The sequence below is a fragment of the Coregonus clupeaformis genome, chromosome 24, assembly GCF_020615455.1.
Source record: "Coregonus clupeaformis isolate EN_2021a chromosome 24, ASM2061545v1, whole genome shotgun sequence".
In the NCBI taxonomy this organism is placed as follows: domain Eukaryota; kingdom Metazoa; phylum Chordata; class Actinopteri; order Salmoniformes; family Salmonidae; genus Coregonus; species Coregonus clupeaformis.
The window spans coordinates 2,754,080-2,868,291 of NC_059215.1; the positions used below are offsets into that span (position 1 = coordinate 2,754,080).

The 114,212-nt window shown below is 43.2% G+C and overlaps 2 protein-coding genes across 2 annotated transcripts; both read right to left on the bottom strand.

Annotated features, from left to right (window-relative positions):
* Positions 1-46,064: 46,064 nt before the first annotated feature.
* Positions 46,065-82,697, bottom strand: LOC121537605 (14-3-3 protein epsilon-like). Its single transcript, XM_045206976.1, has 6 exons — positions 82,482-82,697; positions 57,294-57,493; positions 56,903-57,009; positions 55,299-55,505; positions 54,636-54,772; positions 46,065-47,271 (listed from the first exon to the last, which is right to left on the bottom strand). Exons 1-6 carry the CDS (start codon positions 82,543-82,545, stop codon positions 47,219-47,221), a joined length of 768 nt encoding a protein of 255 aa, XP_045062911.1. The 5' UTR covers positions 82,546-82,697; the 3' UTR covers positions 46,065-47,218.
* A 5,313-nt stretch (positions 82,698-88,010) lies between these two features.
* On the bottom strand, positions 88,011-103,812 carry LOC121537337 (adapter molecule crk-like). The gene is made up of 3 exons (XM_045206833.1): positions 103,305-103,812; positions 89,214-89,830; positions 88,011-88,888 (listed from the first exon to the last, which is right to left on the bottom strand). The coding sequence occupies exons 1-3, from the start codon at positions 103,522-103,524 to the stop codon at positions 88,754-88,756; spliced, it is 972 nt and encodes a 323-aa protein (XP_045062768.1). The 5' UTR covers positions 103,525-103,812; the 3' UTR covers positions 88,011-88,753.
* Positions 103,813-114,212: the final 10,400 nt, after the last annotated feature.

Genomic DNA, 114,212 nt, shown 5'->3' on the forward strand with positions numbered 1-114,212 from the left:
ATTGACTATAGCTCAGCATTCAACACCATAGTACCCTCCAAGCTCATCATTAAGCTCGAGGCCCTGGACTTCCTGACGGGCCGCCCCCAGGTGGTGAAGGTAGGAAACAACATCTCCACTTCGCTGATCCTCAACACTGGGGCCACACAAGGGTGCGTGCTCAGCCCCCTCCTGTACTTCCTGTACACCCATGACTGAGTGGCCAAGCACGCCTCCAACTCAATCATCAAGTTTGCAGACTACACAACAGTAGTAGGCTTGATTACCAACAATGACGAGACAGCCTACAGGGAGGAGGTGAGGGCTCTGGGAGTGTGGTGCCAAGAAAATAACCTCTCACTCAATGTCAACAAAACAAAGGAGATGATCGTGGACTTCAGGAAACAGCAGAGGGTCCACCCCCCTATCCACATCGACGGGACCGAAGTGGAGAAGGTGGAGAGCTTCAAGTTCCTTGGCGTACACATCACTTTCCAACTTAAATGGTCCACCCACGCAGACAGTGTGTCGAGGAAGGCACAACAGAGCCTCTTCAACCTCAGGAGGCTGAAGAAATTTGGCTTGGCACCTAAAACCCTCACAAACTTTTACAGATGCACAATTGAGAGCATCCTGTCGTGCTGTATCACCGCCTGGTACGGCAACTGCACCACCCGCAACCGCAGGGCTCTCCAGAGGGTGGTGCGGTCTGCCGAATTCATTACCGGGGGCAAACTACCCGCCCTCCAGGACACCTAGAGCACTCGATGTCACAGGAAGGCCAAAAAGACACCAACCACCCGAGCCACTGCCTGTTCACCGCACTATCATCCAGAAGGCGAGGTCAGTACAGGTGCATCAAAGCTGGGGCCGAGATAATGAAAAACAGTTTATATCTCAAGGCCATCAGACTGTTAAATAGCCATCACTAGCACACTAGAGGCTACTGCTGCCTATTGAAATCACTGGCCACTTTAAGAAATGGAACACTAGTCACTTTAATAATGTTTACATTTCTTGCATTACTCATCTCATATGTACAGTGAGGGAAAAAAGTATTTGATCCCCTGTTGATTTTGTACATTTACCCACTGACAAAGACATGATCAGTCTATAATTTTAATGGTAGGTTTATTTGAACAGTGAGAGACAGAATAACAACAACAAAATCCAGAAAAACGCATGTAAAAATGTTATAAATTGATTTGCACTTTAATGAGGGAAATAAGTATTTGACACCTCTGCAAAACATGACTTAGTACTTGGTGGCAAAACCCTTTTTGGCAATCACAGAGGTCAGACGTTTCTTGTAGTTGGCCACCAGGTTTGCACACATCTCAGGAGGGATTTTGTCCCACTCCTCTTTGCAGATCTTCTCCAAGTCATTAAGGTTTCGAGCCTGACGTTTGGCAACTCGAACCTTCAGCTCCCTCCACAGATTTTCTATGGGATTAAGGTCTGGAGACTGGCTAGGCCACTCCAGGACCTTAATGTGCTTCTTCTTGAGCCACTCCTTTGTTGCCTTGGCCGTGTGTTTTGGGTCATTGTCATGCTGGAATACCCATCCACGACCCATTTTCAATGCCCTGGCTGAGGGAAGGAGGTTCTCAACCCAGGATTTGACTGTACATGGTCCTGTCCATCGTCCCTTTGATGCGGTGAAGTTGTCCTGTCCCCTTCGCAGAAAAACACCCCCAAAGCATAATGTTTCCACCTCCATGTTTGACGGTGGGGATGGTGTTCTTGGGGTCATAGGCAGCATTCCTCCTCCTCCAAACACGGCAAGTTGAGTTGATGCCAAAGAGCTCGATTTTGGTCTCATCTGACCACAACACTTTCACCCAGTTCTCCTCTGAATCATTCAGATGTTCATTGGCAAACTTCAGACGGGCATGTATATGTGCTTTCTTGAGCAGGGGGACCTTGCGGGCGCTGCAGGATTTCAGTCCTTCACAGGGTAGTGTGTTACCAATTGTTTTCTTGGTGACTATGGTCCCAGCTGCCTTGATATCATTGACAAGATCCTCCCGTGTAGTTCTGGGCTGATTCCTCACCATTCTCATGATCATTGCAACTCCACAAGATGAGATTTTGCATGGAGCTAAAGGCTGAGGGAGATTGACAGTTATTTTGTTTCTATCATTTGCGAATAATCAAACCAACTGTTGTCACCTTCTCACCAAGCTGGTTGGCGATGGTCTTGTAGCCCATTTCAGCCTTGTGTAGGTCTACAATCTTGTCCTTGACATCCTTGGAGAGCTCTTTGGTCTTGGCCATGGTGGAGAGTTTGGAATCTGATTGATTGATTGCTTCTGTGGTCAGGTGTCTTTTATACAGGTAACAAGCTGATATTAGGAGCACTCCCTTTAAGAGTGTGCTCCTAATCTCAGCTCGTTACCTGTATAAAAGACACCTGGGAGCCAGAAATCTTTCTGATTGAGAGGGGGTCAAATACTTATTTCCCTCATTAAAATGCAAATCAATTTATAACATTTTTGACATGCGTTTTTCTGGATTTCTTTGTTGTTATTCTGTCTCTCACTGTTCAAAATAAACCTACCATTAAAATTATAGACTGATCATTTCTTTGTCAGTGGTCAAATGTACAAAATCAGCAGGGGATCAAATACCTTTTTCCCTCACTGTATATACTGTATTCTATAATATTCTACTGTATCTTAGTTCATGCTGCTCTGTCATTGCTTGTCCATATATGTAAATATTCTTAAATTCCATTCCTTACTTAGATTTGTGTGTATTGGGTATATGTTGTGAAATTGTTAGATATTGCTTGTTAGATATTACTGCACTGTTGGAGCTAGAAGCACAAGCATTTCGCTACACCAGCAATAACATCTGCTAAACAAGTGTATGTGACAAATAACATTTTAGTTTATTTTATTTGAGGTTGCATTGCAGCATGAGTAATGCGCAGCGACGGATGAGGACACACAATTAGGCCGCACGTGTGTTTGTGCACAAATTTCAGAGCACCTGGGTCCAATCCTTTAGCCTGGAATCCAAACTGTTACCAAGTGGTAACAATCCAGGCACATGTCACAAATCTGCCAACCGGACACTGCGTTTGAAACCACGTGTCTCCCGCTGTTTCTCACATCGGCCTGTATCCCTTTCTGATTTCCACACTGTCCAACTAAAAGTGTTAAAATACCCTAATAAAATAAAATAAATGTTCAACTTCTACTCTGCCAAGGCCTACAGGTGTATTCATACATGCAGGATGTTGACAGATGGAGAGCCTCTCATCTGACCACACAAAGGGTCAGAGCTGAGTAGGAGGTGGAACCAAATTCTCTCTTTGTGCTACTGAGTAAAATAGGCTCCCTCTCTCCCTCTCACCTTTCTCTTTCCTATTGATCGCATCCCTCTTTTAAATGACGTCCCAAGACACTATTGAACTCTACGGTGCACTGATCCATTGCGGATAGAGACTGCAGCAAATTCCCTCTTCAATTTGGCGGGAGGACGGGAGGGGAGGAAAAACCGCTAGTTCCGTTGCACGAGATCAAAGCACTCACCCATCCCAAGAGAACCAGAAAACTAATTTCTTCACACTTAACTCGCTTAAACCTTAAATGGGTTGTGCACTTAATGTAATAAAGGAATTCTGCATTAACCACAAAAAAGTTTTGCGAGAGTGAGTAACGTTACTCCTGTTCATGCTGCAAGTTGAGATGCTTGAGTGGAGATTAGAAGGATTGTTCTTTTTTCTCTCTGTCTCTGCCATCCGATTGGCCAGTCAGAAGGTTGAGCCAATCAGAACAGCGGGAGCTGAGGGAGACCTGTCTGTGATGTCATCAGTCCATCATCAGTTGGCTTGTGTGCTTCGCTTTAGGTTGGTTCTGATGAACACCACCCACCCAGCGCCCTAGGACAACCATCCACACACACGGTCAACCGCTTTACAAGTGAGAAGAGAGACAGTCCACGTGTTTCCGATATACAGTAAATACTGCCTGCTGGCATACTAGTTACTATGTAAGGCATGAAGGGTACTTCCTACCAAGAAGAGCTGTATGTACATGTACATATAATATGGCAGTGTTGGGGAGTAACTGATTGCATGTAATGAGTTATATGTAATCAGATTTTTTTTTACTAACTGTAATCAGTTAGATTACCAGCAAAAATATTGTAATCAGTTTACAAATACAAAAACTAGAGGGTTACTTCTTAGATTACTTTTAAATTCAGAAAGGATGTTTGTGGAAAAATACATTATGACACGTTTCTGTTTTCGCGATGACATTCAATTTAGCATTGTAAAAAGGCGGAAGTTTAAGTTTGTTCCACATGAACGAGTCTGACCACTAGTCAGAAACCACTATGATGACACACCAAATGCGTTTGATTAATCTTTTTTGTCTTCTTCCAATGCCTATTAAGGGGAAAGTCATCAAAAAGTAACTACAAGTAATCTGATTACGTTACTGAGTTTGGGAAATCAAAAAGTTACGTTACTGATTACAATTTTGGGCAGGTAACTAGTAACTGTAACGGATTACATTTAGAAAGTAACTTGCCAACCCTGTAATATTGTTACTTTCAGTCATTGAGCAGTTGCATACAGTGGGGAAAAAAAGCATTTAGTCAGCCACCAATTGTGCAAGTTCTCCCACTTAAAAAGATGAGAGAGGCCTGTAATTTTCATCATAGGTACACGTCAACTATGACAGACAAATTGAGGAAAAAAAATCCTGAAAATCACATTGTAGGATTTGTAATGAATTTATTTGCAAATTATGGTGGAAAATAAGTATTTGGTCAATAACAAAAGTCTCTCAATACTTTGTTATATACCCTTTGTTGGCAATGACACAGGTCAAACTCTTGTCTTCACAAGGTTTTCACACACTGTTGCTGGTATTTTGGCCCATTCCTCCATGCAGATCTCCTCTAGAGCAGTGATGTTTTGGGGCTGTCGCTGGGCAACACGGACTTTCAACTCCCTCCAAAGATTTTTATGGGGTTGAGATCTGGAGACTGGCTAGGCCACTCCAGGACCTTGAAATGCTTCTTTACGAAGCCACTCCTTCGTTGCCCGGGCGGTGTGTTTGGGATCATTGTCATGCTGAAAGACCCAGCCACGTTTCATCTTCAATGCCCTTGCTGATGGAAGGAGGTTTTCACTCAAAATCTCACGATACATGGCCCCATTCATTCTTTCCTTTACACGGATCAGTCGTCCTGGTCCCTTTGCAGAAAAAACAGCCCCAAAGCATGATGTTTCCACCCCCATGCTTCACAGTAGGTATGGTGTTCTTTGGATGCAACTCAGCATTCTTTGTCCTCCAAACACGACGAGTTGAGTTTTTACCAAAAAGTTATATTTTGGTTTCATCTGACCATATGACATTCTCCCAATCCTCTTCTGGATCATCCAAATGCTCTCTAGCAAACTTCAGACGGGCCTGGACATGTACTGGCTTAAGCAGGGGGACACGTCTGGCACTGCAGGATTTGAGTCCCTGGCGGCATAGTGTGTTACTGATGGTAGGCTTTGTTACTTTGGTCCCAGCTCTCTGCAGGTCATTCACTAGGTCCCCCCGTGTGGTTCTGGGATTTTTGCTCACCGTTCTTGTGATCATTTTGACCCCACGGGGTGAGATCTTGCGTGGAGCCCCAGATCGAGGGAGATTATCAGTGGTCTTGTATGTCTTCCATTTCGTAATAATTGCTCCCACAGTTGATTTCTTCAAACCAAGCTGCTTACCTATTGCAGATTCAGTCTTCCCAGCCTGGTGCAGGTCTACAATTTTGTTTCTGGTGTCCTTTGACAGCTCTTTGGTCTTGGCCATAGTGGAGTTTGGAGTGTGACTGTTTGAGGTTGTGGACAGGTGTCTTTTATACTGATAACAAGTTCAAACAGGTGCCATTAATACAGGTAACGAGTGGAGGACAGAGGAGCCTCTTAAAGAAGAAGTTACAGGTCTGTGAGAGCCAGAAATCTTGCTTGTTTGTAGGTGACCAAATACTTATTTTCCACCATAATTTGCAAATAAATTCATAAAAAATCCTACAATGTGATTTTCTGGATTTTTTTTCCTCAATTTGTCTGTCATAGTTGACGTGTACCTATGATGAAAATTACAGGCCTCTCTCATCTTTTTAAGTGGGAGAACTTGCACAATTGGTGGCTGACTATATACTTTTTTGCCCCACTGTAAGTCAAAATGTGATTGGTTGATTCCACTGTCACTCCAAAAATGTTCCCTAATACAGTTGAATGGCAGATGCCTTTATCTAGCTCCTGATGGCCTAGCCAATGGCTGACTTTGGAGCAAAGAAAGATCCTGATTGGATATGTTTTCCTCTTCAGTGTTAACCCTTTCCTTTCCAACAAAAACTGAAGAGATCAGAACATCATTGAAAATAATAATATCATTATAATTATAATTATTTTATAAATCCTTAGCCCTTCTCTGAAGGTGTAGAAGGCCCATTGTTCCCCACTGTGTTTGGGTTAGTAATCATTTGTAGAGTGGCTCTATTTTCCCTCAGCAGCTGATTGTCAATAGCTCTGCCCTGGCAATATTCGACCCTGCTCTTCCTACCCTGGTGTCCACAGATGCATCAGATTATGGCTTGGGTGGTGTGTTTACGCAAATACATCCAGATGGAACAGAACGCAGTGTGGCGTTTGCATCCCGTTCCCTCTCCTCAGCAGAGTGCAAATACTCTATAGTGGGGTACTTAACGCACTGTTAGTGGCTGAGTTCTCCTCCGAATGTGCTACATGCCCAGAACTGTGTGCTTTACGCAGCCAGATTGAAAAAGGCTGGCCCAAAACGAGAAAGAATGTTTCCCCAGACTTGGTACCTTACTTTCCCATTCGGGATGAACTCTCTGTACAAGACTGTTTAGTGTACTGTGGTCCAAACCGCCTGCTAATGCCCATTACGCTGTGTCACAAACTGGTTTCACTCGCTCATGACAGCCATCAGGGAGTCGTCTGAACAAAACAACGGCTCTGTAAGCTCTACTGGTGGCCTGGAATGGACACGTCCGTACAAACTACAATATCAACATGTCAACTGTCAGAAAAATGACAAAACTGCAAAAACACGTTGTGCCTTTCCAACCTGTTCCTCTTCCTGAAGGCCCATGGCAAAAACTTGGAATTGACATTGTTGGTCCGTTTGAAAATGCCCCAGCAGATTGTCGCTACGCGATCATCCTCATGGATTACTACAGTAAATGGCCTGAGGTTGCGTTTACCAGTAATGTAACTACCCAGACTGTCATTAGATTCTTAACTGACGTGTTAAGTCGCAACGGAAATTGCTACGAAATCATAAGCGATAATGGTGCGCAATTCACTTGGGAGGAACAAAGTTCATTCCTTCATGACAGAGGCATTAAACACTCCCACGAGCAAATGGCACAGTGGAATGCTTGAACCGTGTTCTAAAAGACTGTCTCCAAACAGCGATTTGAGAGGGAAAGCCTTGGAAACCATATGTTCAACAAACATCCTCATGCACTACAAGATGACAGCTAATGCCACTACTGGTGTTGCGCCCTGTGAGCTGTTGAACAACAGAATGTTGCACACAAAACGGAACATTCTCACGCTACGGAGTCCCTTTGTCTCAGACGATGGCATGTGTACTAGAGTGCGTGCCACACAAGAAAAAGTGAAATCCTACATGGGGGCGAAACGATCAATCATCAAAACTTCCCTTTCATGTCAAAAAGGGTGCACCAAATTACAGTGCACCATGCAAAGTTATCCAAACAAAAAGGACCAAGCACATATGTCCTTGATGACGGAAAGACATGGAATGCGTTGCATCTCTTGCTTGTGTCCTGAGCAGGCCACACTATTAAACGGTGCTGCTCATCCCCAAGTGCCCTTTCATCCCCAAGTGCCCTTTCATCCCCAAGTGCCCTTGCACTCACAACAAACTATTCAAACGGAGAGTCAGAGTCAGGCTAGAGTCAGAAGAAGCCGGCTTGGCTAAAGGACTATATTCAGTCAAATCTGAAAGATTGTGAGTACTGTAATTGACTGCTAAAGTGTTCTGATGTTACTGTCGTGTTATTATTCTGTGCTTTATATAAGAATAACTGTTCAATTCAAGAATTGTGGAATGCTTTAGTTGGGTGTTACCAACAAATGTGTACAGAGGCGTCATGCTTCTGGTTAGAGAGAGCTTTACTTTCACATGTGGGAAATATGTTGTGTTCTGCTGCACTACCCAAGTTTACCACTAGAGACATACAGGTATTCTATTCTACTTATCCTGATACAGAACGGAAGTACAATGAGAACAGGATGTTCAGATAGGGAGAAGAAGAGTATGCATGGGCTGATGATGATGCTGTAATGGAGTGTTAAGCTTGCCGAGTAAACTTACCCATTATTATACCCATCATGTTCTCATGTTACTGAGCCTACTACACCATATATAGAGAGATTTTTTTTAAGGAACTCAGTCCGGCTTTAAACTTACCCTTGAAAGTTTTGAAAGTTGTAATAGTAGAATGCACAAGGTGCAATTTCGAAATTGGGTAGTGCATCATCAGTTCCTCTTGTCGTGTTAGTCATTGCAGACCTTAGAGAGCTATTTATAACTTGTCAGGGGGGGTGCGGGATGTTCCCCAATGCTGGAAGGGGGGCCCAGAGTGAAAAAGTTTGGGAACCCCTGTATTACATGACACCTATGGTCCATTCTGGCTCGGACAAGGCTTACTTACTTACTGGTGGATGCACTTACCCTTACCTCAGCTACTACCACATTCATATTAACATGCCTGCAGCCGATTTTCCTCTTTGAAAATGATTATAAAGTCCCTATTTTTGTGGCTTAAGTTTCCAGATAAAGAGAGATGATACAGTCAGTGGTTATGGTAATGGAGGACTCAAGCCTCGCTGTGCAAGTGTCTGTGGGAGAATCAGAGAATCTAAATTTTGATCAGCAGCACTGCTTCCCGCGCTTACTTATACATATACAGTGGGGAAAAAAAGTATTTAGTCAGCCACCAATTGTGCAAGTTCTCCCACTTAAAAAGATGAGAGAGGCCTGTAATTTTCATCATAGGTACACGTCAACTATGACAGACAAATTGAGCATTTTTTTTTCAGAAAATCACATTGTAGGATTTTTAATGAATTTATTTGCAAATTATGGTAGAAAATAAGTATTTGGTCACCTACAAACAAGCAAGATTACTGGCTCTCACAGACCTGTAACTTCTTCTTTAAGAGGCTCCTCTGTCCTCCACTCGTTACCTGTAGTAATGGCACCTGTTTGAACTTGTTATCAGTATAAAAGACACCTGTCCACAACCTCAAACAGTCACACTCCAAACTCCACTATGGCCAAGACCAAAGAGCTGTCAAAGGACACCAGAAACAAAATTGTAGACCTGCACCAGGCTGGGAAGACTGAATCTGCAATAGGTAAGCAGCTTGGTTTGAAGAAATCAACTGTGGGAGCAATTATTAGGAAATGGAAGACATACAAGACCACTGATAATCTCCCTCGATCTGGGGCTCCACGCAAGATCTCACCCCGTGGGGTCAAAATGATCACAAGAATGGTGAGCAAAATCCCAGAACCACACGGGGGGACCTAGTGAATGACCTGCAGAGAGCTGGGACCAAAGTAACAAAGCCTACCATCAGTAACACACTACGTCGCCAGGGACTCAAATCCTGCAGTGCGAGACGTGTCCCCCTGCTTAAGCCAGTACATGTCCAGGCCCGTCTGAAGTTTGCTAGAGTGCATTTGGATGATCCAGAAGAGGATTGGGAGAATGTCATATGGTCAGATGAAACCAAAATATAACTTTTTGGTAAAAACTCAATTGGTAGTGTTTGGAGGACAAAGAATGCTGAGTTGCATCCAAAGAACACCATACTTACTGTGAAGCATGGGGGTGGAAACATCATGCTTTGGGGCTGTTTTTCTGCAAAGGGATCAGGACGACTGATCCGTGTAAAGGAAAGAATGAATGGGGCCATGTATCGTGAGATTTTGAGTGAAAACCTCCTTCCATCAGCAAGGGCATTGAAGATGAAACGTGGCTGGGTCTTTCAGCAAGACAATGATACCAAACACACCGCCCGGGCAACGAAGGAGTGAGCTTCGTAAGAAGCATTTCAAGGTCCTGGAGTGGCCTAGCCAGTCTCCAGATCTCAACCCCATAGAAAATCTTTGGAGGGGAGTTGAAATTCTGTGTTGCCCAGCGACAGCCCCAAAACATCACTGTTCTAGAGGAGATCTGCATGGAGGAATGGGCCAAAATACCAGCAACAGCGTGTGAAAACCTTGAGAAGACTTACAGAAAACGTTTGACCTGTGTCATTGCCAACAAAGGGTATATAACAAAGTATTGAGAAACTTTTGTTATTGACCAAATACTTATTTTCCACCATAATTTGCAAATAAATTCATTAAAAATCCTACAATGTGATTTTCTGGATTTTTTTTTCTTATTTTGTCTGTCATAGTTGACGTGTACCTATGATGAAAATTACAGGCCTCTCTCATCTTTTTAAGTGGGAGAACTTGCACAATTGGTGGCTGACTAAATACTTTTTTCCCCCACTGTATCACCGACCTCTGTTAAACTCTGCACCTTGTGCTCTCAAGCGTTCCTCTCTTTCTCTGTCCGTCATCCTACCCCACTCTCATATTACATGTTTACATCTATCTCACAGTCCCTTGCTCTGCACTCGATTAAAACATTTTTTTCCCCCCTATGCTAATGTGAGGGCAGCCTAGCCTGCCGGCTTCTGTTTTATTTAAAGCCCTTGTGAATTTCAAAATTAAACTCTTACCACTCGCGTAATTCATCGTGACAAACAGCCTCTCAAGTTTACAGTGGAAACCAGCAAGGACCCGACTAGAACATGGGTTGTATTCAGTAGGGCCTGCAACAGAAAACGTTTTCAAATGTTTTGCAACAGAAAACGAAAATGAGCATTTCTTATTGGACAAGTTCAGGTAGTCCATCCCTGTTTCAGCTAGTGTATTGCGTTATTGGAAACACGCTCTTCTGTGGGCAAGTCTTCCAAGAAGTCTCTCTGGTCAAAAGGAGTGCACTATATACAGTATATGGAATAGGGTGCCATTTGAGATGCACAATCTGTGTCGAAATTGCAATTATATTACCACTGTTCCTCGTTAGACATCAATAGGTCTACTGGTGTGTGTATACTAGACACAGTTGAATCACCGTTCCTGATCCCACATGTTGGTTTCTCGGTGCAGGATTGGGAATTGCAGACTCTTGGTATCAACTATTAAGTGAAAATAGCTGAAATTAGCATAAGGGGTATCCAAGGGGCCCAATCAGTAACTGTTGATGAGATAATGATCATTCATGCTAGTTAATTACTGATTATTACTGAAAACAACCAGGCTAAGATTGATTAACAGGGATGAGTTCAGTGACAGTGGTGTTGGTTATGTTGACAGTAAAGATGTTGACGATAACAATAATTATTGATACTGATAACGATTCCAATAACGCTATCGGCAATGCTGATAAAGCTGTTATATCACAGTTTATTATTAGATTATTAGCTCATCTAACTTCTCCTTCTTCTGATAGGCATGTGTGAGATGGAGTGTAGTAGCGGGATTATGGAAATGGCACTGTGCAGAGAATTTGGCGATTTCCCCTCACAGTTCGACTTCAAAGCGAGAGCAGGACTGGAGAGATGGAATTAGTGCTCTGCGTAATCCCAATGGAGGAGGGAGGGGAAGTTTCAGTTCATTAATGGATCAGCATGCTTAATCAGAGAGACAGAGAGAGAGAGAGAGAGAGAGAGAGAGGGCGGGGGGAGGGAGATGTATGGCAGGAAGGTGAGGGGAGATGGAGGGCAGGGAGATGGAGGGAGAAAGGGCAGGGAAGAGATATAGATGGAGGGAAAGAGAAAAAGAGAGGGGGCAGAGATAAGGAATGAGGGAGAGGGAAAGAGGCGGTAGAGAGAGAGACGAGAAAGAGGGCGAAGGAGAGATGGAAAGAGATGCAGGTAGAGAAAGAGGAGGGAGAGATGAAGGGAGAGGGAAAGAGGCAGTAGAGAGAGGGAAGAGAGAGAGGGAAGAGAAAGGGTATATAGCGAGAGAGAGGGAATGGATCAAAGAGAATTGTTGTGCTCACCGGAATACTCCTGTGATTTCCTTGTTTCTCTAACATGGCTCCTCTCCTGCAGCAACACCTCAACGCTAATACTTTTACAGTCAAAGAGGAGAACAAGAGGGGCAGGAGAGGAGCAGTTTACGAGAGAGAGGGAGAGAGAGGTAGTTGAAGAGAGAGAGAGAGGGAGAGAGGTAGTTGGAGAGAGAGAGAGAGAGAGAGAGAGAGAGAGAGAGAGAGAGAGGTAGTTGAGAGAGAGAGAGGTAGTGAGAGAGAGAGAGAGAGAGAGAGAGAGAGAGAGAGAGAGAGAGAGAGAGAGAGAGAGAGACAGAAAAGACAGCATAAGGAAAAGAGAAAAAGGAGAGAAAGCGGGAGAAAGAAAGAGAGGAGACAGAGGGGGAGAAAAGAAGACAGTGTGAAGTAGATCAATAAGGGTACTGCAGATATATAGACTCTAAGCTACAGTAAAGTGTGTACGCAGTCTGTGATACCCAGCAGTCTAGTTCAAAGTCTTAGGAACACATATTATCCCATAGAATATGCAGAAATAGACCTTATGTCAAAGCACCAACCGTCAAGGCCCTCGACATCATTCAATCCAGAAAGAATATGACAGTGAAGGGTACTTGGGAGGGGATCAGTGAAGGGCGCTTGGGAGGGGATCAAGTCCTATAAAACTAAAGAGTAGCTATCATGTTTTTTTCGGGCAGTGGGATTTCATCTTCTAGAGAAAGCGTGCGAGAGAGAGAGGAAGAAAGAGAGAACGATAGGGGGAGAGAGAGGGAAAGAGACAGAGGCAGAGAGAGAAAGAGAGAAAGAACAGTCAGGCCCCATTCACACCCGATTCAATACTCATCCTGTCTCCTCTCTGAGTCTATCAACATTTTCTCACCGACATCAACGGCTTGTCTTATGCTCATCTCATGCAGGTTGCCAGATAATCACGTCTCATGCAGGTTGCCAGATAAACAAATGCTAACTCTTCCTGGCCTCTTCTGACTGCCCGGCTCTGCAGTGCTACATGTACTACAAGCATTATATTAACAACATGCCGTTGGTGTGTGTGTGTGTGCGTCGAAGTGAGTATCTATAAAGATACGAGCAGCCTATCCATCACTTTGAAGGCGTCATGCTGCTGGTCATTTCGTGAGGGTTTTCATTACTCTGTATTCGTTTTAGTGCAAAATTCAGGTCATTTTTTCGAAATGTGTGGGTTTTCCAGAAATCCCGGCTCCCAGAACCAGGAATCCTCCAACAAGAAATTGTGCAACCCTATTCCTATATCTTCAACAAGCCAATCCTGCAGTACTGTATGCTCGGCAGCAGAGCGGAGTGAATGCAAAGGTTAATGAGATGATGAATGATGGGAGCGTGAGTAGGGTACTCAGGGAGAGAGGACAGACCTGTGTATGATCATTTCATTTGTGTAAAATACACCTTGATTCCCAGGGGTGACCTGCCGCGCTTAAGTGGCGCACCATTAACATCCTCCTGTTAATTAATTGTCGCTGTGGTGCGAGCCAAATTAGAGAGGGGGGGAGAAAGGGTTGGGGGGAGAGAGAGTTGGAGGAGAGAGAAAGAGATTGAGGGAGGGGGAGAGAGGGAGAAAGTGAGAGAGAGAATGGGGGGGGTGAGGGGGAGAGAAGGGGAGAGAAATAAATGGGGTCGCAGGGAATGAAAACAGAGTCGCTTGTTATCATTGTTTTCAGAAACAACTTGATTCGTGTTTGATCATTTATATTAGGTTAATCACATCTATGAAAGGATACCACGGTGATAGGATGTCTTGATTAATTTGTAGCGTTTAATCGAGCAAAGGGAATGACTAAAAGTCACTTTTGAATTTGAGTTTAAAGGACTTTTCTATTCAGTTTCAGAGTCATAATCAAAGGCATTGTATCAAAGCTTTGAAGGTTGCGACAGATAGCGACAAAATGGATGTTGCAAATCATCTTTGTTTGTCAAAATGAATAATTGCTTATTCATCCACTTTGGATTCATGAGTAGGAAATGTATTCAATCCACTACTGTGCAGTAATATGAATCTTTGATTGTGTGTACAGTTTGAGAAAGAGCCATATATAGAGATACACTCTATATCAAAGGTTTTAGAACACCTACTCATTCAAGGGTTTTTCTATATTTTTACTATTTTTTACATTGTAGAATAATAGTGAAGACATCAAAAATGGAATCATGTAGTAACCAAAAAAGTGTTAAACAAATCAAAATATATTTTATATTTGAGATTGTTCAAATACACTGTAAAAAATGACCCACGGGCTTAGTAAATATTGCAAAAGAAAATCAATGATTTTTACTTAAAATAATAGGTTTCTGGTTTTACTTACATTTTTGAATATAGTACTTAATTTATATGTGTAGAAAAAGACTGGCATTTGCAAATAAAAATCCAAGGTAATATGCTGCTAAATTTGAACTAATATTTCTAAGTAACAACCAACAACTTAAAAATATGATATTCAAATTATCAGTATTATGTTTTTTTTGTTGTTTGTTTTTCACCTTTATTTAACCAGGTAAGCTAGTTGAGAACAAGTTCTCATTTACAACTGCGACCTGGCCAAGATAAAGCAAAGCTTTATGAACTGACATGCTAGAATAACTAGATCTAGTTCTGAACGTAAATTGTGCTTGGAACAGTTCAACGGACGTCGTCTTGATCTTTTTTCTCTGGAATGGCCATGCGGCAGGTAAGGACCAAATTATAACTTGGAATGTAGTTTGGATCTCTCTACACATATTTTTGACGAAATGTCGAAAATATTTGTGGAAAACGTAAAATAATATTCTTCAAGTACGAAAAGCCTTTAGCTAGCTATATTGCCAGAGTACGTTATATATTTGCACGTTGATAAGCTAGCTAGTTAATGGCCGTGATGTCTGTATAGTTAGCTAGTGGTGGGCATGCTACTAGCTAGTAAGTTAGCAGTGTATTTACTCGCCTCAGCGCTGTTTCTAACCTTTGTCATTTTTGTGTACGTTTTATACTAACCAAAATAGGTATGTAACATATTAGCTACCTAGCTTACCAAAAAATGCATTGTCAGGAAACATTACAGTAGAACTGAACACATGGTGCCCCTGCAATTTAATGTTTGCCTGCTAGGCAAGCTAGCCAGGCAGAGACAGGAACGAACAATACGTAGCTAGCTAGCTACACCTAGCTATCTAGCTACACCTGTCCTTGCAGAAACCTTCTTGTTGTTCACGTATTCACAACATGTTCAAGGCAGCACTGCAAACGTTGACTGGAGGTCTACCAGACTTTGTTGAAATACTTCTAATGATCGTTGTTTATGGTGAACTTGCTTTTATTGCTAAGTGTCAGAATGCTTGGTATAATGAGCACCTTAGGGGGGTTGAGCTAGAATCCACACAGAAGCTTAAGGTCATTGAGCAAAAGGAATTGGCAGACATCTACCCACTAACAGCATACGCAGTTGGCCAAAAGCGCATGGTAACACTTAAGCACCATATTTGCCTGCAATATTAGGTAACAATCTTTTCAAATGGAATAGTTTTAAATGTGGTCTATTTATACATGGGTACATGGGTTTAAAAACAAGGCATTGCTCATAGAGCTCATGCCGAATTTAGTATTTAGTATTTGGTATAGAATAGAAATGCTTGGTTTTGCACATTTATTATTATGAGATCTAGTAAGCAGCACTTGATAACAATTTAATGCCCCTGGTTCTCCTCAGACTTGACTGCCCTTGACCAGCACAAAAACATCCTGTGGCGTACTGCATTAGCATCAAATAGCCCCCGCGATATGCAACTTTTCAGGGAAGTTAGGAACCAATATACACAAGCAGTCAGGAAAGCAAAGGCAAACTTTTTCAAACAGAAATTTGCATCCTGTAGCACTAACTCCAAAAAGTTTTGGGACACTGTAAAGTCCATGGAGAATAAGAGCACTTCCTCCAGTTGCCCACTGCACTGAGGCTAGGAAACACTATCACCACCGATAAATCTACAATAATCGAGAATTTCAACAAGCATTTTGCTACAGCTGGCCATGCTTTCCATCTGGCTACCACTACCCCGGCCACCAACTCTGCACCCTCCGCTGAAACTTGCCCATGCCCCCCGCTTCTCCTTCACACAAATTCAGACAGCTGACGTTTTGAAAGAGCTGCAAAATCTGGACCCCCTACAAATCAGCTGGGCTAGACAATCTGGACCCTTTCTTTCTAAAACTAGCCGCTGAAATTGTCGCAACCCCCTATTACTAGTCTGTTCAACCTCTCTTTCATAACGTCTGAGATCCCCAGAGATTGGAAAGCTGCCGCGGTCATCCCCCTCTTCAAAGGGGGTGACACTCTAGATCCAAACTGCTACAGACCTATATCCATCCTGCCCTGCCTTTCGAAAGTATTTGAAAGCCAAGTTAACAAACAGATCACCGACCATTTCGAATACCACCGTACCTTCTCCGCTATGCAATCCGGTTTCGAGCTGGTCATGGGTGCACTTCAGCCACGCTCAAGGTCCTAAACGATATTATAACCGCGATTGATAATAGACAGTACTGTGCAGCCGTCTTCATCGACCTGGCCAAGGCTTTCGACTCTGTCAACCACCGCATTCTTATTGGCAGACTAAATAGCCTTGGTTTCTCAAATGACTGCCTCGCCTGGTTCACCAACTACTTCTCAGATAGAGTTCAGTGTGTCAAATCAGAGGGCCTGTTGTCTGGACCTATGGCAGTCTCTATGGGGGTGCCACAGGGTTCAATTCTTGGGCCGACACTTTTCTCCGTGTATATCAATGATGTCGCTCTTGCTGCTGGTGACTCTCAGATCCACCTCTACGCAGACGACACCATTTTGTATACATCTGGCCCTTCATTGGACACTGTGTTAACAAACCTCCAAACGAGCTTCAATGCCATACAACACTCCTTCAGTAGCCTCCAACTGCTCTTAAACACTAGTAAAACTAAATGCATGCTTTTCAATCGAACGCTGCTGGCACCCGCCCACCCGACTAGAATCACCACTCTTGACGGGTCTGACCTAGAGTATGTGGACAACTACAAATACCTAGGTGTCTGGTTAGACTGTAAACTCTCCTTCCAGACTCACATAAAGAATCTCCAATCCAAAGTTAAATCTAGAATCGGCTTCCTATTTCGCAACAAAGCCTCCTTCACTCATGCTGCCAAACATGCCCTCGTAAAACTAACTATCCTACCGATCCTTGACTTCGGCGATGTCATTTACAAAATAGCCTCCAACACTCTACTCAGCAAATTGGATGTAGTCTATCACAGTGCCATCCGTTTTGTCTCCAAAGCCCCATACGCCACCCACCATTGTGACCTGTACGCTCTTGTTGGCTGGTCCTCACTACATGTTCGTCGTCAAACCCACTGGCTCCAGGCCATCTATAAATCACTGCTAGGCAAATCCCCGCCGTATCTTAGCTCTTTGGTCACCATAGCAGCACCCACCCGTAGTCTGCGCTCCAGCAGGTATATCTCACTGGTCATTCCCAAAGCCAACACCTCCTTTGGCCGCCATTCCTTCCAGTTCTCTGCTGCCAATGACTGGAACGAATTGCAAAAATCTCTGAAGCTGGAGACTCTTATCTCCCTCACTAACTTTAAGCATCAGTTGTCAGAGCACCTTACCGATCACTGCACCTGTACACAGCCCATCTGAAATTAGCCCACCCAACTACCTCATCCCTATATTGTTATTTATTTTGCTCTTTTGCACCCCAGTATCTCTATTTGCACATAATCTCTTGCACATCTAGCATTCCAGTGTTAATACTATTGTAATTATTTTGCACTATAGCCTATTTATTGCCTTACCTCCATAACTTGCTACATTTGCACACACTGTATATATATTTTCTGTTGTATTTTTGACTTTATGTTTTTTACCCCATATGTAACTCTGTGTTGTTTTTATCGCACTGCTTTGCTTTATCTTAACCAGGTCGCAGTTGTAAATGAGAACTTGTTCTCAACTGGCTTACCTGGTTAAATAAAGGTGAAATAAATAAAAATAAAAATAATGGGATACCCATGTTTGACAACATACCCATTTGATAACTTTTCTGCATTTTTTTCTTGACAGGAACACTTTCACTACAACGGAACAGAAATGTCTGCCAGGCTACGGGTCCTATTGGAGGGCCCTGATATCTGTAAGCTAACATTGCCTTCTGGAATCCCTGCTACTGTGGCTGAGCTTGGCACAATTGTGCAAGTGACATTTCAGCTTCAAAAAGAATTTGTTCTACAGTACATGGACAGTGAATTTGGTCAGTTATTTTCTTTGCTTGATACTGAAGACATAAAGGATAAAGACACTATCAAAGTGGTTGACCTTGACCCCCCACCTCTTATTACTTTAAATGTACAAGAGACATCGGATGAGAGGGGCTCCCTTGGATCACGTGATACTGTGATATTGTCCTCTCCAGAAACTACCTCTTCCCAACACTCCAGTCCGTGGCCATCTGAGTTTGAAGTTCGTCGCTGTGCTTATGATACAGACCTCATTCTTGAGGCAGCTAATGAAGCACTACTCAACAATCTGTCTGTGAAATCAGACATCCTGGAAAAACTGTCTGAAAGGATCTTCCAGTTTACAGCCTATCCGTCAAGTCTACCAATTTGCCAAGTTGCAGGAGCATTGGTAAAACAGTACCCATATCTTAAAGAGCCTGGGTCCTTCTCAGGCCTGTACGGATGGCAAACCAGCCTGAAGTACAAGATGGGCAATTACAGATCGAAACTGAGAGGAATTGGTTCTCTCTCTCTCTCTCTCTCTCTCTCTCTCTCTCTCTCTCTCTCTCTCTCTCTCTCTCTCTCTCTCTCTCTCTCTCTCTCTCTCTCTCTCTCTCTCTCTCTCTCTCTCTCTCTCTCTCTCTCTCTCTCTCTCTCTCTCTCTCTCTCTCTCTCTCTCTCTCTCTCTCTCTCTCTCTCTCTCTCTCTCTCTCTCTCTCTCTCTCTCTCTCTCTCTCTCTCTCTCTCAAAAGAGTTCAGAAGAATTACAGCTCTTGCTCTTGGCCCCAGTGATGTACTGGGCCGTACGCACTACCCTGTGTAGTGCCTTGCGGTCGGAGGCCGAGCAGTTGCCATACCAGGCAGTGATGCAACCAGTCTGGATGCTCTCGATGGTGCAGCTGTAGAAACTTTTGAGGATCTGAGGACCCATGCCAAATCTTTTCAGTCTCCTTAGGGGGAGTAGGTTTTGTCGTGCCCTCTTCACGACTGTCTTGGTGTGCTTGGAAGGTGTTCACTGTGAAGGATCTGCACCAGAATATAGAGCATGGGATCTGCATCGAAGGAGCAGAGGTCCTGGCTGGTATTCCCAGTGTTACGCGGTCATGTACGTTGTTTATGGGCCACATCTATGGCTTAAATCTAAGGTACCCCAAAGAACTGAAATATACCTTTGAGGTGTTCCAAAATGTATTCTTGGAACTTGATGATCTCAGGACCTCCCCACGGGTCCAAGCTCTAAAGATGAAGTTACTTTTTTTCAGAGATATCTAAAGATATCAAAGGGCCACTCACAAACTGTGGTCTAAACCCTACTCAGTAATCTAAAAAGCTAGTTGCTAGGTGGTATAGGAGCTACAGTTTACATGATGCTCTTTGTCAGGTGAAGTCATAAGAGACATTGTCAATTCCTGTTTAAAAAACAGCTTTGTTTGAAAACTTACTCCATATGCACTAGTGGATATCTGAGATTATTTGTCAGGTGCAAGCTATCTGGATGTAACTTTACCTAAGGAGGCAAGGTGGAGTTATACCCAGCATGCTTATACCTGTCAAAATAATATATCCAAATGGGCTTCACTAGTGCATATGGAGTCAGGTTTAAGAGACAATGTGGCATATATTTTGTAACAAGATGTGCAATATATGTTTTGAAAACCCATGTTTTGCTAAATCTAAAACAGTTTGAATTAAGTTGTATTTGAGCTAAAGTTCATTTTGTGCTTTGTGTAATGTCTATTAAGACAAATCATTAATTTTGTTTCTGTTAAAATATCACTTTGTTGTTAAGGGGCACACAGACCACCAAATAATTATTGCCAAACTGTACAAGGTCAAAGTGATAATCCCAAACCATCACCTAAACCTTATGCAGTTGTGAAGATCTGAAATTATTTGTATTCAGGTGCAAGCTATCTGGATGTAACTTTACCTAAGGAGGCAAGTTGTAGTTATACCAAGAATGCTTACAAATTACAAAATAATGAGCTCACCACAAATGCCTAAGGAGTAGGGTTTAACCTCTACGGGATCAGTGTCCCGTATACGGGATGGTTGAGCTAACGTGTGCTAATGTGATTAGCATGACTGTTGTAAGAAACAGCTAACTTTCCAGGACATACACATGTCTTATATGGGCAGAAAGTTTAAATTCTTCTTAATCTAACTGCACTGTCCAATTTACAGTAGCTATTACAGTGAAAAAATACCATTGCTATTGTTTGAGGAGAGTGCACAACAACAAAAAACAAATCAATAATGTACTTTTTAAAAAATACTTTTTTAAATATTTTATTTTCTTTATTATTATTTTGTATTTAATATCATTTTAGGGGGTAGATCAGCTTTAATATTGCAGATAGATTGTAACTTCCATCAATGTAATTGTCTGCATCACTTCCGATCCCACATATGTTTTTTTTCTCACAAATATATATATATATGTATATATAAGTTGAAGTCGTAAGTTTACATACACTTAGGTTGGAGTCATTAAAACTTGTTTTTCAACCTCTCCACAAATTTCTTGTTAACAAACTATAGTGTCACGGTTTACTAAGCCAGAACCCAGAAGCAGACCAGGACAAGGTGAGTTGAAACGAAGGTGAGTATTTATTCAACAGATTCAAAAAACGATGTAGAATAATCCAGGGGACAGAGCGGACGGCGGAGATGAGTTGGTGGAGGTGCAGTGGTAGATCCAAGAATGGCTCGGCAGCCGCCGACAACCAGGCAGGGGTTGGATGAAGGTTCCGGAGATTGACTGCAGATAGAAACAAAACGGAGGTAAGTACACGGCAAGCCAACAAGGTGCAAAACAACAAAACTAACGCTAGAAACTCCAAGGCTGATACACTGACAAACATACTGTTCATGGCTAACGATCCGGCAGGGAATGGATGTCAGGTCAGGGCTTAAGAAGGGTGATGATCAGGACCAGGTGTGCAGACCGCTGATGAGATGCAGGTGCGGTTAATCGGGAGATCTCCCGCCTAGCAACCTTGCCCGGCAACCAGGCCGGGAGCGTTCACGAACCCTCAGGAAACTGGAGATTCCGAGCAGAAAAATGGCAACACAGGCAGGAACCGACTCAGGATGCAGGGTTCATGACAGTACCCCCCCTCCGACGAACGCCACCGGGCGGACTACCCGGAGCGCCAGGATGGAGGCGGTAGAAGTCACGAAGGAGGTCAGCATCAAGGATCTGGCGCCGAGGAATCCAACTCCTCTCTTCAGGACCATAGCCCTCCCAGTCCACGAGATACTGGAAACCCCGGCCCCGCCGTCTGGAATCCATAATGCGGCGCACCGTGTAGGCAGGACCACCTCCGATCATCCGAGGGGGAGGAGGAGGAGGCGGAGGGGGTAACAGAGGACTGAGGAGAACAGGCTTGAGGCAGGAGACATGAAAGGTGGGATGGACTCTGAGCGTTCTAGGTAACTTGAGTCGAACCGCAACAGGATTGATCACCTTCTCCACCACAAACGGACCAATGAACTTCGGTGACAGTTTCTTAGACTCAGTCCGCAGAGGAAGATCCAGTGTGACCAACCAGACCCTATCTCCGATGGTATAGGTGGGGGCGGGAATCCGGCGACGATTCGCCTGGAGCTGATACCGGTCAGAAACTCTAAGGAGGGCCTTTCTGGCCCGATGCCAGGTCCGGTGGCAACGACGAATGTGGGCCTGAACAGAGGGCACTGAGAGATCCTTCTCCTGAGAAGGAAACAAGGGAGGTTGGTAGCCATACAGGCACTGGAAGGGAGACATCCCAGTGGCAGATGTAGGGGAGAGTATTGTGGGCATACTCAACCCAAGGCAACTGAGAGACCCAGGAGGTGGGGTTGGAGGAGACAAGGCAGCGTAGCGTGGATTCCATCTTCTGGTTGGCTCTCTCCGCCTGACCATTAGATTGGGGGTGAAAACCAGATGTGAGACTGACTGTAGCTCCAATGGCCAAACAGAAAGACTTCCAGACAGCAGAGGTAAACTGAGGGCCACGGTCGGAAACTATGTCACTGGGCAACCCCGTGGACCCTGAAAACCTCCCTAACCAGGATCTCGGACGTCTCAGAGGCCGAGGGAAGCTTGGAAATGCGCACAAAGTGGGCGAACTTGCTGAATCTGTCACGATAGTCAGAATGACCGTGTTCCCCTCAGAAGAGGGCAACCCAGTGACAAAGTCCAGGGCCAGATGCGACCATGGTCGCGGGGAATAGGGGAGGGGGTGAAGTAGTCCAGAGCTGGGCCGGTTGGCACTCTTATTCTGCGCACACACTGGACAGGCAGCAACAAACCTCCGAGTATCTTCTCCCATGGCCGGCCACCAAAATGCGTCTGCGAAATAACGCCATCGTCGGGCCACGCCGGTGACAAGCCATCTTGCTGGCGTGGGACCATTGGAGGACAGCAGAACGAACCGACTCAGGCACAAACAAACGACCGGGTGGACCGTTACGGGGACCGGGCTGCGTCCGAAGGGCCGCCATAACCTCCTCTCAATCCTCCACATAACTGCTCCCACAACACAGTTCCGGGGAAGAATCGTCTCGGTCTTGGCCCCACTCTCCTCCGTCTTGGAGAACATCCGGGACAAGGCGTCCGCCTTGCCGTTCTTAGACCCAGGTCGGAACGTCAGGGAAAAAATTAAAGCGTCCGAAAAACAAAGCCCACCTGGCCTGGCCGGGAGTTGAGACGTCTAGCCGATTGCACGTAAGCAAGATTCTTGTGGTCGGTCCAGACAATAAACGGTTGCTCCGCCCCCTCCAACCAGTGGCGCCACTCCTCCAAGGCAAGCTTCACCGCGAGAAGCTCCCGGTTACCCACATCGTAGTTCCTCTCCGCAGACGAAAGACGACGAGAGTAGTAGGCGCAGGGATGGAGTTTCCCGTCAGTGGAGCATCGCTGGGACAGGATGGCGCCAACCCCCACATCAGACGCATCCACTTCCACGAAACGAATTGACGGGCCGTGTCAGGTTGAGAGAGAATCGGTGCGTTGGTGAATCGCCTCTTCAAATCCAGGAACGCTCGGTCCGCCTCAGGGTTCCAACTGAAGGTCCTGGTACTGGAAGTCAGGGCAGTTAAAGGAGCGGCCCACGGCTGTAATCCCGGATGAATCTGCGATAGAAATTCGCAAACCCCAGAAACCTCTGGAGCTGCAATCTCGTACCCGGGCTGGGCCCATTCCAGAACCGCCCTAACCTTCTCCTGGTCCATCCTGATCTCTCCCTGGAGATGATGTACCCGAGGAAGGATGTAGTGTGGGCGTGAAATTCGCACTTCTCGGCCTTCACGAACAGGCGATTCTCCAACAATCGCTGCAGAACCTGCCTGACATGCTGGACGTGGCTGGAAGGTTCCTTCGAGAAGATAAGAATGTCATCCAGGTAAACAAACACAAAGAGACCGATCATATCTCTCAGGACGTCATTCACCATACTCTGGAACACTGCTGGAGCATTGGTCAGTCCAAACGGCATCACCTGATACTCGAAGTGACCCATCGGTGTATTGAAACCCGTCCAACCACTCGTCCCCCTCTCTGATCCGGACCAGGTGATACGCATTGCGTAGGGTCTAGCTTGGTGAACACAGTAGCACCCTGTAAGGAGTCGAAGGCAGAGCTCATCAAGGGCAGGAATACTTGTTCCTGACCGTGATATCATTCAACCCCCGATAATCAATACACGGTCGAAGAGAGCCATCCTTCTTACCCACAAAGAAGAATCCTGCCCCCAGGGGTGATGATGAGGGACGAATGAGACCAGCCGCTAGGGACTCCTTTGATGTAGGTCTCCAAAGCCTCACGTTCAGGTCGGGAGATGCTGTATAACCGTCCCTTGGGATAGACAGCTCCAGGGAACAGGTTTATGGCACAGTCATATGGTCGGTGGGGAGGGAGTGACAGAGCCCTCTGCTTACTGAACACTTCCCCCAAATCGTGATATATCTCGGGAACCAGGGACAAATCTGGGGGTCTAGCCTCAATCACCTGACTGGGAACAGAATGGGAACATGCAGTCTTGAGGCAGTTAGCATGACACTCAAGGCTCCAAATAGTTACCTTGCCAGTCACCCAATCGAACGTGGGATTGTGTTCTTTCAGCCAGGGGTATCCAATGACCAGAGGAACATGGGAAGAAGGCAGAATGAAGAATGAGATCACCTCAGAATGATTCCCTGACAACAGCATCTTAACCGGTTCAGTCCTCATCGTGATACGTGCCAGACTACTGCCGTTCAGAGTGGTAGCTTCAATGGCTTCGGTAATCGCTCCTTGGAAAGCCCCCAGCTGTTCCACCACTTCGGCATCAATAAAGCTTCCGCCGGCACCTGAATCGACAAAAGCGTTAATCGCTAGACTCTGATTCCTGTTCATGAGGGTAGCCGGAAACAGGGTCTGACAGAGGTATTGAGAGATTGAAAATGGCTCGCTAAAAGTCCTCCCAACTTTAGCGAGCCGAGCAGTTTGACGACCGCCGGGGAACAAGTGGACGGGCCCCATTGCTTCTCCCTCCTTCTCTCTCGAACTCGGTTATCCACCCGAATAGACAAGGCTACCAAGCTGTCCAGGTCACTAGGCTCCGGATAGGAGATCAACTCATCCCCTTGAGCTGCTCCGACAGCCCCTGGTAAAAGGCCGCTTGCAGAGACTCCTCATTCCACCCACTCTCCACAGCCAAAGTCCTGAACTCGATCACGAAGTCGGCAACGCTGCGAGTTCCTTGGCGGCGAAAACAGGCGCTAGCTGCGTCCATACCTCGGGACGGGATGGTCAAATTGCTTCCTCATCTCGGCCGTGAACTCCTGGTAATGAGGCCATGCAGGTGTCCTGTTGCTCCCAAACGGCTGAAGCCCACTCCAGAGCTCGACCACGCAGCAACTCAATGACAAAGGCTATCCTAGCCTTGTCTGTGGCATAAGATGGGGCTGTAGATCGAACACTAATCCACACTGCATAAGGAAAGAACGGCATCTTCCCAACTCCCCCCTCATATTTATCAGGCGTCGGAATCTTGGGCTCACGGAAGGGCACAGCTCCAGAAGCGGCAGGCGAGATGGTGAAACCGGTCGTGGATTCTCCACCGGCAAACTGAGCTGAGCCTGGATCTTCGTCAGACTGGTAGAAAAGTTCAGAACGGACAAAGCTATCTCCTGTAGCGCCGTGCTATGTTGTCCCAACATCTTCTCCTGATGGGTAATGGCATGGCGAACAGAGTCCAGGTCCGCTGGGTTCATTTCTGGCCGGATCGTTCTGTCACGGTTTACTAAGCCAGAACCCAGAAGCAGACCAGGACAAGGTGAGTTGAAACGAAGGTGAGTATTTATTCAACAGATTCAAAAAACGATGTAAAATAATCCAGGGGACAGAGCGGACGGCGGAGATGAGTTGGTGGAGGTGCAGTGGTAGATCCAAGAATGGCTCGGCAGCCGCCGACAACCAGGCAGGGGGTTGGGTGAAGGTTCCGGGGAGATTGACTGCAGATAGAAACAAAACGGAGGTAAGTACACGGCAAGCCAACAAGGTGCAAAACAACAAAACTAACGCTAGAAACTCCAAGCCTGATACACTGACAAACATACTGTTCATGGCTAACGATCCGGCAGGGAATAGATGTCAGGTCAGGGCTTAAGAAGGGTGATGATCAGGACCAGGTGTGCAGACCGCTGATGAGATGCAGGTGCGGTTAATCGGGAGATCTCCCGCCTAGCAACCTTGCCCGGCAACCAGGCCGGGAGCGTTCACGAACCCTCAGGAAACTGGAGATTCCGAGCAGAAAAATGGCAACACAGGCAGGAACCGACTCAGGATGCAGGGTTCATGACATATAGTTTTGGCAAGTATGTTAGGACATCTACTTTGTGCATGACACAACTAATTTTTCCAACAATTGTTTACAGACAGATTATTTCACTTATAATTCACTGTATCACAATTCCAGTGAGTCAGAAGTTTACATACACTAAGTTGACTGTACTTTTAAACAGCTTGAAAGATTCCAGCTTCTGATAGGCTAATTGACATCATATGAGTCAATTGGAGGTGTACCTGTGGATGTATTTCAAGGCCTACCTTCAAACTCAGTGCCTCTTTGCTTGACGTCATGGGAAACTTAAAAGAAATCAGCCAAGACCTCAGAAAAAACATTGTAGACCTCCACAAGTCTGGTTCATCCTTGGGAGCAATTTCCAAACGCCTGAAGGTACCACGTTCATCGGTACAAACAATAGTACGCAAGTATAAACACCATGGGACCACGCAGCTGTCATACCGCTCAGGAAGGAGACGTGTTCTGTCTCCTAGAGATGAACGTACTTTGGTGCGAAAAGTGCAAATCAATCCCAGAACAACAGCAAAGGACCATGTGAAGATACTGGAGGAAACAGGTACAAAATATTTATATCCACAGTAAAACGAGTCCTATATCAACATAAACTGAAAGGCCGCTCAGCAAGGAAGAAGCCACTGCTCCAAAAGCACCATAAAAAAGACAGATTACGGTTTGCAACTGCACATGGGGACAAAGATCGTACTTTATGGAGAAATGTCTTCTAGTCTGATGAAACAAAAATAGAACTGTTTGGCCATAATGACCATCGTTATGTTTGGAGGAAAAAGGGGGTTGCTTGCAAGCCGAAGAACACCATTCCAACCGTGAAGCACGGGGGGTGGCAGCATCATGCTGTGGGGGTGCTTTGCTGCAGGAGGGACTGGTGCACTTCACAAAATAGATGGCATCATGAGGAAGGAAAATTATGTGGGTATATTCAAGCAACATCTCAAGACATCAGTCAGGAAGTTAAAGCTTGGTCGCAAATGGTCTTCCAAATGGACAATGACCCCAAGCATACTTCCAAAGTTGTGGCAAAATGGCTTAAGGACATCAAAGTCAAGGTATTGGAGTGGCCATCACAAAACCCTGACCTCAATCCTATAGAAAATGTGTGGGCAGAACTGAATAAGCATGTGCGAGCAAGGAGGCCTACAAACCTGACTCAGTTACACCAGCTCTGTCAGGAGGAATGGGCCAAAATTCACCCAACTTATTGTGGGAAGCTTATGGCAGGCTACCTGAAACGTTTGACCCAAGTAAACAATTTTTAAAGGCAATGCTACCAAATACTAATTGAGTGTGTGTAAACTTCTGACCCACTGGGAATGTGATGAAATAAATCATTCTCTCTACTATTATTATTATATTATTGACATTTCACATTCTTAAAATAAAGTGGTGATCCTAACTGACCTAAGACAGGGAATTTTTACTAGGATTAAATGTCAGGAATTTTTAAATGTATTTGGCTAAGGTGTAAGTAACCTTCCGACTACAACTGATATATATATATATATATATATATACAGTGAGGGAAAAAAGTATTTGATCCCCTGCTGATTTTGTACGTTTGCCCACTGACAAAGACATGATCAGTCTATAATTTTAATGGTAGGTTTATTTGAACAGTGAGAGACAGAATAACAACAAAAATTAATGTTTCCACCTCCATGTTTGATGGTGGGGATGGTGTTCTTGGGGTCATAGGCAGCATTCCTCCTCCTCCAAACATGTGGAGTTGAGTTGATGCCAAATAGCTCGATTTTGGTCTCATCTGACCACAACACTTTCATCCAGTTCTCCTCTGAATCATTCAGATGTTCATTGGCAAACCTCAGACGGGCCTGTGTAACAGATGTATATCGTACTCTCCTTGCGTTGTGTTTTCTCTTAATAAATCACATCAGCCAGCGGTCCCAGTTGAGCATCATTTATTTCTGTTGTTAAATGGGAAACAGCACGTTAGTTGTGCAGAGCTTAACGATATTGATGGCTGTCGATGGCAAAATCCCTTGCATCACATTTTCATACTGGGCGAACAAAATACAAAAATACAATACAAAATATAACATGTGTAAATACCTGTTGTTAAATGGGAAACAGCACGTTAGTTGTGCAGAGCTTAACGATATTGATGGCTGTCGATGGCAAAATCTGTAACATGAAGGCAAATGTGTTAGCAGTGGGCTCATGTGACCATTATGTCGGTGTATGCTAGCTAACACACTTATCTACAGCAATCATATGCCAAAGCACATCCCAGAAAGCCCCTCAATCCCTAACAGGTACCATATACCCACACATGTATGAATCAGTAACGTACAGCAACCTTGTACACATTGTAAAATATAAAACAGTATTCAGAACATGACCTACCCCTTGCATCACATTTTCATACTGGGAAGACCTGACGTTCACGATCTCCCCCTAGCTGCAAGCGGGGCCAATCACAACACGCCTTGTTGTCATCAAAGTTTAACCAACCAATAAGAATGCTTGAACATTAAATACACATTTCTTTAGAGGCAAGTGGAAACATAACAAACCCTGTTACACCTGTATATGTGCTTTCTTGAGCAGGGGGACCTTGCGGGCGCTGCAGGATTTCAGTCCTCTACGACGTAGTGTGTTACCAATTGTTTTCTTGGTGACTATGGTCCCAGCTGCTTTGAGATCATTGACAAGATCCCGTGTAGTTCTGGGCTGATTCCTCACCGTTCTCATGATCATTGCAACTCCATGAGGTGAGATCTTGCATGGAGCCCCAGGCCGAGGGAGATTGACAGTTATTTTGTGTTTCTTCCATTTGCGAATAATCACACCAACTGTTGTCACCTTCTCACCAAGCTGCTTGGCAATGGTATTGTAGCCCATTCCAGCCTTGTGTAGGTCTACAATCTTGTTCCTGACATCCTTAGAGAGCTCTTTGGTCTTGGCCATGGTGGAGAGTTTGGAATCTGATTGATTGATTGCTTCTGTGGACAGGTGTCTTATATACAGGTAACAAACTGAGATTAGGAGCACTCCCTTTAAGAGTGTGCTCCTAATCTCAGCTCGCTACCTGTATAAAAGACACCTGTGAGCCAGAAATCTTTCTGATTGAGAGGGGTCAAATACTTATTTTCCTCATTAAAATGCATATCAATTTATAACATTTTTGACATGCGTTTTTCTGTTCTTATTCTGTCTCTCACTGTTCAAATAAACCTACCATTAAAATGATAGACTGATCATTTCTTTGTCAGTGGGCAAACGTACAAAATCAGCAGGGGATCAAATACTTTTTTCCCTCACTGTATATATATATATATATATACATATACATACATACGTATACATACATACATATATATACATATCCCTTTAAAAAAATATATTTCCCTTTATTACTTTCCAACCCCACCACCCCTCCTCTAATTGGAGTAAACTAATGAACAATAACGCTTAGGCCTCTACTTCCAGCTTATACTTAATATATACATTTTATGGACACAGTCAATTTTACAATAATTATATTTTGTTTGTTTTTACTCCTGAACTTCCTCTACCCTCAACCTCTCCGATTATTTGGTTGTAATTTTGGGTAGAGCAGACATTTCCATATGTTTTTGTTAGCTGCATGTGTCCTACCTATGATATCATTTACGAAGAGTTTAAAAAAATTAATGGTTTTTTATCAATTAGTATATTTGAGTTTAACCACAATATTTGTTGCATTATTTGTTCTGTTGTTTCTGATTTGAAATTGAAATTGCAACCAACTTTCTATGGCTTGTTTTAGAAATAGTGATATTTGGGAGATGATTTCCTTTTCAAATAACTGAAAGTGAGCGGTTGTAATCTGAATAAAGGGAAAAAGGCCATTCTTGAACATGGGGTGAGACAATCTTACTAATTTGCTAGAGAACCAGTTCAGATTTATGTATAACATTTGGATGACTGAAGCTTTTAGTGATAGGTCTAATGCTTTAATAAATGTATCATTTCTGTCCTCCGAATTCATATTCATTATATAAATAGGCCTGTTTAATTTTGTCTGGCTTCCAAATAAAATGGAATAGTTTTTTCTCCTATAATTAAAAAAAAACTGTTCACTACACCATAAGCAAATAGGTAAACTGGGATAATACTAAAAGAGTTAATCAGGGTGGTTTTTCCACAAATAGACAGGTATTTACCTTTCCATGGCACCAAGATCTTATCTATTTTTGCTAACTTTCTATTAAAATGTATTGGAGTGAGATCATTTATTTCATTTGGGATATGTATTCCGAGTAGATCCACATCAGCATCGGACCATTTTATTGATAAACTACATGGTAATGTAAAAATTGTATTTTTTAGTGACCCAATATGTAATATAGTACATTTATCATAATTTGGTTGTAATCCAGAGAGGTTAGAAAATGTATCTAGATCCTCTATGACGCTGTTGAGGGATTCAAGTTGTGGATTTAAAATAAAATATGAATCATCAGCGTACAATGACACCTTTGTTTTTAAGCCCTGGATTTCTAATCGCTTGATATTATTGTTCGATCTGATTTTAATAGCTAACATTTCGATGGCCATAATAAATAGATATGCCGATAGTGGACAACCTTGTTTTACTCCTCTTGACAGTTTAAAACTTTCTGAGAAATAGCCATTTTTTACTATTTTACACCTAGTGTTCCTATACATGATTTTAACCCATTTTATAAGAGATTCTCCAAAATTGAAATGCTCCAGGCGTTTATATATAAACTCCAGTCACACTTTATCAAATGCCTTTTCAAAGTCTGCTATGAAAAGCAGGCCTAGTTTCACAGATTTTTCATAGTGTTCTATTGTTTCCAATACTTGCCTTAAATGTTCTCCAATGTATAGTCCATGTAAAAAATCAGTCTGATTGGAAAGAATAATGTCCAACAATACCTTTTTAATTCTATGCGCTATACATTTTGCTAGAATTTTTGCATCACAACACTGAAGTGTAAGGGGCCTCCAATGTTTTTAATGGACTGGATCTTTATATTTCCCACTTGTATCCTGTTTCAGTAATAATGAAATCAGACCTCCTTGAGTGTCTGATAATCTACCATTTACATTGGAGTGGGTAAAACATGCTAATAACGGTCCTCTGAGTATATCAAAAAAGGTTTGGTATACCTCGACTGGTATTCCATCCAACCCTGGATCTTTAATTGCACCCAGAAGTTCCTCCTCTGTAATTTCACCTTCACATGAGTCTTTCTGTATGGCTGTTAATTTTACATTATTAATAGAAAGAAATCCCTACAATTAGCTTCAGTTAGAGGAGATGGAGGTGACTGAAACGAAAACATATGCTTAAAGTACTTTGCTTCCTCCTTCAAAATATAATTTGGTGAATCATGGGTGACTGTCATTTGTAACCAGTTTCAGTAAATTCTTTTTGGTAGCATTTCTATGTTGAAGATTAAAAAATAATTTGTCATGGAGCTTTGATAATGCATGAGGGCCTCTGAGTTCTTGCAGGGGTTGTCACTCCATTTGCCTGATCATTTGGGTATGTTATGACTTTGCAATATCTATTCAATATCTCAACTCACCCCACTGCAAATGTATATGTTGCGGCAGTCAGACACAAGCGTAGCAGAGCGTGGCTGTTGCTGTCCGCTGGCACCACCACATGGCCACTTGCTGCACCTGCAGTGATGTAAGATTGCCATACGCACAGAGATCAGGGTCGTGTTCATTAGGCACCAAACTGAAGAAAGGTGACTGAAACTGGTCTTGTCCAATAAGAAAAGCTTGCACAACGTTTTCTGTTGCATGTCCTAAGGAATATTACCTAGGTTTACTGCAGCTGTCAGAATGGGATCCTGTGATAACTGCATATTCTATAAGGGGCCGATTCCGACCCGAGTTAGTGTAAATGTAACGTAATCCCCTTTTTATGCACTTTTGTCTGTTAATCTGACCTTGAATTTAAGCATGAGAATAGCATGCTATTCACCCGCTATTCGTTTGGGGTGGAGATCGAATAAATTAAGGCGTGGCAGAGGTGTCTACAGATACGCTGTCTTCTGACCTTAATGCCCTAATAATTCCAACACCTTTACTCATGAGGAAACCATGAATAAGGTCTAGCGAACCTACCTGTTCCAAGTGGTAAAATCATCTACTTTATTTTTTCCGATAGAAATAACACCATTCTCCATGCACTTTAATTTACGACTTAATAAGAGCTATTGATAAGAGCTAGGTAAATTAGTAATCCATTTGGATAAGGTTATTGTAAATATAAATTACACTTGTATTAGATCTATTTTTTTGCTGGAGACAAAAGTGAAACCAGTCATATGGCAGCAAACGGAAGCATGTAAACATATAAACTTTCCCACAGTAAAGTTTATGAAATGCTGTGTCATTATGCAGAATTTAAATTGTACAGGCTTTTAATGCAGGGATAGGCACTCTCAAATGTCTTAATTATAGGCTACCCCGACTCTGTTTACTATTTCTACCATGTTAAATATTAGCCACTATCAGTATCGACTGTCAGTAGGACTAATAACCACATGTATTCAACTTCCAATTTATTGTTAGTTCCCTTCAGTTGGTATACCCTACCTTATTATTCCATTTAATTACATTGTTTAGTTTACCTTCATTTGCTTCCTCTGTAAACGCTGTCACGGCCATGTGGTTGTTGCTGAGGATCATTAGTAACAGTTGATAATATTTTTAAAAAGACATATATGCTAATTAAATTGTTATGAAGTGGAGCGCAGACCAAGCCCTTGGCGCAATACTTGGCCATGTCATCACACAGTTCCATCGTTGGTGCAGGCAATAGACAGGATATAGCCTACTATGTACACTATTCAAACCACCGTTTATTTTGTGCGTAAAGGCTCTCCAAACCAGTTTGTTTATGATTAACTCTGATTGAACTTATTCTCACAGAAGCTGACTGTCATTTCATCATATACACGAATATAGTCACATTAATAGAAACAAACAAACAAACACACTGTGTTCCAAATGGCACCCTATTCCCTAGTGCACTACCTTTGGTCAAAAGTGTAGTTGAAAATAGAGAGAGTGAACCAATGTGAACAAAGATGAAGGCCAGTGATGAAGATGCATCTAGCCACTTGCTGGCGCGGAGGCCCAGCATGATGACTCAATCACAATTTATGACATTTTACAAACACACCTTATCTGTGGCAATCTCAAGGAAGAGACATTCCCACAGACGCCCTGGGGTCACTGAGGTGTGAAGACTGATGAAACTTCGACAAAATGAATGCTACTGTGTGAATTAAATTCTTATGTTTCGATTGTTTCAAGAGTTCATAAAAAGCTATGCATTTTGATATGTTTCATTGTACTGTAAGTGCCATGGATTTATTGTTACAGATAAACTGTGTTATTCTGTTCTTCGGATGGTGGATAGTTCAAAAGAGGAGCGACACAGGGTTGCACTCTTATCATACAGTGTTGAGGTGTGGTGATTAGATTAGAGAATGCGTGTGCAGTTTTATGCCTTTTGATTTAATGTTTTGGCCATGCAAAGTGATGTTAATTAGACGACGGGAGATACTGGGATTTGGCGCTCCTGGAAGAATAAAAGCTGGGTTTAAACTTTGAATTTTCTATGCTGTTAAGAGTTAGAATATTTTGTATTCTTTTTATCGTTAATATTTCTGGTATGTACCATTAGCTAATTGTATTCTTATTGCGTAACTGTAATACATCTGATTACTTTTAAATGGATACGAACTGTAGTCCTCATATTCCTGAGTAATATTGCTTGAATTATTATTTGGTGAAATGTCTAATGGTAAATATTATTCACAATACACATAGCATATATGCTTGGTCTCTATCTATGCATCTCTGAGCTAAAGTTAACTAAATCATTTAATGCTAGGACATCGATTGCAATATATTAGCTCCTTGTTCCTTAGCCTCTTAATAATTGCACAACGGTAAACCTAGACACCTGCATCTTATAGTATTCCTAGTGGTGACGCAAGGCTCGCAACTGTGGCTATATCCACTGGATATGATTATGGGCATATAGCATTCATATGATAATGGAGTCAGATGGTATATCATATTAGGGTCATAGACCCATACACTAATTCTCTGTAATCCTCAAACAAAGTGGATTTTCACCTACAGTATCTACAAAAGTAGTGCACCATGTAGGGAATAGGGTGTCATTTGGGATGTTCCCTAAAAGTCACACATACAGCCAGTCAATGTAGGAGCCCGGTTACGATCAATAGTCAATTAAAGCAGTAGACTGTGCCTTGCATGATTCCACTGTCTCTCCACACAGAGAAAAAAAAAAGACACTTCAATTCCTAACGGTGAGGAGAGAAAGGCTGCTATGATCCAAAGGCTGCTAGGATGTTATACACACAAAGTTGTGTCATTCCGAACTTTATCTGCAACATTATATTCCATTTTGTTGGACTCGAGTAATACTTTTCTGTGTGCGAGCATGCGCATGCTTTCTTGCTCCCAATATGCTGATAGAAAGCACGTGCATGGAAAAGTATCTTTATAATGTTGCGGATAAAGTTCGTGAGGACATCATTTCATGAGTACAACATCTAAAGACCTGCATCACATATTTGGGTGTTTTTAGAGCCTTTGTTCATGGACTACCCATATGCAAAATGTATGCAAGCATGACTAAGTCACTTTGGATAAAAGCTTCAGCTAAATGTCATATTTTATTATACACTACAGGTCAAAAGTTTTAGAACATCTACTCATTCAAGGGGTTTTCTTTATTTTTACTATTTTCTACATTGTGAAATAATAGTGAAGACATCAAAACTATGAAATAACACATATGGAATCATGTAGTAACCAATAAAGTGTTAAACAAATCGAACTATATTTTATATTTGAGATTCTTCAAAAAAACACCCTTTGCCTTGATGACAGCTTTGAACACTCTTGGTATTCTCTCAACCAGCTTCATGAGGTACATTTTACATTTTTACATTTTAGTCATTTAGCAGACGCTCTTATCCAGAGCGACTTACAGTTAGTGAGTGCATAAATGTTCATACTGGCCCCCCCTGGGAAATGAACACACAACCCTGGCATTGCAAGCGCCATGCTCTACCAACTGAGCTACAGGGGACTGGACAGGTAGTCACCTGGAATGCATTTCAATTAACAGGTGTGCCTTCTTAATAGTTAATTTGTGGAATTGCTTTCCTTCTTAATGCGTTTGAGCCAATCAGTTGTGTTGTGACAAGGTAGGGGGGTTATACAGAAGATAGCCCTATTTGGTAAAAGACCAAGTCCATATTATTTCAAGAACAGCTCAAATAAGCAAAGAGAAACAACAGTCCATCATTACTTTAAGACATGAAGGTCAGTCAATAGGGAACATTTCAAGAACTTTGAAAGTTTCTTCAAGTGCAGTCGCAAAAACCATCATGCGCTATGATGAAACTGGCTCTCATGAGGACCACCACAGGAATGGAAGTACCAGAGTTAGTTCATTAGAGTTACCAGCCTCAGAAATTGTAGCCCAAATAAATGCTTCACAGAGTTAAAGTAACAGACACATCTCAACATCAACTGTTCAGAGGGGACTGTGTGAATCAGGCCTTCATGGTCGAATTGCTGCAAAGAAACCACTACTAAAGGACACCAATAAGAAGAAGAGACTTGCTTGGGCCAAGAAACACGAGCAATGGACATTAGACCGGTGGACATTTGTCCTTTGGTCTGGAGTCCAAATTTGACAGTTTTGGTTCAAACCGCTGTGTCTTTGTGAGATACGGTGTGGGTGAACGGATGATCTCAGCATGTGTATTTCCAACAGTAAGGCATGGAGGAGGAGGTGTTATGGTGTGGGGGTGCTTTGCTGGTGACACTGTCTGTGATTTATTTAGAATTCAAGGCACACTTACTGTAACCAGCATGGCTACCACAGCATTCTGCAGCAATATGCCATCCAATCTGGTTTGGGCTTAGTGGGATCATTTGGTTTTCGACAGGACAATGACCCAACACACCTCCAGGCTGTGTAAGGGCTATTTTACCAAGAAGGGGAGCGATGGAGTGCTGCATCAGATGACCTGGCCTCCACAATCCCCCGACCTCAAACAAATTGAGATGGTTTGGGATGAGTCGGACCGCAGAGTGAAGGAAAAGCAGCCAGCAAGTGCTCAGCATATGTGGAAACTCCTTCAAGAATGTTGGAAAAGCATTCCAGGTGGAGCTGGTTGAGAGTATGCCAAAAGTGTGCAAAGCTGTCATTAAAGGGTGGCTATTTGAAGAATCTCAAATATAAAATATTGGTTATTACATGATTCATGATGTGTTATTTCATATTTTTGATGTCTTCACTATTATTCTACAATGTAGAAAATAGTAAAAATAAAGAAAAACCCTTGAATGAATAGGTGTTCTAAAACTTTTGACCGGTAGTGTATATTATATCAATCTAATCGTTTTTCTCTATATATAATTTCTGCTCTGTATTTCATGTTATCTGTTTGGATTGTTGATTGTTGTAACATAGAGCACCATTGAAAGAGAGACCCCGGTCTCATTACGGATTCCCTTTATAAATAAAGGTTCAATAAATACATATGGCCCCAGGTCTTAGTAGAAAATGTTCTGTTAAAAACCAGACTCGAGGGACAGCCTCTGGTGGCACACCGACCTTTTTCAAACTACTGAGCCGAGCAGAGCCAATCTTTCCTGGTTACACTTCCACAATATTTTCTGGTCCTGTGCTGGATAGGACAATGTGAAAATAAAATATCAGAGCCAGCACAGTAAGGTTCAAGTTGGCATGGTCATGTGAAAAAGGTATTTCTGTCCAGTTGGCTCTCTGCTGATGGAAAATAGTAGTAATAGGAATAGCAAAAGTGTAATAGTATGATGTCCTAAATAGTGCTATTAGTAGAATCATCGTCAACACAGCCCGCAGGTATAATGCTTTAGAACTTGTTATAAGTAGGTTATATACTGTATAACATGACTCTTTACGTATCAAAATGGCTGGTATTTAGTAAAGAAGATTGTTACCCAACTAGCTGTAGCAGTCCTAGTGTAATATACAAAAAAAAATACAAAAAATCCTCACCCAAGCATTCTCCCCAGTGACAAGCTTGTTTGTGTGAGTTCACATCAGTTCTCTCCCAGTGGAGGTTAGTGAGAGGTGCTGTTAACTTGCGCATGTGTGTGTGTCTGTGTTGATGTGATTCACAATGCAGCGTTTCCCCCCTCTGTTCTCACACAGCCTCCTCAGTTTGATCTTAAAAGAGGCACTCTCTCTTAACATGCTCTCTCTCCAAATAGGTATCCAGTGAGTTTGATAACAGAGCCTCTTGACAAAGCCCAGGTGGTGTGTGTACGTGTGTGTATGTGTGTCTGGGGAGATGGAGTTAGGGTGAGACAGCCAGTCTCAGACACGTGTCCTGACTTAACACTGCTGGTGGTGTAAAGGACATCATGCTGCTGGCTTAGCAAGTAACACTTCCTCCAGATTCAGCTGATACCGAGGCTCAAACCCAGGACCTCTGCCTTGCAAACACCCAGTCGCGCCACCGAAAAGCCAGCAATGCAGCAGCACAAGTGGTGACTCTTCAGGCTGAGCAGTGAGTTTCATAGATCCCCATCTGCTACATTCACCCCCCAAACTCACTCCACAGTGTTGAGCTGAGCGCAACTGCAGATCCGAGTCACTTTTTTAGAAAATATTTACTATATAAACTAAAGTATACAATAAAAAGTAATACAATAAAATAACAATAACGAGGCTATATACAGGGGGTACTGGTACCGGAATGTGTGGGATACAGGTTAGTCGAGGTAATTCGTACATGTAGGTAGGGGTAAAGTGACTATGCATAGATAATAAACAGCGAGCAGCAGCAGTGTAAAAAATATAAATAGGGGTCAATATAAATAGTCCGGGTGGCCATTTGATTAATTGTTCAGCAGTCTTATCGCTTGGGGTTAGAAGCTGTTAAGGAGCCTTTTGGACCTAGACTTGGTGCTCCGGTACCGCTTGCCATGCGGTAGCAGAGAGAACAGTCTATGACTTGGGTGACTGGAGTCTTTGACAATTTTTGGGGCCTTCCTCTGACACCGCCTAGTATATAGGTCCTGGATGGCAGGAAGCTTGGCCCAAGTGATGTACTGGGCCGTATGCACTACCCTCGGATGCCGAACAGTTGCCATACCAGGCGGTGATGCAACCGGTCAGGATGTTCTCGATGGTGCAGCTGTATAACTTTTTGAGGATCTGGGGACCTATGCCAGTCTCCTGAGAGGGAAAAGGTGTTGTCGTGCCCTCTTCACGACTGTCTTGGTGTGTTTGGACCATGATAGTTTGTTGGTGATGTGGACACCAAGGAACTTGAAACTCTCGACCCGCTCCACTACAGCCCCGTCGATGTGAATGGGGGCGTTCGGCCCTCCTTTTCCTGTAGTCCACGATCAACTCCTTTGTCTTGCTCACGTTGAGGGAGAGGTTGTTGTCCTGGCACAACACTGCCAGGTCTCTGACCTCCTCCCTATAGGCTGTCTCATCGTTGTCGGTGATCAGGCCTACCACTGTTGTGTCATCAGCAAACTTAATGATAGTGCTGGAGTCGTTCTTGGCCATTCAGTCATGAGTGAACAGGGAGTACAGGAGGGGACTGAGCATGCACCCCTCAGGGGCCCCCGTGTTGAGAATCAGCGTGGCAGATGCGTTGTCAGGAAGTCCAGGATCCAGTTGCAGAGGGAGGTGTTTAGTCCCAGGGTCCTTAGCTTAGTGATGAGCTTTGTGGGCACTATGGTGTTAAATGCTGAGCCGTAGTCAATTAACACCAATCTCACATAGGTGTTCCTTTTGTCCAGGTGGGAAAGGACAGTGTGGAGTACAACATTGCACCAAAATGGCCGCCATGCAGAGCCGCAACAGCAGCATATTATATCTTTCATCATCCGCCCATAGCAGCCTCCTGCCTCCTTTATAGCCCAAATGTTCGGCTGTGCCTTGGCTCAGTGATTTGTGTGTGTGTGATGCAGACAGATACTGATGCCTCCAATGACAGAGGGTCCCCCCCCTTCCTGCCCTGCTGTACGCCTGCAATGTAACAGTGGTGCTGACAGCTCTGTTAGCTGATAATGTTAGCATGCACGCACACACACAGTGCTGCAGGAGCGGCAGATAGATAGCTTTGATGAAAGAGCGCAGGATGGCAGAAATAAGAGATAAGGACAACAAGGGAGGAAAGATCTAGCACGGTGTCTCGTGATACAAACCCTTCTTCCTCTAGGACTGATCCTACTACTTCAACCACGTCCAACTAGCTGGGGCTCTCTATCCGTTATGATTGACAGTCGATCCTTGTCTGTTCGAGGAGGCAGGATTCGATCCAAAGCCAGCAACTTCATACTCCAGAAGCTAGCGGACAAAATGAGTCTTGGCTGGGCAAAAGAAGAGACGTTACTTCAGGTCTCAGGGATGGTGACATCACTTCACAATGACTGCTGGCGCAAGCAGCCATACATATACTTTGATACAGCTCGGCTCTCTAGCTGACATCTGCTCCATATGCGCTCAGCAACACTGGCACTTGATCTTTTGATCCATCATTGACTACCCTCAATCAAGCTGTTTGGAGTCAAACGGACTGAATCTTGTGATAGAGATGGTGTCGAATGGTGATACACTGAAACCAGTAAGCAGGGGACTCAAGGACTGAAACAAAAAATAAAGAAAAAACGATCTAGGCTAGGGGGAAATGGCACTAGAGTGTGTGTGTTTTATGAGGGAGAAGAAATAAGTGTTAATTATACTACAGGTTAGGGATTGCCCAGGCTCCATTCAAGGTACAACTCATTTGCTGAACTTCAGGACAAGAAATAGTTTAACTATGCCAAACTAACCCAAGATCCTTCCACCTGTATGTGTTGGTTTCGCCCTCTGGTATTGAGTCCTGTATGTCCGCACCGTGAGAGAGATGACGCACATCATTGCATAGAAACCTAATAAAACCGTGACCAACTTTGAGCAGACATTACCTCCCCCCTCTCAAAGAGAGAGACACGCACACAAACGTGTACACGCTGGAATGATGCCAGACACACACACAGCTCGTCCATGTTGTGACACACTCCTCCTGAAGCTGTGCTTCGCTTCATGGTTCTCACCAGCCAGCAGTGATCCGTGCCTGGCTGCGTCGGGGTGCTAGCTCCCATCTCTGGGGCCGCGGGAAGAATTACACAGAGACATGATTAGTGGGCTGGAGGAACTAGCCAATGAGGATGACATCGTTTTGGAACCCTTCAGGACCCCCCTCTCTCATGCAAGGGAAATTAACATGGAGAATAGCCTCTGAGCTTAAGATATTTTCATAGGTTTAGGTGCTTTCAGAAATAGAAAACACAATTGTTTTAAGAACTACTAAGATTTGTTATTTTGGTGCACTATAGGTATAGCCTTCTCTGTACATACAGTGAGGAAAAAAAGTATTTGATCCCCTGCTGATTTTGTACGTTTGCCCACTGACAAAGAAATGATCAGTCTATAATTTTAATGGTAGGTTTATTTGAACAGTGAGAGACAGAATAACAACAAAAAAATCCAGAAAAACACATGTCAAAAATGTTATAAATTGATTTGCATTTTAATGAGGGAAATAAGTATTTGACCCCCTCTCAATCAGAAAGATTTCTAGCTCCCAGGTGTCTTTTATACAGGTAACGAGCTGAGATCAGGAGCACACTCTTAAAGGGAGTGCTCCTAATCTCAGCTTGTTACCTGTATAAAAGACACCTGTCCACAGAAGCAATCAATCAATCAGATTCCAAACTCTCCACCATGGCCAAGACCAAAGAGCTCTCCAAGGATGTCAGGGACAAGATTGTAGACCTACACAAGGCTGGAATGGGCTACAAGACCATCGCCAAGCAGCTTGGTGAGAAGGTGACAACAGTTGGTGCTATTATTCGCAAATGGAAGAAACACAAAATAACTGTCAATCTCCCTCGGCCTGGGGCTCCATGCAAGATCTCACCTCATGGAGTTGCAATGATCATGAGAATCAGCCCAGAACTACACGGGAGGATCTTGTCAATGATCTCAAGGCAGCTGGGACCATAGTCACCAAGAAAACAATTGGTAATACACTACGCAGTGAAGGACTGAAATCCTGCAGCGCCCGCAAGGTCCCCCTGCTCAAGAAAGCACATATACAGGCCCGTCTGAAGTTTGCCAATGAACATCTGAATGATTCAGAGGAGAACTGGGTGAAAGTGTTGTGGTCAGATTAGACCAAAATCGAGCTCTTTGGCATCAACTCTACTCGCCGTGTTTGGAAGAGGAGGAATGCTGCCTATGACCCCAAGAACACCATCCCCACCGTCAAACATGGAGGTGGAAACATTATGCTTTGGGGGTGTTTTTCTGCTAAGGGGACAGGACAACGTCACCGCATCAAAGGGACGATGGACAGGGCCATGTACCGTCAAATCTTGGGTGAGAACCTCCTTCCCTCAGCCAGGGCATTGAAAATGAGTCGTGGATGGGTATTCCAGCATGACAATGACCCAAAACACCCGGCCAAGGCAACAAAGGAGTGGCTCAAGAAGAAGCACATTAAGGTCCTGGAGTGGCCTAGCCTGTCTCCAGACCTTAATCTCATAGAAAATCTGTGGAGGGAGCTGAAGGTTCGAGTTGCCAAACGTCAGCCTCGAAACCTTAATGACTTGGAGAAGATCTGCAAAGAGGAGTGGAACAAAATCACTCCTGAGATGTGTGCAAACCTGGTGGCCAACTACAAGAAACGTCTGACCTCTGTGATTGCCAACAAGGGTTTTGCCACCAAGTACTAAATCATGTTTTGCAGAGGGGTCAAATACTTATTTCCCTCATTAAAATGCAAATCAATTTATAACATTTTTGACATGCGTTTTTCTGGATTTTTTTGTTGTTATTCTGTCTCTCACTGTTCAAATAAACCTACCATTCAAATTATAGACTGATCATTTCTTTGTCAGTGGGCAAACGTACAAAATCAGCAAGGGATCAAATACTTTTTTCCCTCACTGTATGCAAAGTTCGGCAAAATAATTGATTAAAGGGATACTGCAAGATTCTGGCATTAAGCCCTTGTTCTACTTACCCAGTCAGATGAACTCGTGTATACCTTTATGTTTCTGCGTGCAGTATGAAGGAAGTTAGCTGTAGTTTTGCGAGGCAATGATAACTAGCATTACCGCAATGACAAAAAGTCATAGAGACAAAAATGGTATCCACGAGCTCATCTGACTCTGGGTAAGTAGAACAAGGGCTTAATGCCAGAATTTCACAGTATCCCTTTAAAATATATAGATTACACAGTGGTTCTCAACTGGTTTTGTCTCAAGACCCAAATTGAACCAGGTTGTCTCAGTAGCAAACCCAATATTTACATGGAGAAAAATAATCGGCAAAATACAATCTGGAAAACTATTTTTATTGCTATATTAATATTAAATGTAGCAATTATATGACAAGGGAACAACATTCCCACCTCTTTCATTGTCAATAAAAAATCTGCCCATATTCTTGATGAAGAATGTTAATAAACTCACTGGTTTGAGACCACAAAAATCAACCAAAATGGCACTGCTAATAGCTCTACATAAAAATAGAGATCAAATGATATATATATATATATAAATATAAATAAATCATCTTTCTACTTGGTTTAAGTAGTCTAAATTCAGACTGGAGTATTTTTCTAAATATGTATTTTTTTACCCCATTCAAAACCTCCAGCGACCAAAATGTAGGTCGCAACCTACCAGTTGAGAATCACTGGATTAGAATATATCGGCTGGGCACTAGTTCAATTTGAACAACATTTGATACACAATTGCATCTGAATGACCACCAGAGGTCATGAGAAAACCAGAAATCTCACAGGAAGGGAAACACTTCAGGCCGCAGAGCTCCCACACAACAGAAAGGGGCTGGTCCGGCATTGCAGCCGATGTGATGCATTTTGTGTTAATTGTGATTGAGGGAAAGATCTACAAAGAATAATGAGTAGTATTTTTATTTTACCTTTATTTAAACCAGGAGTCACCATTGAGACCAGGGTCTCTTTTGCAAGGGAGCCCTGCACAAACAATTAATTGACAAATCAAATCAAAATCTGCAAAACAAATAATTAAGAAAAACAGCCACATTCCTCAGCAAATAGTTACCCAATCAATATTTTTAATTGCCCAAGCGGCATCAGAGCATTCAATTTCAGTGCATTTTGCAGTTGTAACACCTGATAAGCCTTCATCATTGGGCTTGTTAATGCATGTAATTGGAACCAGAAACTGGACCGATTTTAGAAAACGAACCTCCCTATGAAAACCTGTCATGTTGAGACAAGTTTAAATTAATTTTATCTTAAAAAACATGGGATTTGGTTTACCTATGATGATTTACCTAAACTGACTCATCATTGAAACAACAATGTTCAAAATAGCAGAATTACAGTGCATTCGGAAAGTATTCAGACCCCTTGCATTTTTCCACATTTTGTTACATTACAGCCTTATTCTAAAATTGATTAAATACATGTTTTCCCTCAATCTACACAAATAACAGTTTTTTAGAAATGTTTGCAAATGTAAAAAAACAGAAATACATTATTTACATAAGTATTCAGACCCTTTGCTATGACACTCGAAATTGAGCTCAGATGCATCCTGTTTCCATTGATCATCCTTAAGATGTTTCTACAACTTGATTGGAGTCCACCTGTGGTAAATTCAATTGATTGGACATGATTTGGAAAGGCACACACCTGTCTATATAAAGGTCCCATGGTTGACAGTGCATGTCAGCGCTCCGAGACAGGATTGTGTCGAGGCACAGATCTGGGGAAGGGTACCAAAAACATTCTGCAGCATTGAAGGTCCCCAAGAACACAGTGACCTCCATTTTTAAATGGAAGTAGTTTGGAACCACCAAGAAACTTCCTAGAGCTGGCCGCCCGGTCAAACTGTGCAATCAGGGGAGAAGGTCCTTGGTCAGGGAGGTGACCAAGAACCAGATGGTTACTCTGACAGAGCTCCAGAGTTCCTCTGTGGAGATGGGATAACCTTCCAGAAGGACAACCATCTCTGCAGCATTCCACCAATCAGGCCTTTATGGTAGAGTGGCCAGACGGAAGCCACTCCTCAGTAAAAGGCACATGACAGCCTGCTTGGAGTTTGCCAAAAAGCACCTAAAGGACTCTCAGACCATGAGAAACAAGATTCTCTGGTCTGATGAAATCAAGATGGAACTCTTTGGCCTGAATGCCAAGCTTCACGTCTGGAGGAAACCTGTCTCCATCCCTACGGTGAAGCATGGTGGTGGCAGCATCATGCTTTGGGGATGTTTTTCAGCGGCAGGAACTGGGAGACTAGTCGGGATCGAGGGAAAGATGAACGGAGCAAAGTACAGAGAGATGCTTGATGAAAATCTGCTCCAGAGCTCTCAGGACCTGACTGGGGCGAACATTCACCTTCCAACAGGACAACGACCCTAAGCACACAGCCAAGACAACGTAGTAGTGGCTTCGGGACAAGCCTCTGAATGTGCTTGAGTGGCCCAGCCAGAGCCCGTACTTGAACCTGATTGAACATCTCTGGAGAGACCTGAAATAGCTGTGCAGCGACGCTCCCCATCCAACCTGACAGAGCTTGAGAGGATCTGCAGAGAAGAATGGGAGAAACTCCCCAAATTCAGGTGTGCCAAGCTTGTAGCGTCATACCCAAGAAGACTCAAGGCTGTAATCGCTGCTAAAGGTGTTTCAACAAAGTACTGAGTAAAGGGTCTGAATACTTATGTAAATGTTATATTTCTAAAAACCTGTTTTTGCTTTGTCATTATGGGGTATAGATTGATGAGGGGGGAAAAAACAATTTAATCCATTTTAGAACAAGGCTGTAACGTAACAAAATTTGGAAAAAGTCAAGGTGTCTGAATACTTTTCGAATGCACTGCATTTGTTTTAGGGAAATTGGTCATACTGGGAAATAATACCAAAAGATACAGATCTGGTTGCTTATTGGTTTTCTAGTTGCCACCTGTAATAGTCTGTTGCAGGAATGGGCAACTGGCGGCCCCTTTCGTAGGATCAATTTAAAAAAATAAGACCCAATGGGTCTCCTTGTGTGTGAAATTTGGTATAGTTATCTAAGATACCATGGCATAATAGAGCACATCCCAATATTGTCCATTCTAGCTCAATATACCCCAAAACGCATACATGTATCACCTTTGAACCCCAAGATGGGCCCATAGAGATGTCATTTCCATTCCAATTGTTTCATACTTTAATGTGTTGTATTATGAAGTTAACTTATCAAAACTACATTTCATACCTTCAATCCTGTTGGCTCAAATAACCGCATAGGGGTCATAATAATGCAGTGATACCCATGTATCGGAGGTAGCTAAATGTGGGTATTATACCAAAATATAACCCACATACATGGACCTTAATATGTGAAATTTGGCTCTCTGGCCCATGGACTATAAATACAAGTAATCTGTGGGGCCAAAAACAAGATACTGTATTAATTAGTAGACATCTTCGCAAAAATGTGTGTTGTTCTGATGCTTTTCCCTCTTTTCTCGATCCAACCTACACACTCCAATGGAAGAAGATCCACAGAATCAAAAGAGTCTAGCCAGAAACTGACGACAGTTTACATTCTGTTGTTACTGTTGGAGGTTAAGACTAATTTCCTGATCAGCTCACTGAATGAGCACCTTACCCTTCAACAACAGAAGGTAAACTGTTAATGGTAAACTGTCGTCGGTCTCTGGCTAAAGATAGTACAGAGCATTTGAGGTGAATAATGACATGACAGGTGCATTTTATTTGAAGTTTCTTTTTTTATTTGAAGTTTAATGTTAATTTCCATGCTGTGTTTCAGTAAGAATACAGACGGTGCTTGTGGCTCCGGTCAGAATATCCAGTAGTACAAATCAGATTCAAGTTACACATACTGAATGGAAGAGAGAAAATTTGGGGGCAGGACAGAGAGAGAGAAAGAACATTCTGGAACAAGACGACATAAGCAGGTTTTTCTTTTGACAGTGCCAATGCAAACCTGCTTTACCTTACATCGGCGAGAGGGAGATCCTTATTTTTTCCCCCTCCTTCAAATACTACAAGCCATCGTGTCCTTACATCAGCAATGAGTAAAAAAGCAGCGCCACTTGACTGGTGATCGCAAAGAAAGAGATGCTCGTGGAAAGTTCTGCTATCGCCATTGATAAAACAGAGGCTTGCAACAAGAAAGAGGGAGAGAGAGAGGAGAATCACAAATAAGAGGCCACTTTGTTCCTTCTAAAAAGCTTTATGTCCCTTTTAAAAACCGTCAAAATCCGCGACCATCCCTAATTTGCGACCAAAAGCTTAGACGATTAGCGTAAAGTAGCACAAAGACATCACAGTTATGGAAAAAGCATTACAGCAAACGTTTGTGTTTTAAAAATCAACTCGTTAAATCGTGTGAACGTTGACGACCCCAAGCAAGCACACTTGGCAACTGATGACATGGCAACAAAAAAAAACAAATAAAGCAACAAAGAAAAGGAAGGAAAGGAAACGAAGAGAACCTTACAGGCTTGCAACAGGAGTTCTAAAAAAATAAATAAAGGTAACACCCAGGAACAGCTTGAAGCTTTTACATTTTCTCCTGTGTTTTAATGCGGAAGTGTATTATTTCCACTGAAATGGGTGATTTTAATTAGATTTCTTTAAAGAAAATAAAAACCAGAAGAGAGAACCCTAGGAAGCCCAGAGGGGCTATGAGCTGACAGACAGACAGAGTGGTAGAAAATAAAGAAAGAATTAAAGAAAGAAGAGGTGGGGAGAAATAGAGCGAGTGGGCGTCGGAGTAAAAGCCAAGTTTGGGAGCTCTCACTGTGACACGTAGTAGGACCTGGGGCTAGCGGGGCAGACAGGGGAGGTAATAGGAGGGAGAGAGGGAAAGAGAGGTTTCGGGTATTGGCTGTAAAGTCTCACTGGGTCTCATCCTCCACATCTTGCAGTGCTTCTTTATTCTGTTCTTCACCTGAAGAGAGGAAATGGATCCCATTTAATCTTATATCATCATTAAAAGCAAGTTTGTAATTTTCACCACAAATTCAAAAAACATCAAAAATGGACAAGTGTCCAGAGCCCACCCACTTTCCATGACAACAGGGCAGTGAGGCTTTATGTAGGTCCATTATAATTTCTACACAGTTTCGATTTGGTTTTAGTCATTTTAAAGTATATCGAGTTTGTTCCCCCGCCTCAAAACAATGACAAATATATGTATTTTAAACACCCGAGGGGAGGATTGGACCCCCTCGTGGGCGGGCCGTATGTTTGACACCCCTGCTATAACCATTAGTAGGGATAATACTAAACTGACCCAAGATCAGCATCTAGGGGCAACTTCAACCTAGTAGCTAGCGAATGCCTTTTGCACCACCTATGCTAGTTGCTTAGGAAGGTTTCCATAGAAATGGTACAGCAATCTGCCTGGTAAAGAATTAAAGCGGCAAGTGTGTAACAAAGGTTGAGTTATAATAAGGTGCCTCATTAGTGCCATACATATGAGATGGTGAGGGGAGAAAAACTAAACATCTTAGCTACATGTAGTTAGTGTGGACGATGGCATGGTGTTGGTGCACATCAACCTCACGTTTGCAGAGTTGCGAGTAACAAACAGGGGATTTTCACTAGATGTAACATTAAGACCCCATGATTCGGTGTGAAGATTGAGTATATCGTGTTCAGCCATATTAATAAGTGGAGTACCTTAACTTTAGCCCAAAACCAGACAGACAGTGTTGGTAGAACTTGCGTTTCAGTGAGTCAGACAGTGACACTAACCACACACCACTCAACTCATGCCGAATGAGAGGAGAACATCTCTGGATTCTACTTAAATGGGCACACCAACACACACCCGAAAACACACTGTTCTAAATGCAGCCCAGATACTTGATGGTTGAGTTGGGCCATGTGGACAATCACAGAGCGCTTTAGGCCAGAGACAGTCTCATCTGGCCTAGACTAAGATTAGAACAGAGTCGTGTTCACTAGGCACGAAACTGAAGAAAATGGTTATAAAACGGGAAAGTATTAGCTGAACTTGCTCAATAATAGTGCTGAGCGATTAACTGAAATGTTGGTTATTTTCAGTTTTTGTGTTTTACTAATTGACTGACGTTAATTCAATTATTTTGATTCCATTTCATTCGCATTTATTTTCTGTGAACTCAAAGAGCACAAATTGCGCTGTTTCTCTAGAGATAAATCAGATCAAGCCCAAACTGTGCAATGTAGTACTCCCGAGTGGCGCAGTGGTCTAAGGCACTGCATCGCAGTGCTAGCTGTGCCACTAGAGATCCTGGCTCGAGTCCAGGCTCTGTCGCAGCCGGCCGCGACCGGGAGACCCATGGGCGGCGCACAATTGGTCCAAGGTAGGGGAGGGTTTCGCCGGTCAGGGATGTGGGTTCGTTTCCCACGGGGGGCCAGTATGATTTTTATTTTTATTTTTAAATGTATGCATTCACTAACTGTAAGTTGCTCTGGATAAGAGCGTCTGCTAAATGAAGTAAATGTAAGATGTAGTAGGGAGTTGTAGTTTCCAACAGGCCAATATTCCATAGTTTAGCGCAGAAAATGTGATAATGAATTACAATGACCATAATCCATTGCACGCCTACGCCTGCTACATAAAAGAGACAGAAGTATGTGCGATCAAGAGGGATAGAGAGCAGTTGCTTCGCGTGGTATCTGAAAATACATGATCTACCCTAAGTCATTAATCGATGGTATTCAGTAGTCATAAAAGTATGCCTTATTTACTTTGAAGAAGTACTAACATTTTGTCAGACAGCAGTTCTATATAGACTAGATGACTTGGAATGAAATAATAAAGTCATCAAATAAAACAAATGTAATATACACAACTGAAATATTTTTATGTGAATAAATTATGGTTAACCCACCTAGAGCAGGGGTCTCCAACAGGTCGATCGCGAGCTAGACCACCTATGAGTAGCTCGCCAAACAATTCTGAGAGTACATGCAATTTTCACGTGTTCTTGAGCAAACTGTCATACAAATCTCACAAGTATCAGACACCGCAAGCTCCCAGCTACTATCTAACCAACGCAACATTGACATTATCCCACCCCTGGTTAACTACTATTGGCTTGAAAAGCCAAACCTAAACACAATATCTGCCAAATCATTTCCAGCAATATTGCCCCTGTTTGTCAGTATGGTGCGGCCGTTTGTCTAGCACGCCTTGTGTTACCAGTAGTGATGGGTCTTTTGCGAACGAACAGCTCTTTTTGAACGGCTCTTTTTGGTGAACGTCGGAAACCGAATGGCATATGTGAAAGAGCCGTTCATTTGGCTCCCTGATTTGCATACTTTTACTACTGCTTTTTGAGCTCCAGACATCGATTATCTGCAGTTAAATTAGAAAAACAATCTTTGAAGATGGTAATTCCTTAGTGCATGAACAATATAGTGAGGAGAGAGCCTCATTCGGTCATAATTCTTTTTTTGCAGGCCATCTAATAATTTGGTTAGGTATAAATATATTTCAACTCGTACGTCACAATCTGACATAATGGTAGGCAACATTTTAGGCTTTAAATTAGAGATTGACTATTTTTTAGGTCAATTTCTAAGCATTACTGAGCGAAGAGCCGTTTGGGATACATATGAATGGCTATTTAGAAGGATTACTTTATCCTATCCCAGGTATTCCTTAAAGAGGTGGGGTTTCAAATATCTCCGGAAGGTGGTGAGTGACTCCGCTGTCCTGGCGTCGTGAGGGAGCTTGTTCCACCATTGGGGTGCCAGAGCAGCGAACAGTTTTGACTGGGCTGAGCGGGAACTATGCTTCCACAGAGGTAGGGGAGCCAGCAGGCCAGAGGTGGATGAACGCAATGCCCAGTCTGTTTGCAATACTGCAAACAGACCGAACTCATCTTGTCTCTTCTTATCTTTGGTTGACATGAAAAAACAAACATGGCGGCGCACAAACTACCCATCGTCGGATTACTTTCGATATTTAGAAAGTGTTTTACTCAATTATTTAGATAAACTGTGAACTCACCCGTGATGTGATGAATTGTAAATAGTAATTGCTATTATCTAATTCATATTGTGGTTTCTGTCAGCCAAGAGTTAGCTAAATATGACCGCTTGTGTTATGTCAATCTTTCCTCAGTTAGCGTTAGTACTAATGTAGCCTACATTTTCAGTTTTGGATGATTGTGTTATGCTGTCGCTACTTCTGTGAATGTCTGAACATTGCATCCAAAAATAAACAGGTCACATTCAGGACATAACTTTGTAAGGACTGTGTTTGTGCAATCACACCTGTTTGTTGGTACGTGTCAAAGGGTTAAGCATTGACATACTCAGAACATCAAATTTCGTTGTTTCTCTTTGAAAAATTGTAATTTTGAGCGTGAAAAACAAAAAAAGCGTGGGGATCACATATTTTATAGTGCCCCCTTTAAAAGAAAACAGTGGACAAGAGAAAATAGTGCACTAAGGACCCGGGGAAGAGTTGCAGGGGAGAGGAGAAGAATGTGCCTATTTGAAAGCTAGGAAAAAAACAAGTAGCTCACGACATGTCATATAAAAAAAAAAGTAGTTCTCATGCTAGAAAAGGTTGGAGACCCCTGCACTAAAGTCTACGCCTGAGGGACCCCTTTAGGTATAAAATAAAAAATATTTCATGAAACATTGAATTTGGCCTTACTGCCATTAGCCCATAGAAACACATTGAATAACAGATTTGTACATCAAAAAAACAGATAGTCAATTTTTTTAAAGGAAGTTAGTTTTGAAGTGTCTTACTATATCTGAGAGATGTAAGAAAGATCATGATTACTTATTTGTTTTACCCATATTTAAAATGAATAATTTGACATAAAAATGGTATCCACGAGTTCATCCGACTCTGGGGAAGTAGATAAAGGGCCTCATTGCCAAAATCCTGAAGTATCCTTCGAACACATTTTTTAGGCACTAAACTACTTCCATATATACTTCCACAATATTTGCCCATTATTCTTTTTAAAATTCTTTAAGCTCTATCAAGTTGATCATTGCTAGACAGCCATCTAAGTCTTGTCATACATTTTCAAGCCAATTTAAGTCAAAACTGTAACTAGGCCACTCAGGAACATTGAATGTCATTTTGGTAATGTCACTTGTGTTTTAGGTTACTGTCTTGCTAAAACATGAATTTGTCTCCCAGTGTCTGTTGGAAAGCAGACAACCAGCTTCTCCCGCTAGGATTTTGCCTGTGCATAGCTGTATTCGGTTTCTTATCCTAAAAAACGTCTTAGTCCTTGCCAATGACAAGCATACCCATAACATGCAGCAATACACTGCTCAAAAAAATAAAGGGAACACTTAAACAACACAATGTAACTCCAAGTCAATCACACTTCTGTGAAATCAAACTGTCCACTTAGGAAGCAACACTGATTGACAATACATTTCACATGCTGTTGTGCAAATGGAATAGACAACAGGTGGAAATTATAGTCAATTAGCAAGACACCCCCAATAAAGAAGTGGTTCTGCAGGTGGTGACCACAGACCACTTCTCAGTTCCTATGCTTCCTGGCTGATGTTTTGGTCACTTTTGAATGCTGGCGGTGCTTTCACTCTAGTGGTAGCATGAGACGGAGTCTACAACCCACACAAGTGGCTCAGGTAGTGCAGCTCATCCAGGATGGCACATCAATGCGAGCTGTGGCAAGAAGGTTTGCTGTGTCTGTCAACGTAGTGTCCAGAGCATGGAGGCACTACCAGGAGACAAGCCAGTACATCAGGAGACGTGGAGGAGGCCGTAGGAGGGCAACAACCCAGCAGCAGGACCGCTACCTCCACCTTTGTGCAAGGAGGAGCACTGCCAGAGCCCTGCAAAATGACCTCCAGCAGGCCACAAATGTGCATGTGTCTGCTCAAACGGTCAGAAACAGACTCCATGAGGGTGGTATGAGGGCCCGACGTCCACAGGTGGGGGTTGTGCTTACAGCCCAACACCGTGCAGGACGTTGGCATTTGCCAGAGAACACCAAGATTGGCAAATTCGCCACTGGCGCCCTGTGCTCTTCACAGATGAAAGCAGGTTCACACTGAGCACATGTGACAGACGTGACAGAGTCTGGAGACGCCGTGGAGAACGTTCTGCTGCCTGCAACATCCTCCAGCATGACCGGTTTGGCGGTGGGTCAGTCATGGTGTGGGGTGGCATTTCTTTGGGGGGCCGCACAGCCCTCCATGTGCTCGCCAGAGGTAGCCTGACTGCCATTAGGTACCGAGATGAGATCCTCAGACCCCTTGTGAGACCATATGCTGGTGCGGTTGGCCCTGGGTTCCTCCTAATACAAGACAATGCTACACCTCATGTGGCTGGAGTTTGTCAGCAGTTCCTGCAAGAGGAAGGTATTGATGCTATGGACTGGCCCGCCCGTTCCCCAGACCTGAATCCAATTGAGCACATCTGGGACATCATGTCTCGCTCCATCCACCAACGCCACGTTGCACCACAGACTGTCCAGGAGTTGGCGGATGCTTTAGTCCAGGTCTGGGAGGAGATCCCTCAGGAGGCCATCCGCCACCTCATCAGGAGCATGCCCAGGCGTCGTAGGGAGGTCATACAGGCACGTGGAGGCCACACACACTACTGAGCCTCATTTTGACTTGCTTTAAGGACATTACATCAAAGTTGGATGAGCCTGTAGTGTGGTTTTCCACTTTAATGTTGAGGGTGACTCCAAATCCAGACCTCCATAGGTTGATACATTTTATTTCCATTGATAATTTTTGTGTGATTTTGTTGTCAGCACATTCAACTATGTAAAGAAAAAAGTACTTAATAAGATTATTTCATTCATTCAGATCTAGGATGTGTTGTTAATTTTTTTGAGCAGTGTATAAAGTGTGGTACTCAGTGATGTGTTGTGTTTTCCCCAAACATAACACTTTGTAATCTGGACAAACATTTCTTTTTTTTTGCAGTATTAGTTGCCTTGTTGCAAACAGGATTCTTGTTTTGGAATATTTTTATTCTCTACAGGCTTCAATCTTTTCACTCTGTCATTTAGGTTAGTAACTACAATGTTGATCCATCCTCAGTTCTCATATCACAACCATTAAACTCCATTGGCCTCATGATGAAATCCCTGAGCAGTTTCCTTCTTCTCTGGCAACTGACTTAGGAAGGACGCCTCTATCTTTGTAGCGACTGGGTGTATTGATACACCATGCAAAGCCTAATTAATAACTTCACCATGCTCAAAGGGACATGCAGCTACTGCTTTTTATTTTACCCATCGATCAGTGCCCTTCGAGTGGCATTGAAAAACCTCCTTGGTCTTTGTGGTTGAATCTGTGCTTGAAATTCACAACTCGATTGAGAGACCTTACAGATAATTGTATGTGTGGGGTACAGAGATGGGGTAGTTACTCAAAAATCATGTTAACTAGTATTGAACACGGAATGAGTCCATGCAACTTATTATGCGATTTGTTAAGCACATTTCTTACTCCGGCACTTATTTAGGCTTGCCATAACAAAAAGGTTGAATACTTATTGACTCAAGACATTTCAGCTTTTCATTTTGTATTAATTTCAAAAAATGTTATACAAAACAAAATTTCACTTTGACATTATGGGGTATTGTGTGTAGATCTGTGACACAATCTCAATGTAATACCTTTTATATTCTGGCTGTAACAATAAAATGTGGAAAACTAAAGGGTTGCAAATACTTTCTGAAGGCACTGTATGTGTTTGTGAGAGTCTCAACTTTCCATAGAGGGGTCATATTAGTGTGTAGCCGAAACTGTTCGGACTCCACAGACAGAAGTGGGCAGATCGGTGGTAACGACTTCAGACGAGTCCTGTGACGCTTGTTGGGGTCGAACGGAGAACAACATCGTGTTTGTAAGAATCTCATCTTTCCATAGAGGGGTCATAGTTTTTCTATGCCAAACCGTTCGGACGCTACAAACATTTGTGAAAAGACAAGATTTTCGGGATGTCTCCTGGTCGGACAAAAAAAGTAAAGAAAGGGAGAGAAACAAAGAGAAAGGTGAAAGACTGAAAGAGAATGAGAGGGAGAAAGAGAGACGGAGAGGTGCTTCGGTTAGAGAGGGACAACTGTGCTGAGGGAAGTTAGAGAAAGGGTGGGTGAGGTCAAGTGTACACCGCACCAGTCCAGCAGTCTGTAAAGTCAATAGCTGGAAAACACCCATCCTCTACGTGACCGTGTTTGCTGTCAAGCTGATGTAGCAGAATACTTTTGAACAACACTTAAAAAGAGACGCTGGAGTGTGTTTAGTCTTTCAACTATTGAACTACATATAATAGGTGAAGAAGCACTGAATGCTCACCGTCTCCCTGCATGTCTGAAGTCCATAGTGTAAGGTTGTCGCGTAGCAACTGCATGATGAGCGTGGAGTCCTTGTAGCTCTCCTCGCTCAGCGTGTCCAGTTCTGCAATGGCATCGTCAAATGCCGCCTTCGCCAACCTAAGGGCAGCAGGGTGGGCAGAGCAGGGGGGTCAAAGGTTGGATTTCACGGAGCATCCAAGTCACACATCAACAATGTCCTGGTATGGAATATACAATCAAATGTATTGGTAAAAAAAACAATATTGTATTATTAGGCAGGGCATCAGTTGACTTCTTCAATATACTGTATTGGTGAGACTGTACTGCACGGCCAGTCTGAAAATTTCACCATGGCATGATGCAGCACTAGATATGAGCCCCAAATAATAATCAAATCGGAACTTGTTCTGTTTCTTTGACGATAATACTGAAAGACTGTTTAACGCCTGGTACTGCAGGAAAACGCTGAGTAAGGCATTGCATATAAATCAAGTCTCCTGCTTGTGTATTATTACACCCTCACAATCCCTTTCTACTTGACACATCTGGCAATTGAGTGTAGAGGAGGGAAATGGGTGAGACAGGCGCGTGAAATGAGCGGGGAGAAGAGAGAAGATGAGAGAAGAGTGGGAAGAGAAGACGAGACAGGAGAGAAGGGGCCCACCTGCATGCACGGTCGGGGGAATTGAGAATTTCGTAATAAAATACGGAGAAGTTGAGTGCCAGTCCCAGGCGGATGGGGTGAGTCGGAGGGAGCTCGATCATGGCGATGTCGCTCGCGGCTTTGTAGGCTACCAAACTGTTCTCCGCCGCCTCCTTCCTGTCGTTGCCTGTGGCAAACTCCGCCAGGTACCTGTGGTAGTCTCCCTTCCTGAGGACAGAACGAGACCACGGTTATTTCAACCCCACAAAACAATAAATCCATGGTCTCCTTATGTTAACATAGGACTCTTTTCCTGCAGTATGCACTTCTGCACTGAACTCCCCTACTTGTTAGAGCCCTTGCTTACACCAATCATGTGCTTTTAAATCCTTGTGGGGTAGTGCTAGAGCTGGGACGATATGGACAAAAATCCATATCGCGATACATTTCCTGAATTGATGCGATAACTATAAATAGAACGATAAGTCTATTACCATGTGCACAAGAGGTTTTTTCGTTATGATTCTTTGAACCAGGGGTGTCAAACATATGGCCCGTGGGCCAGATCCAGCTCATGAGGGGGTACAATCCAGCCCGCGGCGGTTTGAGTAAAATAAATATAGGGGAGGGGCACACAAACTCAATATGTGACTCGTTTCAGGAAACTAGGTGTATGTCGCACGTCACTACTTCACAGGAGCAGCATTTGAACGTAAATATTTATTTATTTATCAAAAACACGTTTTTTGGCAGAAATGCCTTCTGGAACATGTGAACTTTCATGTGCTTTAATAACAAACTTGTATTCCATCCATAAATATGAATAAAATGGTTAAATTACGAGCCTAGTTGGTTTAGCCATGGAAAAAGCCAGGAACCTTCCCACTAGCCATGATTGGCTGAGAATGTATTGACTGGACATGTCGGGAGATGAGTTTGGATTGGTCTGCCCGCTTCTGTCTATAACGTGAGCTGTTCAAGTATGTGTTGACAGTCCTTTCTACCATGCCGTTTTTGAAAGATATAAACGTTAGCCATCGAGAACTACAAAAGTTTTGCTACTTTTCTCAACAACATTGATGCCCTGAATTTAGCAGGCGCTATCGACAGATCAGTAGGAAAAAGTGATTGGCTACTTTCTGCACATGCCATGGTCAGTGTGAACCGGAGTGACTTGACAAAGCTGGCCAAACAAGATGTAGCTACAAACAAAACTGAGTTAAATGGTTCCAGTCTGCCGTGAAGCATTCACCCATGTAAGAGTCTAGCTACATGAATGATATCAGCAAAATGTCTGCAATCAGTGATTGGTATGGTCGGTGTCAATCATTTTCGGTTTATTGGCCAAGCTCTAGGTTGCGCACACTTCATGGAAAAGTGTGGAAAACTGAGATGCAGAGTAGCTGTTCTTTCACAGCTCAGATAAGAGGTTTTCCGCTCCGTGTGTGTGTGTGTGTGTGTGTGTGTGTGTGTGTGTGTGTGTGAGAGAGATTTATGAGCGACGGCCACAATGCTGCACTGAGAAGACATGGCAGCCTTTTCTCATGTTACTAGTGCAGTCAGGGCGTAGATATTCATTGATGTGTGCAAAATAGTTAGAAGTTATCTCCCATCCGCAGACGTACATTTTGTAGTAGAAAACCTTTGATTCTCCTGTGTTTGCAGCTGGAATGAGGTGCTTGTCCAGTACATCCAGAATGTCGTTACAGATAGATTTTAGCTCATTCTCCACCTGCAGAGCAAACACACACAACACTAGTTGTCAACAAACTCAAGGAGAAAAGGGAAAAACATCTCACTCAACTTTGAGGTCTCATTTTTACATAACATGACCATTGAATTACCTCTTCAAAATATTAAAAAAGGGCACCAGAGTCTAAACCTCTACTTTGAAAGGAGCCACACACCATCCCTCCGATGCAAAAAGTCTACATTTATTATGTAACTAACATTTTGACAGCAAGCTGCCTTCATCAGGGATTCTACTCTTCTCCTACCGCCGTCCCCGTGGCTCACCGTTTGCCTGTATTCCCGGATCATCTTAAGTTTGTCTTCGCCTCCTTTGTTCTCCTCCTTCTGTTCGAGGCTGCTGATTATCCTCCAGGATGCTCTTCTGGCTCCGATCACGTTTTTATAAGCCACCGACAGCAGGTTCCGCTCTTCCACCGTCAGCTCCACATCCATGCCTGCCACGTTCTTCATGGACTCCACCATTTCTGACAGAGAGAAGAGAGAGAAAAGAAAGAACCTCAACCATCACACCCCGTTTTCAATAAAGGTAGGAACAATCTGTTCTGGAGCTCGTCAGCTTCTTGCTGGCTGCAATAATTACAACATTTAGTCATTTAGCAGACGCTCATATCTAGAGCAACTTAGTTAGTGCATTCCTTTTAACATACAAATAACGAAAAGTATGTGGACACCTGCTTGTTGTACATATCATTCCAAAATCATGGGCATTAGTATGGAGTTGGTTCCCCCTTTGCTGCTATAGCAGCCTTCGCTCTTCTGGGAAGGCTTTCCACTAGATGTTGGAACATTGCTGTGGGGACTTGCTTCCATTCAGCCACAAGAGCAGCTGAGGTTGGGCACTGATGTTGGGCGATTAGGCCTGGCTCGCAGTCGGCGTTCCAATGAATCCCCAAAGGTGTGCGATCGGGTTGAGGTCAGGGCTCTGTGCAGGCCGGTCAAGTTCTTCCGCACCGATCTAGACAAACCATTTCTGTATGGACATCGATTTGTACACAGGGGCATTGTCATGCTGATACAGGAAAGGGCCTTCCGCAAACTGTTGCCATCAAGTTGGAAGCACAGAATCATCTAGAATGTCATTGTATGCTGTAGCATTAAGATTTCCCTTCACAGGATCTAAAGGGCCTAGCCCGAACCATGAAAAACAGCCCCAGACCATTATTCCTCCTCCAATAAACTTTACAGTTGGCACTATGCATTGGGGCAGGTAGCGTTCTCCTGGCATCCGCCAAACCCAGATTAGTTCGTCGGACTGCCAGATGGTGAAGAGTTTTTCATCACTCCAGACAACGCGTTTCCACTGCTCCAGAGTCCAATGGCGGCGAGCTTTCCACCACTCAAGTGGTTGCTTACAGTGGTAGTGAGTGTTGCAACCGAGGACAGACGATTTCTACGCGCTACGTTCTTCAGCACTCGGCGGTCCCGTTCTGTGAGCTTGTGTGGCCTACAACTTTGCGGCTGTGCCGTTGTTGCTCCTAGACATTTCCACTTCACAATAACAGCACTTACATTTTACCAGGGAGCTCTAGCTGGGCAGAACTTTGACGAACTGACTTGTTGGAAAGGTGTCATCCTATGATGATGCCACGTTGAAAGTCACCTGAGCTCTTCACTAAGGCCATACTACTGCCAATGTTTTTCCTATGGAGATTGCATGGCTGTGTGCTCGATTTGATACACCTGTGAGCAACGGGTGTGGCTGAAATAACCGAATCCACTAATTTGAAGGGGTGCCCACATACAATATATATACACAAAATTATCTCAGCCATAGTAAGTACATTCTTCCTCAATAAAGTAGCTATCTGCAAAGTCAGATGTTGTAGAGCATGAACCTGCAGGAGCGAGTCAGTGCTTTGATGTTTTCAGAGAACTAAAGAATGTTGTGTCTAGGGTCACGGCAAGTTCTTCGCACTCTGGAAGGTGGATACCGTGGAGTTGTCAACCGTGATGGAGAGGTCTTGGAGCGGGCAGGCCTTCCCCGGGAGGAAGAGCAGCTCAGTCTTGTCGAGGTTGAGCTTGAGGTGGTGGGCCGACATCCAAGCAGAGATATCTGCCAGGCACCTGGGTGTGCCACCTGGGTGTCAGAAGGGGGGAGGGGGATACCAATCCTATCCACGTCACCTGGTAGGAGCGGCCTGCCAGGTAGGATGCAATCCAAGAGTGTGCAGAGCCTGAAACGCCCCGCCCTGAGAGGGTGGAGAGGAGGATCTGATGGTTCATGGTGTCTAAGGCAGCTGATAGATCTAGGAAGGTGAGAACAGAGGAGAGAGAGTCAGCTTTGGCAGTGAGGAGAGCCTCCGTGACACAGAGAGCAGAGCAGTCTCAGTTGAGTGACCCGCCTTGAAGCCTGACTGGTTAGGGTCAATATCGTTCTGAGAAAGACTGCACGTTCAAGCCTAAAAAAAAAAAGTGATACCGGTCTGAAGTTTGACATCAGAGAGGTGTGTGTTGGTTTCTTGAGGAGGGAAGTGACTCTGGTCTTTTTGAAGTCAGAGGGGATGCAGCCAGTGGTCAGGGAAGTGGGTAGGTTGTCGGGCGGCCAGACCTCACTAGTCGCAGAATTTCATCTGGAGAGAGAGGGGAGGAAGACGTCAAAGCGTGAGTGGGACCAGTGGACTGAATAGGCGGAGTGAATGAGGAGCGGATGTCGTCAACCTTTTTAAAGCGGTTATTTTCAAAGTGTTTGACAAAGTCATTCACACGACAGTCATCAGCACACGACAACATAGGAAATCAGGAAAATCAAGATTTTGGCTAGGAGATAGGTCAGTTTCTATTACGCATGGATGGAGGTTAATGTCTGGAAAGCAAGAATTCCTGACGAATTACATCCCTGACTGAGACTAACATGTCAGGAAGCACACAGCAGTATTTATTTAACCACATTTATAGCCACTGTGACAGAAATTATAGGGGTTCAAGGGTTTGTTGGTGGTTGTGAGTTTAATTAGCAAGTCTTTTGGGCGGCACCAACCAAACTTGTTAGTGTAAGTAAAGATTGCCTACCTGAAACTGGGGCTGAAATGTGTCAACGTAGAACGTAGCATTTGAACAGGGACACTAACTGTCTCATACGCCGAGTGTGTGAATGAGTCAAAATGAGGAATGAACTGAACGCAAGTGGGTCATTCGATGGGGTAGACGGCGTTAACGAGGACACTTGCTGCACTTATGAATCAATCTACAAATTTGCAAATAGCCACTCCCACTGTTCAGTACTAGCCTATAAGAAAGCTCACCACAAGAGGTTACAAAGCCATTACCGAATGCCATTCCTATAGCCTAAAAACGCATCAAATTAATATTTGTTTTCATACTCGCATAAGTTGTAGCTTAGACCCTACTTTACATACTCTGAGGTTGTGTTGTGCCCTCTATCGGTTGAGACCAGGGGAGGACGACTGCCCCCTCTCATTGAAGCCACAGAAGTTCAAGGCCGACTGCGGTACTGCAGGCATTGTTAGCAGAAAACAGGATCCCCATTATAGAATGGAAAAATGGTCAATCTTGATGTGAACAAAAACAATTTTGAAGACAATCATGGTGCCAATAATTGCCTCTAATACACCAGATATATGTCCTTGAACCGATTATTAAAAACAAACACAAAATAAAAATAAAGAATCGCACACAGAAGTTAAGGATAATTTAGTTGCAGTACCACGGTGGGCCTTCAACTTGAGTTACTCAATGAGAGGAGGCAGCACTGAGCTAACCTGAAACGTCAATTTGTGAAGTAGCTCAATCTGCGTATTTAATGTCTCCATGAGACGCCATCTTAACCGACTTTAGATGGCTTCAATGCGCTATTGAGTCTAAACATAGGAATGAATGGTGTCACGTGATCGATGGATTTGTCCATTCATACTGTATATACAGTCATTGGTTGAGACACCATGCTCATGAATACAGATCACCGCAATTTGGCTGGTACACAATTGAAGCTGAATAAATGTTACCTTTTAATTACTACCACAAAGATGGCCACCAGTCCACCCACCGTCAAAGGTCAATTTAAAATGGTAATGTCTATTCTATTATCTATATTTCTATGAATATGTTTCTTATGGAGGATTGACAGTAGAATTTAAAACAGATTCCTATTCAAGTACACTATATATATACAAAAGTATGTGGACACCCCTTCAACGGGTGTGGCTATTTCAGCCACACCCGTTGCTGACAGGTGTATAAAATCGGGCACACAAGCCATGCCAATCTCCATAGACAAATATTGGCAGTAGAATGGCCTTACTGAAGAGCTCAAGGACTTTCAGCGTGGCACCGTCATAGGATGCCACATTCCCAACAAGTCAGTTTGTAAATTTTCTGCCGTGCTAGAGCTGCCCTAATCAACTGTAAGTGCTGTTGTTGTGAAGTGGAAACATCTAGGAGCAACAACTTCTCAGCCGCGAAGTGGTAGGCCACACAAGCTCACAGAATGGGACCGCCGAGTGCTGAAGCGTGTACAACGTAAAAATCGTCTGTGCTTGGTTGCAACACTCACTACCACTGTAAGCAACCACTTGAGTGGTGTAAAGCTCGCCGCCATTGGACTCTGGAGCAGTGGAAACGCGTTGTCTGGAGTGATGAAAAACTCTTCACCATCTGGCAGTCCGACGAACTAATCTGGGTTTGGCGGATGCCAGGAGAACGCTACCTGCCCCAATGCATAGTGCCAACTGTAAAGTTTATTGGAGGAGGAATAATGGTCTGGGGATGTTTTTCATGGTTCAGGCTAGGCCCTTTAGATCCTGTGAAGGGAAATCTTAACGCTACAGCACACAACGACATTCTAGATGATTCTGTGCTTCTAACTTTGTGGCAACAGTTTGGGGAAGGCGATTTCCTGTTTCAGCATGACAATGCCCTAGTGCACAAAGCAAGGTCCATACAGAAATGGTTTGTTAAGATCGGTGTGGAACTTGACTGGCCTGCACAGAGCCCTGACCTCAACCCCATCGAACACCTTTGGGATGAATTGGAACGCCGACTGCGAGCCAGGCCTAATCACCCAACATCAGTGCCCGACCTCACTAACGCTATTGTGGCTGAACAGAAGCAAGTCGCCGCAGCTATGTTGCAACATCTAGTGGAAAGCCTTCCCAGGAGAGTCAAGGCTGTTATAGCAGCAAAGGGGGGACCAACTCCATGATTTTGGAATGAGATGTACGACGAGCAGGTGTCCACATACTTTTGGCCATGTAGTGTACCCTCTTTCCTCAACATAAAAAAAAGGAGCTCATTGTGGACTACAGGAGACAGGGCTGCAGTGGAGGGGCGTGCAAGTCACAGAGGACCTGAAATGGTCCCACCAACCGACACTGTGGTGAAGATAGCGCAACTGCGCCTTTACAACCTCAGGCTGCTGATGGAATTCGGCATGGACCCCCAAGACCCTCACGAACTTCTATAGATGCACCATTGAGAGCATTCTGTCAGGCTGCATCACCGTCTGGTACGGCAACTGTACTGCCCTCACCCGAATGGCCCTGCAGAGGGTGGTGCGGTCAGCCACGCTTCACCGGGGGCAGGCTGTCTGCCCTCCAGGACACTTACAGCACTCAGTGTCAAAGGAAGGCCAAGAAGATCATCAAGGACCTCAGCCACCCGAGTCATGGTCTGTTCAGATCTAGTAGAAAGAGACAGTACATGTGCATCAAAGCCGGGACCGAAAGACTAAAAAACAGCTTCTATCTCCAGGCCATCAGACTGTTGAACAGCCATCTCTTGTAGTAATTTAGAATAGTAAGTAGTTCTCCTGTAGTAACAGACAAAGATAGACTAATTCACAAAACACACAAACCTCATACACACGCAGACTCCGTATTCACATACAGTGCCTTCGGAAAGTATTCAGACCCCTTGATTTTTCCCACATTTTGGTACGTTACAGCCTTATTCTAAAATGGATTAAACGTGATTCTTTTTTCACAATCTTCACATAATACCCCATAATGACAAAGCGAAAACAGTTTAGAAATGTATTACAAATTTAAACAAATAGCTTATTTACATAAGTATTCAGACCCTTTGCTATGAGACTCGAAATTGAGCTCAGGTTCATCCTGTTTCTATTGATCATCCTTGAGATATTTCTACAACTTGGAGTTCACCTGTGGTAAATTCAATTGAATGGACTTGATTTGGAAAGGCACACAACTGTTTATCTAAAGGTCCCACTGTTGACAGTGCATGTCAGAGCAAAAACCAATCCACGAGGTCGAAGGAATCGTCCGTAGAGCTCCGAGACGGGATTGTGTCAAGGCACAGATCTGGGGAAGGGTACCAAAACATTTCTGCAGCATTGGAAGGTCCCCAAGAACACAGTGGCCTCCATCATTCTTAAATGGAAGAAGTTTGGAACCACCAAGACCAAGACTCAAACTGAGCAATCGGGGTAGAAGGGTCAGGGAAGTGACAAAGAACCCGATGGTCACTCTGACAGACCTCCAGCGTTCCTCTGTGGAGATGAGAGCACCTTCCAGAAGGACAACCATCTCTGCAGCACTGCACCAATCAGGCCTTTATGGTAGAGTGGCAGACTGAAGCCACTCCTCGGTAAAACGCACGACAGCCCGCTTGAAGTTTGCCAAAAGGCAACTAAAGGACTCTCAGACCATGAGAAACAAGATTCTCTGGTTTGATGTAACCAATATTGAACTCTTTGGCCTGAATGCCAAGCGTCACATCTGGAGGAAACCTGGCACCATCCCTACAGTGAAGAACGGTGGTGGCAACAACATGTTGTGGGGATGTTTTCAGCGGCAGGGAGACTAGTCAGGATCAAGGCAAAGAAGAATGGAGAAAAGTACAGAGATCCTTGATGAAAACCTGCTCCAGAGCACTCAGGACCTCCGACTGGGGCGAAGGTTCACCTTCCAACAGGACAACGACCCTAAGGAAACAGCCAAGACAACGCAGGAGTGGCTTTGGGACAAGTCTCTGAATGTCCTTGAGTGGCCCAGCCAGAGCCCGGACTTGAACCCGATCAAACATCTCTGGAGAGACCTGTAAATAGCTGTGCAGCAACGCTCCCCATCACACCTGACAGAGCTTGAGAGGATCTGCAGAGAAGAATGGGAGAAACTCCCCAAATACAGGTGTTCCAAGCTTGTAGCGTCATACCAAAGAAGACTTGATGCTGTAATCACTGCCAAAGGTGCTTCTACAAAATACTTTGTAAAGGGTCTGAATACTTATAATGATCAAAATGATCAACTTGGAATAGCAAACAATGTGCCATTGGAACACAGGACTGCTGGTTGCTGATAATGGGCCACTGTACGCCTATGTATATTCCATTTTTTTTAAATAAGCCTTTTCCAGCTACAATAGCCATTTACAACGTTAACAATGTCTACACTGTATTTCTGATCAATTTGATGTTATTTTAATGGACAAAAAAATTGCTTTTCTTTCAAAAACAAGGAAATGTCTAAGTGACCCCAAACTTTTGAACGGTAGTGTATAAACATATACACACACACATATACACACATATACAGTTGAAGTCGGAAGTTTACATACACTTAGGTTGGAGTCATTAAAACTCATTTTTCAACCACTCCACACATTTCTTGTTAACAAACTATAGTTTTGGCAAGTCTGTTAGGACATCTACTTTGTGCATGACACACATAATTTTTCCAACAATTGATTACGGACAGATTATTTCACTCTATCACAATTCCAGTGGGTCAGAAGTTTACATACACTAAGTTGACTGTGCCTTTAAACAGTTTGGAAAATTCCAGAAAATGATGTCATGGCTTTAGAACCTTCTGACAGGCTAATTGACATAATTTGAGTCAATTGGAGGTGTACCTGTAGATGTATTTCAAGGCCTACCTTCAAACTCAGTGCCTCTTTGCTTGACATCATGGGAAAATCAAAAGATATCAGCCAAGACCCCAGTAAAAAAAATTGTAGACCTCCACAAGTCTGGTTCATCCTTGGGAGCAATTTCCAAACGCCTGAAGGTACCACGTTCTTCTGTACAAACAATAGTACGCAAGTATAAACACCATGGGACCACGCAGCTGTCATACCGCTCAGGAAGGAGAACGTACTTTAGTGCGAAAAGTGCAAATCAATCCCAGAACAACAGCAAAGGACCTTGTGAAGATGCTGGAGGAAACAGGTACAAAAGTATCTACAGTGGGGAGAACAAGTATTTGATACACTGCCGATTTTGCAGGTTTTCCTACTTACAAAGCATGTAGAGGTCTGTAATGTTTATCATAGGTACACTTCAACTGTGAGAGACGGAATCTAAAACAAAAATCCAGAAAATCACATTGTATGATTTTTAAGTAATTAATTTGCATTATATTGCATGACATAAGTATTTGATCACCTACCAACCAGTAAGAATTCCGACTCTCACAGACCTGTTAGTTTTTCTTTAAGAAGCCCTCCTGTACTCCACTCATTACTTGTATTAACTGCACCTGTTTGAACTCGTTACCTGTATAAAAGACACCTGTCCACACACTCAATCAAACAGACTCCAACCTCTCCACAATGGCCAAGACCAGAGAGCTGTGTAAAATTGTAGACCTGCACAAGGCTGGGGTGGCCTACAGGACAATAGGCAAGCAGCTTGGTGAGAAGGCAACAACTGTTGGCGCAATTATTAGAAAATGGAAGAAGTTCAAGATGACGGTCAATCACCCTCGGTCTGGGGCTCCATGCAAGTTCTCACCTCGTGGGGCATCAATGATCATGAGGAAGATGAGGGATCAGCCCAGAACTACACGGCAGGACCTGGTCAATGACCTGAAGAGAGCTGGGACCACAGTCTCAAAGAAAACCATTAGTAACACACTACGCCGTCATGGACAAAATCCTGCAGCGCACGCAAGGTCCCCCTGCTCAGGCCAGCGCATGTCCAGGCCAGTCTGAAGTTTGCCAATGACCACCTGGATGGTCCAGAGGAGGAATGGGAGAAGGTCATGTGGTCTGATGAGACAAAAATAGAGCTTTTTGGTCTAAACTCCACTCGCCGTGTTTGGAGGAAGAAGAAGGATGAGTACAACCCCAAGAACACCATCCCAACCGTGAAGCATGGAGGTGGAAACATCATTCTTTGGGGATTGTTTTCTGCAAAGGGGATAGGACGACTGCACCGTATTGAGGGGAGGATGGATGGGGCCATGTATCGCGAGATCTTGGCCAACAACCTCCTTCCCTCAGTAAGAGCATTGAAGATGGGTCGTGGCTGCGTCTTCCAGCATGACAACGACCCGAAACACACAGCCAGGGAAACTAAGGAGTGGCTCCGTAAGAAGCATCTCAAGGTCCTGGAGTGGCCTAGCCAGTCTCCAGACCTGAACCCAATAGAAAATCTTTGGAGGGAGCTGAAAGTCTGTATTGCCCAGCGACAGCCCCGAAACCTGCAGGATCTGGAGAAGATCTGTATGGAGGAGTGGGCCAAAATCCCTGCTGCAGTGTGCGCAAACCTGGTCAAGACCTACAGGAAACGTATGATCTCTGTAATTGCAAACAAAGGTTTCTGTACCAAATATTATGTTCTGCTTTTCTGATGTATCAAATACTTATGTCATGCAAATTAATTACTTAAAGATCATACAATGTGATTTTCTGGATTTTTGTTTTAGATTCCGTCTCTCACAGTTGAAGTGTACCTATGATAAAAGTTACAGACCTCTACGTGCTTTGTAAGTAGGAAAACCTGCAAAATCAGCAGTGTATCAAATACTTGTTCTCTCCACTGTATATCCACAGTAAAACGAGTCCTATATCGACAACCTGAAAGGCCACTCAGCAAGGAAGAAGCCACTGCTCCAAAACCGCCATAAAAAAGCCAGACTACGGTTTGCCACTGCACATGGGGACAAAGATTGTACTTTTTGGAGAAATGTCCTCTGGTCTGATGAAAACAAAATAGAACTGTTTGGCCATAATGACCATCGTTATGTTTGGAGGAAAAAGGGGGGACTTGCATGCCGACGAACACCATCCCAACCGTGAAGAACGGGGGTGGCAGCATCATGCTGTGGGGGTGCTTTGCTGCAGGAGGGACTGGTGCACTTCACAAAATAGATGGCATCATGACCATACTTCCAAAGTTGTGGCAAAATGGCTTAAGGACAACAAAGTCAAGATATTGGAGTGTTCATCACAAAGCCCTGACCTCAATCCTATAGAACATTTGTGGGCAGAACTGAAAAGGCGTGTGCGAGCAAGGAGGCCTACAAACCTGACTCAGTTACACCAGCTCTGTCAGGAGGAATGGGCCAAAATTCACCCAACTTATTGTGGGAAGCTTGTGGAAGGCTACCCGTAACGATTGACCCAAGTTATACAATTTAAAGGCAATGCTACCAAATTCTAATTGAGTGTATGTAAACTTCTGACCCACTGGGAATGTGATGAAAGAAATAAAAGCTCTCTCCTATTAGGAAGGCCCTCAAAATTGTCAAAGACTCCAGCCACCCTAGTCATAGACTGTTCTCTCTGCTACCGCACGGCAAGCAGTACCGGAGTGCCAAGTCTAGGTCCAAAAGACTTCTCAACAGCTTCTACCCCCAAGCCATAAGACTCCTGAACAGCTAATCATGGCTACCCGGACTATTTGCACTGCCCCCACCCCATCCTTTTTTACGCTGCTGCTACTCTGTTAAGTATTTATGCATAGTCACTTTAACTCTACCCACATGTACATATTACCTCAACTACCTCAACTAGCCGGTGCCCCCGCACATTGACTCTGCAACGGTACCCCCCTGTATATATAGCCTCCCTACTGTCACTTTATTTTACTTCTGCTCTTTTTTTTCTCAACACTTTTTTTGTTGTTTTATTTTTACTTTTTTTGTTTAAAATAAATGCACTGTTGGTTAAGGGCTGTAAGTAAGCATTTCACTGTAATGTCTGCACCTGTTGTATTCGGCGCATGTGACCAATACAATTTGATTTGATTTGATTATTCTGACATTTCACATTCTTAAAATAAAGTGGTGATCCTAACTGACCTAAGACAGGGAATTTTTACTAGGATTAAATGTCAGGAATTGTGAAACTGAGTTTAAATGTATATGGTTAAGGTGTATGTAAACTTCCGACTTCAACTGTATATACACACACATACATACATACATACATACATACACACACACACACACGTCAAATCGGAGGGCCTGTTGTCTGGACCTCTTGCAGTCTATATGGGTGCCACAGGGTTCAATTCTCGGGCTGACTCTATTCTCTGTGTATATCAATGATGTCGCTCTTGCTGCTGGTGACTCTCAGATCCACCTCTACGCAGACGACACCATTTTGTATACATCTGGCCCTTCATTGGACACTGTGTTAACAAACCTCCAAACGAGCTTCAATGCCATACAACACTCCTTCCGTGGCCTCCAACTGCTCTTAAACACTAGTAAAACTAAATGTATGCTCTTCAATCGAACGCTGCTTGCACCCGCCTGCCCGACCAGAATCACTACTCTCGGCGAGTCTGACTTAGAATATGTGGACAACTACATTACCTAGGTGTCTGGTTAGACCGTAAACTCTCCTTCCAGACTCACATTAAGCATCTCCAATCCAAAGCTAAATCTACAATCGGCTTCCTATTTCGCACCAAAGACTCCTTCACTCATGCTGCTAAACATGCCCTTGTAAAACTGATTATCCTACCGATCCTTGACTTCGGCGATGTCATTTACAAAATAGCTTCCAACACTCTACTCAGCAAATTGGATATAGTCTATCACAGTGCCATCTGTTTTGCCACCAAAGCCCCATATACTACCCACCATTGTGACCTGTACGCTCTCGTTGACTGGCTCCAGGTCATCTATAAATCACTTATAGGCAAATCCCCGCCTTAGCTCATTGGTCACCATAGCAACACCCACCCGTAGTATGCATTCCAGCAGGAATCTCTCACTGGTCATCCCCAAAGCCAACACATCCTTTGGCCGCCATTCCTTCCAGTTCTCTGCTGCAAATGACTGGAACAAACTGCAAAAAAACTCTGAAGCTGGAGACACTTATCTCCCTCACTATCTTTAAGCATCAGTTGTCAGCGCAGTTTACCGATCACTGCACCTGTACACAGCCCATCTGTAATTAGCCCACCAAACGACCTCATATTGTTATTTAAATTGTTATTTATTTTGCTAATTTGCACCCCAGTATCTCTATTTGCACATCATCTTCTGCACATCTATCACGCCAGTGTTAATACTAAATTATAATTATTTTGCACTATGGTCTATTTATTGCCTTACCTCCATAACATACTACATTTGCACACACTGTACATAGATTTTCTATTGTGTTATTGACTGTACGTTTTGTTTATTCCATATGTAACTCTGTTGTTGTTGTTGTTTTTAAAATCGCACTGCTTTGCTTTATCTTGGCCAGGTCGCAGTTGTAAATGAGAACTTGTTCACCTGGTTAAATAAAGGTTAAATAAAAAAATATATATACACACACACACACACACACACATATACATTGTAGAATAATAGTGAAGACATCAAAACTATGAAATAATACATATGGAATCATGTAGTAACCAAAAAAGTGTTAAACAAATGAAAAATATATTTGAGATTTTTCAAACAGCCACCCTTTGCCTTGATGACAGCTTTGCACACACTTGGCATTCCAGAGAATCTTGTTTCTCATGGTCATAGTCCTTTAGGTGCCTTTTGGCAAACTCCAAGAGAGCCGTCATGTGCCTTTTACTGAGGAGTAGCTTCCATCTGGACACTACCATAAAGGCCTGATTGGTGGAGTGCTGCAGAGATGGTTGTCCTTCTGGAAGGTGCTCCCATCTCCACAGAGGAACTCTGGAGCTCTGTCAGAGTGACTAAGGCCTTTCTCCCCCGATTGCTCAGTTTGGCCGGGCGGCCAGCTCTAGGAAGAGTCTTGGTGGTTCCAAACTTCTTCCATTTAAGAATGATGGAGGCCACTGTGTTCTTGGGGACCTTCAATGCTGCAGAAATGTGTTGGTCTGTGCCTTGACACAATCTTCGACCTCATGGCTTGGTTTTTGCTCTGACATGCACTGTCAACTGTGGGACCTTATATAGACAGGTGTGTGCCTTTCTGAATAATGTCCAATCAATTGAATTTACCACAGGTGGACTCCAATCAAGTTGTAGAAACAACTCAAGGATGATAAATGTTAACAGGATGCACCCGAGATCAATTTCGATTTTTATTTTATTTTTATAATAAATTTGCAAACAATTCAAAAAACCTGTTTTCACTTTGTCATGGGGTATTGTGTGTAGATTGACGAAGGAAAATGATACACTTAATCCATTTTAGAATAAGGCTGTTATGTACCAAAATATGGAAAAAATCAAGGGGTCTAAATCCTTTCCGTAAGCACTGTATATAGACATTAAGCACTGGACCGTTTCCTTTATATGGTCTTTCACACTGTGTATTCACATAATGTATTCTTCCTTTCCCTTTCATATAGGCCTAGCTCATTCTAATACATATACTATTGCATTTTTGTTACACCGTTCATACACAGTGTATTTATATACTGGATTAAATACTGTATTCTTATTCATATACTCTATTCTTCACATAGGTCATTCTAATATAAAGTCATCATAAAAAGAAATGTCCTCTCACTGTGAACTGCGTTTATTTTTAGCAAACCTAACAGAAATTGAATAATGTGTCCCTGAACAAGGGGGGTCAAAATCTAAAGTAACAGTCAGTATCTGGTGTGGCCACCAGCTGCATTAAGTACTGCAGTGCATCTCCTCATGGACTGCACCAGATTTACTGACATTCCTGTCTTGCAGGAAATCACGCACAGAACGAGCAGTATGGCTGGTGGCATTGTCATGCTGGAGGGTCAGGATGAGCCTGCAGGAAGGGTAACACATGAGGGAGGATGATGTCTTCCCTGTAACGCACAGCATTGAGATTGCCTGCAATGACAACAAGCTCTGTCCGATGATGCTGTGACACACCACCCCAGACCATGACGGACCCTCCACCTCCAAATCGATCCCACTCCAGAGTACAGGGCTCGGTGTAACTAACGCTCATTCCTTCGACGATAAACGCGAATCCGACCATCACCCCTGGTGAGACAAAACCGCGACTTGTCAGTGAAGAGCACTTTTTGCCAGTCCTGTCTGGTCCAGCGACGGCGACGTTGTTGCCGGTGATGTCTGGTGAGGCCCTGCCTTACAACAGGCCTACAAGCCCTCAGTCCAGCCTCTCTCAGCCTATTGCAGACAGTCTGAGCACTGATGGAGGGATTGTGCGTTCCTGGTGTAACTCTGGCAGTTGTTGTTGCCATCCTGTACCTGTCCCGCAGGTGTGATGTTCGGATGTACCGATCCTGTGCAGGTGTTGTTACACATGGTCTGCCACTGCGAGGACAATCAGCTGTCCGTCCTGTCTCCCTGTAGCGCTGTCTTAGGCGTCTCACAGTACGGACATTGCAATTTATTGCCCTGGCCACATCTGCAGTCCTCATGCCTCCTTGCAGCTTGCCTAAGGCACGTTCACGCAGATGAGCAGGGACCCTGGGCATCTTTCTTTTGGTGTCTTTTCAGAGTCAGTAGAAAGGCCTCTTTAGTGTCCTAAGTTTTTATAACTGTGACCTTAATTGCCAATGGTCTGTAAGCTGTTAGTGTCTTAACGACTGTTCCACAGGTGCATGTTCATGGTTCATTGAACAAGCATGGGAAACAGTGTTTAAACCCTTTACAATGAAGATCTGTGAAGTTATTTGGATTTTACAAATTAGCTTTGAAAGACAGGGTCCTGAAAAAGGGACGTTTCTTTTTTTGCTGAGTTTATCTACTACTGTACATTGCATTTTTTTATACTGTATATATATATATATATACACACACACACACACACACAGCCTGTATTTATATACCGGATTCTTGAAATAGCTCACTTTAATATATTTACTGCTGTACATATTCTTAGTATATATTTTGGTGTATGTACACAGATTGCATTTGGATTACTGATAGTGTTATTTGGGTTGTTAACTGGATTGGTCCTGACATTCATGATTTCTTGTCTTTCAGTTTTTGATAACTTTTTTGTGTAATAATCAGATAGTCAATGTTAATGACCATTTTTATTTAAATAACATTTCGAAATTATCAAATTATTTGACAACCCTGTTTGTAAGCTTTTAAATTATATCAATCTCAGCCCTTTATCGTTTCTTGTGATGAAAACATTGAGGTCTCATGGTATGGTACGCAAAATACAGTATGTAAACTTTGAGCACCATCTCTTGAATGTTTTGCCATTCAGGTCTAAAAAGTCACTTTCTGAGCACTCCTACAAATGGGCAAATATGTATGGAAGGATTCGTTCAATCAAAAGGGGTGCTTGTCAAAAAGTGATTGAATTCAAATGGATTTATCCTCAATCCAAGCGGTTCACTGTGTTTTCATACACAATGACTTTCAGGTGGGATCACATAGGCCAACTACAGTCACAGAACAGGGTCTCTTGGCACATCTCTTCCATATTTAGATGTATAACGAGATTAGATGCACACCTTGAAAGGTTCCTGTCATCACCAGCTCTCTTAATGGAGTGTCTGGGGAGTTGCCAGCGTAGACGGGGGACTTGATGCAAACCTGCATTACCGCTAGATGGACGTAGCCGTGGGAGTAGAGCCCAGCTGGCTGCTGAGCCAAAGACTAGAGGAGTGTCTCGGAATTCTAGAAACTTCCCTCATAGAATGTCGTCGAATTCAGTACTGCGTCAGTGTCCGAGTCTGGGAGATTTGAGTAAAATAACTTGGGGTTCTTGTCCAGAAAACGCAGTAATCAATAGACACCATTACAGGGCTGGTGTAATCACAGTGAGGAAACTTGCAGGGGGGAGAGCCTTTCACATTTAAATGATACACCAGTAAATCAGATCAAGGAAAATGACGGGAGCTGTGCAGCTGTCCAGTATGGGTGTTATAATACAGTAAGTGGTTACAACAGAAGGTCTTAGCTAGAGCAGAAATATTGTTCGTAATAATTCCAGCATAACATATTACCATACTAGGCCTATAGCCCACATGTTAGGCCTATATGTTTACAGTTACACAACACCATAATATTGCTTGATAAGAATGCTTATGGGACTGAGGGGGAACCCCAGAAAGCGTGGGGTCTTGCTCTGTGTGTGACCCTGCCGGTGCATAAAAATCATCAGAGTACTGCCATGCTGTACACAGACAGGCAGCACTGGAGCACAGTGTGTGCCATACATAGAGCCTATGACTTCTAGAGACAGTGTACCTACAGCAGCCAATGGCAGATCTGCATAAAGCATGCTGCGGAAACTCGATGCTCAACTGTCAGCGCCCAGGAAGAGCAGCAGCACTACAGTATCTCTGCAGCAGAAAAACACTGAGCCATGGCTTTGATCAGTGGACTAGGGCCGTCCTCAGACACACTCAGTGACCCCTCTATGGATTGACATCAAATGTAAAGGAAGGTAGGGGAAAGGAAACAAGATTTCTTCTAATAAAATATAAGGCGAGGCACAACAGGTGAAATTTATGCATCAACTTAACAATAGAGATTTATGAGTATTTTGGTCCTTTAAAAATATATTGTTTTTCATGAAATTTGATGATATTCGGATGAAACCAGATCAAAGTATGATGACCGAAGAATGAAAAATTGCTGTTGCATCTAGATTGATAAAGTTTTATCATAAAGTTACTTGTCCCCTCCCCCATGTCAAAGACTTGGATTCAGGGAGGCGGGATTATTAAGGGCATAGGGTGACGTCACCCTAACTCATTTTAATACACCAATGGTAACATGGTATTTTTTACCTAATTTAAATAAGTACCGCCTTGTAACCAACATCGCTAGATTTGCTTGTAGGGTGTCAGCAAATATAAAAGTTTACACTATTCATCTATGGCAAAGATACTTATATGTTTACCCTTTCATCTATGTCTGATGTTAGCTAGTTACTGGCTAGCCAAGTCTTCAGCCAGCATGGAACAAAGGAGGGGGAAGGGTCATTCAAAACTCTGACGAAGATGTCATGTCAACACATCCGTCAGTGCTGCTGTGAATCGTATCACAAGAGACATGCCATACGGGAGATGTATAAAACATTGCCATCATTCATGCAATTTCAATGTAGTTTGAGTTACTTTGTGTATCTCCAAATTTGCTTGAGATGATTTTACTGCAACACTGCATCCAAGTTTCTTGACATAGGCGTTTCAAAGAGATGTCAGTCAAGGCGAGCTCATGAATATAAGCTTACCACCCATCAGCTTGTCTTTTCAAACTTCCCGGTAGTTAGCCATGAGAGAAAGTACTAACATTTTTAGCATTTCTATCCCCAAAAATAGTATGGGTAATATTTTAATCACTCAAAATGTTATTTTACATGGGAATCAGAATGAATGTTTGGGACCTTTAAAAGGTAGACTCAGCTAAATGACGTTGCCACGAGCAGCACCGCAGATATTCAGACGATCGAGATGCAAGACTTCGCTCTCACACAGCCGTACAGCGCAGTGGTCTAAGGCACTGCATCGCAGTGCTAGCTGTGCCACTAGAGATCCTGGTTCGATTCCAGGCTCTGTTGTAGCCGGCCGCGACCGGGAGACCCATGGGGCGCGCATAATTGGCCCTGCGTCATCCAGGGTAGGGGAGGGAATGGCCAGCAGGGATGTAGCTCAGTTGGTAGAGCATGGCGTTTGCAACGCCAGGGTTGTGGGTTCAATTCTCACGGGGGGGCAGTATGAAAAATAAAATAATGTATGCACTCACTAACTGTAAGTCGCTCTGGATAAGAGCGTCTGCTAAATGACTAAAATGTAAATGTAAAATGTACACAGTATTTGCACATGTGCATGGGTTCGCTTCACAGCGCAGTAGCCAGGACACCAAAACAGCGGAGAAGTTGAGCCTCGCGCTACTATGCGGTTTACTTTCTGCATCTACGTCATATCGCTGAGTCTACCTTTAACATTAGTACTTTCAAAAACAAACTTTTGTTTATCATGCTATTGTCATAAAAATTATGGATTTTAAAATCACATTAAAATGGACATAAATCCATAATTTCAAAGTTCACTACATGTAATCATACATAATTTAAAAGCCCATTTCATTAAGAATGTTACAAACTGAAATACATGTAGTAACTTTTAAGAGATCGTGATTGGGTCTAAATAGGCATTTGGTCCGCTAAATTCATTGTTCTTTAACTGCCAATTCCCGAAAGTCAGACGCTTCCCACACGCCAACTAATTACTCTTCAGAAGCATCTGCATTTAGCACATTTGTGGTTATACTTAAATATATTATCCAGTCCTGTATAGAGGGAATTGTTGATATGTTGTAAAATGTTGATTCTGATAACAATTGTTGGAAATATGTATCAAAAATGCTGTTTATGTACATGTCTTTAGTATTTTACAGATAGAAAGTCTAAAAAAGTATATATCCACCATCTGCTCTATACGTGTCTGGTCCTGGAGTGTCTTAACAAAATTATACCAAAACATGTATGCTGACTTCATCCAGTGTCCAGAAAACTGGATTTGCGGTATATGCAAAGATGTGCATATTTAATGAGATTTGCAGTTGTAGTACAAAAAGTGTTATATTGGTGTCTATATTAAACTGGTAAAAGTTAATTGTGATATGATTAAGGGGGGGGACCTTAATGCCTCGCCTTAATGTAGAAATGTCATGTCTGTGTGGGGGACCCAGGTGATCGAGAACACATGAAGAAAAGGAAGATCTCAGCTAGTTTTAATGAACAGGACTCTCACCAGCTGGCCTTCCATACATGTGTGGAAGCAGAACATCTTACTATAGTGTTCAGCTACACTGCTGCCCTGATTAGCACGACTCGACATAATCAAATTAACATGAGGACTGCAAGAACAATTGGGGTGTCTATATAAAAATACATTCTGTGAACTGTTCTATCTAAACCCATCAAGCAAAAAAGAGGAATACTACTCAGTCTCCGGGGAAAGAAGAGAACAGGCGTGACTGAGATGTGTTGGTGGGAGGGGTGTTACCACCACCATTACGACAATGCATTGGAATGTGTTCAGGTCTGTTGAGTGACACAAGGACTGCTGAGCCCTGCCTCCCGCTGTGGCTGGAGACAGTGTATAAGTGCACTTCCTCAAAGAAGAGGAACTAAGGAGGGGAGGGAGGAAAAGGTAAGAGAGCAGTCTTTGCAAAGATCCCCACTAAACAGGCAGCCCCTGTCTGATCCATTTGCACACACACACACAGGGGCTGGATGACTCGCCTGAGCTGGAGAGAGAGGGGTTACGTAAGAGAGTGGCGCACTGGTGCTTCTCGTCTCCTCCTGTCCCTTGGTCCCCATGTCAGGGGGGCTGCATAGGCACACAACTCCCCCTCTCTCTGGTATGGCTTGACCCCAGCTGCACTATCCGCCTTGCACATTCCTCTGTGCCAAAGGGGGCTCCAGGAGAAGTGGCCTGTTCCACAGCAGGCCTGCAGGGGGGAATCATCCAGGCTCTGAGTGGCCCGGCCCCTCCAGGGGATTGTCCCCTTTCAGGAGGCCTAACGACAGGAGGGGTGGGTGGTGTTGGCTAGAGCTGGTAGGAGACAGTATCCTGTTTTATAGCAGGGCAAAAGAGACCAGAGAAGAGACTGCATGGCCCATGTGTAGCACTGCTGATCTTTGATATCAAAATCTAGAAAACTAAAATCAGGTACTACTACAGCACTTAATGGTATGCCTTGGTATAGGCCACTTCTCAGCAATACCGCAGTCATGTTAAATGGGGAAATTAAAATAAAATGGAATTAACAAGGCATTTAATGCATCTTCCTCTACATTCATCATCATGGGAAAGTCTTTGCCTAGATCAGTCGGCATACTTTATGAACTGGATCATCAGAGTGGTAGAGTTCAGATCATTCAAGCACTAATAAGTGAGAGGTAAAAAAAAAAGCACAGTTATTTTATGTTATATCGTCTCGTTTTGACAATATTGCAATATTTATGCGCTAGTTGGCTGTACCTGCACCCTTATTAAATATGGAGGCAATTTGTTTTCATCACTTTTACTTCAATGACTAATCAAAACTCATTATCATGGCTCTGCAAGAGATATGTGAGCAATATGTTTGGAACATCGAATCACAATAAAATCACAGTATCGAATTGTAATACATATAGAATCTCAATACATATCAGCACCGTGGTAATATAGTATCGTATGGTCCCTGGCAATTCACAGCCCTATTCAAGATGCACGAGAACACTCGTCAAGCAAAGATGCTGATATGCTACAGAGAAAGCATTCTGTCCAAAAGTAATTCAGAAGGATCCACTCAAAAAGGAAGCTTGAAGGACCACTTCAGCATAATGGGGCACTAACAACAGGCATCAATGTCTGGGGATAGGGAGCCCAAATGTGTAGCGACATCCACTGAGGAAGGAGACATTGCAATCATAGAATTTGATTTGTGGCCAGTATTCGGTCAAACTTATGCCATAGTAATATGCCACTGAAGCGTGTTGACTTGTTTACAGTGTAAACAAAGACATCTAGCCCTTTCATACATTTTGGAAAATGGATGTGCCATTTCATGCAGCATTCCCAGTGTCCATGCTTTTTCAGAAGAATACCTCTCGTCTTGGGTATAATTATCTTAGTAAACTCAACTCTGTCCATATATACACTGAGTGTACAAAACATTTCCATGACATACTGACCAGGTGAATACGGGGGAAAAGCTATGATCCCTTATTGATGTCACTTGTTAAATCCACTTTAATGTATACCCAACAAGAATATAAATGCAACAATTTCAAAGATTTTACTGAGTTACAGTTCATATGGGCCACAATGGGCCTCAGGATCACGTCACAGTATTTCTGTGCATTCAAATTGCCATCGATATAATGCAACTGTGTTCGTTGTCCGTAGCTTATGCCTGCCCATACCATAACCTCACCGCCACCATGGGCACTCTGTTCACAACGTTGACATCAGCAAACCGCTCGTCCACACGACGCCATACACGTGGTCTGCGGTTGTGAAGCCGGTTGGACGTACTGCCAAATTCTCTAATACGACGCTTATGGTACAGAAGTTCGCATTCAATTCTCTGGCAACAGCTCTGGTGGACATTCCTGCAGTAAGCATGCCAATTGCATACTCCCTCAAAACTTGAGACGTCTGTGGCATTGTGTTGTGTGACAAAACTGCACATTTTAGAGTGGCCTTTTATTGACGCCAGCACAAAGTGCACCTGTGTAATGATCATGCTTTTTAATCAGCTTCTTGATAGCCACACCTGTCAGGTGGATGGATTATCTTGGCAAAGGAGAAATGCTCACTAAAAATAAGCGTTTTGTGCATATGGAAAATTTCTAGGATCTTATTTCAGCTGATGAAACATGGGCTTTAAATGTTGCGTTTACATTTTTGTTCAGTGTAGATGAAGAGGAGACATGTTAAAGAACGATTTTTAAGCCTTGAGACAAATTGTGTATGTGTGCCATTCAGAAGGTGATTGGGCAAGTCAAAAGATGGAAGCGCATTTGAATGGAGTATGGTAGCAGGTGCCTGCCAGGCGCAACAGTTTTCCGTGTGTATCAAGAATGGTCCACCACCAAAAGGACATCCAGCCAACTTCACACAACTTTGGGAAGCATTGGAGTCAACATGGGGCAGTATCCCTGTGGAATGCTTTCGACACCTTGTAGATTGGGGCGGGGGGGGCTATTGTGTATGCTAGCTAAAGACCCATCGCTGCATAGTTAGCTGGTGCGATCGCAGTTAGCTAGCTAAAACATTCTACAAAACTGCCAGTTAACATTAACTAGCAAGGTGCCTAGCGTGTTTAACGTTTGCTTGCCAACTAGCTAGCTAGACAGGGTGGCGTGAGTGGTGAAACAGAAGAGTCATTGTCTGTTCTTTTGAGTTTTGATGAGACAAAGTGATGTTAGGATATTTCAGTTATCCCGTACGAGCTTTTGCACCGAATACATTACGTTCTTACAGGTGTCAACCTGGGCTATTTCTAAGTTGCACTGTGGCCGCCATGGCATTTCTCTTAATATATAGTTCACTGTGACCTGCTTCTGACTGTCCGGCAGTGAGACAGGCTGTTGCTGAGTGAGTGGTGGGGAGGTCTGGAGGGGGGGTGTGTGTGTTGAGAGAGCACTACAGTTATTGGCTGAGGCACGTGAGAGAGAAGAGAGAGAGCAGCACGCGCACACATTGTGACAACTTTTTACCAGTTGTAGGTAGGCTATTTAGATTGTCATTATGGAGACACTTATTTCCAAACCTTTTTCCATTAAACATATGAATACTCTAGAACTGATGCACATCAAGAAATAATGGAGACAAAGCACTGGAAAACGGCGTTGGGGCACACTAAAGCGTGTTATATAAATCAGCTCTGAGGTGGTTTAAACTGCATTCTAATGTTGACTGCTTAAAGAAAACGGTATCAAGCCAAGTGCTTTATGCATGCTCAGTTCTTGGGTCTCGGAGTGGAAATTTGAAATGGAAGTTATGGGACATAGTAGGCTACCATTTGATACAATAAATATGTTGAAATTACGATATCACTGGAATTATTGCAAATCAATTTGTGCCACTTGTGTAGCCTACCTGGAGCAGGCAAACCAATTTAGTAAATAGCCTATAACTTCAGTTAATTGTTGTAGCCTTGAGTTATGAACGCATTAGATTGATGGTAACAGTAGTCAGATTAGGCTACAGTTAAAACAAATTCAAAAAAATAAACACTGGCTGTGGTTGACATATTCAGTTCATATACATATTATTAATATTTAATTCAGTGATTTAAATTATGACCTCATCCTCAGTAGCCTATTGGGGAAACAAGCACTTCTTATTGCGAAATCACCTCGCTATTCATGTTGAATAAATGAGACTGTTAATTTGAACTAAGCAAGTTGCTAAATTGTTCAGTTTACATCTTGCCTACATCTTGTCTAGGCTGCTGTAGACTATATGAAATGAGCTGTAGGCCTATCAGGGGCTATAGGCTACCTGCCTTTATCTAAGCAAACTATGGCAACATTTTATTATCATAAACCCAGATTTGAGTCTGTAGCCTATGCCTATTGAAATGACAAGTCAATCTCACAAATGGGCCATTTATAACAGTTTGTAGTCTTAACATCTGGCACATAACAGCACAATTGCCAGAAAATAGCCTAACAGTTTTTTTTATGTTCATCCAAGTGTTTCCTGCTCAGAGATTGAGATCCTCTGTCCAACTTTCAACACTCAAACTCTGCTTTCGGATGTATCTATAGTTTTGCACATGCGCAAAGGGTATTTATTTACAATTTATTTACAAGCGTCTACCCCCAAGCCATAAGACTCCTGAACAGCTAATCAAGGCTACCCAGACTATTTGCATTGTTCCCCCCACACTCTTTTAAACTGCTGCTAATCTGTTTATTATCTATGCATAGTCACTTTAACTCTACCCACATGTACATATTACCTCAATTACCTCGACTAACCGGTGCCCCCGCACATTGACTCTGTACCGGTACCCCCTGTATATAGCCTCCCTACTGTTATTTTACTGCTGCTCTTTAATTATTTGTTATTTTTATCTTTTACTTATCTATTTTTTACTTAACACTTTTCTTAACTGCATTGTTGGTTAAGGAATGGTAAGTAAGCATTTCACTGTAAGGTCTACTACACCTGTTGTATTCGGCGCATGTGGCAAATACATTTTTATTTGATTTTCAATTGTAAACCTGGTTCGAGACCTGAATGCTGATTGGCTGATAGATCAGACCATTTACAACGGGTATGACAAAACATTACTTTTTACTCTTCTAATTATGTTTGTAACCAGTTTATAATAGCAATAAGGCACATGGGGGTTTGTGGTATATGGCCAACATACCACGGCTAACGGCTGTATCCAGGCACTCTGCGTTGCGTCGTGCTTAAGAACAGCCCTTAACCGTGGTATATTGGCCATATACTATACCCCTTCTACCGTATTGCTTAATCATAGCAGTCAAGCGAGTTAAATCGACATCCATTGATGGAAAATGATTTTAGAGTTTAATAAGGGCAAATTATATTTTCTCGTCACATATTCAAATTCATTTATTATGCCATGTCATAGCTTGCAATAATTATTATTTTGAGGAAACCTTAATTTAACTTCTAACGTCGTTACAAGTTACTATGATATTCCTTCTTAATTGGCTCGATTACTTTATGGAAAAGGTTTATTGTATAGATATGGCAACTTTTGAGTGGTCATTGGGCTAGAAATGTTAGCTTGACCTGGCAACCCTGGATATATGCTTCAGTAAGATTGGCTTTTTTGCGTTCATAGCAATGGTTATCAACTGTACTGCAGGGATGGAACATTAATCGCAGAAAATAGAGGTTGTGCTGGCAGATGCAGAGAAGTATTTGGGTGTACGAGATATGACGGCAGAATAGTTACCGGGTGTGTTGAGTGGTGGTGTCCCGTCTTTTCAGCCTGAGGTAGGACTAGATAGGTTTAAATAGAGTAGGGTGGTGTGCACAGGTTTTTGATTAGTGTAGTTAGATATATCGTATTTGTTGATTTCCCTTTTTCCAAGCAAAGTATACGAGAGTTATACTCCAGTCTAGTTGGTGGCAGTAATGCAACATTTATTGGATGCCAACCGCCGTTAAACCTCATCGAAGTAGTCATTTATACTTTCCTTGAAAACCTGCAACAATGCAGTCGCTAGCAAACTAGCTTCAAGACTAACGTTAGCTAGTTAGCTAACTAGGCAGGTTACGAAGCCGTTATCTATTTATAGTGTAACTGCGGTACTGTCAAAATAGCTAGCTAGTTCATCACAAAGAACCAAATTATTTTAGTTAACAAATGGTTAGCTAACCTTAACCCATCCAACGGTAGCTATTGCAATTTATCAACCATGGTTAGCCGCCATTTTACCATATTTTAGTTCACGTTCGTTAGCTGGCAGGCTCTCTTGTTAACTAACGTTAGTAAGCAACATTGCATTGACTAACTAACCGCCGTTAGAAATAGATAGCGGCTTCGTAACCTAGTTAACTAACGTTAGCTAGTTGTATATCCATTGACATGACCACCAGCAGAATCAAACAACTGCTTTCAAGATAGCATGGAAGCTGAATATCACCCATGGCCATACTAACACTGAATAGCCTAAACCCCAGTAATACACATGTTTATCGCTAGTTAACGTTACTCGGACCCCGAAACCCTCTTCTCCGCCATTTTGTCTTTACTACGATCTCTTACTAGCTAGTTAACGAATCCATCTTCAAACCACCTCACCCGCTCCTCGAAGCCCCCCGCTAGAGGGAGGGTGAGGCCGGGGAAGAAGGATACAAGCGAATGAGGGGCATACTCCGCATTGACAGTAAATCTCAGCCCTTACCATCGTATCTCTCGGCTTGTTCGGCGAGTTTGGCCTGGTATACTAAGTGTTCTCGATCTGCCATGGTGTTCGAGGTCGGGCTGTCGATGAGGAGAGGCTGAACGTGGATCTGTCTCAGGCAGCGGTTCCTGGTGGAGCAGCAGCTCAGCGTCCCCACTCTCTAACTACCGGTAGCACTGGTGTAAAGATGGCGTCCGGACTCAATCCGGGAAATTGACGCAATCCACGCCGCCACCACATCCCCTGCTCTCCACTTTTTTTTCCTCACACACTCCCGTGCAAGCTCCTGGCCTGCAACTCATTTAATCTCGCATAACCTGTACACGTCTTTATGGTGTGATTATATGTCAACCAAAAATCTATTGAAAATGTGAAACACAGGCCAGTATTAAAATTATTCAATTTAATATAATCCACTCATCATGACCAGACTATCTCCATAAAGTAGTGTGCATATAATAATGGTGGTTCACACACCAGGGCCACATATTTACATTTTAGTATATGGCTCTGGTTCACAACTCCTTATCATTGCTGGAGTCCATAGTGTTATTAGAATCCTGTGACCTCAAATTTGCAAAAACGAGTGATTTTCTCATCAGCCATGTGTAGTCAATCAGTCTATCATAATCTCAGGTTGGCTGTACGCATTATTAGCTCTCGAAAACTCTAGCCGGCATTCTGCTTTCTCCCTACAGTTCTCAGCCATTAGCTTCTCCCACGACTGCCTCATGTGAACTACAATCCTGACGCTGTATTTAATGTTTAGAAACGTCAATAATCATCTCTTGCGATACAGCTTTCGAAACATACATCCCTTATCTTTCAACAGCGAGAAAGAATCCTTCAAATAAAAAAGATAGATTTACTGTAGCAGTATTGCACAGATCCATACAACTATGGGTGCCTCCATCTGACAAAACTACACTTCCGCTACACTTCCCAGAGTGGCACTTACAGGTGTTCGAAGCATGCGAGATAGCTAATTAGCACAGGTGGTCACCTCGTCTTGTCTGTTTTCCATAAACAAGCACTGGAACATGGAGATATGGCCGTGTGGGAACACTAAGGTGTGTATCAATTTTTTCCTCCTCACTGATATGAAAGATAAGGTCCTTATGCTTCCAAAACCGTACAGCAAGCGATGCATGGTAATGTTCAGACCAAGCATCGGGGATGTTAAAACTCCCCCTACAGAAGACGCCTTCGTCCAATGACTTATGTGTAATGTAATGGAACGGAGTCATGATCAAGGGCTAGCTAGCATTCAGTGTGTATTGTATCACTTCACTTTTGATTTGCGACAGTCAGCAGAGACATAGGCTATATGTTACCAAAAAAAATCATACAATTTAAGAATGCCTGTCAGGCGTTGGATGGAGACAAACACAAATTAAGATATACAACTGTGTCAATTTGCTAATAGGTTTTTATTTACTAAGAATATTAACACATTACATGCTACAGAAAATAAACGGTAAAATGTCAACTTCAAATGATATAGTGTTATATCACAATGGAACATCTTAAAATCAATTATTTCTATTTTCACCCACTCCTGTCCTCTTCAAAAGGAAAGGGATGACACAAAAGGAAAATTGTGATAGGGCAATTTCATGGTAATGGCATTAAGCTGAGATTTTTCAACCAAACAAAAAACGTTAATTTCAAAAGTTTAACCATACAACTATGCACAATGACTACTTATACATTTTTTACAAAAACACATTTACAGGAAGAACTGTGCACATATAAAGTTTGGTAACAGAATAAAAATGAGGGCGGTTTTACCGTAATTCTGTTACCTAACTTTGCATTTGTAGAGTCCTCTGTAGCTCAGCTGGTAGATCACGGCGCTTGTAATGCCAGGGTAGTGGGTTCGATCCCCGGGACCACCCATACACAAAAAAAAAATGTATGCACGCATGACTAAGTCGCTTTGGATAAAAGCGTCTGCTAAATGGCATATTAAATTAAATAGAGTTTTTCCAGTAAACATATTTTTTCTTTCTTGGTAATTTACTGTGTAAATTGTTCAAATTAGTCATTGTGCATAGTTATGGTTTGTTAAACTTTGAAATAAATGGTTTTTGTTTGGCATAAAGTGTGTAATATCTGTGGAATTACCTGGTACAAAAATACAAGAGAATTAACAGTTTGGCATGAATGATGAGGCATAAAAAAACTATGATCACTAACAGAGGCAACATTAGAGATAAGGTGCATAAAAGGGATTCAACATTGAGAAATGTTTGTGAAGGACACCATTTTTAAATCACTCATTAAAATCCAAGTAATCATTGGTACAAGGGCGAAAGTTGCTTCACCTGACTGGCCTATACTCCTCTAGACAAATCAGTATCATATGATCATGGCCCTCTATGAAATGGAGACAGTCTCTTCTCTTCAAGGCAAGCCTGAGATGGAGTTGGATGACAGACAGGTGTCACTGGATGTAACATGCAAGTACAACAGACAACAGGACCTGGCTCAACTGGCAACACATTGCAGAATGGTGTTGGTGGGAGATGTTTAAGAACATTTGAGCAATGTTAACCAAACAAACAGTTTTCCCAATGTACAACAACTGCATAATGGCATTGATGGGAGACGTTCGATAACATTTTAGTAATGTTAACCAAACAAGTACAACAACTTCTTACAGTTTGAACATAATGGTAAAAGACATACCCATCAGTGCCATATCAGAGGACAACATTAAAAGCCAAAGACCAACCGGAAGCACATCAATAATTTGTTTCCTTTTAAGAAATCCAAACAGTATTGACAACGGAGTTCAAGAAAAGTAGAAAGGGAAAATGAGAGGTCCACAGCACCCTTCCCAATCTGTAGTATTGACTTTAAAAAATAATTCAAAGTTGTGCAATGGGGGAACTCTGTCAGGCAGTTTAATGTCATATTTTCAGTTTGAGTTTCAGTCATTCATTTATTTGTGTAAGTCTTTCTCTGTCATTGCTAATTACAGATTGCATAATTTTTAATTCACAAAACACTTAGAAATATTCTTACACAGGGGCAACAAGAGTTTTTGGGTCTAGCAGTGATCCTGGTCTGGTTCAGTAGGGAGAAAACAATAAAACATAGTGAAACTGGGAGGTAGCCTACAACCTGAACTTGACCAATATGAACACATTTTTTACCCCCTTTGCAAAACATTTTGCTACATTGTACCCTACTGAACACGACCCTGGTGCTTTCTGTAGTATGTCATAGTTCAATCATAATAATAATAAGCCATTTAGCAGATGCTTTTATCCAAAGCGACTTACAGTCACGCGTGCATGAATTTTTTGTGTATGGGTGGTCCCGGGGATCGAACCCACTACCTTGGCGTTACAAGCGCCGTGCTCTACCAGCTGAGCTACAGAGGACCAAATGTGTCATCCTCTTGCCGTACTACTCCTCCCATCACTGAACTCTATCACATACAGATCATAAAACCATTCAAACTTTTACAGACACATTTTACTGTTCATTGTCTCATAAATATTACAATGCTGCAGTCAACATAAGTTATGCAGGTTGCCCTCAGTGCTGCCTTCAATAGAGCAACCGTAGTGTCTTTGTAAACTTTAACATAGAAAACTTCTACACAGGGCTTGTAATTAATAGTCTCTCTCTTACTTAGTATTATTAAAAAGCCTTGCAGCTTCTTGGACTTGGAAGAAATAGGGGTTCTTAAACTGTTGGGAAAGTTGTGCAACTAGTTGGCTAATTCCCAACGCACATTTACACAATAATACCACAGGGTATAGTTGAGGGAGTAAGGAGTGTTTTGGCTAGAATTGTTCGGTTGGTAAAGAAAAAAAGAAAAAAGAAAGAAAAGGAAATCAAATCTACCAACATTTCCACAAAAATACTGATGAACTGAGCCTGGCACTTCAGGGCATGTTATTTTCCTATTTTGGAAAGAAAATTAACATCAATTAAAACAATTCAGACGAGGTAGAAAGGACAAATCAACAGACTCTCCCCAAATGATGACAATTGGCCTAAAACACTCCCATGTGCCTACGATTGGTCAATACACCCACCCATGGTACTATGATTGATCAGTTGCCTTTCACCCACACAGTCCTTTAGCAATGTAGTGTCATCATCCTATGAGGACGTTTAGCATCCTGCGGTGCATCTGGCATGTCAGTGGCTGGATGTGTCAAAGCTGAGCCCAGAGGGTAGGTACTGGGTGAGAGGATGATACATTGGTACTAAGGGAGACACTAGGGAAATAAACTGGGTGGTGTTCAGTTGGGAGGAAAGGTTTCGAAACGGGGAGGTACTACCTGAACCTGTCCAATAACAATCATTCAATATTGTTTTGTATTGCAAAACTTTTAAAAACATTCAACATTGTGCCCTACTGAACACAACCCAGACCTAACTCAGAGCTCCCAGTTGAAACGTAGCTGACAGAAACAATGAATTCAGTATACTTAAAAACGTGTATGTGTATGTCCTGTGTGTTTGTTACGTGGGAGGGAAACTAGGAGACACCAAAGGATTAAGGCTGCGGCTTTCTGTCGAGTGTGACAATGTGCGCTTCTGCATCACAGTGCTGGGGACTAAGTCTGCATCATTTAAAATATGACGTTCAATCTGCCAAAAAGGCCTTTATGTACACTGAAACATAACTGTACTCTGCAGGTGCCTCTAGTGTCTTTAGCACAGGGGACGTCCGGGAGGAAATGGATCAGACCATGTAACAAATGAATGAGACAGGAGGAGACTGACAGGATAGGAGAGGACTAGGGCAGATCAAAGTAAGAGGAGAGAGGGCAGTGTTGGTATATTTCAATTTTTCTGTCATTGTCTGGCCATTGTATACCCTCCTCATATGACAATTTCTCACAACAATGAGGTGGACTGGACGAAGGCCCCATACCTGACAGTCCTAATGAATGTCTCCACTTCCTCCCTAGACACAGACAAGACACAGTCATCATAGTGTTTCAGAAAGACACATAACAGTGGCCACACAAGGCGTGACGGTCTGATCACACACAGGGCAACGAAAAAACAAAACATTTAACATATTTAGCATGTAATGATATATATATATATAATATACAGGTAACTGCCCCAAAAAAGGAAATGACAACAGTGTCTTAATAGGGCGTTGGGCCACCACGAGCCAGAACAGATTCATTGTGCCTTCTACAAGTTTCTGGATGTAACTCTATTGGAGGGATGTGACACCATTCTTCCACAAGAAATTTCATCATTTGGTGTTTTGGTGATGGTGGTCTCAGGCGCCACTCCAGAATCTCGCATAAGTGTACAATTGGGTTGAGATCTGGTGACAGATGGCCATGTCATATGGTTTACATAGTTTTCAAGCTCATCAAACCATTAAGTGACTATTCATGCCCTGTGGATGGGGGCATTGTCATCCTATGGGGGCATAGCCATGTTAGCCAAAATAATGGGCAACTGGGCCTGCCCAGCATTTCTATACATGACCCTAAGCACGATGGGATGTTAATTGCTTAGGAATTGCTGAGGAACCACACCTGTGTGAACACACCTGCTTTCAATATACTTTGTATCCATCATTTACTCAAGTCCTTCCTTTATTTTGTCAGTTGCTGTACCTGTCATAATTCTATCATAATATTTTTCATTTCAGTACAAAAAGAGGACTTGGGGGTTTGTAGTGTGGGGTTTGTAGCAGAGAGGAGCTGGGTTAGAGCCCCTGTGGTGAGTAGTGGAGTGTGCTGTGGTAACTCGTCCCGTCTGTGAAGTGCAGCAATAGTCGGGTTTCAGTCGCAGTGAGCGTCTGTCTCCACAAAATTAGGAGTCAGGATGGCTACTCTTCTCACTCCCAAGTTCACAGTCCGTTACTACAAAAGGGTGATCCATGAGTCTGTGAGAGAAGCCACATATACACAAGTGTCTGAATTGTGTGTGTGCATGTATGTGTGTAAAGGAGGATTTTGTAGATGACATGGGAGAGGGGGCATAAACGCTGCTGTGTGTGTAGTGTATCAGGACTTCAATACTGGGGTGGAAGTGTAAAATCTATTCCATGTGTGTATGTGAAAGAGAGAACTTCATCAAAATAAGGAGGGGAGGGAGTGAACCCCAGCGCCATTGGCAACAACAGCGGGTAAGTTGCAACTCTTGACCACTGCAGTCCGTATATCCTGTGTGCTTGTGTGCACTTTCTATCATCTGTGAGAAACGATCACAGAGGAGGGATTTTGTGAAGTGAGGAGTGAGACTAAGTGCGTGTGTTTGTGTGTGTCTGTCTCTCAGCTCTCGTCCTCAGGGTGTTGGTGGTCCAGAAGCCGGACATGCGTGAAGGGAAAGTGGCCATGCTTGCCCTTGCACTCGCCCTCCCACTGGCCGTTCACGTTGATCTTGGTCACTTTTACCATGTCTCCGACCTGCACAAACACACACACAGGTTAGAATATAGACATAGATTGGATAGAATTTGAAAGAAAATCTAGGGAAAACACTATGCATGAAGCCATTATGCATGTCATCATGTGTATGTGTGCGTACGTATGTTCGAGTGTGCCTGCCTGCGTGTGCATATGTATGCTTACAGGCAAGAGTACGCAATTACAGCAGAAGCAGCACCCTGGCTCTTGGAGCAGAGAAAAGATATAAGGCACATGACATAAAACAGAAAAGAGGGACAGAGCGCCATAGAGGGGTGGAGAACAGGGGGACAGAGGAAGGCGAAGAAAGGGGGCAAACTAATACCTCCAAGGCGAGGGCCGTCTTGTCGTAGGCATTGGGCACCCTCTTCTGAATGGCACGGGCGTAGACAGGTCCGTTCTGCAGGTTGGGCAGGGGTGTGTTGCCCACGGGCTGGGCATACTGGCCCGGCTCCCCCAGAGGCGGGGGCAGCTGGGGAGCTGCTCCGTCGGTAGTGCTGCCTCCAACAGCCGCCGGTCCTCCGCCTACTCCTCCTGCCCCGCCGGGCCTCCCTGCTGCCGGAGCCCCCAAGGAGGTGGGCGAGGCGGGCCGGTACTTCTCTACGTAGGGCACGGGTATCATGCCGAGACGGCCCTCTTGGTTGGCCGCGTTCCACCACTGCTCCTCAGGCTTCTCCAGCACGCGCAGCACGTCACCCTTGCGGAAGGGCAGGTCCTCCTCGTCGTTGCCAGGGAAGTCGAAGAGGGCGCGAACAAACTCTGCCTCCTGCGGGGTGCCGCCCGATGCAGCGGCGGCACAGCTCACGAAGCCTGCATGCTTGGCCTTGCTGATGGGCTCGATCAGCGTGGTGGTGTCCAGGTAGTGGATCTTGTAGAACTCCAGCAGGGCGGGCAGGGCGTCAAACTCCTGATCCCCGATGCGGAACCATGGGGGGGGCAGACCTGGCGGGCGAGGCAGGGGGAGAGGATGGAGCAGTTTGTTATGTCATACCATTACCATGGCTGATCAAACAACGCATGGTGGACCAATGGGTGGATTTTCCCTTCTGCCTCAATGGCAGTGTTGCACTAAATGAAGGTCTGACACTGATGCAATTTTGTTGAAATAGTTTATGTAAAAGCTGATGTTGGCTTAGGTCTCATGCTCTTATAGAGTTGTCCCAAGCTGAGGTGACTGAGGCTCCTGCTGTTGCCTGGCCTATTCTGGAGAAAACCACTCTCCTGGAACTCTGAGGCTACTAAAAGAGCCTCACAGCCACACATTTTTCTGATAATGGAGCACTAACGAAAAATGTGGCTCAAGCCAAGGAGTTAGCTGAAATAGTTAGTATTTAAGCCTCCCACGGTTCACATACAGCATGCATACGGCTCCCTGTCACAAATTCTTTGCAAGTTTATTAAGAAAAACGAATCTGTTCAAGGGGGTCGTCGTCATAATACATTTCAATGACACCCACAGTATCTGGGTCTAAGAAGATAAAGGCCTACTCATTCAATAGTTTTCAATTCAATTTCACAGCATAGCTAATGGTCACACCATTGTCTTCCGACAGGTGGCGTCATTCTAACGTGACACGCATTTGCCAGGACCCATCTGTATTACAAATCGTGGAACTAATCTCTAAAAATCGTGATTTTGTTCATCCACCTACAGTAGTTCCTAATTCTGAAAATCACTCCACTCTCCGTAGCTATGACACACTGGGCTGGCTACTACGTCAAACCATGCTTGACGAGCTGAGCAAACTTGCTCCAGTTAGCAGCTTACTGCTAGCTTGTTTGAATGGCCATTGCGGTAGCTAATTTGCCAGCTTGCTGATTAAGATGTATCAATCAATCAATCAATTTTATTTTATATAGCCCTTCTTACATCAGCTAATATCTCGAAGTGCTGTACAGAAACCCAGCCTAAAACCCCAAACAGCTAGTAATGCAGGTGTAGAAGCACGGTGGCTAGGAAAAACTCCCTAGAAAGGCGAAAGCCTAGGAAGAAACCTAGAGAGGAACCAGGCTATGAGGGGTGGCCAGTCCTCTTCTGGCTGTGCCGGGTGGAGATTATAACAGAACCATGCCAAGATGTTCAAAAATGTTCATAAGTGACAAGCATGGTCAAATAATAATCAGGAATAAATCTCAGTTGGCTTTTCATAGCCGATCATTAAGAGTTGAAAACAGCAGGTCTGGGACAGGTAGGGGTTCCTATAACCGAGGCAGAACAGTTGAAACTGGAATAGCAGCAAGGCCAGGCGGACTGGGGACAGCAAGGAGTCACCACGGCCGGTAGTCCCGACGTATGGTCCTAGGGCTCAGGTCTCTCAGTTGGCTTTTCATAGCCGATCATTAAAGAGTTGAAAACAGCAGGTCTGGGACAGGTAGGGGTTTCGTAGCCGCAGGCAGAACAGTTGAAACTGGAATAGCAGCAAGGTCAGGCGGACTGGGGACAGCAAGGTGTCATCATGCCCGGTAGTCCTGACGTATGGTCCTAGGGCTCCAGGTTCTCAGAGAGAAAGAGAGAACGAGAGAATTAGAGAGAGCATACTTAAATTCACACAGGACACTGGATAAGACAGGAGAAGTACTCCAGGTATAACCAACTAACCCCAGCCCCGACACATAAACTACTGCAGCATAAATACTGGAGGCTGAGACAGGAGCGGTCCGGAGACACTGTGGCCCCATCCGAAGAAACACCCGGACAGAGGCCAAACAGGAAGGATATAACCCTCACCCACTCCGCCAAAGCACAGCCCCCGCACCACTAGAGGGATATCCCCAACCACCAACTTACAATCCTGAGACAAGGCCGAGTATAGCCCACAGAGGTCTCCACCACAGCACAAACCAAGGGGGGGCGCCAACCCAGACAGGAAGATCACGTCAGTAACTCAACCCACTCAAGTGACGCACCCTCCCAGGGGACGGCATGAAAGAGCACCAGCAAGCCAGTGACTCAGCCCCTGCAACAGGGTTAGAGGCAGAGAACCCCAGTGGAGAGGGGAACCGGCCCGGCAGAGACAGCAAGGGCAGATCGTTGCTCCAGCCTTCCGTTCACCTTCACACTCCTGGGCCAGACTACACTCAATCATATGACCTACTGAAGAGATAAGTCTTCAGTAAAGACTTAAAGGTTGAGACCGAGTCTGCGTCTCTCACATGGGTAGGCAGACTGTTCCATAAAAATGGAGATCTATAGTATGGCACTAAAGTTATGGGACTGTTCTCAGAAGTCACATGTATCTATCTGACAGCTGGTACTGTGCCTCGCTACTTTAACATTTGGCCAACGCCATAATATTGCAGCTTGAGCAGTGCACTAACCACGGCAGAACAGAAACTGCATTATTATGAAAATATGAATTGTGCTATTAGCTAGAATTTCACTACACTGGATAGCTACAGTGCCTACAGAAAGTATTCACAACTCTTTACTTTTTCCACATTTTGTTGTGTTACAGCCTGAATTTAAAATGGATTACATTTAGATTTGTCACTGGCCTACACACAATACCCCATAATGTCAAAGTGGAATTACTCCACAATACTAATCCTAATTGACAAAGTGAAAAGGAAGCCTGTACAGAACAAAAATATCCCAGAACATGCATCCTGTTTGCAGCAAGGCACTAAAGTAACACTGCAATAAATGTGGCAAAGCAATTCACTTTTTGTCCAATTCACTTTTTGTCCTAAGTACAAAGTGTTATGTTTAGGGCAAAACCAGTACAACACATTACTGAGTACCACTCTCCATATTTTCAAGCATAGTGGTGGCTGCATCATGTTATGGGTATCAATCAATCAATCAATTTTATTTTATATAGCCCTTCTTACATCAGCTAATATCTCGAAGTGCTGTACAGAAACCCAGCCTAAAACCCCAAACAGCTAGTAATGCAGGTGTAGAAGCACGGTGGCTAGGAAAAACTCCCTAGAAAGGCCAAAACCTAGGAAGAAACCTAGAGAGGAACCAGGCTATGAGGGGTGGCCAGTCCTCTTCTGGCTGTGCCGGTGGAGATTATAACAGAACCATGCCAAGATGTTCAAAAAATGTTCATAAGTGACAAGCATGGTCAAATAATAATCAGGAATAAATCTCAGTTGGCTTTTCATAGCCGATCATTAAGAGTTGAAAACAGCAGGTCTGGGACAGGTAGGGGTTCCATAACCGCAGGCAGAACAGTTGAAACTGGAATAGCAGCAAGGCCAGGCGGACTGGGGACAGCAGGAGTCACCACGGCCGGTAGTCCCGACGTATGGTCCTAGGGCTCAGGTCTCTCAGTTGGCTTTTCATAGCCGATCATTAAAGAGTTGAAAACAGCAGGTCTGGGACAGGTAGGGGTTTCGTGAGCCGCAGGCAGAACAGTTGAAACTGGAATAGCAGCAAGGCCAGGCGGACTGGGGACAGCAAGGTGTCATCATGCCCGGTAGTCCTGACGCATGGTCCTAGGGCTCAGGTTCTCAGAGAGAAAGAGAGAACGAGAGAATTAGAGAGAGCATACTTAAATTCACACAGGACACTGGATAAGACAGGAGAAGTACTCCAGGTATAACCAACTAACCCCAGCCCCCGACACATAAACTACTGCAGCATAAATACTCGGGAGGCTGAGACAGGAGCGGTCCGAGACACTGTGGCCCCATCCGAAGAAACCCCCGGACAGGGCCAAACAGGAAGGATATAACCCCACCCACTCCGCCAAAGCACAGCCCCCGCACCACTAGAGGGATATCCCCAACCACCAACTTACAATCCTGAGACAAGGCCGAGTATAGCCCACAGAGGTCTCCACCACAGCACAAACCATGCTTGTAATCATTAAGGACTGAGGAGTTTTTCAGGATAAAAAAGAAAAGGAATGGAGCTAAGCACCGGCAAAATCCTTGAGAAAAACCTGGTTCAATCTGATTTCCACCAGACACTGAGATTAATTCACCTTTCAGCAGGAGAATAACCTAAAACACAAGGCCAAATCTACACTTGAGTTGCTTCCCAAGAAGACAATGAACGTTCCCGAGTGGCCGAGTTACAGTTTTGACTTAAATCTGCTTGAAAATCTATGGAAAGAATTGAAAATGGTTGTCTAGCAATGATCAACAACCAAATTGACTGACCTTAAATCATTTTGAAAAGAATAAAAATGGGCAAATATTGTATAATCCAGGTGTGCAAAGCTCTTAGACTTACCCAGAAAGACTCACAGCTATAATCGCCGCCAAAGGTGGTTCTAACGTGTATTAACTCAGGGGTGTGAATCTTACACAACCAGTCAAAAGTTTGTACACAACCTACTCATTCAAGGGTTTGTCTTTATTTGTAAAAAAAAATTTACATTGTATAATAATAGTGAAGACATAAAAACTATGAAATAACACATATGGAATCATGTAGTAACCAAAAAAGTGTTAAACGAATCAAAATATATTATACAGTGGGGGAAAAAAGTATTTAGTCAGCCACCAATTGTGCAAGTTCTCCCACTTAAAAAGATGAGAGGCCTGTAATTTTCATCATAGGTACACGTCAACTATGACAGACAAAATGAGAAAAAAATATCCAGAAAATCACATTGTAGAATTTATTTGCAAATTATGGTGGAAAATAAGTATTTGGTCAATAACCAAAGTTTCTCAATACTTTGTTATATACCCTTTGTTGGCAATGACACAGGTCAAACGTTTTCTGTAAGTCTTCACAAGGTTTTCACACACTGTTGCTGGTATTTTGGCCCATTCCTCCATGCAGATCTCCTCTAGAGCAGTGATGTTTTGGGGCTGTCGCTGGGCAACACAGACTTTCAACTCCCTCCAAAGATTTTCTATGGGGTTGAGATCTGGAGACTGGCTAAGCTTCTCCAGGACCTTGAAATGCTTCTTACGAAGCCACTCCTTCGTTGCCCAGGCGGTGTGTTTGGGATCATTGTCATGCTGAAAGACCCAGCCACGTTTCATCTTCAATGCCCTTGCTGATGGAAGGAGGTTTTCACTCAAAATCTCACGATACATGGCCCCATTCATTCTTTCCTTTACACGGATCAGTCGTCCTGGTCCCTTTGCAGAAAAACAGTCCCAAAGCATGATGTTTCCAACCCCATGCTTCACAGTAGGTATGCTGTTCTTTGGATGCAACTCAGCATTCTTTGTCCTCCAAACACGACAAGTTGAGTTTTTACCAAAAAGTTATATTTTGGTTTCATCTGACCATATGACATTCTCCCAATCCTCTTCTGGATCATCCAAATGCACTCTAGCAAACTTCAGACGGGCCTGGACATGTACTGGCTTAAGCAGGGGGACACGTCTGGCACTGCAGGATTTGAGTCCCTGGCGGCGTAGTGTGTTACTGATGGTAGGCTTTGTTACTTTGGTCCCAGCTCTCTGCAGGTCATTCACTAGGTCCCCCCGTGTGGTTCTGGGATTTTTGCTCACCGTTCTTGTGATCATTTTGACCCCACGGGGTGAGATCTTGCGTGGAGCCCCAGATCGAGGGAGATTATCAGTGGTCTTGTATGTCTTCCATTTCATAATAATTGCTCCCACAGTTGATTTCTTCAAACCAAGCTGCTTATCTATTGCAGATTCAGTCTTCCCAGCCTGGTGCAGGTCTACAATTGTGCTTCTGGTTCCTTTGACAGCTCTTTGGTCTTGGCCATAGTGGAGTTTGGAGTGTGACTGTTTGAGGTTGTGGACAGGTGTCTTTTACACTGATAACAAGTTCAAACAGGTGCCATTAATACAGGTAACGAGTGGAGGACAGGGGAGCCTCTTAAAGAAGAAGTTACAGGTCTGTGAGAGCCAGAAATCTTGCTTGTTTGTAGGTTACCAAATACTTATTTTCCACCATAATTTGCAAATAAATTCATTAAAAATCCTACAATGTGATTTTCTGGATTTTTTGCCCTCAATTTGTCTGTCATAGTTGACGTGTACCTATGATAAATTACAGGCCTCTCTCATCTTTTTAAGTGGGAGAACTTGCACAATTGTTGGCTGACTAAATACTTTTTTCCCCCACTGTATATTTGAGCTTCTTCAAATAGCCACCCTTTGACTTGATGAGAGCTTTGCACACTCTCTGCATTCTCTCAACCAGCTTCATGAGGTAGTCACCTGGAATGCATTTCAATTAACAGGTGTGCCTTCTTAAAAGTTAATTTGTGGAATGTGTTTGAGCCAATCAGTTGTGTTGTGATAAGGTAGGGGGGGTGTACAGAAGATAACCCTATTTGGTAAAAGTCCATATGATGGCAAGAACAGCTCAAATAAGCAAAGAGAAACAACAGTCCATCATTACTTTAAGACATGAAGGTCAGTCAATAGGGACATTTCAAGAACTTTGAACGTTTTCAAGTACAGTCGCAAAAAACATCAAGCGCTATGATGAAACGTGCTCTCATGAGGACCGCCACAGGAATGGAAGACCCAGAGTTACCTCTTCTGCAGAGGATAAGTTCATTAGAGTTACCAGCCTCAGAAATTGCAGCCCAAATAAATGCTTCACAGAGTTCAAGTCACAGACACGTCTCAACATAAACTGTTCAGAAGGGACTGTGTGAATCTGGCCTTCATGGTTGGATTGCTGCAAAGAAACCATTACTAAAGGACACCAATAATAATAAGAGACCTGCTTGGGCCAAGAAACACGAGCAATGAGCTGGAGTCCAAATTGGAGATTTTTAGTTCCAACCGCCGTGTCTTTGTGAGACGCGGTGTGGGTGAACGGATGATCTCCGCATGTGTAGTTCCCACCGTAAAGCATGGAGGAGGTGGTGTTATGGTGTGGGGGTGCTTTGCTGGCGACACTGTCTGTGATTTATTTAGAATTCAAGGCACACTTAACCATCATGGCTACCACAGCATTCTGCAGCGATACGCCATCCCATCTGGTTTGGGCTTAGTGGGACTATCATTTGCTGTGTAAGGGCTATTTTACCAAGAAGGAGAGTGATGGAGTGCTGCATCAGATGACCTGGCTTCCACAATCCCCCGACCTCAACCCAATTGAGCTGGTTTGGGATGAGTCAGACGGCAGAGTGAAGGAAAAGCAGTCAACGAGTGCTCAGCATACAGTTGAAGTCGGAAGTTTACATACACTTAGGTTGGAGTCATTAAAACTCGTATTTCAACCACTCCACAAATTTCTGTCTGCTCCTGGACACGCTGCTTGGTCCTGTTTTGGTGGGATCTTCTGTCACGCTCGTCATGAAAAGTGGACCAAGGCGCAGCGTGATACGAGTACATACTTTAATAGGTACTTTTCAAATACAACAAAAACAACAAACGATACGTGAAGTCCTCGGTCAATAACCAAACCTACACGGAACAAGATCCCACGAATCACAAGTGCACAAAAGGCTCCCTAAGTATGGTTCCCAATCAGAGACAACAAGCAACAGCTGATTCTCGTTGCCTCTAATTGAGAACCACCCCGGCCAACATAGAAACACATAACCTAGAACAGAACATAGAAAACGAAACATAGACACTACACAAAGAAACTAACACCCTGGCTCAACATACAAGAGTCCCCAGAGTCAGGGCGTGACACCTAAAAATGAATGTTCCCAGAACAGGTGAAATTTTCACTTCCTTTCTCAGAACGTTTAAAAAAACGTTCAGTTTTACCGGTCAGGAAACGTAGGTCTTTGTTCTCAAAACCAATCGGAAACCAAAAAGTTACGTTCCCAGAACTTCCAAGGAACCAAATGTGCTAGCTGGGCTGTGTGTGAATCCTCTTCAGAACCAGTCAAGACAGAGGGGTGCCTCAGGGATCAATACTAGCCCAGTCAATATATGCTCTGGCAGCAGGCATGGAAAGAAAACATGCTGGGCTACAAGTCAAGGCTGTTATGAAAAGGAAGGTCCAATAACATCACTCGCTCACCTTCTTTCATTCGCTTGTCGTGGAAATTTCCACCAGGTACACCTGAAGTCAATTTTAGATGAATCATTGTTTATTAACAGCAAGCTGGAGAGGTCACAGTCAAACTTAGATGCATAAAGTACCGGTCTGAAGTGAGCTCTGCCGGGGCAGTCCCGTTAGTTCTCTTACATACTGCTTACACAGACAAGTTATATTTGCAAGGTTCATAAGGTTGGTTCCTGCATGTGTCTGGCACCGTCTCCTATATTAACATATACAGTTGAAGTCGGAAGTTTACATACATTTAGGTTAGAGTCATTAAAACTCGTTTTTCAACCACTCCCCAAATTTCTTGTTAACAAACTATAGTTTTGGCAAGTCGGTTAGGACATCTACTTTGTGCATGACACAAGTAATGTTTGCAACAATTGTTTACAGACAGATTATTTAACTTATAATTCACTGTATCACAATTCCAGTGGGTCAGAAGTTTACATACACTAAGTTGACTGTGCCTTTAAACAGCTTGGAAAATTCCAGAAAATGATGTCATGGCTTTAGAACCTTCTGACAGGCTAATTGACATCATTTGAGTCAATTGGAGGTGTACCTGTGGATGTATTTCAAGAACGCCTGAAGGTACCACGTTCATCTGTACAAACAATAGTACGCAAGTATAAACACCATGGGATCACGCAGCCGTCATACCGCTCAGGAAGGAGATGCTTTCTGTCTCCTAGAGATGAACGTACTTTGGTGCGAAAAGTGCAAATCAATCCCAGAACAACAGCAAAGGACCTTGTGAAGATGCTGGAGGAACAGGTACAAAAGTATCTATATCCACAGTAAAACGGTTTGCAACTGCAGAAGGGGACAAAGATTGTACTTTTTGGAGAAATGTCCTGTGGTCTGATGAAACAAAAATATAACTGTTTGGCCATAATGATCATCGTTATGTTTGGAGGAAAAAGGGGGTAACTTGCAAACCGAAGAACACCATCCCAACCGTGAAGAACGGTGGTGGCAGCATCATGCTGTGGGGGTGCTTTGCTGCAGGAGGGACTGGTGCACTTAACAAAATAGATGGCATCAAGAGGAAGGAATATTATGTGGCTATATTGAAGCAACATCTCAAGACGTCAGTCAGGAAGTTAAAGCTTGGTCAAAATGGGTCTTCCAAATGGACAATGACTCCAAGCATACTTCCAAAGTTGTGGAAAAATGGCTTAAGGACAACAAAGTCAAGGTATTGGAGTGGCCATCACAAAGCCCTGACCTCAATCCTATAGAACATTTGTGGGCAGAACTGAAAAAGCGTGTGCGAGCAAGGAGGCCTACAAACCTGACTCAGTTACACCAGCTCTGTCAGGAGGAATTGGACAAAATGTACCCAATATATTGTGGGAAGCTTGTGGAAGGCTACCCGAAACGTTTGACCCAAGTTAATCAATTTAAAGGCAATGCTACCAAATACTAATTGAGTGTATGTAAACTTCTGACCCACTGGGAATGTGATGAAAGAAATAAAAGCTGAAATAAATAATTCTCTCTACTATTATTCTGACATTTCACATTCTTAAAATAAAGTGGTGATCCTAACTGACCTAAGACTAGGATTAAATGTCAGGAATTGTGGAAAACTGAGTTTAAATGTATTTGGCTAAGGTGTATGTAAACTTCCGACTTCAACTGTATGTGGGAACTCCTTCAAGACTGTTGGAAAAGCATTGCAGGTGAAGCTGGTTGAGAGAATGCCAAGAGTGTGCAAAGCTGTCATCAAGGCAAAGGGTGGCTATTTGAAGAATCTCAAATATATTTTGATTTGTTAAACACTTTTTATGTTACTACATGATTCCATGTGTTATTGCATAGTTTTGATGCCGTCACTATTATTCTACAGTGTAGAAAATAGTACAAATAAAGAAAAACCCTTCTTCCAAACATTTGACTGGTACTGTATGTAAATGAGATATTTCTGTATTTCATTGTAAATAAATTTGCAAAAATGTCTAAAAACATGTTTCCACTGTCATTATGGGGTATTGTGTGATGGGTGAGAAAAACATATTTAATCCATTTTGAATTCAGGCTGTAACACAACAAAATGTGGAATAAGTCAAAGGGTATGAATACTTTCTGAAGGCACTGTAGCTAGAGGGAGTATTCAGCATTGAGTGTGTGAACTGGCGTTGTTAGCATCACTTTTGTTTCATATGGATTGATGAGACTGATTCAGCTAGCAAGCACAATAGGTAGCTAACTAGCTAGCTTCTAGCTAATTTTCATGCACATTTCGAAATTCATAAATACTGGTCCTACAACCACTAAACTCCTTAGTTAGATGTAGAATCAAGTAGTTAAGACTTGCTCAGGAATAAAACGTCAAATTAGCTATGGATTGGTCGTTTTTGGTAGGATTAATTCAGACAAACGTTCCATACGCACAAAAAGTGTTTACCACAAATTTGTTTACTTCCCTGTTAGTGAGCATTTCTCCTTTGCCAAAATAATCCATCCACCTGACAGGTGTGGCATATCAAGAAGCTGATTATACAGCATGACCATTACACAGGTGCACCTTGTGCTGGGGACAATAAAAGGCCACTAAAATGTGCAGTTTTGTCACACAACACAATGCCACTGATGTCTCAAGTTGAGGGTGCGTGCAATTGGCATGTTGACTGCAGGAATCTCCACCTGAGCTGTTGCCAGATAATTGAATGTTAATTTATCTACCATAAGCCGCCTCCAACGTCGTTTTAGAGAATTTGGCAGTACGTCCAACCGGCCTCACAACCACAGACTACATGTAACCACGCCAGCCCAGGACCTCCATTTCAGGCTTCTTCACCTGCGGGATCGTCTGAGACCAGCCACCTGTACAGCTGATGAAACTGAGGAGTATTTCTGTCTGTAATAAAGCCCTTTTGTAGGGAAAAACTCATTCTGATTGGCTGGGCCTGGCTCCCCAATGGCTGCGCCCCTACCCAGTCATGTGAAATCCATAGATTAGGGCATAATGAATATATTTTAATTGACTGATTTACATATATGAACTAACTCAGTAAAATCATTGAAATTGTTGTATGTTGCGTTTATATTTTTGTTCAGCATAGCTAAGTGGTTAGCTTCTTCCAAAATCAAGCTTTGCTTGGTAACAGCAGAGAATTCCCTCCTGGATCAACAGCCTTGCTGTCTAATATTGGTTTTGTGCATGCAGCAAACTGTGAGTAGAATGTTTTTATTATTTGTATAACTTTATGAGCTGGGATGTCTGTCCTGCAAATACTTTAGGTCAGAGACTGTATAAAATGTTCTCAATGCGCTCGTTAGCATTTAGTTAGCATTCTCTATGGGATTTTGCATGTACTTATTAGCATTGCTAACCTTCGGATTACAAAGGCTCAGTGGGGTTTGAAAATATCGCAACTTGTGTTGGGTATGAAGGTATGACAATCTGGATACCGCCCAAGCCTTATCCCATCAGTGTTTGCGAGTTATCAGCAGTGCGTCATTTGAGCCCAATCCTGCCGGAACAGGATCTGGCACCTCTCCATTTTGAACTGTTTTGTTCCGGAACCTATTTGGGCGGATCCAGTACCTCTCGTGGCATGAACACTAATTTTCACTTTTTGCAATGTAAAAATTCAAATAAAAGCCTTCAAAGTTCATTCGAGTTGCCTCTTCTTAATTCTCCTGCCCCCACAAAAAAAAAAAAAAATGTGAAAAAGTAGATATTCAGCCCGGGCCTAATATTATTGATTTGGGTTGGGCCGGCCCGGGTTTATGGTTTGCGCAACATTGTAACCTATGTTTAAGACCAATGCGTGGCTGTTGTTGAGAAGCGCGCCAGTATCTCTCACATAACTAGAATGAGATTCACTTTCTATGATCTCTCTCCCTCTCTGCCCTGATAGACATGAGCCTGCAACTCTCATCTCTCCAGCGTTGCACTTCATAATTTATTTCCTTATAGAATCATAGCTGCGTGAAGAGTTCTGGAGGAACTGCAGCACCCCTGATAAATTGAAATACATTTGCCGAAGTTATAGAATTACTGCTGTCTGTTCAGAAATAAATGAAATAATTCAGAATAGCCTACTACACCATGAGAAGGCCTATAATTTAGCCACAGAGGATCAATAGCTTCTTTTAAAAATATCATAGCTGTGGATTGTAGCCCAATAACAACGAATAGCCTACAGTCGGGAAAGCGCAGCAAATCTGTCAGTGAAAAAACAGCATGCAGACAAAACATTTAAAATACAATCGAGGTTGGAAAGCAACGACTCCTTCTGAAATGAGAAGACTATGCTGTAGGCTACCAAAATATTTAATCAACTTCCAAATATTGTTCACAAAAGAGAGCGAGAGGGAGATAGGCTTTTGGAACGAGCGCATCGACAATCACCAGCGAGTGAGTTGCGCATCATTGGGTGAGTAAGTGAAACTGGAAAGCATTTTTAGGACTATAATTTCCTCATATTCAAAACAAGGTCGTTTTTATTTATCTCAGATTCTCAGTTTGTTAGTGTCAAAGTAGCCTGCCATTTCGATCAATTGTGCGGTATTAAAAAAGATTCTGCCAAAGTCTCCAGTCATGTAAAATGACGTAGAATTGCATGAAATACGTTTTTAAAAGGGCCAACATTTTCCCGAACCCTAGGCTACTAAAAATGTTCCCCATGTGTGCAACTTCTGTAAGTGTCTCTACTCTACTGCTCTTTGCCACTATGCAAATGTGATAATATGCATGCAATGCTTTATTATATAAGGTGATTTTTTTCTCATGCTTTCCGGTACCTCAGAACTCACCAGGTCACCACACTCTAGCGCTCACTTTTTGTTCCAGCACCTCCCGATTTACAAATTAAGCACTGGTTATCAGACAGATCAGGGTCATGTCGAGAAGGGATGCCGCTAATGTCAAAGTTGCATATTCGAGTCGCATCTGGGCGAGTTTTTGCACTTAGCTAACCCCAACCCTTTCCCTAACCGTAACATAAGTAACAAATAAGAACTGTGTGTGTGTGTGTGTGTAAAAAAACAGGGCAGGAACACAGGCATTCCACACACACCATTCAGAATAGTCATCCTCCAATTGTGACAGCATGTCCATTCATTCACAGGATCAGCCCAACCCACCCCTTTCACTCCCGGTCTACCATGTTCTGACTAAAGACAGAAAGTACCTAAAACCTCCTGCTGACAAAACTATACACAGACCTTTGAAAACCCACTATTACACAGTAAAAATGAAAAATAAACACCACCAGTCTTATGTATGTAACGTTAGCTAACTAAGCACACTGGCACAAGCTAACTACATGACCGCCACAGCTAACGTTAGGGTTGCTTCCGTTGGAACATAATAATACATTATCTTCAGTCATTAGCTAACATCAGTAGCAATCTAACTAACGTTAACTAGCTAGGTGTTCATAGTTTTGCCAGAGTTCTTAAACATATAGCTACTCTCTTTGGTTTAGCCTAGCTAGTTAACTAGCTATGTCTGTCTGGTGTAACGTTAGTTAGCTTGCTAGCTCGCTATCTTACCTGATCCAGATTGCCGGTTGTTGCTGATGCTGTTAATTATATAATGTGAGACTTTTGAGTTCTCTGAGACGGATAGCACGTAGTCCCCAGGACTGGTAATCGAGTCCCTGACCAGGAACACGCCATGTCTCTGAACCTGCAAGAGAGAAACCGCCTCCTGTCGGCTCAACCTTCCCCAGTACCAGCTAGCACGGTCCACGGCATCAAAATTCCCGGCCATGGCTCCAAATCCACTCCGAGGCCTTCCCCTTGCCTCTCCCTATTCGCAACCAGGATTCAACTCATACAAAAACTTTGGTTCACTGGAATACGCTCCGGGAAAAAACATGTCATCGATACCGCTTAAAACCGTTATATCTATGTACATTTCACCGACTCTCACGAAACAATACGGTTCACCCCTTAATTAAGAATTTATTGTGGCAACCAGAAATCTATAATTTATTTGTCAAGGCGTTTTAAAATAAATCTCTGAAGTCATTTGCAACATAAAACTCAGAGGCTGAAATGGCGGATCTTTGGGGAAAGATTGACCTCATCCACCGGATGTAATGAGGTGTAACTAGTCATGATGGACATGTCATTATGGGCATCACATCCATCCATTTTGAGAAGGTCGACAAATAACACAAATAATGTTGATGATTAATCATTTATCAAAAGTTCACCTCTGACTTCAACTCATCTGGTTGCTTGTTAAATATTAGACTACCTAGTTATTTAGCCTAGACCGCAACATTTTGTTATTGATTAATATAAGTAAAGTGTATGCAGCTTCAACAATTTGACACTAGATGTCATTCAAATGCCACTTAATTGTATTTACATTTACATTTGACATTTTTGTCATTTAGCAGATGCTCCTATACATTCATCTTAAGATAGATAGATGGGACAACCACATATCCCTAATAAAATAGAATTTTAAAAAATGTGTCACATGCGCCGAATACAACAGATGTAGGTAGACCTTACCGTGAAATGCTTACTTACAAGCCCTTAACCAACAATGCAGTTCAAGAAATAGAGTTAAGAAAATATTTACTAAATAAACTAAAGTAAAAAATTAAATAAAAAGTAACACAAAACAATGACATAACAATAACCGGGCTATATACGGGGGTACCGGTACCAAGTCAATATGCGGGTGTACAGGTTAGTTGAGGTAATTTGTACATGTAGGTAGGGGTAAAGTGACTACGCAAAGACAATAAACAGTGAGTAGCAGCAGTGTAAAAACAAAAAGGGGGGGGGACAATGTAAATTGTTCAGCAGTCTTATAGCTTGGGGGTAGAAGCTGTTAAGGAGCCTTTTGGCCCTAGACTTGGCACTCTGGTACAGCTTGCCGTGCGGTAGCAGCGAGAACAGTCTATGACTTGGGTGACTGGAGTCTTTGACAATTTTTGGGGCCTTCCTCTGACACCGCCTAGTATATAGGTCCTGGATGGCAGGAAGCTTGGCCCCTGTGATGTATTGGGCCATATGCACATCACCGCCATACCAGGCGGTGATGCAACCGGTCAGGATGCTCTCGATGGTGCAGCTGTATAACTTTTTGAGGATCTGGGGACCCATGCCAAATCTTTTCAGTCTCCTAAGAGGGAAAAGGTATTGTCGTGCCCTCTTCACAACTGTCTTGTTGTGTTTGGACCATGATAGTTTGTTGGTGATGTGGACACCAAGGAACTTGAAACTCTCGACCCGCTCCACTACAGCCCCGTCGATCAATTTTCAATCAATTTTATTTTATATAGCCCTTCTTACATCAGCTAATATCTCGAAGTGCTGTACAGAAACCCAGCCTAAAACCCCAAACAGCTAGTAATGCAGGTGTAGAAGCACGGTGGCTAGGAAAAACTCCCTAGAAAGGCGAAAACCTAGGAAGAAACCTAGAGAGGAACCAGGCTATGAGGGGTGGCCAGTCCTCTTCTGGCTGTGCCGGGTGAAGATTATAACAGAACCATGCCAAGATGTTCAAAAATGTTCATAAGTGACAAGCATGGTCAAATAATAATCAGGAATAAATCTCAGTTGGCTTTTCATAGCCGATCATTAAGAGTTGAAAACAGCAGGTCTGGGACAGGTAGGGGTTCCATAACCGCAGGCAGAACAGTTGAAACTGGAATAGCAGCAAGGCCAGGCGGACTGGGGACAGCAAGGAGTCACCACGGCCGGTAGTCCCGACGTATGGTCCTAGGTGCTCAGGTCTCTCAGTTGGCTTTTCATAGCCGATCATTAAGAGTTGAAAACAGCAGGTCTGGGACAGGTAGGGGTTTCGTAACCGCAGGCAGAACAGTTGAAACTGGAATAGCAGCAAGGCCAGGCGGACTGGGGACAGCAAGGTGTCATCATGCCCGGTAGTCCTGACGTATGGTCCTAGGGCTCAGGTTCTCAGAGAGAAAGAGAGAACGAGAGAATTAGAGAGAGCATACTTAAATTCACACAGGACACTGGATAAGACAGGAGAAGTACTCCAGGTATAACCAACTAACCCCAGCCCCCCGACACATAAACTACTGCAGCATAAATACTGGAGGCTGAGACAGGAGCGGTCCGGAGACACTGTGGCCCCATCCGAAGAAACCCCCGATGTTAATGGGGGCCTGTTCGGCCCTCCTTTTCCTGTAGTCCACGATCATCTCCTTTGTCTTGCTGACATTGAGGGAGAGGTTGTTGTCCTGGCACCACACTGCCAGGTCTCTGACCTTCACCCTATAGGCTGTCTCATCGTTGTCGGTGATCAGGCCTACCACTGTTGTGCCGTCAGCAAACTTAATGATGGTGCTGGAGTCATGCTGGACCACGCAGTCGTGGGTGAACAAGGAGTACAGGAGGGGACTAAGCACGCATCCCTGAGGGGCCCCGGTGTTGAGGACCAGTGTGGCAGATGTGTTGTTGCCTACCCTTACCACCTGGGGGCGGCCCGTCAGGAAGTCCAGGATCCAGTTGCAGAGGGAGGTGTTTAGTCCCAGGGTCCTTAGCTTAGTGATGAGCTTTGTGGGCACTGTGGTGTTGAACGCTGAGCTGTAATCAACGAACAGCATTCTCACATAGGTGTTCCTTTTGTCCAGGTGGGAAAGGGCAGTGTGGAGTGCGATTGAGATTGCGTCATCTGTGGATCTGTGGATCTCAGTCATAGTAAATAAATGTTTCTTCAATAAATTACTTATCAGCAAAATCAGTGCTAGGGGGGAAACAATTCAAGTGTGAGTGTTAGTTCATACTGTGGGATTATTTAAGATATTCCTTGAAGAGTTAGGGTTTCAGATGTTTTTGGAATGGAATAAATGGAACAGAGTCAAACATGTGGTTTCCATATGTTTTATGTGTTTGATACCTTTCCAGTTATTCAATCCAAGCCATTATAATGAGCCCGTCCTCCTATAGCTCCTCCCACCATTCTCCACTGGTTTGAGCATAGCCGGAAGGTAGGGAGGGGCAGTTCCTCTTGCTGCTCAATAGGCAAGTGCCATGGTCTTGTAGAGATGCGAGCTTCGATTGGAAGCCAGTGGAGTGTGCGCAGGAGTGGGTGACATAGGAGAATTTGGGAAGGTTGAACACCAGGAGGACTGCAACCTTCTGGATAAATTGCAGGGGTTTGATGGCACAAGCGGGGAGCCCAGCCAACAGCGAGTTGCAGTAGTCCAGACAGGAGATGACAAGTGCCTGGATTAGGACCTGAATCGCTTCCTGTGTGAGGTAGGGTCGTACTCTATGGATGTTGTAGAGCCCTCAAACTCAACTCTGGACCACAAAGACAGTTCCACTGCATTTCTTTATTGTTCCCCTCTAATCAGGGACTGATTTAGACCTGGGACACCAGGTGGATGCAATTAATTATCAGGTAGAACAGAAAACCTTGAAGGGTAAAAGTTGAATACCCCTGTTGTAGAGCATGAACCTGCAGCAGCAAGTCACTGCTTTTATGTTTTCAGAGAACGACAGGATGTTGTCCAGGGTCACGCCAAGGTTTATGCACTCTGGGAGTGGGACACTGTGGAGTTGTCAACCATGATGGCGAGGTCTTGGAGCGGGCAGGCCTTCACTGGGAGAAAGAGCAGCTCCGTCTTGTCGAGGTTGAGCTTGAGGTGGTGGACCGACATCCATGAGATATCTGCCAGGCACGCAGAGATGCGTGTCGCCACCTGGTAGGAGTGGCCTGCCAGGTAGGATGCAATCAAGGAGTGTGCAGAGCCCGAGACGCCCAGCCCTGAGAGGGTTGAGAGGAGGATCAGATGGTTCACGTGTGTCAAAGGCAGCGGATAGAGGAGAGCGAGTCAGCTTTGGAAGTGTGGAGAGCCTTCGTGACAGAGGAGAGCAGTCTCAGTTGAGTGACCCATCTTGACGCCTTGGGAAGATCTAGGTGGGAATCAAAATCATGCAGCCAGTTACTGAAACGTTTTTTTTTTATTACCTACTAGGTTAGGACAGCAGTCATTATTACATCATTATTAACAAGTAGTTATGTCATGTTACTTGTGTGATGTCATAAGGGCATTAATGAGTAATATTCTACACATTGCTCTGTGAGTCTATGACATCAGACTCTCTCCACTGCCATCTCAATGTACATATTTATATCTTTTATTTATAACTTTCACAAACTTTCCTGTGTTTTTAATCAATTTTTTAAATATCATAAGTATAAAATCATGATCTGTCCCATCTATAAACTATCTTGCTAATTTATTTGTATATTTTCCAAGTAGAAAAGCTATTGAAACTTGCTGGATTTTATAGGCTGGTTTCAGAGACACAGATTAAGCCTTGTCCAGGGCCCGTATCCACAAAGCGTCTCAGAGTATGAATGCTGATCAAGGATCTGTCCATATAACCTTATTCATAATAATAATAATAATTTATTACATTTCTATAGCACTTTTCATAGAATCTCAAAGTGCTTCAAGAGCAAAAAACTAATAATATATCATGACAGGTCAACCAATAGAGGCCAAGTCTTTGAAAGCGCCATCCTCTGAAGATGGAGAGGGTCAGTTCATGGCTTGAGCGAAGAGAGCTGGTCAGAGGATGGTAGGTGATGGTGATGGAGTCTGCTGATGATCTTGTAGAGGGCAAGTCTGGGAACCAGGTTGAGTCTTATATCCACTGTACTTCTCCTCTTCCACTCTGTGTAGCACCCACTTGGGTGATGCCTCAGTAGCTCTGGGCGCCAGAAAACTCACCACACAAAGTTCAGAATAGTAGCCAGTCGTCCTCACTACCAGCCCTCTGCCTCAGCACTGCTGTATTCCTCTATCTCCCGTTCCTCTCACGCTTCAGGAGACTCATCAAATTATGTTCTCAGAAGATCAGGAATTGGCAGCCAGGTGAAACCAAAGAAAATGGTACTGTGTCCAGATGCATTTTTCAAACAAAAACATTAGCCAGCTAGCTAGCTAGCTAGCCAAGCCAAGCCAAGCCAAAAAGTGTTAACCTGTCAGTCAATCTGCAAATTCGTGGCTCAAAAACACCAGATATATGCAATAAAAACTAAATGTTATCAAAAACAAAAGAGCTGATTAAAGATCATCAATTAACAACAACTACAAAATAACTAAATATGTACACATTTACATGAGCTCTGTGCTTATGCTGCTACTAGAGCGCCATGCAAACAATAGAACAGTTATTATGATCTAAAATGCCAAACTGATCTTAGATCAGCACTCCTATTGTGGGAAATTATTCTCTTATATTTTAGATGTGCTGTTAGCTTAATAAGAAAGCATTAATGATTAAACATAATAGGTTTGTACTGTACTGATATAGACTGTTTAACATAACAAGCTGTGATTAATGTGAGGAACCATTAGGGCGTAGGCCGAGACAGACTTGTGATTCACACAGACACACACACTGCCTCTTTGTTAAACCGCTCAAGGACAAACTATGTCTGAGGTTGCTGACTCGAAACAAGTTGTGACGATAACAACTAATGCCTGGCAACAGTGAAGCGCCAAGGGGCTGGGACCAGCCTGTGCGCCAACGATAGGCTGAGTAAGTCTAAACCACGCTCAGACTCTACTCTGATAGGCCTGCATGGAGCAGGAACTATCTCTGTCAGAGTATTAAAATAATAATTTTGGGTTGGGACAGTTAGTTCTCTGTCTGCCCTGCGTGGTGTTTCAGTGGACCCGTATATACGAACATCATATTTACCATTTAAGTGTTTTGCATTAATTAATATACTAGTCTATTTTAGAAGACATGTATTGACCTCTTTTTGTTCCAATACCAGATTTGAATTGACGCAACTTAACACTACTCTTAGATGCTTTGTGGATACGGACCCAGGATTAAAAAACCTTCTCGATGGAGATTCTCTATTGAAAGAGTTTTGTAATCCAGGACTATGTGTTTGTGCCTGTAGTGAATACGGTGGAGGTTACACATACAAACATAATGGTTACACATGGCCCAACCCAACCACATCCTAACCATCCAGACAGATTCACTGACTGGCAGCAGGTGCTGTGTAGAGAGGGTCTGGACGATGTTACTGGGAGGTGGATTGGAGTAGTATTGATCATACAGCAGTCTCATATAAAGATATCAGCATAGGGTCAGGTAATGAGTCTGGATTTCTCCAGTCCTGGAGTTTAGACTACTGTAATAGAGGTTATTGTTTCAGACCCAATAATGTTGGGACTAAAGTATCCGGCCCTCTGTCCTCCAGAGTAGTAGTGTACCTGAATCACAAGGCTGGTACTCTGTCCTTCTACAGTGTCTCTTACACAATGACCCTCCTCCAAAGAGTCCAGACCACATTCACTCAGCCCCTCTATCCTGGGCTTGCACTTATTGGTACTGCTGAGCTGTGTAAACATGGTTTACCCAGCTAGCACATAACGTTCTGAGAACCATAGGTTTCTTAGAGCTTGGTGAGAGAGTGGTTGACCTATGCTTATTTTGCTTACAACCTTCCCACAACTTTCTGGGAATGGTACAGGATAGTTGCTTGGCTTTGGAACATTCAAAGCACCCAAATGTCAGTAATATTCTAGGAACGTTCTCCAACTGGTTTGACATTGGGAATGTTCTCAAATAGTTTAGAGAACGTTAAGAAACAACATTCTTCTGAAGGAATTTCAGTACATCAGCATAACGTTTCCTCATGGTTATATTTAAAGTAATGTTCTCAAATTGTTCAGAGAATGTTAAGACAACTTTCCATAAAAACCACAACAAAACTTTAGTAACGTTCAGAGAACGTTCTAAGAATCTCACTAATGCTTTCTCACAATAGAAAATAAATGGTTGCATGAGTAATGCCTAACAAAATAAATGTCCATGTGTCCTATCTGTGCTTGGAGTTTAAAAAAGTTAACCCAAAATATAACATTGCTTGTCAAGCTTGATGAGGTCAGAATGACACCTTACCAGTTGCGAAAGTACTTACTGCCTGGTCCCAGATCTATTTGTGTCTCCATTGCTCATGTTTGGCAATGGATGACAATGAGTGACAACCCACTGGGCACAAACTGGTTGAATCAATGTTGTTTCAATGTAATTTGTCAACGTATTGTGACGTGGAATCTACGTGGAAAAAAGTCATAAATGTAAACTCTTGTTTTGAGGGTGAAATTTCAACCACAGGATTATGTTATCATGGTAACCACATTTCAACATAGACAATCCTTGTATAAATTATGTTGAATTTGTACCTTTAAAACAACATCAGATCTTCAATGTTATATCCACTATCAGAAAAAAAACTATAGGCTGGGCATTAACTCCTACTGGAGAATGTATTTATCTACAGCTACCTTTTGCTCTCTCATCCAGGGTTTTAACCAAGCCCAGCCCAATAGCTATGTGCTATCATGAGAATGATGTTGAGAGATATCCACTTAAAAACTAAATAGATTCACTGTTGCTATCGAATTCATTCCAAAGAGTAGGTTTAACAGAGCAGATGAAATGTGACCATACTTTATCACTCATAAATCATCAATGAGGCTATTTAGGCCTATATAGCATTTGCAAAGTCATGAACAGCTATTGTTTCAAATTCAACCCAGGGTTCAACTAAAAATAGACAATACATAGGCCTAGGGTTTCAAGCTCTCGTTGATTTCAAATGTAATGATATTTAGTGATATCTATCTCTATGGCCTATCTGCCCTCTCATCGGCTAGAATGGGCCCACCGGACCATCCTCCTTAGTGAATTTAATAAAAAATAAAAATTGTAAAACATTGAAAATGTTATCCTTTTTAGATAAAACTATACTAAATATAATCACGTCACCAAATAATTGATTAAAACACACTATTTTCCAAAGAAGGTCTACAGTAGCCTCAACAGCACTCTGTAGGGTAGCACCATGGTGTAGCCGGAGGACAACTAGCTTCCGTCCTCCTCTGGGTACACTGACTTCAGTACAAAACCTAGGAGGCACATGGTTCTCACCCCCTTCCAAAGACTTACACAGTAATTATGACAACTTCCGGAGGACGTCCTCCAACTTATCAGAGCTCTTGCAGCATGAACTGACATGTTGTCCACCCAATCAAAGGATCAGATAATTAATCTAGTACTGAAAGTATAAACTACAGTTAGCTAGCACTGCAGTGCATAAAATGTGGTGAGTAGTTGACTCAAAGAGAAAGACAGTAGTTGAACAGTTTTGAACAAATTCATTTCTTCCAAAATTAAGGAGAAGCAAGAGAGAAAGAGTGAGAGAGAGTGTCATTTTTTTCTCACTTTCAGTTTCGCTTACTTAGCTCGCAAATGCAGCTAGCTAGTTTAGCCTACTGAAACACCCTGCTCAAACAGAGGGATGCTATATTAGCTAGCTTGCTATGACTTTCCAACACAACACTGGAACTCTTCCGTCAAGGTAAGCTTTTGGTTTTACTAATTTATTGCCACTGGGGCCTGCCGGTGTAACTGCTTACTGACTGTACACTGTAACATTACTGCATGATTGTAGCGGGTTTACAAACGCGTTAGTTCTATTAGCTATGCTGACTATGCTGTTACTTTAGCTAATATGGTGACAACAATGTAGGCTGTGTGTAGTGGTTTGGCTTGGAAATGTTTTTTTACCTGGTCACATACAGCTGATGTGTTGTGCATTGAAGTCCACAAGCGAAGGGAAGAGGAGGAGAGCACATAGATGCGAGAAGGAATACAACATGGCTGCTATGAAAGTGAACTGTGTTTACGCGTGATCAGTGTTGTATTCATTCCGCCGATTCTGTTGAAAACCCTTTCTAAAACGGAACAAAACGGAACAAAATGGGGATAAACATACCTGAATTTGTCCAATAAAAACGATTATTTGCAAATGTTGGACTACTGATTACACCCTATAACAGCTAGATGCAGGCAAGAGTGTGCAAGGCGGTATTGAATGTCACCGTCTGTCCATGTGTCACTGTCTGTCACCTCAAATGTATATCTTGACCTGTGTGCACCTACGTTGTAAACTGTCATTCATAGGCTAGGATGTAGCAACCCCATGATGGGTATAGGGAACATTTGAGTATCATGTAGTAGCCTAAACCTATTGCTGTTACATTGAACTGGGTGAATGGAATATGAATGACAGTCATCCAATATGCTGTAATAGAAATAAGGCCATGCTCATGAAAAACAAATCGTCCTCCCTCATTTTAAACTGCACTGACCGCCACTGATCGCCTCCTCCCGCCTGCCTTCCATCTTTGAGGACATGTATTTCCATTGTTAGAGCGGTCACTCAAATATCTTATGAATATAATAAACCATTTTTGGTCTGCCGTTAATTCCAGTTTGTCTACAAATTAATAATTGATATGCTGGACTCACGTCTCCATCTCAACCAAAAATCTATGTTAAAAAATAGGACTTCATTTAGTCCTATTCCTTAACTGGTTTTTGGTTGAGATGGAGACGTAACTCCAATGTCAATTATTAATTTGTAAACAATAGCCTATTAAATTGTCGACAAGTTAACAAATTATATGTTGGATTCACATCTCAACCTCAACCAAAAATAAAAGTTAAATAATGGGATTATGCCAGTGGCTCAGATGGAACTATCCAAGCAGTAGATACATATCCTTTAAATGTTGACATTTGGTTGTGTTGTCAACCAAACACAATTAAATATAACTTTTGTAATACAGTACAATAGCCTAAAGTTTAGGCTATCATACAAACAAATGTAACATTCAACCTTAAAATGAAAAAATACATCCATGGCCACATTGAGGTTACTGTAACTATAAATGTCTTCTTATGTTACCATATTGATCAACGTCTAAACCAAATATTCACGTTGAAATTACGGTAGCACAGACTGACACTCAGGCTATCTTCCCCAGGGATGCAGTATTAGTTATATTCTAATTAATTATTCTTATATGAGTAAGTTCAAGCTCTTGAATCTGCACATTTCTCATCCTGAATCCAGTCCACTTATCAACTGTTCAGGATGTTAAATAGTGCATGAATTTCCATGTGTAGAACTCCCACCCGCCCTGTGAGGGACTTGGAAATTGTACAGTATCTTGTAAACGAATGGTAGGCTGTGCTGCATTATTGCTTCAGTAACTCAACAGCTTGCATTCAATGTGCATTGCAGCATCTACAGCTTGGTCTCTTATCTAAAACTTGTTGTCAGCAGAGCGTGAAGTCCCCACAGCATCCACTCACTGTCTGCACCAACTCTCCATTAAGAGATCTCGCAAAGAATGAGTGAGCAAGCAAGAGGTACCAAAACCTAATATTAGATAAAGGGAACCTGAGTGAACAAATAACACAGCAATTACATACTTATTTCATTTATTTCATTAACAAAGTTATGCAACACCCAATGCCCCTGCATGAAAAAGTAATTGCACTCAATAACTGGTTGTGCCACCTTTAGCTGCAATGACTCCAACCAAACTCTTCCTGTAGTTCTTGATCAGTCTCATT

Excerpts from the sequence above, each read along its gene's own strand:
- LOC121537605 (XM_045206976.1), bottom strand. The coding sequence starts at position 82,545 with ATGGCAGATCGAGAACACTTAGTATACCAGGCCAAACTCGCCGAACAA. Across the intron at positions 57,010-57,293 it reads TCCGGGAATACAGGCAAACG|GTGGAGAATGAGCTAAAATC; the intron begins GTGAGCCACGGG and ends TTTGCTCTGCAG. Across the intron at positions 55,506-56,902 it reads AAGGTTTTCTACTACAAAAT|GAAGGGAGACTACCACAGGT; the intron begins GTACGTCTGCGG and ends TTCTGTCCTCAG.
- LOC121537337 (XM_045206833.1), bottom strand. The coding sequence starts at position 103,524 with ATGGCCGGGAATTTTGATGCCGTGGACCGTGCTAGCTGGTACTGGGGA. Across the intron at positions 89,831-103,304 it reads CAACCGGCAATCTGGATCAG|GTCTGCCCCCCCCATGGTTC; the intron begins GTAAGATAGCGA and ends CTCGCCCGCCAG. Across the intron at positions 88,889-89,213 it reads AGACGGCCCTCGCCTTGGAG|GTCGGAGACATGGTAAAAGT; the intron begins GTATTAGTTTGC and ends GTGTTTGTGCAG.